The following is a 144179-nucleotide window of genomic DNA, read 5'->3' on the forward strand; positions in this document are numbered from 1 at the left end:
ACTCACCCACCCACTCACTCACTCACCCACTCACCCACCCACTCACCCACTCACTCACTCAATCACCCACTCACTCACCCAATCACCCACCCACCCACCCACTCACCCACTCACTCACCTACGCACTCACTCACTCACCCACTCACCCACTCACTAACTCACTCACTCACTCACCTACGCACTCACTCACTCACCCACTCACCCACTCACTAACTCACCCACTCACGCACCCACCGAACCACCCACCCAACCACCCACCCACTCACTCACCCACTCACTCACTCACTCACCCACCCACTCACCCACTCACTCACTCAATCACCCACTCAATCACCTACTCAATCAATCACTCACCCACTCACTCACCCACTCACTCACTCACTCACACACCCACCCACCCACTCACTCACCCACTCACTCACCCACCCACTCACCCACTCACTCAACCACGCACTCACTCACTCACTCAATCACCCACTCAATCACCTACTCAATCAATCACTCACCCACTCACCCACTCACTCACTCACACACCCACCCACCCACTCACCCACCCACTCACCCACCCACTCACCCACCCACTCACCCACCCACTCACTCACCCACTCAATCACCCACTCAATCACCCACTCAATCACCCACTCAATCACCCACTCAATCACCCACTCACTCACCCACTCACTCACCTACTCACCCACCCACTCACCCACTCACCCACTCACTCACTCAATCACCCACTCAATCACCTACTCAATCAATCACTCACCCACTCACCCACTGACTCACACACCCACCCACCCATCCACTCACCCACTCACCCACCCACTCACCCACCCACTCACCCACTCAATCACCCACTCAATCACCCACTCAATCACCCACTCAATCACCCACTCACTCTCTCACCCACCCACTCACCCACCCACCCACCCACTCACTCACTCACTCACCCACTCACCCACCCACTCACTCACCCACTCACCCACTCACTCAATCACCCACTCAATCACCTACTCAATCAATCACTTACCCACCCACCCACCCACTCACTCACCTACGCACTCACTCACCCACTCACTCACTCACTCACCTACGCACTCACTCACCCACTCACTCACTCACTCACTCACTCACTCACCCACTCACTCACTCACCCACTCACTCACTCACCCACTCACTCACTCACTCACCCACTCAATCACTCACCCACTCACTCACCCACCCACTCACCCACTCACTCACTCACCCACTCACCCACCCACTCACCCACTCACTCACTCAATCACCCACTCAATCACCTACTCAATCAATCACCCACCCACCCACTCACCCACTCACTCACCCACTCACCCACCCACTCACTCACCTACGCACTCACTCACTCACCCACTCACCCACTCACTAACTCACTCACTCACTCACCTACGCACTCACTCACTCACCCACTCACCCACTCACTAACTCACCCACTCACTCACCCACCGAACCACCCACCCAACCACCCACCCACTCACTCACCCACTCACCCACCCACTCACCCACTCACTCACTCAATCACCCACTCAATCACCTACTCAATCAATCACTCACCCACTCACCCACTCACTCACACACCCACCCACCCACTCACCCACCCACCCACTCACCCACCCACTCACCCACCCACTCACTCACCCACTCAATCACCCACTCAATCACCCACTCAATCACCCACTCAATCACCCACTAAATCACCCACTCAATCACCCACTCAATCACCCACTCACTCACCCACTCACTCAATCACCCACTCAATCACCCACTCAATCACCCACTAAATCACCCACTCAATCACCCACTCACTCACCCACTCACTCACCCACTCACCCACCCACTCACCCACCCACTCACTCACTCACTCACCCACTCACCCACTCACTCACTCACATCACCCACTCAATCACCTACTCAATCAATCACTTACCCACCCACCCACCCACTCACCCACTAACTCACCCACTCACCCACCCACTCACTCACCTACGCACTCACTCACTCACCCACTCACTCACTCACCCACTCACTCACCCACCCACCGAACCACCCACCCAACCACTCACCCACTCACTCACCCACCCACTCACCCACCCACTCACCCACCCACCCACTCACCCACCCACTCACCCACCCACCCACCCACTCACTCACTCACCCACCCACTCACTCACTCACTCACCCACTCACTCACTCAATCACCCACTCAATCACCTACTCAATCAATCACTCACCCACTCACTCACCCACTCACTCACTCACTCACACACCCACCCACCCACCCACCCACTCACCCACTCACCCACTCACTCAACCACTCACTCACCCACTCACTCACCCACCCACTCACCCACTCACTCACCCACGCACTCACTCACTCACTCAATCACCTACTCAATCAATCACTCACCCACTCACCCACTCACTCACAGACCCACCCACCCATCCACTCACCCAATCACCCACCCACTCACCAACCCACTCACCCACCCACTCAATCACCCACTCAATCACCCACTCAATCACCCACTCAATCACCCACTCAATCACCCACTCAATCACCCACTCAATCACCCACTCAATCACCCACTCAATCACCCACTCAATCACCCACTCAATCACCCACTCAATCACCCACTCACTCACCCACTCACTCACCCACTCACCCACTCACCCACTCACTCACTCAATCACCCACTCAATCACCTACTCAATCAATCACTTACCCACCCACCCACCCACTCACCCACTCACTCACCCACTCACTCACTCACTCACCCACTCACTCACTCACTCACTCACCCACTCACTCACCCACTCACTCACCCACTCACTCACCCACCCACCGAACCACCCACCCAACCACTCACTCACCCACTCACTCACCCACTCACTCACTCACTCACCCACTCACTCACTCACCCACTCACTCACTCACTCACTCACCCACTCACTCACTCACTCACTCACCCACTCACTCACTCACTCACTCACCCACCCACCCACTCACCCACCCACCCACCCACTCACCCACCCACCCACCCACTCACCCACCCACCCACCCACCCACCCACTCACTCACACACCCACCCACCCACCCACTCACCCACTCACTCACTCACCCACTCACTCACCCACTCACTCACTCACCCACCCACCCACCCACCCACCCACCCACCCACTCACTCACTCACTCACACACCCACCCACTCACCCACTCACTCACCCACTCACCCACCTCACTCACCCACTCACCCACCCACTCACCCACTCACTCACCCACTCACCCACTCACCCACTCACTCACCCACCCACTCACCCACCCACTCACCCACTCACCCACCCACTCACCCACCCACCTCACCCACCCACTCAATCACCCACTCAATCACCCACTCAATCACCCACTCAATCACCCACTCAATCACCCACTCAATCACCCACTCAATCACCCACTCAATCACCCACTCACTCACCTACTCACCCACCCACCCACCCACCCACTCACCCACTCACTCACTCACTCACTCACTCACCCACTCACTAACTCACCCACTCACTCACTCACCCACCGAACCACCCACCCAACCACCCACCCACTCACTCACCCACTCACTCACTCACTCACCCACCCACTCACCCACTCACTCAATCACCCACTCAATCACCTACTCAATCAATCACTCACCCACTCACTCACCCACTCACTCACTCACTCACACACCCACCCACCCACCCACCCACCCACTCACCCACTCACTCACTCACCCACTCACTCACCCACTCACTCACCCACTCACTCACCCACCCACTCACCCACTCACTCACCCACGCACTCACTCACTCACTCACTCAATCACCCACTCAATCACCTACTCAATCAATCACTCACCCACTCACCCACTCACTCACACACCCACCCACCCATCCACTCACCCACTCACCCACCCACTCACCCACCCACTCACCCACCCACTCACCCACCCACTCACCCACCCACTCACCCACCCACTCACCCACCCACTCAATCACCCACTCAATCACCCACTCAATCACCCACTCAATCACCCACTCAATCACCCACTCACTCACCCACTCACTCACCTACTCACCCACCCACCCACCCACCCACCCACCCACCCACTCACTCACTCACCCACTCACCCACTCACCCACTCACTCACTCACTCAATCACCTACTCAATCAATCACTCACCCACTCACCCACTGACTCACACACCCACCCACCCATCCACTCACCCACTCACCCACTCACTCACCCACTCACTCACCCACTCAATCACCCACTCAATCACCCACTCACTCTCTCACCCACCCACTCTCTCACCCACCCACTCACCCACCCACTCACCCACCCACTCACCCACTCACTCAATCACCCACTCACTCTCTCACCCACCCACTCTCTCACCCACCCACTCTCTCACCCACCCACTCACCCACCCACCCACCCACCCACTCACTCACTCACTCACCCACTCACTCACCCACTCACTCACCCACTCACCCACTCACTCAATCACCCACTCAATCACCTACTCAATCAATCACTTACCCACCCACCCACCCACTCACCCACTCACCCACCCACTCACTCACCTACGCACTCACTCACCCACTCACTCACTCACTCACCCACTCACTCACCCACGCACTCACCCACGCACTCGCTCACTCACTCACCCACTCACTCACCCACTCACTCACTCACTCACCCACTCACTCACTCACCCACTCAATCACTCACCCACTCACTCACCCACCCACTCACCCACTCACTCACCCACTCACCCACCCACTCACCCACTCACTCACTCAATCACCCACTCAATCACCTACTCAATCAATCACCCACCCACCCACCCACTCACCCACTCACTCACCCACTCACCCACCCACTCACCCACCCACGCACTCACCTACGCACTCACTCACTCACCCACTCACCCACTCACTAACTCACTCACTCACTCACCTACGCACTCACTCACTCACCCACTCACCCACTCACTAACTCACCCACTCACTCACCCACCGAACCACCCACCCAACCACCCACCCACCCACTCACCCACTGACTCACTCACCCACTCACCCACTCACTCACTCAATCACCCACTCAATCACCTACTCAATCAATCAATCACTCACCCACTCACTCACCCACTCACTCACTCACTCACTCACTCACACACCCACCCACCCACCCACTCACCCACTCACTCACTCACCCACTCACTCACCCACTCACTCACCCACTCACTCACCCACCCACTCACCCACTCACTCACCCACGCACTCACTCACGCACTCACTCACTCACTCAATCACCCACTCAATCACCTACTCAATCAATCACTCACCCACTCACCCACTCACTCACACACCCACCCACCCATCCACTCACCCACTCACCCACCCACTCACCCACCCACTCACCCACCCACTCACCCACCCACTCACCCACCCACTCACCCACCCACTCACCCACCCACTCAATCACCCACTCAATCACCCACTCAATCACCCACTAAATCACCCACTCAATCACCCACTCACTCACCCACTCACTCACCTACTCACCCACCCACTCACCCACCCACCCACCCACTCACTCACTCACTCACTCACCCACTCACCCACTCACTCACTCACTCAATCACCCACTCAATCACCTACTCAATCAATCACTTACCCACCCACCCACTCACCCACTAACTCACCCACTCACCCACCCACTCACTCACCTACGCACTCACTCACTCACCCACCCACTCACTCACTCACTCACCCACTCACCCACCCACTCACTCACCCACTCACCCACTCACTCAATCACCCACTCAATCACCTACTCAATCAATCACTTACCCACCCACCCACCCACTCACTCACCTACGCACTCACTCACCCACTCACTCACTCACTCACCTACGCACTCACTCACCCACTCACTCACCCACGCACTCACCCACGCACTCACTCACTCACTCACCCACTCACTCACTCACCCACTCACTCACTCACCCACTCACTCACCCACCCACTCACCCACTCACTCACTCACCCACTCACCCACCCACTCACCCACTCACTCACTCAATCACCCACTCAATCACCTACTCAATCAATCACCCACCCACCCACCCACTCACCCACTCACTCACCCACTCACCCACCCACTCACTCACCTACGCACTCACTCACTCACCCACTCACCCACTCACTAACTCACTCACTCACTCACCTACGCACTCACTCACTCACCCACTCACCCACTCACTAACTCACCCACTCACTCACCCACCGAACCACCCACCCAAGCACCCACCCACTCACTCACCCACTGACTCACTCACCCACTCACCCACCCACTCACCCACTCACTCACTCAATCACCCACTCAATCACCTACTCAATCAATCACTCACCCACTAACCCACTCACTCACACACCCACCCACCCATCCACTCACCCACTCACCCACCCACTCACCCACCCACTCACCCACCCACTCACCCACCCACTCAATCACCCACTCAATCACCCACTCAATCACCCACTCAATCACCCACTAAATCACCCACTCAATCACCCACTCACTCACCCACTCACCCACCCACTCACCCACCCACTCACTCACTCACCCACTCACTCACTCACATCACCCACTCAATCACCTACTCAATCAATCACTTACCCACCCACCCAACCACTCACCCACTAACTCACCCACTCACCCACCCACTCACTCACCTACGCACTCACTCACTCACTCACTCACCCACTCACTCACCCACCCACCGAACCACCCACCCAACCACCCACCCACTCACCCACCCACTCACCCACCCACTCACCCACCCACTCACCCACCCACTCACCCACCCACTCACCCACCCACCCACCCACCCACTCACTCACTCACCCACCCACTCACTCACTCACTCACTCACCCACTCACTCACTCAATCACCCACTCAATCACCTACTCAATCAATCACTCACCCACTCACTCACCCACTCACTCACTCACTCACACACCCACCCACCCACCCACTCACCCACTCACCCACTCACTCAACCACTCACTCACCCACTCACTCACCCACTCACCCACTCACTCAACCACTCACTCACCCACTCACTCACCCACCCACTCACCCACTCACTCACCCACGCACTCACTCACTCACTCAATCACCTACTCAATCAATCACTCACCCACTCACCCACTCACTCACAGACCCACCCACCCATCCACTCACCCACTCACCCACCCACTCACCAACCCACTCACCAACCCACTCACCCACCCACTCAATCACCCACTCAATCACCCACTCAATCACCCACTCAATCACCCACTCAATCACCCACTCAATCACCCACTCACTCACCCACTCACTCACCCACTCACTCACTCACTCACCCACTCACTCAATCACCCACTCAATCACCTACTCAATCAATCACTTACCCACCCACCCACCCACTCACCCACTCACTCACCCACTCACCCACTCACTCACTCAATCACCCACTCAATCACCTACTCAATCAATCACTCACCCACTCACTCACCCAGTCACTCACTCACTCACTCACACACCCACCCACCCATCCACTCACCCACTCACCCACCCACTCACCAACCCACTCACCCACCCACTCAATCACCCACTCACTCACACACCCACCCACCCACCCACTCACTCACTCACCCACTCACTCACTCACCCACTCACTCACTCACCCACTCACCCACCCACCCACCCACTCACTCACTCACTCACACACCCACCCACTCACCCACTCACTCACCCACTCACCCACCTCACTCACCCACCCACCCACCCACTCACCCACTAACTCACCCACTCACCCACCCACTCACTCACCTACGCACTCACTCACTCACCCACCCACTCACTCACTCACTCACCCACTCACCCACCCACTCACTCACCCACTCACCCACTCACTCAATCACCCACTCAATCACCTACTCAATCAATCACTTACCCACCCACCCACCCACTCACTCACCTACGCACTCACTCACCCACTCACTCACTCACTCACCTACGCACTCACTCACCCACTCACTCACCCACGCACTCACCCACGCACTCACTCACTCACTCACTCACCCACTCACTCACTCACCCACTCACTCACTCACCCACTCACTCACCCACCCACTCACCCACTCACTCACTCACCCACTCACCCACCCACTCACCCACTCACTCACTCAATCACCCACTCAATCACCTACTCAATCAATCACCCACCCACCCACCCACTCACCCACTCACTCACCCACTCACCCACCCACTCACTCACCTACGCACTCACTCACTCACCCACTCACCCACTCACTAACTCACTCACTCACTCACCTACGCACTCACTCACTCACCCACTCACCCACTCACTAACTCACCCACTCACTCACCCACCGAACCACCCACCCAAGCACCCACCCACTCACTCACCCACTGACTCACTCACCCACTCACCCACCCACTCACCCACTCACTCACTCAATCACCCACTCAATCACCTACTCAATCAATCACTCACCCACTAACCCACTCACTCACACACCCACCCACCCATCCACTCACCCACTCACCCACCCACTCACCCACCCACTCACCCACCCACTCACCCACCCACTCAATCACCCACTCAATCACCCACTCAATCACCCACTCAATCACCCACTAAATCACCCACTCAATCACCCACTCACTCACCCACTCACCCACCCACTCACCCACCCACTCACTCACTCACCCACTCACTCACATCACCCACTCAATCACCTACTCAATCAATCACTTACCCACCCACCCAACCACTCACCCACTAACTCACCCACTCACCCACCCACTCACTCACCTACGCACTCACTCACTCACTCACTCACCCACTCACTCACCCACCCACCGAACCACCCACCCAACCACCCACCCAACCACCCACCCACTCACCCACCCACTCACCCACCCACTCACCCACCCACTCACCCACCCACTCACCCACCCACCCACCCACCCACCCACCCACTCACTCACTCACCCACCCACTCACTCACTCACTCACTCACCCACTCACTCACTCAATCACCCACTCAATCACCTACTCAATCAATCACTCACCCACTCACTCACCCACTCACTCACTCACTCACACACCCACCCACCCACCCACTCACCCACTCACCCACTCACTCAACCACTCACTCACCCACTCACTCACCCACTCACCCACTCACTCAACCACTCACTCACCCACTCACTCACCCACCCACTCACCCACTCACTCACCCACGCACTCACTCACTCACTCAATCACCTACTCAATCAATCACTCACCCACTCACCCACTCACTCACAGACCCACCCACCCATCCACTCACCCACTCACCCACCCACTCACCAACCCACTCACCAACCCACTCACCCACCCACTCAATCACCCACTCAATCACCCACTCAATCACCCACTCAATCACCCACTCAATCACCCACTCAATCACCCACTCACTCACCCACTCACTCACCCACTCACTCACTCACTCACCCACTCACTCAATCACCCACTCAATCACCTACTCAATCAATCACTTACCCACCCACCCACCCACTCACCCACTCACTCACCCACTCACCCACTCACTCACTCAATCACCCACTCAATCACCTACTCAATCAATCACTCACCCACTCACTCACCCAGTCACTCACTCACTCACTCACACACCCACCCACCCATCCACTCACCCACTCACCCACCCACTCACCAACCCACTCACCCACCCACTCAATCACCCACTCACTCACACACCCACCCACCCACCCACTCACCCACTCACTCACTCACCCACTCACTCACTCACCCACTCACTCACTCACCCACTCACCCACCCACCCACCCACTCACTCACTCACTCACACACCCACCCACTCACCCACTCACTCACCCACTCACCCACCTCACTCACCCACTCACCCACCCACCCACTCACTCACTCACTCACTCACTCACACACCCACCCACTCACCCACTCACTCACCCACTCACCCACTCACCCACTCACTCACTCACTCACCCACTCACTCACCCACCCACTCACCCACCCACTCACACACCCACCCACCCATCCACTCACCCACCCACTCACCCACCCACTCAATCACCCACTCAATCACCCACTCAATCACCCACTCAATCACCCACTCAATCACCCACTCAATCACCCACTCAATCACCCACTCACTCACCCACTCACCCACCCACTAACCCACCCACTCACCCACCCACCCACCCACCCACTCACCCACTCACTAACTCACTCACTCACTCACCTACGCACTCACTCACTCACCCACTCACCCACTCACTAACTCACCCACTCACTCACTCACCCACCGAACCACCCACCCAACCACCCACCCACTCACTCACTCACCCACTCACTCACTCACTCACCCACCCACTCACCCACCCACTCACTCACTCAATCACCCACTCAATCACCTACTCAATCAATCACTCACCCACTCACTCACCCACTCACTCACTCACTCACACACCCACCCACCCACCCACCCACTCACTCACCCACTCACTCACTCACCCACTCACTCACCCACTCACTCACCCACCCACTCACCCACTCACTCACTCACTCACTCAATCACCCACTCAATCACCTACTCAATCAATCACTCACCCACTCACCCACTCACTCACACACCCACCCACCCATCCACTCACCCACTCACCCACCCACTCACCCACCCACTCACCCACCCACTCACCCACCCACTCACCCACCCACTCACCCACCCACTCAATCACCCACTCAATCACCCACTCAATCACCCACTCAATCACCCACTCAATCACCCACTCAATAACCCACTCACTCACCCACTCACTCACCTACTCACCCACCCACTCACCCACCCACCCACCCACCCACACACCCACCCACTCACTCACTCACTCACCCACTCACTCAATCACCTACTCAATCAATCACTCACCCACTCACCCACTGACTCACACACCCACCCACCCATCCACTCACCCACTCACCCACTCACTCACCCACTCAATCACCCACTCAATCACCCACTCACTCTCTCACCCACCCACTCTCTCACCCACCCACTCACCCACCCACCCACCCACCCACTCACTCACCCACCCACCCACCCACCCACTCACTCACTCACTCACTCACCCACTCACTCACCCACTCACTCACCCACTCACCCACCCACTCACTCACCCACTCACCCACTCACTCAATCACCCACTCAATCACCTACTCAATCAATCACTTACCCACCCACCCACCCACTCACCCACTCACCCACCCACTCACTCACCTACGCACTCACTCACCCACTCACTCACTCACTCACTCACCCACTCACTCACCCACTCACTCACCCACGCACTCGCTCACTCACTCACCCACTCACTCACCCACTCACTCACTCACCCACTCACTCACTCACCCACTCAATCACTCACCCACTCACTCACTCACCCACCCACTCACTCACTCACCCACTCACCCACTCACTCACTCAATCAATCACCTACTCAATCAATCACCCACCCACCCACCCACTCACCCACTCACTCACCCACGCACTCACCTACGCACTCACTCACTCACCCACTCACCCACTCACTAACTCACTCACTCACTCACCTACGCACTCACTCACTCACCCACTCACCCACTCACTAACTCACCCACTCACCCACCCAACCACCCACCCACTCACTCACCCACTGACTCACTCACCCACTCACCCACCCACTCACCCACTCACTCACTCAATCACCCACTCAATCACCTACTCAATCAATCAATCACTCACCCACTCACTCACCCACTCACTCACTCACTCACTCACACACCCACCCACCCACCCACTCACCCACTCACTCACTCACCCACTCACTCACCCACTCACTCACCCACTCACTCACCCACTCACTCACCCACCCACTCACCCACTCACTCACCCACGCACTCACTCACGCACTCACTCACTCACTCAATCACCCACTCAATCACCTACTCAATCAATCACTCACCCACTCACTCACACACCCACCCACCCATCCACTCACCCACTCACCCACCCACTCACCCACCCACTCACCCACTCACTCACCCACCCACTCACTCACCCACTCAATCACCCACTCAATCACCCACTCAATCACCCACTAAATCACCCACTCAATCACCCACTCACTCACCCACTCACTCACCTACTCACCCACCCACTCACCCACCCACCCACCCACTCACTCACTCACTCACCCACTCACCCACTCACTCACTCACTCAATCACCCACTCAATCACCTACTCAATCAATCACTTACCCACCCACCCACCCACTCACCCACTAACTCACCCACTCACCCACCCACTCACTCACCTACGCACTCACTCACTCACCCACTCACTCACTCACCCACTCACTCACCCACCCACCGAACCACCCACCCAACCACTCACCCACTCACTCACCCACTCACCCACCCACTCACTCACCCACTCACCCACCCACTCACCCACCCACCCACTCACCCACCCACCCACCCACCCACTCACTCACTCACTCACCCACTCACTCACTCAATCACCCACTCAATCACCTACTCAATCAATCACTCACCCACTCACTCACCCAGTCACTCACTCACTCACTCACACACCCACCCACCCACCCACTCACCCACTCACCCACTCACTCATCCACTCACTCACCCACTCACTCACCCACCCACTCACCCACTCACTCACCCACGCACTCACTCACTCACTGAATCACCTACTCAATCAATCACTCACCCACTCACCCACTCACTCACAGACCCACCCACCCATCCACTCACCCACTCACCCACCCACTCACCAACCCACTCACCCACTCACCAACCCACTCACCCACCCACTCAATCACCCACTCAATCACCCACTCAATCACCCACTCAATCACCCACTCACTCACCCACTCACTCACTCACTCACCCACTCACCCACTCACTCACTCAATCACCCACTCAATCACCTACTCAATCAATCACTTACCCACCCACCCACCCACTCACCCACTCACTCACCCACTCACCCACCCACTCACTCACCTATGCACTCACTCACTCACTCACTCACTCACCCACTCACTCACCCACTCACTCACTCACCCACCCACCGAACCACCCACCCAACCACTCACCCACTCACTCACTCACCCACTCACTCACCCACTGACTCACTCACCCACTCACTCACTCACTCACTCACCCACTCACCCACCCACTCACCCACCCACCCACCCACCCACCCACCCACCCACTCACTCACACACCCACCCACCCACCCACTCACCCACTCACTCACTCACCCACTCACTCACCCACTCACTCACCCACTCACTCACCCACTCACTCACTCACTCACACACCCACCCACTCACCCACTCACTCACTCACCCACTCACCCACTCACTCACTCACTCACCCACTCACTCACTCACCCACTCACCCACTCACTCACTCACCCACTAACTCACCCACCCACTCACCCACTCACTCACACACCCACCCACCCATCCACTCACCCACTCACCCACCCACTCACCCACCCACTCACCCACCCACTCAATCACCCACTCAATCACCCACTCAATCACCCACTCACCCACCCACTCACCCACCCACCCACCCACTCACCCACTCACTCACTCAATCACTCAATCACCCACTCAATCACCGACTCAATCAATCACTTACCCACCCACCCACCCACTCACCCACTCACTCACCCACTCACTCACCCACTCACCCACCCACTCACTCACCTACGCACTCACTCACCTACGCACTCACTCACTCACTCACTCACCCACTCACTCACCCACCGAACCACCCACCCAACCACTCACCCACTCACTCACCCACTCACTCACCCACTCAATCACCCACTCACTCAACTACTCACCCACCCACTCACTCACCCACCCACTCACCCACCCACCCACCCACCCACTCACTCACTCAATCACCCACTCAATCACCTACTCAATCAATCAATTACCCACCCACCCACCCACTCACCCACTCACTCACCCACTCACTCACCCACTCACTCACCTACGCACTCACTCACCTACGCACTCACTCACCTACGCACTCACTCACTCACTCACCCACTCACTCACTCACCCACCCACTCACCCACTCACTCACTCAATCACCCACTCAATCACCTACTCAATCAATCACTTACCCACCCACCCACCCACTCACCCACTCACTCACCCACTCACTCACCCACTCACCCACCCACTCACTCACCTACGCACTCACTCACCTACGCACTCACTCACTCACCCACTCACTCACCCACCGAACCACCCACCCAACCACTCACCCACTCACTCACCCACTCAATCAATCACTCAATCAATCACTCACTCACTCACCCACTCACTAACCCACTCACTCACCCACTCACTCACCCAATCACTCACTCACTCACCCACAAACTCACCCACCCACTCACTCACTCACCCACCCACCCACTCACTCACTCACCCACCCACTCACCCACTCAATCACTGACTCACTCACCCACTCAATCACTCACCCACTCACCCACTCACTCACCCAATCAATCACTCACCCAATCAATCACTCACCCACTCACTCACTCACTCACTCACCCACCCACTTACTCACTCACTCACCCACTCACTCACTCCCTCACTCACTCACTCACCCACTCACTCACCCACTCACCCACCCACTCACCCACCCACTCACCCACCAACTCACCCACCAACTCACCCACCCACCCACCCACCCACCCACTCACTCACCCACCCACCCACCCACTCACTCACTCACTCACCCACTCACCCACCCACTCACCCACTCACCCACCCACTCACCCACTCACCCACCCACTCACCCACTCACCCACCCACCCACCCACCCACCCACCCACTCACCCACCCACCCACCCACCCACCCACTCACCCACCCACCCACCCACCCACCCACTCACCCACCCACTCACTCACTCACTCACCCACCCACTCACTCACCCACTCACTCACCAACCCACCCACCCACTCACCCACCCACTCACCCACTCACCCACCCACTCACCCACCCACTCACTCACTCACTCACCCACTCACCCACCCACCCACTCACCCACCCACCCACTCACCCACCCACCCACCCACTCACCCACCCACCCACTCACCCACCCACCACTCACCCACCCACCCACTCACCCACCCACCCACTCACCCACCCACCCACTCACCCACCCACCCACTCACCCACCCACCCACTCACCCACCCACCCACCCACCCACCCACTCACCCACCCACCCACTCACCCACCCACTCACCCACCCACCCACCCACCCACCCACCCACTCACCCACCCACTCACCCACCCACTCACCCACCCACCCACCCACTCACCCACCCACCCACCCACTCACCCACTCACTCACCCACACACTCATCCACTCACCCACCCACTCACCCACCCACCCACTCACCTACCCACTCACCCACCCACTCATCCACCCACTCACCCACTCACTCACCCACTCACTCACCCAGTCACCAACCTACTCACTCACCCACCTACTCACCCACTCACCCACTCACTCACCCACTCACCCACTCACTCACTCACTCACCCACTCACTCACCCACTCACTCACCCACTCACCCAACCAATCACCCACGCACTCACCCACTCACTCACCCACCCACTCACTCACCCACTCACCCACCCACCCACTCACCCACCCACCCACCCACCCACTCACCCACCCACTCACCCACCCACCCACCCACCCACTCACCCACCCACCCACCCACCCACCCACTCACCCACCCACTCACTCACCCACACACTCATCCACTCACCCACCCACTCACCCACCCACTCACCCACCCACTCATCCACCCACTCACTCACTCACTCACCCACTCATTCACTCACTCACCCACTCACTCACCCAGTCACCAACCCACTCACTCACCCACCTACTCACCCACTCACCCACTCACCCACTCACTCACCCACTCACCCACTCACCCACTCACTCACCCACTCACTCACTCACCCACCCACTCACCCACTCACTCACTCAATCACCCACTCAATCACCTACTCAATCAATCACTTACCCACCCACCCACCCCACTCACCCACTCACTCACCCACTCACTCACCCACTCACCCACCCACTCACTCACCTACGCACTCACTCACTCACCCACTCACTCACCCACCGAACCACCCAACCACTCACCCACTCACTCACCCACTCAATCAATCACTCACTCACTCACCCACTCACTCACCCACTCACTAACCCACTCACTCACCCACTCACTCACCCACTCACTCACCCACTCACTCACTCACCCACAAACTCACCCACCCACTCACTCACTCACCCACCCACCCACCCACTCACTCACTCACCCACTCACTCACCAACCCACCCACCCACTCACCCACCCACTCACCCACCCACTCACCCACTCACCCACCCACTCACCCACTCACCCACCCACTCACTCACCCACCCACTCACTCACTCACCCACCCACCACCCACCCACTCACCCACCCACTCACCCACCCACCCACTCACCCACCCACCCACTCACCCACCCACCCACTCACCCACCCACCCACTCACCCACCCACCCACCCACCCACTCACCCACCCACCCACTCACCCACCCACTCACCCACCCACCCACCCACTCACCCACCCACCCACTCACCCACTCACTCACCCACACACTCATCCACTCACCCACCCACTCACCCACCCACCCACTCACCTACCCACTCACCCACCCACTCATCCACCCACTCACCCACTCACTCACCCACTCATTCACTCACTCACCCACTCACTCACCCACTCACTCACCCAGTCACCAACCTACTCACTCACCCACCTACTCACCCACTCACCCACTCACTCACCCACTCACCCACTCACTCACTCACTCACCCACCCACGCACTCACTCACTCACCCACTCATTGACTCACTCACCCACTCACTCACCCACTCACCCACTCACCCACTCACTCACCCACTCACCCAACCAATCACCCACGCACTCACCCACCCACTCACTCACCCACTCACCCACTCACTCACTCACTCACCCACCCACTCACTCACTCACTCACCCATTCACCCACTCACTCACCCACCCACTCACCCACCCACCCACCCACCCACCCACTCACCCACCCACCCACCCACCCACTCACCCACCCACTCACCCACCCACCCACCCACCCACCCACTCACCCACCCACCCACCCACCCACTCACCCACCCACTCACCCACTCACCCACCCACCCACTCACCCACTCACTCACCCACCCACCCACTCACCTACCCACTCACCCACCCACTCATCCACCCACTCACTCACTCACCCACTCATTCACTCACTCACCCACTCACTCACCCAGTCACCAACCCACTCACTCACCCACTCACCCACTCACTCACCCACTCACCCACTCACCCACTCACTCACCCACTCACTCACTCACCCACCCACTCACCCACTCACTCACTCAATCACCCACTCAATCACCTACTCAATCAATCACTTACCCACCCACCCACCCACTCACCCACTCACTCACCCACTCACTCACCCACTCACCCACCCACTCACACACCTACGCACTCACTCACTCACCCACTCACTCACCCACCGAACCACCCACCCAACCACTCACCCACTCACTCACCCACTCAATCAATCACTCAATCAATCACTCACTCACTCACCCACTCACTAACCCACTCACTCACCCACTCACTCACCCACTCACTCACTCACCCACAAACTCACCCACCCACTCACTCACTCACCCACCCACCCACCCACTCACTCACTCACTCACCCACCCACTCACCCACTCAATCACTGACTCACTCACCCACTCAATCACTCACCCACTCACCCACTCACTCACCCAATCAATCACTCACCCAATCAATCACTCACCCACTCACTCACTCACTCACCCACCCACTTACTCACTCACCCACTCACTCACTCACTCACCCACTCACTCACTCACTCACTCACTCACCCACTCACCCACCCACTCACCCACCAACTCACCCACCAACTCACTCACCCACCCACTCACCCACCCACCCACCCACTCACTCACTCACCCACTCACTCACCCACTCACCCACCCACTCACCCACTCACCCACCCACTCACCCACTCACCCACCCACCCACCCACTCACCCACCCACCCACTCACCCACCCACCCACCCACCCACTCACCCACCCACTCACCCACCCACCCACCCACTCACCCACCCACTCACTCACTCACTCACCCACTCACTCACCAACCCACCCACCCACTCACCCACCCACTCACCCACCCACTCACCCACCCACTCACTCACCCACCCACTCACCCACCCACTCACTCACTCACTCACCCACTCACCCACCCACTCACTCACCCACCCACCCACCCACCCACCCACCCACCCACCCACCCACTCACCCACCCACCCACCCACTCACCCACCCACCCACCCACCCACTCACCCACCCACCCACCCACTCACTCACCCACCCACTCACCCACACACTCATCCACTCACCCACCCACTCACCCACCCACCCACTCACCTACCCACTCACCCACCCACTCATCCACCCACTCATTCACTCACTCACCCACTCACTCACCCACTCACTCACCCAGTCACCAACCTACTCACTCACCCACCTACTCACCCACTCACCCACTCACTCACCCACTCACCCACTCACTCACTCACTCACCCACCCACGCACTCACTCACTCACCCACCCACTCATTGACTCACTCACCCACTCACTCACCCACTCACTCACCCACTCACTCACCCACTCACTCACCCACTCACCCAACCAATCACCCACGCACTCACCCACCCACTCACTCACCCACTCACTCACTCACCCACTCACTCACTCACTCACTCACTCACTCACCCACCCACTCACCCACTCACTCACCCACCCACCCACCCACCCACTCACCCACCCACTCACCCACCCACCCACTCACCCACCCACCCACTCACCCACCCACCCACCCACTCACCCACACACTCATCCACTCACCCACCCACTCACCCACCCACCCACTCACCTACCCACTCACCCACCCACTCATCCACCCACTCACTCACTCACCCACTCATTCACTCACTCACCCACTCACTCACCCAGTCACCAACCCACTCACTCACCCACCTACTCACCCACTCACCCACTCACTCACCCACTCACTCACCCACTCACTCACTCACCCACCCACTCACCCACTCACTCACTCAATCACCCACTCAATCACCTACTCAATCAATCACTTACCCACCCACCCACCCACTCACCCACTCACTCACCCACTCACTCACTCACCTACGCACTCACTCACTCACCCACTCACTCACCCACCGAACCACCCACCCAACCACTCACCCACTCACTCACCCACTCAATCAATCACTCAATCAATCACTCACTCACTCACCCACTCACTAACCCACTCACTAACCCACTCACTCACCCACTCACTCACCCACTCACTCACAAACTCACCCACCCACTCACTCACTCACCCACCCACCCACTCACTCACTCACTCACTCACCCACCCACTCACCCACTCAATCACTGACTCACTCACCCACTCAATCACTCACCCACTCACCCACTCACTCACCCAATCAATCACTCACCCAATCAATCACTCACCCACTCACTCACTCACTCACTCACTCACCCACCCACTTACTCACCCACCCACTCACTCACTCACTCACCCACTCACCCACCCACTCACCCACTCACTCACCCACTCACTCACTCACTCACCCACTCACCCACCCACTCACCCACTCACCCACCCACCCACCCACTCACTCACTCACTCACCCACACACCCACTCACCCACCCACTCACCCACTCACCCACCCACTCACCCACTCACCCACCCACTCACCCACTCACCCACTCACCCACCCACTCACCCACCCACTCACCCACCCACCCACCCACCCACCCACTCACCCACCCACCCACTCACCCACCCACCCACTCACCCACCCACCCACCCACCCACCCACCCACTCACCCACCCACCCACTCACCCACCCACCCACCCACCCACCCACCCACTCACTCACTCACCCACTCACCCACCCACTCACCCACTCACTCATCCACTCACCCACCCACTCACTCACCTACCCACTCACCCACCCACTCATCCACCCACTCACCCACTCACTCACCCACTCATTCACTCACTCACCCACTCACCCACCCACTCACCCACCCACTCACTCACTCACCCACCCACTCACCCACTCACTCACTCAATCACCCACTCAATCACCTACTCAATCAATCACTTACCCACCCACCCACCCACTCACCCACTCACTCACCCACTCACTCACTCACCCACTCACCCACCTACGCACTCACTCACCTACGCACTCACTCACTCACCCACTCACTCACCCACCGAACCACCCACCCAACCACTCACCCACTCACTCACCCACTCAATCAATCACTCAATCAATCACTCACTCACTCACCCACTCACTAACCCACTCACTCACCCACTCACTCACCCACTCACTCACCCACTCACTCACTCACTCACCCACAAACTCACCCACCCACTCACTCACTCACCCACCCACCCACCCACTCACTCACTCACTCACCCACCCACTCACCCACTCAATCACTGACTCACTCACCCACTCAATCACTCACCCACTCACCCACTCACTCACCCAATCAATCACTCACCCACTCACTCACTCACCCACCCACTTACTCACTCACCCACCCACTTACTCACTCACCCACCCACTCACTCACTCACTCACTCACCCACTCACTCACTCACCCACTCACCCACCCACTCACCCACTCACCCACCCACTCACCCACCCACTCACCCACTCACCCACCCACCCACCCACCCACTCACTCACTCACTCACTCACCCACTCACCCACTCACCCACTCACCCACCCACTCACCCACCCACTCACCCACTCACCCACTCACCCACCCACTCACCCACTCACCCACCCACTCACCCACCCACTCACCCACCCACCCACCCACCCACCCACCCACTCACCCACCCACCCACTCACCCACCCACCCACCCACCCACTCACTCACCCACCCACTCACTCACTCACTCACTCACTCACCCACTCACCCACCCACTCACTCACCAACCCACCCACCCACTCACCCACCCACTCACCCACCCACTCACCCACCCACTCACCCACCCACCCACTCACCCACTCACCCACCCACTCACTCACCCACCCACCCACTCACCCACCCACTCACCCACCCACTCACCCACCCACCCACTCACCCACCCACCCACCCACTCACCCACCCACCCACCCACCCACCCACTCACCCACCCACCCACCCACCCACCCACCCACTCACCCACCCACCCACCCACTCACCCACCCACCCACCCACTCACCCACCCACCCACTCACCCACTCACTCACCCACACACTCATCCACTCACCCACCCACTCACTCACCTACCCACTCACCCACCCACTCATCCACCCACTCACCCACTCACTCACCCACTCATTCACTCACTCACCCACTCACTCACCCACTCACTCACCCACCTACTCACCCACTCACCCACTCACTCACCCACTCACCCACTCACCCACTCACTCACCCACCCACTCACCCACTCACCCACCCACTCACCCACTCACTCACCCACTCACTCACCCACTCACTCACCCACTCACTCACCCAACCAATCACCCACGCACTCACCCACCCACTCACTCACCCACCCACTCACCCACCCACTCACCCACCCACCCACTCACCCACCCACTCACCCACCCACCCACTCACCCACCCACTCACCCACCCACTCACCCACCCACTCACCCACCCACCCACCCACCCACTCACCCACCCACCCACCCACCCACTCACCCACCCACCCACCCACTCACCCACCCACCCACTCACCCACCCACCCACTCACCCACCCACCCACTCACCCACTCACTCACCCACACACTCATCCACTCACCCACCCACTCACCCACCCACCCACTCACCTACCCACTCACCCACCCACTCACTCACTCACTCACTCACCCACTCATTCACTCACTCACCCACTCACTCACCCAGTCACCAACCCACTCACTCACCCACCTACTCACCCACTCACCCACTCACTCACCCACTCACCCACTCACTCACTCACTCACTCACCCACCCACCCACTCATTGACTCACTCACCCACTCACTCAACCACTCACCCACTCACTCACCCACTCACCCAACCAATCACCCACGCACTCACCCACCCACTCACTCACCCACTCACTCACTCACTCACCCACCCACTCACTCACTCACTCACCCATTCACCCACTCACTCACCCATTCACCCACTCACTCACCCACCCACTCACTCACCCACCCACCCACCCACCCACTGACTCACTCACTCACCCACTCACTCACCCACTCACCCACCCACTCACCCACTCACCCACTCAACCACTCACCCACCCACTCACACACCCACTCACCCACCCACTCACTCACCCACTCACCCACCCACTCACTCACTCACCCACCCACTCAACCACCCACTCACTCACCCACGCACTCACTCACTCACTCACCCAATCAATCACCTACTCAATCAATCACTCACCCACTCACCCACTGACTAACACACCCACCCACCCATCCACCCACTCACTCACCCACTCACTCACCCACTCACTCACCCACTCACTCACCCACCCACTCACCCACTCACTCACCCACGCATTCACTCACTCAATAACCCACTCAATCACCTACTCAATCAATCACTCACCCACTCACCCACTCACTCACACACCCACCCACCCATCCACTCACCCACTCACCCACCCACTCACCCACCCACTCACCCACCCACTCACCCACCCACCCACTCACTCACCCACTCAATCACCCACTCACCCACCCACTCACTCACTCACCCACCCACTCACCCACCCACTCACTCACCCACGCACTCACTCACTCACTCACCCAATCAATCACCTACTCAATCAATCACTCACCCACTCACCCACTGACTAACACACCCACCCACCCATCCACTCACCCACTCACCCACTCACTCACCCACTCACTCACCCACTCACTCACCCACTCAATCACCCACTCACTCACCTTCTCACCCACCCACTCACCCACCCACTCACTCACTCACCCACCCACCCACTCACCCACTCACCCACTCACTCAATCACCCACGCACTCACTCACCCACTCACTCACCCACGCACTCACTCACTCACTCACCCACTCACTCACCCACTCACCCCCTCACCCACCCACCCACTCACTCAATCACCCACTCAATCACCTACTCAATCAATCACTTACCCACCCACCCACCCACTCACCCACTCACTCACTCACCCACTCACCCACCCACTCACTCACCTACTCACTCACTCACTCACTCACCCACTCACTCACTCACTCACTCACCCACTCACTCACCCACCGAACCACCCACCCAACCACTCACCCACTCACTCACCCACTCACTCACTCACCCACTCACTCAATCACCCACTCAATCACCTACTCAATCAATCACTTACCCACCCGCCCACCCACTCACCCACTCACCCACCTACGCACTCACTCACCTACGCACTCACTCACTCACCCACTCACTCACTCACTCACTCACCCACTCACTCACTCACTCACCCACCCACTCACTCACCCACCCACCCACCCACTCACCCACCCACTCACCCACCCACTCACCCACCCACTCACCCACCCACCCACCCACCCACTCACCCACTCACCCACCCACCCACTCACTTACTCACTCACCCACTCACTCACCCACTCACTCACCCACACACTCATCCACTCACCCACCCACTCACCCACCCACCCACTCACCCACCCACCCACTCACCCACCCACTCACCCACCCACTCACCCACCCACTCACCCACTCACTCACCCACTCACTCACCCACTCACCCACTCACTCACTCACCCAGTCACCAACCCACTCACTCACCCACCTACTCACCCACTCACCCACTCACTCACCCACTCACCCACTCACTCACTCACTCACCCACCCACGCACTCACTCACTCACCCACTCACTGACTCACTCACCCACCCACTCACCGACTCACTCACCCACTTACTCCCCCACTCACTCACCCACTCACTCACCCACTCACTCACCCACTCACTCACCCACTCACCCACTCACCCACCCAATCACCCACGCACTCACCCACCCACTCACTCACCCACTCACTCACCCACCCACTCACTCACCCACGCACTCACTCACTCACTCACCCACTCACTCACTCACTCACCCACTCACTCACTCACCCACTCAATCACCTACTCAATCAATCACTCACCCACTCACTCACTCACTCACACACCCACCCACCCACCCACCCACTCACCCACCCACTCACCCACTCACTCACCCACTCACTCACCCACTCACTCACCCACCCACTCACCCACTCACTCACCCACGCACGCACTCACTCACTCACTCAATCACCCACTCAATCACCTACTCAATCAATCACTCACCCACTCACCCACTCACTCACAGACCCACCCACCCATCCACTCACCCACTCACCCACCCACTCACCAACCCACTCAATCACCCACTCAATCACCCACTCAATCACCCACTCAATCAACCACTCACTCACCCACTCAAACACCCACACACTCACCCACTCAAATACCCACACACTCACCCACTCAAACACCCACACACACGCCCACTCAATCACCCACCCACTCACTCAACTACCGAGCCACTCACACACTCACCCACTCATGCCACCAAATCAATCACTAACCCACACTCATGCACCCAGCCACTCACTCAGCCACTCACCTCCGACCCATCAACCCATCCACTCACTAATCTACCCACCTACACACTCACCCACTCATCCACACACTAAACTAACATTAAACAATTTCTTTTATTTTACCAGGTAAGGCCCTCAGCGATATAGATCTTTTTCGGAAGCCACCTCAGCACAAATGACAGCTAAATTAAGTGGCTGTTCACGAATAAAGTTACAGCAACCAGATTCTATAAATGCATTTTCAAATGTGGACAACCCGGAGAACCCGGAGAAAATTCCACGCGACCACGGGGAGAATATGCAAACTCCATATATACAGACGGAAGGGCTGGGATAAAATACACAACCTCCTGTATACTAGGCGAGGTCGTGAACATCTCACCACCTTGGCGCCTCACTCTCTGACTCACCCATCCACTCACTCACACGCTAACTTACCCACTCAACCTCCCACATAAACTCACCCAACCAGCAGTCACTCACCCATTCACTCACCCACCCACTCGCTTACCCCACCCAGTCAACAACTCACCCACTTAATTAACCACTTGCTCATTCACCCTAAGACCCCTCAGCAAGCTACACACTCACCCACCAACACACCCATTCACTGACTAACTCACCTACCCACAAATTCACGAACAAAAAAACATACCCACTCAACCCATCGCTCACCCAACCCCTCACTCACCCACTTACTCAATCACCCACCCACGCACTCACCGATCCAACTCACTTCACCCACCCAACACTCACTTACTGAGCCACTCAATCTCTAACCCACCCACTCACCCAACCACCCACTCAATCTCTAAACCACACACCAATCCTGCTACCGACTCAATCTCTTAACCAAAACTCAAACCCACCCACCCACTCACTCACCCAGTGACTAACCGACTCACTCCATTTATAACCCACCCACTCACTCACTACCCACCTAACCTCCTACCCACACACACTCACCCACCCACACATCCATGCATCCACAAACTCACCCACCCACTCACTCATCCATCCATCTACTCACTAACTCACCCAGACGTGCACCTACTCACCCACTTTAAGATCCACTCACCCTGCCACATACTCAATTTATAACCCACCTACTCACCCACCCAACCACCCGCCAACTCCCTCAGCCACTTAGCCACTCACCCACTACCCACGTAATTATTGACCCACCCACTAATTTAATCACCTACTAACGTAACCACCCACTAACTCAACCACTGAGTCACTCGAACTTACCCACTCACCAAGCCACCCACTAAATCTCACTCACCTACCCACCCACTCACTCACCAACACCCTTATCTAAATCTAAATTATGTTTTTTTCCCAGGTAAGGCACACTGACCTATATAGATTGTTTTGAGAAGCAGGGATTGGATCGAACCTACGAACTTAAAAATACCAGGCAAGGTAGTTAACAATTTGCCAACATGGCACTCCACTCTCTGACTCTCCCACCCACAATAACACACACTCAAACACCCACCCACTAACTCAACCATCCATTCATTCAACCACCGAGCCAAGCACACACTCACCCACTCACCAAGCCACCCACTCAATCTCTAGCCCACACTCACTCACCCAGCCACTGACCTACTACCCATCAAACGTCGCACTCACTCATCCACTCTCCCACTCGGCCACTCATCTGCACACTAAATGAAAATTACGCTTTTTTTATTTTGCCAGGTAAGGCCCTCAGCTATATAGATATTTTTCAGAAACCACCTGACCACAAACAACAGCTCAATTAAGTGGCTTTTCACGTATAAAGTTATAGCAGCCAAATTCTATAATTGCATGTTTTAAAATGTGGAGGGAGAACCCGGAGCACCTGGAGAAAATTCCACGTGACCATGGGGAGAACATGCATATATACAGGTGTCAGGGTCAGGATCGACCTCACGACCTCCTGTAAAAAAGGCGAGGTAGTTAACAGCTCGCCACCACGGCACTCCACCCACTCACCCATTCAAAAACACCCACCAACCCACTCACAAACCACTCACCCTGCCACCCACTCAATCTTTAATCCACTCACTCAACAATTTACTCACCCACTCAACTATTCACACCCCCACTCACACACCCACCCATTCACCCACTCAACCTCTAACCTACCCACCAACGCACTCCACAACCCACCTACCCACTCACCCACCCAATAAACTAAACAATCTTTTTTATTTTACCAGATAAGGCTCAGAACTATATTAATATTTTTCAGAAGTGACCTGGTTACCTGATTATCACGGAGACATTTATTGCAGCCAAATCCTCTAAATGCATGTTGATCTTAAATCTGGAGACAAAACCTGGAGGACCCGGAGAAAAATCCACACGACCACGGGGAGAACATGCCAACTCCAAATATACAGGTGGAAAGGATGGGATCGAATTCACAAACTCCTGTATACTAGGCGAGGTAGTTAACATCTCGCCACCGTGGTGCCTCACTCTTTGACTCACCCACCCACCCAATCATACACTAACTCACCTGCTCAACCTTTGATATTCACTCACCCACCCACTAACCTATTCACTCAACTCCTCACTCACCACTCCCCCACACAATCACGCACTGACCTACCCACTAACTCACTCAGTCACTCCTAATTCACCCACCCACTCAACCATCCACCCACTCATGCTCCCATCCACTCGCTTACTTATCCAGGCACTCACCTACGCACCCATTAAACCACTCACCCACACAATCACCTAGTTACCCACCCACTCAATCTCTAACCCACCAATTTACTCATCCACTCACCAACCCACCTCTCATCCACTACCTCACCCACTCACTCACTTCAAACTATTCACTCACCCACCCACCCACTAATTCACACAATCACCCACCACACACTCAATCTCTAACACACTCATTCACCTACTCCCTCAACCACTGACCGACCCACTCACCAACCGACTCACCCATTGACTCACCCACCAACTCACTCACAGACCCACCCAGCTAATCACCCACTCTATGTGTAGTCCTCACCTCTTCCAGTATTGTGAGATATTCTTCCTCCCAGCGGTATCTTCACGACAACGCCCTGGGGGGTGGGCAAGCCTCTCAACGAGTCGGGCGAGCGGGGCAACAGCCTGGTCATGTTGGGTTCATAGCGCAGTGTGGCACACGCATACACACAAGCAGACCCCACACATATGAACACAATAACAACAGTGGGAGCCACTCACGCGATAGGGATGAGCCGCATGGTCCACTCCAGCTCGATGTACAGCTTGCCCGGATACAATGTTAACTACCTCGTCTGGTATACAGGACGTTGTCCGTTAGATTCCAACCCTGACACCTGTATATTTGGAGTTTGCATGTTTTCTCCGTCGTCAAGTGGATTTTTATTCTGGTCCTCTGGATTTTCCCTATACATTAGAAACAGGCGTTTAGAGTAGTTGGCTGCTATAACTTTCAACATAAGGCACGTTGTTGACCTATCATTTGTGGCCAGGTCACTTCTAAAAAAATAGTTACGTTACTCAGTGAGATGGTTGAGACACAGGTAATGAGCCTGTGTGTAAGGGGTTGAGTGAGTGATTGGTTGAATTAATGATTGAGTGACTAATTGGTTGAGTGAGTGGCTGAGTGAGTGAGTGAGTGAATGGTTGAGTGAGTGGCTGAATGAGTGGTTGATGGAGCGATTAGTTCAGTGAGCGAGCGGGTGGTTGAGTGAGCAAGTGAGTGGTTCAGTGAGTGAGTGGTTGAGTGAATTAGTGAGTGGTTGAATGAGTATTTGAATGAGTGAGTGTTTGAACCAATGAGTGAGTGTTTTAGCGCAGGAGTGTGTGGTTGATTGAGTGGTTGATTTAATGACTGAGTGAGTGATTGATTGAGTGAGTGGTTGAGTGAGTGAATGGTTGAGTGAGCGAGTGGTTGAGTGAGTGAGTAGTTGAGTGAGTGGTTTAAGTTAGTGGTTGAGTAAGTGAGTGGCTGTATGAGTGGCTGAGTGAGTGAGTGAGCGAGTGGATGAGTGAGTGGCTGGCGCGCACCTTGGCTGCGTTGTCCAGAGTGTCCCGCTGGTGCCGCCCCACTGTGTTGCTGCACTCCGCCAGGGTGAGAGCGGCGGTGCCGCGCCCGCAGATGCTCCAGCGACTACGCCATCTTGCCCAGCCCCTCCTGGCGAGCACGCAGCATGCCCTAGAGCTCCCATCACATGGTGCTGGCAATCTGAGACACCCGCCTGTAGCACACACACAGAAGAAGAGATACGGGAATGGATTAGGGCGACCCGGGTGACAAGAAGTTCACTACTTCGCCCGGTATACAGGAGGTTGTAGGTTTAATCCAAACCCTGATGCTTACATATTCAATTCTGCTCGTCCAGGCGGGGAAAATTCAATCACATTTATTCAATGCGACGTTTCTCATGGGATATAATAAGCGACAACATTTGGACCCAAACCGAGAGGATTCTGGGATGTTTGTGGTTTTTTGGCAATAACTCTGGAAGGAAACGTCGCAGACCCATCAAGGTGGGACTCATCCAGCGACATAATGGTTGAGTGACTGGTTGAATGAATTCGTGAATGGTTGAATGAGTGACTGGTTTAGTCAGTTAGTGGTTGAGGGAGTGAGTGGCTGAGTGAGCGAGTGGTTGAGTGATTGAGTTAGAGTGACTGAGCGGCTGAGCGGTTAAGTTAGTGAGTCGTTGAGTGAGTGTGGCTGATTGAGTGAATGGTTGAGTGAGTGAAAGAGTGATGGTTGAGTGGTTGAGTAAGTGATTAAGTGAGCGAGTGGTTGAGTGAGTGGTTGAGTGAGTAAGTAGCTTCATGAGTAAGTAGCTTCGTGAGTGCGCGGCTGAGTGGTTGAGTGTGTGGCTGAGTGAGTGGCTAAATGAGTGAATGGCTGAGTGAAAGGGTGAGTGGCTGAGTGAAGGAGTGAGTGGCTGAGTGAGTGAGAAAGTAATTGGTTGAGTGGTTGAGTAAGTCATTAAGTGAGTGAGTGGTTGAGCTAGTGAGTGGTTAAGTGAATGGTTAAGTGAGTGGTTAAGTGAATGGTTAAGGGAGTCGTTGAGTGAGTGGTTTGGTGAGGGGTTGAGTGAGTGGTCGAGATAGTCGTTGAGCGAGTGGTTGGGCGAGGGGTTGAGTGAAAGGTTGAGTGAGTGAGTATTTGAGTGAGTGCTTGAATGAGTGGTTAAATGAGTCTTTGAGTGAGTGGTTGAGTGAGTGGTTGAGTGAGCGAGTGCTTGAGTGAGCAAGTGAGTGGTTGAGTGAGCAAGCGAGTGGTTGAGTGAGTGAATGGTTGAGTGAGCGAGCGGTTGAATGAGCGAGTGGTTTAGTGAGCGAGTGGTTGAGTGATTGAGTGAATGAGTGGCTGAGTGAGTGAATGGTTGAGTGAGAGGGTGATGGTTGAGTGATTGAGTGAGTGGGTGGTTGAATAATTGGTTGATTGAGTGGTTGAGTTAATAATTGAGTGAGTGAGTGGTTGAGTGAGTGAATATCTGAGTGAGTGAGCGGCTGAGTAGTTGAGTGAGTCGTTGAGTGAGTGTGTGGCTGAGTGAGTTTGTGGCTGAGTGAGTGAATGGCTGAATGAATCACAGCTATGATAAAAATGGACATCAGCATATAAGTGGTCTTGTATTCACTCAGTAAATGAAGTTTAATATAAAATTGTACACTCACAGGATCGATATAAAGATGACATTGCACATCGGAGTAAACTGAGTCGCGGCTATGATGAAATTTTGTATTAGTGTAATAAACGACTGGACCACGATGTCTGGCTCAGTGTCCTTTATTATTCGGTTCGTGCTGTACACCCACACGGCTGTCTTTACTCTGTAGCTTCTCCACGGTGCTGACTCCAATGTCGGCCCGATCCACAACAGCAGCTCCGCTGCTGTTTCTCTCACACAGCCCCCCTTGGCTGTACTCTCTGCTGCTCTTCTCCCTCCGCAGCTCTCACAGCTTCTTGCTCTCTCTCTCTCTCTCCGCAGCTCCTCCTGGCAGCCACACCGCTGCCTCTAACAAGCAGCCCCCTCTCTCTCTCTCTCCGCAGCTCCTCCTGGCAGCCACACCGCTGCCTCTAACACGCAGCCCTCCTGGCTGTCTCCTCCCCAGCTGCACACCACTCCGCAGCTTCCTCTTATCTTCGGGGTTGGCTCCCGATCGCCGTCGGCGCCCCCCCTCTCCACACTTGCCCGCGTGGCCTCACTCTTTTCCGCTCACACCCCGACTACCTTCCCCTTCCGGTTTACCCGCTTAAAGCCCCGAACCTTACCCCCACGTCACATGACTCCACCCCCCGTGACGTCACCTCCGGAAGGTCGCTTACGCCCGCATTACACCACCCTCCCCCGTAGAAAAATCCCAGCCGACCTCGGCTGACCAATAGCAAATCGTAATGCGGCGAACCGAGCTTCCCCCCCTAAAGGACACTAAGCATATAATGTAACAGCAAGAACAACAACAACGCAATCAACATCAACGATCGTACAAAAGCATGCAATAAATACAACTGTAAGAAAAAAATAACAAGACAGCAACAATCAACGAAACGTAAGCGATTTGGAACGTGTGCGGGTCGCCGGCCCGTCCCGGACGGTCGGCGGCCCACTCGCAGAACGGGAACGCGATGAAAGTCGAGGAACGACAGGGGGTAATCCCCCTGTCGCAGCTGGAAGTCCACCGCCGTCCCGTGTCTCTAAAGAGTTAGTCTTGGGCTTGTCCTGTGACCGTGCCCGCAGCTGGGTCGGAAGGGCTGCAGGGCTCGAAGGTCCCGCAGACCTGGCAGGCGTCCTCCGAGCAGGGCCCCTCGTCCCCCGCAATGTCACGGCCGGCCTGTCTGGAACAGGTACGACAGGCGCTCTAGCGAGATCAATGGACGCAGGCAGGGGAGAGTCAGCAGCAACAGACCCCGGCAAGGCAATATTGGGGGATGACGCATCATGTAAGGGAGCAACATATGGTTTCAAGCGCGACGTATGCACAACCCAGCGACGAGACCCAATCTGGACGCGTGCTGTCTGTGGGTTGGGAACCGCAATGAGGCGTACGGGACCATGCCAGGGTTTGTGCAATTTCGGCGAGGTCCCCGGACGTACCTGTGGACAATGAAGCCAGGCTAGGTCCCCAACCTTCCAAGGGCACTCCCCCTCAGACCGTCGCGCATATCGCTCGTTCCGGGCCTGGGCTTTGGCCGTAGCCACGCGGGCATTCTCCCGCGCCTCCGTGACTCGGCGAACCGTGTCCTGGATGTATTCAGGAAGTGGTTTCCGAGGTCCCTTCACCCAAGTTCCCAATTGCACATCCACCGGCGGCACGTTTTCCCGACCATACATAAGGTAAAACGGCGAATATCCTGTAGCCGCATGAGGCGTCATCCTGTACGCCGAAAGCACCCCGGGGATGTGCAGATCCCAATCTGATTGTTGTTCACTCACGGTATGGCAAAGCATGGCAGACAATGTCCTGTTCAGCCGTTCAACCATACCATCCGTCTGCGGATGGTATGGGGATGTCCGTACTTTCTTAGTCCCAAGGCCCGCGCACACTTCCGCCAATAATTTAGAAGAGAAATTCCTGCCCTGGTCCGTGAGGAGTCTCTCAGGCGCCCCCTTATCCATAATATACCCAAACAAAAAGGCGTCGGTAATGGCCGCGGCCGACTGATCGGGCAACGGCCAGGCCATCGGCCAACGGGAGAGGTACTCAACCCCTACCAGCAAATATTTATTACCCCTCGCCGATGGTGGAAAAGGTCCCAATATGTCCAGTGCCACCAATTCATTGACTCGAGACACCTGAATCGACTGGAGAGGCGGCACGTAAGGATGTTTCGGCGGCTTACGTTGTGCACACGCAGGGCACGCGCGCACGTGCCCTACGACATCTGTCGCCATGCCGTGCCAAAAATAATGACGTTGCAACGTCAACAAGGTCTTCTGCACCCCTAAATGTAAGAGAGTGTCACAATGGAGGGTTCTAATCAACTCGAACCGCAAGGACGTTGGTACCACCAGGCGCCAACGTTCCTGGAACCCCTCCCGCCACATAAGCAGACCATCTCGGAGAGCGGTTTGCGGCCCCACAGCCGTACTCGGACTCCCATTGTCCTTAGCAGACCGCTTCCGCAAGGACACCAATGACTCATCCATCATCTGTTCCCGGATCCAGACAGACCGCGGCAGATTCAAAACCCCGTCAGCCGGTCCCGGTTCCATCGGAGTGTCCGACTTCTCGACGGCCAGCGTGAGCGGCTGAGGGGGGTTTGGAATCGGCGAACACCTATGCGTCCCCGACTCACATTTACAAGGGCCGCGCCGCGGTAATCTGGAAAGTGCGTCAGCGTTCGCATGGCGCACACCCTTCCGATGTTGAATTTGGAAGGAAAATTCCTGTAGCGTGTCCAACCAACGTGCCAACTGTCCGGATGGCTGGTCAATTTTAAGGGCATATTGCAAGGCCGCATGATCCGTACGCACAATAAAAGAACGACCGTAGAGGTATGGTCGAAATTGCCGTAGGAAAAAAACAACCGCCAATAGTTCTCTGCGAGTGACACAGTAGCGGGTTTCTGCAGGAGACAAGACTCGGCTACCATACGCCACGACACGCTCTACACCCCCTTTAGACTGTGATAACACCGCCCCAATACCTGTGTCACTCGCGTCCGTATCAAGAATGAATGGGTGATCGAAATCGGGATAATCCAATGTTGGGGCCGTGGCCAATAGATCACGCAGACTCCGAAAGGCCGCCTCCTCCGGCTGTCCCCAAACAAACTTCCGTCCTTTACCCGTAAGGAGATGCAAGGGCCTCGCAATCGTCGCAAAACCCGGCACGAATCTTCGGTAATACGAGGCAAATCCCAAAAACCGCCGAACATCCCCCACGGTGGCCGGAGTCGGCCAATCCCGGACGCACGCCGTCTTTTCCGGATCCGTGGACACTCCCTCAGCGCTCACAATGTGCCCCAAATAGCGGACGGACCGTTGCAGTAGGTGACATTTCTTTGGTTTGAATTTCAATTTGGCAGAACGCATCCTCGTAAACACTGTCTCCAGCCGCGTCAAATGTTCATCGAATGTGCGGCTGAAGACAATGATATCGTCCAAATATATAAGACACGTCTCCCACTGCAACCCCGTCAAAACGAGCTCCATCAATCTTTGAAATGTAGCAGGGGCCGCATTCAATCCCATCGGGAGACAGTTGAATTGAAATAACCCCTGAGGCGTACGGAATGCGGTTTTCTCCCGTGAGGACTCGTCAAGGGGAAGCTGCCAAAATCCCGAAGAGAGGTCCAGTGTGGAAAAGAACTTAGCCCCCGACAATGCGTCGAGGGAGTCATCCATACGCGGCAGAGGGTACGCATCTGCCACCGATATCTTATTCAATTTGCGGAAATCAACACAAAATCGCAATTTGCCATCCTTCTTCTTAACCAAGACGACTGGAGCGCCCCATGGGCTGTTAGATGGCGATATAATGTCCGCAGCCAACATGTCTTCCACTGCCCCTCGTACGTGTTCTCGCTCCGCAGGACTCATCCGATGCGAATTTAATCGAATAGGGGCAGCATCGCCCGTCTCAATGTGATGGTAAAGCAAGGAAGTGCGGCCCAAATCCAAATCATCGGAGCTGAACACATCGGAATATGTCAACAACAATTTACGCAGCGCACCACGTTGCTCCATGGACAGGGAAGAATTTTCGTCACATAATTGAGCAACCCAACGATCATCCGAACTCCTTGGCTCGGAAACCCCAGCAACAACTCCCCGGCTATGTGGACAATCATGGGTCGCAAACGCCGTAGTGGCATGTGCCACAACCGTACCGGCCGGGACACGGACGTTTTCTCCCCCCGCATTAAGCACCTGTAAAAACGGTAATTGATCCGGCCGGACGATGGTCTGTGCCCCCACTAACGCCAACCCGGTTGTTATCGTGGCGGACGGTGACAACAAGACCCCTACTGCTCCTAGCCGATCAGGCAGGGGCTTCCGATACCGCAAGGGTATAAGCATCTGTGTACCAGGTGGGATGTCCACAGATGCGACGGACAGCGCCTGCACTTGTACGGCCGAAGCAGGTCGCCCCCAGGGCGACGGCAGAAACGAGATTTGACGGCCCCCCGGCAGTTCAATACAATTCTCATTGATTTTGATCAAAATGGGCATCTTAGCCAAAAAATCGGTGCCTAACAAACAAGGAACCGCCAAAGATCCCGATATCAACACAACACCCGAGGCCGACACATCCCCAATAGATATCTTAGCATCCACCTGACCCACGATGCCCATGCTACCCCCGTTCGCAGCGACGCACGACCCATAAACCGGACGCACAGCCCCCGACGGAATGCCCAACAGATGGAAAATGACATCCGATATAATAGTCGCAGACGCCCCCGAGTCGACCAAAATGCGCACGTCCACACCTTGTATGGACCCCGGTACAGTGGACGAACCCGTAGCGGCCGCGACAACTCTCCGTGCCAATTTGCGCCACTGCGTAACTGAATGACAAGGCCCCGTCGATGGCCTTTCTTTAACAACAACAATAGGATCGCGCAACACAGGTGGTGGGTGAGGTGGAAAGCCTTGCCGAGTGTCTGGTGCGTGCCGACATGCCTGTTTCGGAGGATCTTTAGCCGACTTGACCGGTGCCGAGGCCTCCTGCTGCGGCGGAGCCGGGAAGCGGGCCCAGCAGTCTCTGGCGTAGTGGCCCCTACGCCCGCAGCGGAAACATTCGGCCTCGTTGCGCCGAAGCGCAGGCCTCGCCTCCTGACGGCCCCGTTCTGGTAGCACCGCGCGCGGTCTCGGCCCGCCGCGTCCCGTCCATGGAGCGGAGGCGGCCGTCAGTTGTTGAGGGCCCCGGTCATCCGGAACATAGACGGCCTGCGCAGGGTTCCACCCCAGCGCATCCCCTTCTTTGACGGGCCCCCCCGTCCACGCCGTCACTTGTTTCCAGCGACGGAGGTTGAATTGCGCATCGAGACACTTAGCAGCCATCCGGGAAGTTAGCTTCTCATGCCCACACACAGGCATGGGGATCCCTAGATCCCGAGACAGCTCCAACATCTTCCCTAATATGAGAGGCTCAAGCAGGTCCTGTGGCGTCTCAGGATAAGCTGCCATGGCCAGCTCCAGCACCGCACCCCTGAACGCCACGGGCGACTCCTCTGGTGCTCGTTGTCGTTGAGCGAATCGCCGATGCGCATCATCTGGTGGCTCATAAGCATCGGCCATTTCTTGAAAAACACCACATAAAGTTGCCTTCTTATCGGTCGCTATGGAACGGAAGAATCGGACAGATTCGTCGTCCAGGAGAGTCGGCAACACCTCCAAAGCCTCCGCATCGGTCCATCTTGCTGTGCGTACCGCCGCCAAGAAGCGGCAGGCGAACGCGCTCCAGTCCCCACCGACGGAAAATTCTTTAACTGTTGTAAGGTGGCGACTCCGACTCCTCTTCCCGCCGTCTTCCAATGGTGGTGGTTGTGATGGCAAATTCAAAATGGCGTCGGCCCGCGGCGTGGCCAAGATGGCGGTTTGGCGCCACGGAGCGCGCAAAATGGCGGCCTCTTGCCGCGTGGGCAATGGCGGCGGCAGGACAGGCAACGTGGCGGCCCGCGGAGCACCACTTGCATCATCCATCGTCCCTGGCGCGACGAGATGGCATAGATGCGCCAGGACGTCCTGAAGTGCCTCCAGTTGTACCGCCATCGCTTGCCATCGTTGATCCGCGTCTGATGATGTCGACGGACCCGCCACCGCGCCAACATCCTCCACACCCGTTCCCGTGGTCGCCTCAGCCTGGCTCTCCTCCACCACCCCAACAGGATCCGTGGTTGGAGGGAGTTTGTCGTCGTCGGACGAAGAAGCCGATGCAGGCGCCGGATTAACTTTCTTCCTCACTTGTTTCGACATGCCGTTGCACTTCCGACACCAGTGTAATAAACGACTGGACCACGATGTCTGGCTCAGTGTCCTTTATTATTCGGTTCGTGCTGTACACCCACACGGCTGTCTTTACTCTGTAGCTTCTCCACGGTGCTGACTCCAATGTCGGCCCGATCCACAACAGCAGCTCCGCTGCTGTTTCTCTCACACAGCCCCCCTTGGCTGTACTCTCTGCTGCTCTTCTCCCTCCGCAGCTCTCACAGCTTCTTGCTCTCTCTCTCTCTCTCCGCAGCTCCTCCTGGCAGCCACACCGCTGCCTCTAACAAGCAGCCCCCTCTCTCTCTCTCTCCGCAGCTCCTCCTGGCAGCCACACCGCTGCCTCTAACACGCAGCCCTCCTGGCTGTCTCCTCCCCAGCTGCACACCACTCCGCAGCTTCCTCTTATCTTCGGGGTTGGCTCCCGATCGCCGTCGGCGCCCCCCCTCTCCACACTTGCCCGCGTGGCCTCACTCTTTTCCGCTCACACCCCGACTACCTTCCCCTTCCGGTTTACCCGCTTAAAGCCCCGAACCTTACCCCCACGTCACATGACTCCACCCCCCGTGACGTCACCTCCGGAAGGTCGCTTACGCCCGCATTACATTAGCATAACATTGATTTATTAGCATACAAAATGACTTTTTGCAGAGCGATTTAATACAAAAGTCTGATAGACTACATGAATTTTTTTTGATAAAAAGTACATACAAACCAGGCATCAATACCGTTGCTTTGTATGATCTGTGAAACGCAGAAATTTTCAGATAAAATCAGACATTTTGAGCTTGCTGCTGTATCGACAAAGACCATATATGGGAAAATCTCTGATCGGTGATTGTGATTGCATCGTATTGCAGCGCCCCTTTGATGATGTTATAAAGCACTTGCCCCAACAGTCTGTTAAAGGCTACACGTGGATCTTTGTGTGCGAGTAGCTCACAGATCCTTGAGAGATCTGAACACTGTCCGATCATCAGCAAGCTCCTCCGGCAGACGAGGCTGCGTTGGCGGTTGTCTGTGCATTAAGAGGTGTTAACTATCCCACACAGAGAAGTCTGCTTACAGGACATAAGAGGTTCTTCACGTTCCGTGCCCCGTGTCACCTGAATGTTAAATGGGGCTCCGGCAATTCAGTGTCCACCACCGAATCATCTTTCACCATCACCACGCGTCCATTAAGGCCAATGTGACGAGGCCATAGATAGACAACGCGTTATAACGGGGTGGGGAGGCGGGGAGCAAGAAAAACGTCGTACTACGTGACATCACAACACCCTGCACACAGCCATAATGGCTGATTAGGGTGCGCATCATTTACGAATATGTGGTTTAAGTGGTTGAGAGTAGATTTTGGTGTAAATTGATCACGATGCTTTGCGTAGCCTGCATTTACAATTTCATGCGTGGGTGCGTGAGCAGATATGAGTGGGTGAGTGCGTGAGTAAGCCGGTAAGTGAGTATGTGGGTGGATGGAGGGAGCTGGGCGGGCACGGCATGGGCTGGAGTGGAGGTACGGGAGGATGTGGAGCTGAGTGGGCTTTGCCGACGACTGGTACCAGTGATGTCGAGATCGGCCTCTGCAGGGAGGCTCGTGAAGGATGCTTCTACTTGGCAGTTGGAGACACTCGCCCTCCAACAACAACGGAGTGACGCTCACAACAACGAGCGGAACACTGGATGATAAATATACAGCAATTTGGCACAGTACGGGGTACAGGTGGTGCTGCCAGTCATCTCAGTCAGCCAACCCATGGCACCTGGGTCTGTTCCAGGACCTCCGGTCAGCGAGCCTTCGACACTTCACGTGGCTTCAAAGTGCACCTGGCCTGGCACAGTCGCTGTGGTGACGTCACTGTCACTTATTGGCGAATGGTGACGGTTGATAATGCAGCGGTGGTTGTGAGAGATGCCATTTTGGGGGGGGGGGGGCGCCAACCCTGACCAGCTGTGAACCACCTCACGTCGCCCGCAGCCACCAGTGGCCACAGGGTCTCTCTGTGAGTCGATGAATCTCTGTGTGGTGAGTCTATGGGTCTCTGTGATAGTCCATGGGTCTCTGTGAGGTGAGTCTATGTGTCTCTGTTTTGTGAGTCTATAGGGCTCTGTGCGAGTCTGTTTTAGTCGGTGGTTCTCTGTGTGATGAGTATATGCGTTTTTGTATAACTCTATGGTCTCTGTGGGGTGAGTCTATGGGTCTCTGTGGGGCGAGTCTATGGGTCTCTGTGGTGAGTCTATGGGGCTCTGTGGTGAGTCCATGCGTTTGTGTGGTGAGTCTATAGACCTCTGTGCGAGTCTGTGGGTGTGTTTGAGTCTGTGGTTCTGTGTGATGAGTCTATGCGCTTTTGTGTTGGTCTATGGGTCTCTGTGTGGTAATTATATGGGTATGTTTGGCGAGTCTGTGGATCTCTGTGCGAGTATGGGTACGATTGAGTCTATGGGTATCTGTCTGGTGAGTCTATGTGTCTCTCTGTGGTGAGTCTATGTCTCTGTTTGGTGAGTTTATAGGGCTCTGTGCGAGTCTGTGGATCTGTTTGAGTATGTGGTTCTCTGTCTGATGAGTATATGGATTTTTATGGTGAGTCTATGGTTCTCTGTGCAAGTCTGAGGGTCTGTGCGTAGTGAGTGTATAGGTCTATGTGTGATGACTCTATGGGTCTCTATGTGATGGATATCTGTGGTGTACATATCCTGGCACAAGCGCCGTGGTGTCGTCACCACCACTTCGTGGAAAAAGCTCCTCCCACTACTCCTGCTTGTTGTTGTGCTCGGGAAGGAGATAAAACTAGACTAAAATCTCAACGATTTTCATTTCACCAAGTAAGGTCCACTGAGATAAACATCTATTTTATTACGCACTTTTATTTAACTCACTCTCTCTGTTGTTGTTGTTGTCGTATCCTCAAATCTTGCAACTCAATTTAAACCCACTTCCCAATGTGGTATCGACTGCAAACTTGGTATAGTTATGTCATACTGATGACAAAACTACATTCTATAAAAAAGTATTTTTAAACATTCATTTTTATATGTTATGTTTCGGCTTGGGTCTAATTGTCCACGCTCAACTGACGTTGGCTGTAAATCACCACGGTCCCTTACGTTATGGCAAGCATCGGGGCCACGTCCTGGAGTCGTGGTACATTTCATTTAATTAAAGCGTGTTTTAAAAAAAAGTTATTTTAAATATTACTTATTCAGAAGCGACTTGGCACCAATGATAGCTCAACTTAGTGGCTCATCATCACGTGTAATTTATAGCAGCCAAACAATTTCGATTTAAAGCTTCGTGACAGCAGGGATTCATCTTCTTGGTTCTTCCGGTAAAGTCACATAGAATGGAAATAATAAAATAATAAAAATAAAACATAATAAAATAATTTTCACGACGTTTCGGCAACAACGCAAGCAGCCGTCCTCAGGTGAAAACCAGGTCTGTCGAGGCGACAGCGTCTGAATGAAACAGCACCACGCTCGGAGCATATATTTAAGCTAGGTTGGAAGGGGGGGAAAGGGCGCCTTGACAAAAGAATTTGCATATCAAGAGGAATTTAGCATATTTAATGGGAAATGCAGGTATGTGATTAGTACTACGTATGCCCGTGCATTATGCAGGATTAGCAGCATCAAAGAACCAAGAAGAAGAAGAAGCAGCCAAAGACTTTAAACGAATATTCATATTCTTGGTTCTTTCGGTAAAGTCACGTGAATAGAAAACCAAAAAATAAAAAAATAGTAATGAAAATAAAAGAAATAAGAAATTGCTTTTATCATTTTAAATTTATCTTATTTTGTATATTTTTTTAATAAAAAAAAATAGATGTTTTTTTCTATTTACGTAACTTTACCAAAAGAACCAAGAATATGAATTCCTGCAGTCACGAAAGTTTAAAGTCAAAACTTTAAACGAATGTTTCTTAATGTGGAGAGAAAAACCGGAGGACCCGGAGAAAAATCCACGCGACCACGGGGAGAGACAAGAGACACGCAAACTCCAAATATACAGCAGGCATCAAGGTCGGGATCGAACCTGTATACCAGGCGAGGTAGTTAGGGGGGAAAGCAGAGACAGCGAGAGGGAAGATAATTAGTCAAACTCACACTCAGTATTACTCACCAACCATGATACACTCACCATCACACTCACCATCATACTCACGCATTCACCATCATACTCACACACAAGACCACACACATCAACAGTCGAAATTCACCACTACGTGGCGGTGACGTCATCACAATAACCCAGGTGCCATGGATTGACGGCTGTGCCAGGCTAAGTGCAGGAGGTCACGGGCCAGACTCAGGTGCCATGGGCCGACTGCTCTGCCTGGCTCGGTACAAGAGGAGGGCTAGACCCTTGTGCTATGGGTGAACTCGTGTGCCACCACCTGCACAACCACCACAGTTACAACCACACAATTATAATCACGACAATAACCACGACCAACAACTGTAACCACAACTATAATGCAACCACGACTATAATGTAACCACAACTATAATGTAACCACAACTATAATTCCCATCAGCCACGCGGCCGTCTGGGAGTGCCTCTCAGCAGCAGCAGGGCCGAGCTCTGCTTGAAGCTGCGCCGTGAACTCCGCAGAACGTGACGGCTGTGGGCCAGGCGCCTCCTCTGTCTCCTCCCACCGCCGCCGCCGCCACTGCTGATGTGGACACACCGCGCGAGGTTCTCACCTTCAGGCTGAGTCGACGTAGAGGAGGCCCAGCGAGCCGCCGCTTCAGAAGCTTTCGCGAGCCACTGACGGTGGCCGTGAGCGGGAATCCAAATCAGCCGCTCGCCACCCACAATCCACAGCGCGCACCGCCTCCACTCGCCCCCAGCGGAAGTAGCAGCGGGGGGAGGGGGGTGGGGCATGGGGGGTGAGGGGGAGGGGTATTGGGTGTGAGGGGGAGGGGCATGTGGGGAGGGGGGTGGGGTATGGGGGGTGAGGGGGAGTGTCGCGAGGGGGAGGGTCGCGAGGGGGAGGGTCGCGAGGGGGAGAGTCGTGAGGGGGAGGGTCGCGAGGGGGAGGGGCATGGGGGGTGAGGGGGAGGGTCGTGAGGGGGAGGGTCGCGAGGGGGAGGGTCGCGAGGGGGTGGGTCGCAAGGGGGAGGGTCGCGAGGGGGAGGGGCATGGGGGGTGAGGGGGAGGGTCGCGAGGGGGGAGGGTCGCGAAGGGGAGGGGCATGGGGGGTGAGGGGAAGGGTCGCGAGGGGGGAGGGTCGCGAGGGGGAGGGTCGCGAGGGGGAGGGGCATGGGGGGTGAGGGGGAGGGTCGCGAGGGGGAGGGTCGCGAGGGGGTGGGTCGCAAGGGGGAGGGTCGCGAGGGGGAGGGGCATGGGGGGTGAGGGGGAGGGTCGCGAGGGGGGAGGGTCGCGAGGGGGGAGGGTCGCGAGGGGGGAGGGTCGCGAGGGGGGAGGGTCGCGAGGGGGGAGGGTCGCGAGGGGGAGGGTCGGGAGGGGGAGGGGTTGCCAGGAAGGGGGGGAAAGGGGGGGGGTCGCGATGGCGGGTCAGGGGGGGCCAAAGGGGGGTTCACGATGGTGGGGAGGGCGGGGGAGGCATGGGGGGGTCACGAGGGAGGTCAGGGGGGTTGCAAGACGGGGGGTCGCGAGGGATTAGCGAGGGGGGGGAGGGGACATGGAAGGTAGTCGCAAGGGGAGGCGGGGGGGGCAATGGGGGGAGGAGCTCATGGCTGTAAAATCACGACAAAAAATTGTAATCTATTACTTACTGTTAGTAGCTCAGCTTATTGGAGAGTATATTTAGTATACTGATGATACTATGTAATTTATATTTTAGTTGTTTACGTGGTTGTTTAGTTACTGCAGCTACATACTATTAACATTCCTTCTCTTTATTAATACTACCCCTATCCCCTCCCTTTGATGCTGCTAATCCTGCATAATGCACAGGCATAATATGACTTTAAACCCTCCGCCCACCTCCTACGCATTTCACAAGTAGTCCTAATCACATACCTGCATTTTCCATAAATATGCTAAGTTCCTCTTGATATGCAAATTATTTTGTCAAGGCGCCCTTCCCCCCTTCCAACCCAGCTTAAATATACGCTCCAAGCGTGGTGGTGTTTCATTCAGACGCTGTCTCCCCGACAGACCTGGTCTTCACCTGAGGACGGCTGCTTGCGTTGTGGCCGAAACGTCGTGAGAATTATTTAATAATGTTTTATTTTATTATTTTATTATTTCCCTTCTACGTGACTTTACCGAAATAACCAAGAAGATGAATCCCTGCAGTCACGAAAGCTTTAAATCGAAGTCCATATATAGTAGGAGGGAACTTAATGGTAGAGCAGGTTGGCAGCAAATGGGTCACTTGGACAGGGCCTGTTGTTGGGCATTTCCTTTGGTGACGTAGATGCGTTGACCATTTTGGAGGTGAAGTGCCAAATGATGGGGAAGTCAAAAATTCAGCAAATGGCCTCATTGTTGCTGATGTATGTTACTTGGAAAAAAAGGTTTTGGGTCATGCATACTTTGCCCGTCTGTTTTGTAAGGCAAAGACAGCCATTTACACCATTGGAACCTCATTTGCCAGTAAAAAATATGATAATTGTTTTTTACCCTTTTATCTGGCAACAAAACTGACACCTTTTTTACAAGGAGTCATGTTTGAATAGACCACAATACCTGCAGTCATAATGCAAACAAAAAACATAACTCTGATAATGTATGCACTGTCCTTAAAGTTGATTGGTCCACACCCGAGACAGCTTTCCTTAGAGCCTAGTGTCACATGGTGTTGGACCACATGACGCCAAAAGGCGCACCAACACCATGTGAGACTAGGCTCTAAGGAAAGCTGCCTCGGGTGTGGACCAATCAACTTTAAGGACAGTGCATACATTATCAGAGTTATGTTTTTTGTTTGCATTATGACTGCAGGTATTGTGGTCTATGCAAATGTAGTGTAGTAACTCGGCGGGAGACGACTTCACGGGTAGCACACTCTTTATTTTACCAAACTCGTTCACAGGTGACTAACACCCACTTAGTATCTCGGGTGACAAACACCCACTTAGCTACCCTGGCGACTAACGCCCACTGAGCTACTCGGGTGACCAACACCCACTTAGCTACCCTGGCGACTAACGCCCACTGAGCTACTCGGGTGACCAACACCCACTTAGCTACTCGGCGACTAACGCCCACTGAGCTACTCGGGTGACCAACACCCACTTAGCTACTCGGCGACTAACGCCCACTGAGCTACTCGGGTGACCAACACCCACTTAGCTACTCGGCGACTAACGCCCACTGAGCTACTCTGGACACTCCCTGCCCGGGGTGTCCGTCTTGACTGTGGGTCCCCAGCCCGACCCACGTGGGCGTCGGACCCCGGGTCCCACAGTCTCGCCTCCGAGCCACACAGGGCCCCGGTCCCTACAAGGACGGCGGGACTAGGGGTCTCGGGGCACTAGGTCTTCAACTCCGTCTTCTGGTCTTCAACTGGGTAACTCTGCCCCGAGTGCTCTCGCGCGTCCCCCTTTATACCCCACCTGCGGACGTCGCTGCGAGCACCCATCCTATTCGACCAATCACTGGGCGCTGGCTACGATCCTGTTTTCCCACATCTCAGCGTGCCTCACCACCCACGCCGCGCCGCCCCGTCATCTGTCACTCCCGGCGCGCGCGTCCACACCACGCCCACAACGCGTGCCCAACCCCGCACCCCGCGCCGCCCCGTGATCCATCACTGTCACAGTCGGCGCACGTCAACACCACCACTACATCACCCCCTACCACATAGCTCGCAGCCGACCCGGCTGCTATAAAAATATACAAACCCCCCTGTGTGCCCCGTAACACAACACAACAACAAGAACAACAACTAACGTAACAACACAACACAACGCGAACACTACCATCCGCAACCATCAACCAATGCCACCGCGACAACAGAACAATATATACAATCCGGCGAGTGACAATAGCAATGTGTATGCAGAAAGAAAAATAAATGGAAATTTTTTTTTTCTCTCGACTCGTGCAGCGTCCCATTCTTTCCGAGCGTCCCTACAACGGGACATTACCCCGGCAGAGGGGAACACCGGGCGAGCTCGGTGTCGAAAAAAAAATGTCTTCATGAAAATTGTTGTGCCCTAGCCCGAGTCCGCCTTGCCGGTCCGTCGTACGGCACCAGACGCGGTTGAACGTCCGGTGGTGCCGGCAGTTCAGGAAGACATTGGCCAGGCATCGAGGACCCGTGCGTGCCGCGGGGTTCAGGTTCCCGACGGTCAGCAGCCGTCAAGCCCGAGGCACCTGGGGGTGGGTCAGGTGGAGACACGTGAGGATCAGCCTGCGACACCTCCCTCCCCAAGTCGACGGTCACATCACACGCCCGGTCGTTACGGCACAGAACGGGGTCACACGGTGCCGCATAGGGCTTCAGTCGGGAGGGGTGCACGTACCAACGGCGTTTTTCCCATTTAATCTGTATACTCTGGGGTCGTGCAACCCGCACAATTTCCACCGGTCCCCTCCAAGGTCTCAACAATTTGGGGGACGTAGCCAACGGTGCATGTGGACAATGCAGCCAGGCCTTATCGCCTGGTTTCCAATCATGCGTATGCACCCTCCGCCCATGCAATCTCTCGTTCGCGATTTGCCGAGACCGCGAATTCAACCTCGCCGCCTCCCGCGCTTCAGTCAATTTGGCCATATTAAATTTGATGTGGTCTGCCAATTTTGATTTTGCACGTGGCTGGGAAATCCCCAGTTGGACGTCCATGGCCGGATCGGCCTCCCGCCCATACATAAGAAAAAATGGGGAGAACCCCGTCGCCGCATGAGGGGCCATTCGATAGGCCGCGAGTACCCCCGGCACCTGTAAGTCCCAATCAACCTGATCGTCGCAGACCTGTTGGCACAACATAGACGTAATCGTCCTGTTCAGACGCTCAACCATCCCGTCAGTCTGCGGGTGGTAGGGGGAAGTACGCACTTTCTTTGTACCCAACAGGTCGCACACCTCGCGCAACAAAACGCTCGAAAAATTATTTCCTTGATCCGTCAGCAAGCGTTCGGGGGCGCCCTTGTCCAAAACATAACCCTGGACGAAGGCGTCCGCCACCGCTGCAGCCGACTGGTTGGCGAGTGGCCATGCCATGGGCCATCGGGTGAAGTATTCTACGCCAACCAGCAGGAACCTATTTCCCCTCGGTGTAGCAGGAAAGGGCCCCAAGATGTCCAACGCAACCAATTCGTTTGTGCGCGAAACTTGAATGGATTGCAGCGGTGGATTAGCTGCCAATGGTGGCGGTTTTCTTTTGGCGCACCCTACGCATCCCTTAAGAATGTTCGCCACGTCGTTACCCATCCCCGGCCAATAATAGTCTCGCTGGATTAGGGCGAGCGTTTTGTGAAAACCCAGATGCATGAGCCGTTCATGAGCTGCCAGAACGACCCTACCCCGCATAGCAACAGGCACAACGAGCACGTGACGCCGGGACATGTTGTCCCACTTCATCAAAAGGCCCTGTCTGCACACCCAGGAACCGACCCGCGCATCCCCTACCTCGGGAGCGCCAACTTTTCGACGTAGCGTAAGTAGGGAGCTGTCGGACATTTGGAGACGGCCCCACTCAATGAGGGGCAACGACAACAGCGAATCCCTCCCCGTGGGGGCGTCGACTCCCGGGGTGTCAGTGGCGGCGAGCGCAACTCCCGGGGTGTCGGCGACCGGGGGTTTGCACCGCGCCGATCCCAACAAACATGTGCAGTCCGTGCACGGTGGCAACCGCGACAAGGCGTCCGCATTTGAGTGTCGCAATCCCTTGCGGTAAATCGTCGTGAATTGGTAGTCCTGAAGGACCTCTAACCATCGGGGAATGCACTTTTTGTTTAAAAATACAGCTGTAAAAATTCGTTCAATTTTAGCCAAAAACGGCAGAAGTTAGTATGCCGATTTTCAGTTTGGGACGTGAATATTTCATCATGAAATGTTCCACTTATAATCTAATACTTAGCATACTAAGGCTAAATACAATGGAGCAATGGATTTCTGTCGACAAATAAAGCTGTGCATGTTTGGCCAATTTTGGGTGATTTCCTTTTTTACTTAACTTTCATGGTGAAATTTACCACTTTTTTACGTAATGTATCGGATACTAAGGCTAAGCACACCCGAGGATTGCACTTTTGTTAAAAAATGAAGGTGTAAAAACTTGGCCATTATTGGCCAAAAACGGCCTAAGTTAGTATGCTGATATTCTATATTGGGACGTGAACATTTCATCATAAAATGTTCCACTTTTAATCTAATACATGGCATACTAAGGGTAAATACAATAGAGGAATTAACTTTCGTCCAAAAATAAAGCTGTGAAAGTTGGGCTTATTTGGCCTAAAATCGGCACAGTATGCCGATTAACTTTTTCATATTCGAAAATTTCATGCATGAAATTCCCCACTTTTTAACGTAATATATAGGCTACTCAGGCTAAACACAACCAAGGAATGCACTTTTTGTTGAAAAATAAAGCTAAAAAAATTTGATCAATTTTGCCAAAAAACGACATAGGTTTTATGGACGTGAAAATGTCATCGTGAAATGTCGCCAGCGGGTGTGTTGGAGAGCCAAGCCACAACATCTACAAAGTGCTGCTCACAGCGAGTAGCAGCACCGATGGAGGTCGTCACGGCACACGAGGGGGTGGGTGGCCAGCAACACGCCCGGTCGCCTTTGTCTCCCCAGTGCTAGCGATGTTGACACACCGCACCGGGTTCTCGTTTGAGGCTGAGTCGACTTAGGGGAGGCTCAGGACCGGCTCAGAAAGTCGTCACTGGCGGTGTTGGCCACGAGCGGGAATGGAACTCGGCTTGTCGGTGCGGAGCGCAGCGCTCACCACGACACTGCCGCTCCCCTTTTGTCAACAAACTTGAACTCCGACCCCGCTCTCTGACGTCACCGCTTAGCGTGACCTCATTGGCGTCAAACGCCAGGGCAAGGTGTTCCTCGCTATTGACGTCATGTCACTCACCCTGACCACCGCGCTCTTGAGCATGACGTCACCTCCGCTCGGCCGCTGCCGATATCTGTCCCAGTGCCAATCCTTATTTGGGAAAAAGCCACGCCCGGTAACTGGCGGTTCATTAACATAATTAGTGAAAGCCGTTGCGAGTTTCAAGCCGCTCATTGGGGGAGGGTAGTGTCATCGTACCCCGCAAGTGACGTCATGTCACCTGCTGCCGCGTGACGTCGCAAGGGACCAGGAAGTTACCGCTCCGCCCGTGCACTGAAATCCGAGGTGAGAAATTCTCATCGCGGTTGTGGTGGTTGTTGTTGTGGTGGTGGTTGTTGTGTACCGAGGTAGAGCCTCGCTCTCTCTCTCGTAGGGATGTCAATTGAGTAGCAGCGAGCATGGAAGCGATGTCCACGTTGGAATTTTACAACGCGGGGCCTTGCCTCCTGCCCTCGCCTGATCGCGTTTGCTTCAATTCTCTCTTTTAAGCTTAATTTGTCTTCACCCGGCTCGCCACTTTGTAACTTTGTTTTACTTTTAATATTCTCAGTTTTTTTTTTTATACCAGGCCACGCCCGATTGAGCTGCTGTACCGCTCTTGTTTCCAGAAGCGACCTGCCCACAACAACAACAAGGTGGTGATGCTTGTCAACAGCGTGGCGGTGTTCACTCTGGACGCGTGGATGTGTTCACTCTGGACGCGTGGCGGCGTTCACTCTGGACGCGTGGCGGCGTTCACTCTGCATGTAGAGTGGGGACAACTGGGGGTTTCGGAGGGAAATCCACGCAACCACGGGGAGAGAGAGAGACACGCAGCCTCGGCGATGTTGATTGATCCTCAATGAATTACTTGGTGGAGTGAGGAAGCATTTGTAATGTAGTAACTCGGCGGGAGACGACTTCACGGGTAACACACTCTTTATTTTATCAAACTCGTTCACAGGTGACTAACACCTACTTTGTATCTCGGGTGACAAACACCCACTTAGTATCTCGGGTGACAAACACCCACTTAGTATCTCGGGTGACAAACACCCACTTAGCTACTTGGCGACTAACGCCCACTGAGCTACTCGGATGACCAACATCCACTTTGTATTTCGGGTGACAACCACCCACTTAGCTACTCGGCGACTAACGCCACTGAGCTACTCGGATGACCAACATCCACTTAGCTACTCGGCGACTAACGCCACTGAGCTACTCGGGACACTCCCTGCCCGGGGTATCCGTCTCGACTGTGGGTCCCCAGCCCGACCCACGGGGGCGTCGGACCCCGGGTCCCACAGCCTCGCCTCCGAGCCACACAGGGCCCCGGTCCCCACAAGGACGGCGGGACTAGGGGTCTCGGGGCACTAGGTCTTCAGCTCCGTCTTCGGGTCTTCAACTGGGTAACTCTCCCCGAGTGCTCTCGCGCGTCCCCCTTTATACCCCACCTGCGGACGTCGCTGCGAGCACCCACTTATTCGACCAATCGCCGGGCGCTGGCTACGATCCTCTTTTCCCACATCTCATCGTGCCTCACCACCCACGCCGCGCCGCCCCGTCATCTGTCACTCCCGGCGCGCGCGTCCACACCACGCCCACAACGCGTGCCCAACCCCGCACCCCGCGCCGCCCCGTGATCCATCACTGTCACAGTCGGCGCACGTCAATACCACCACTACATCACCCCCTACCACATAGCTCGCAGCCGACCCGGCTGCTATAAAAATATACAAACCGCCCTGTGTGCCCCGTAACACAACACAACAACAAGAACAACAACTAACTTAACAACACAACACGACGCGAACACTACCATCCGCAACCCTCAACCAATGCCACCGCGACAACAGAACAATATATACAAACCGGCGAGTGACAATAGCAATGTATATGCAAAAAGGAAAATAAATGGGAAAATTTTTTTTTTTCTTTCGACTCGTGCAGTGTCCCCTTCTTCTTCCGAGCGTCCCTACAACGGGACAGTACCCCGGCAGAGGGGAACACCGGGCGAGCTCGGTGTAGAGAAAAAACGTCTTCATGAAAATTGTTGAGACCTAGCCCGAGTCCGCCTTGCCGGTCCGTCGTACGGCACCAGACGCGGTTGAACGTCCGGTGGTGCCGGCGGTTCAGGAAGACATCGGCCAGGCAACGAGGACCCGTGCGTGCCCCGGGGTTCAGGCTCTCGACGGTCAGCAGCCGTCAAGCCCGAGGCACCGGGTTTTGTTGGGATGACTTGTGGCCCTGGTCGTCGTCCCGACGTGGTCCTGTGGCGCGCTGACGCGGGGCCCGGCACCCGGCTGCGACGTGACCCCGAAGGCCGCAGTTGTAGCAGACGACGGACGTCGTAGGTTTCGGTTGCTCCAGCTTGCGGGGCGAACGTGTGGGCGAACGACCTCCCGTTCTCCACTCCCCCGGACGCGATGCAGCGAAGGCCTGCTCCTGCACCGCAGCTGGCTGAGGTTCGGCGATCGTGGCGGCCACCGCCGCGTTCCCCGCCCATTTGCAGACGACCCCCGGCTTGCGTTTGAGGACCTCGTACGCGTGAATGCTCGTGGCGATCGCCAGGGAGCAGATATCCATCTCGTCCGCCACGTTGATGGGGACCCCCAACTCGTGGGCCAACACCAGCAGCTGCTCCGTCACCATGGCGTCCTTCCCCTCCTTATCCATGCGGGGAAAAGCTGCGTCCGCCAAGGCGAGTAGTGCCGTGCGGTAGGCGAGCGTCGTTTCTCCAGCCACCTTCCGCCGATCGTAGAACTGGTGGCGACACGTGGAGGGCGGCCCGAACACCTTCGCCATCAGGTGTAGTGCGGCCTGGAGCGTAGAGCGGGACGACCTTGCAGCAGATGTGAAGGCTGCAAGCGCGTCGTCGTCAAGCATCGCTGGCAACGCACGCAGGGCAGTGGTGTCGGACCACCCCGACATCTCCTGATGAGCGAGGAACCTTCGTTGGAAGGCTCCCCAGTCGCCCCCATCCGCCTTGAACGCCGACAGCGCGGGCAATCTTTGCTGGAGGACCCGATCGTCGTCGACGTCGGAGAGATTTTCCCGCGCTCCGCTGTAGTTGTGTAAAATGTCGGCTCGGTTGTCAGGCGCAAAATGGAGGGCTCCGGCGCGCGCTGATGACGTGGGCTGCGCTGCGCGGAGGTGTCCGGCCACGTGGCGTCCGTCTTTCCCGCCAATCGGTGGCGGCCCCCCAAAAACGGCGGCAACTTCCAGACTTTTGGCGCGAAGCGCCTTTTGGCGGGAATCCTCCACCGTCGCTTCCTCCACGACCCCCGCAGCCGTTTTTCCGCTCGCCGGAACGGAGATGTCGGCCAAGACAGCGGCGGCGGCGAGTAGCAACTCCGCCAACCGGGCGTGCGCGTCCTGGAGGCTGGTGTCGGAGGCAAGCGGAGCGTCGGCCATCACCGCGAAGTGCTGCATCGGCGGCAACTCCTCGTCCTCTACTCCCGAGGTCGGTGTCCCCGGTACGCCGTCGTCGTCCCGACCTCGCTCGTGGGTACGGGTAGTCTTCCTCGTGTCCATACTCCTTGAAGACAGGTTTACTTCTGACGCCAGTTGTAATGTAGTAACTCGGCGGGAGACGACTTCACGGGTAACACACTCTTTATTTTATCAAACTCGTTCACAGGTGACTAACACCTACTTTGTATCTCGGGTGACAAACACCCACTTAGTATCTCGGGTGACAAACACCCACTTAGTATCTCGGGTGACAAACACCCACTTAGCTACTTGGCGACTAACGCCCACTGAGCTACTCGGATGACCAACATCCACTTTGTATTTCGGGTGACAACCACCCACTTAGCTACTCGGCGACTAACGCCACTGAGCTACTCGGATGACCAACATCCACTTAGCTACTCGGCGACTAACGCCACTGAGCTACTCGGGACACTCCCTGCCCGGGGTATCCGTCTCGACTGTGGGTCCCCAGCCCGACCCACGGGGGCGTCGGACCCCGGGTCCCACAGCCTCGCCTCTGAGCCACACAGGGCCCCGGTCCCCACAAGGACGGCGGGACTAGGGGTCTCGGGGCACTAGGTCTTCAGCTCCGTCTTCGGGTCTTCAACTGGGTAACTCTCCCCGAGTGCTCTCGCGCGTCCCCCTTTATACCCCACCTGCGGACGTCGCTGCGAGCACCCACTTATTCGACCAATCGCCGGGCGCTGGCTACGATCCTCTTTTCCCACATCTCATCGTGCCTCACCACCCACGCCGCGCCGCCCCGTCATCTGTCACTCCCGGCGCGCGCGTCCACACCACGCCCACAACGCGTGCCCAACCCCGCACCCCGCGCCGCCCCGTGATCCATCACTGTCACAGTCGGCGCACGTCAATACCACCACTACACATTAATACTGAGCAGGTCAAGGTGGCCAGGCGTGTGTCTGGACACACCACCACCTGTGAACCATGCCAGTGGTGGAGCCAGTGGGGGTGGGGTGGCACGTGCCCCCCCAACGATCCGATCGAAATTACTATTGGGGTTTATTAGTAACTCGCTTCACTACCCGGCTTCGCCCGGGACTTGGATTCTTGTCTTGGATTAATTTAATATTCCCTTATTTCACGGATAAACCCTGAAAAATTGATTCTTGTAAGAAAGAAAAGTTGAAAGAAATCAATTTAACTAAATCGGATGTTTTTCACTGAAGGAAATTTAACCTTAACCCACTTCTACGTAATGTTGATTTTGACAACTCGGGAAGGGAATGACGTGCAAGCTGAAAATAGTCGCGTTCGCTTAGAAATTCCAGACAGCATAAGCTGTGAAAATTTCATGAAGCCAGAGCTCAGCGTTGGAGAGTTTTTGCTGCTTCACACAAACAGATGTAATTTCTGCTTTATATTTAAGATGGCAGTTGTACCCGTTCTTTGCACGGATTTGTATTGAAAATCTGAGAAGCCAATGACTTAATTGGCCAGGAGCGAAGCGCCACCTAAAATCTCCCGGAACGCTGTTAACAGCTCTAGAAGTACGGAGCGCGAAGAGCCATATGGTAGGGGTAAGCATTGCAGAGCGCTTAACTCAGGTGTGTTGCGGGTTGACGTCACACACTCCATGGTCATTTCTCCCCCCCCCTCCCAAAATACAAAAGTCTATTTTTATAGCTATTACATTGTGTAAAGTATGGAACCTACCCACATGCCAAATTTCAAGTGTGTTGCATGTTGGGAAGTATGCTAAACATTTCGAACAGATATCCACACATATCCACACATTTCCCTTTTATATATAGACTAGCTTTACTACCCGGCTTCGCCCGGGACTTGGATTCTTGTCTTGCACACTGCGTAACGCTGCCGCATGCGGGTGTGACATCACAGATGTGATCACAGATGTGATGTCACCGCTCACTTGCGTGCAAAATAAATGCATTATTGCGCCCCCGACCCCTCCCCAAAATACAAAAGTCTATTTTTATACTTTTCGCATTGTGTACAGTCTGGAAGCTACCCACATGCCAAATTTCAAGTTTGTTGCATGTCGGGAAGTATGCTAAACATTTCGAACAGACATATTCACAAATTTCCCTTTTTTTACATAGATAAATCAGCATTTTGCGACCCCCACCGCCACCGTGTGGCATGTTATTACGTGCCAGGGACTCTATGAGAGGACAACAGTCCGTGTCCATTATAGGCAATAAGTAACGGCAAAGCAGTTGCAAGCGACTCGCAGAATTGTGCGCAGTTGCGTCTACAGTACACGGCTTCCCTGAAGGCATCAACACCTTCAGCGAGCACGATGCCGAGGTTCTTACTTACTAACAACTCCTATCATTTTTCATTGCTGGAGGTGTTACCCGCCCCTCCACCTGAAAATCCTGACTCCGCCTCTATGCGACAGTATGAAGTTTGTATTTGCAGTAAAGTCTATTAACTCTATTGAGCACGGAGGTTATATCAAAACGGTAGTTTATTTTTGTTTTCCTCTGGAAGTCTTTGTAAGATTGGAGTCAGGAAGTTATCACAGCACACGTGCAGCTGAAGTCGGAACTGTTCATCACAGCAATCAAGGACATCTGAGCCTGGCTTCACACCTCTAAGTTGTGATTGAACATTAATTTATGCATTTGTGCATAACACAAATAGTATTATTTTCAACACCCTTTGCTTTGTCAGCTGAATTTAGCTTTCATAAACATTTATTTTGAAGCCAGACAGCCGAAATTGTGTGCTCAGAGTTTTGGGTTAACATTCATTTTGAAGATACGAGGGCTTCCAGGCATGTTTCTAACCATTTGCCCTCTCATTGTGTGCCATAACAGACCGTGTGATGAATTTGGGACGCTTTTTCACTATATCATGAATATATGAATAAGTAATGACGTGTAAGGCACGTGTTACTGTGTATATGCATTGATACTGATGTGTAGATGGTGTGGATATAACTTTTTTCTGTCTGCAGCTGTCGCTGCCTCTGGTCTGATGGAGCAAAGGCACTCGGCGCAGCTCGGTGCAAAAAGGCAACAATGCGACCGATGTGCATACAGCACGGATCGTACTGAACATTTGACATGGCACCAGAGAACACACACGGGAGAGAAGCCCTTCAAGTGCACTGTGTGTGGGAAGGCGTTTGCACAGGCATCTATTCTTGTAGACCACCAGAGAACACACACGGGAGAGAACCCCTTCAATTGCAGTGTGTGTGGGAAGACATTTTTATATTCATCTGCTCTTGTAACACACCAGAGAACACACACGGGAGAGAAACCCTTCAAGTGCAGTGTGTGTGGGAAGGCGTTTAGAGATTCATCAAATCTTCATGTACACCAGAGAACACACACGGGAGAGAAACCCTTCAAGTGCAGTGTGTGTGGGAAGGCGTTTGCAGAGTCATCTACTCTTAAAATACACCAGAGAACACACACGGGAGAGAAACCCTTCAAGTGCAGTGTGTGTGGGAAGGCGTTTGCACAGTCACATACTCTTGTAGAACACCAGAGAACACACACGGGAGAGAAACCCTTCAAGTGCAGTGTGTGTGGGAAGGCGTTTGCACTTTCATCTACACTTAAAAAACACCAGAGAACACACACAGGAGAGAAACCCTTCAAGTGCAGTGTGTGTGGGAAGGCGCTCGCACATTCATCTGATCTTGTAATACACCAGAGAACACACACGGGAGAGAAACCCTTCAGGTGTACTCCGTGCGGGATGGCGTTTGCACAGTCATCAAATCTTCATGTACACCAGAGAAGACACAAGCATCAGAATATCCACCAGGAGTGGAGTCTGAAATCAGCTTGTGAAAGTCAAAGTGCCTCAATGAGTCAATCCATCATGAAACAAGAACCGGAAGAAAATTCCAGCTTGGATACTTTGAAAGGTATCGAGGTGAAACATGAAGATGTGAAGGTGAAATGTGAAGAAGTGATGGTGAAGAGCCAAGAAGTGAAGGTAATATTTGAAGATGAAGATTCAACTCCAAAATCGGACCTTCACATCGATGGAGGCAACGTAAAGCAGGAGGAGAATTCTGACTGTGAGGCAGAGCGAGGCAACTCCCAGGAGTTTGTGGAAGTGGAGGTGTGGGTGGACTTCCTCCGAAACAATACAAAGTCAAATGGAGACCCGGTAGATGTGTAAGCTTGAGACGATGTCGCTCCAATAGATGCTCCTTTGTCACAGGCCTTTAATGACAAGAATGTGAAGTTGAACACTCAATTCCTAGGTTCAATCTGCAGGGTAAGAGCGGCCAGTCTTTGTAGACCTGTGTGTTGGGTAGATCTGTAACCAGGAGCGAGAGCCAATAAGCTCCCAAGCATTCACTATGTTATCATAATTGCATTTACAGTGATACCTCGGTTCACGAACTTAATTCGTGAACTGACTCTGGTCGTGAGCACATTTTCCCATAGGGTTCAATGTAAATCCGGTTAATCCGTTCTGACCTTTTTTTTTGGTTTTTGAAGCACAAAAATATGAAACAAATGACAATACACATTACTGTAGTACTGTACAGTATAGTAATGTATAAAGAGAGAACACTAACCTTGCTTGAGATGACTTCTGGCATGGAGGAAGGCAGGTGGAAGGCGGGTGGGAGACAGTAAGCACTCAAACGGGTGAACTGTACAATACAGTAAGTACAGTACAGTAGTACAGTACTGTATGTGCTAAAAAGCACACCAAAAATCAAAAAGTCACTGAAAGTGTCTTCACAGTACTCACAGGACTTCTTTCGGTGTCTCTGCTTCTCTCCACGATCTTCCTACAGGAAGTCACGACCATGTGACAGCCTGGAATTAGCATAAAAATGGGCGCGGCTCCTGTTCGTGAACCGAAGCGGAGTTCGTGAACCGGAGCATATTTTTATGAAATTTTCTGTTCTTGAACCGAGTTGTTCGTGAACCGAAGCGTTCGTGAACCGAGGTATCACTGTATATGGTGCTTGCTTAATCGCCTCAGCAATTCGGAGTTTTGTATCGTATCTCGTCTCAAACACTCGAAGAGCATCCCCAAGTAGCAGCTGCCCCTGTGTGGCACAAGGTGGTCGCCCTGCACCGGCCTGCATGTGGACAAGAGCCTGTCAGTAGGGGGCAATGGTTGATTTGGCATCTTGGTTGTGGAGTTTGTAGGTCATGTTTAGAATGTCATCAATTTTGACCCAGATGCCAGCATGCAATGGCCAACTCGTTTTGAATGGTGCCTTAGTATGGTTGTACATACACTGTTAAGCAGACGGTGCGTATTTTTTTAATTAGCTTCTTGTTAATAGGATGTAACCTAATTCAGTATATTTCAGTGCAGTAATTCAATTTTGTTAATATGCCTGTCAATAATTTAGAATGAATACTTGTCTGATGGTGTGCGTAAATGAGGTTGTTGCTGGGCTCTGGTCCAATCACACAGCCCGGGGTATTGGCGGGCGGAGCCTGGTCTGCAGGGCGTGTGGGAGGGGCCACCGTTCACCTCGGCTCCAATGGGAGGCGAGGTGAATTGGGGCAGAGCCAGCGGGGTAGTATGGGAGTCAGGATCACGTGGGGGGAATGGATATAAGTGGGAGCCCGGAAGAGATCGGGGCAGTCGGGGAAGTTAAGAGTCTGAGCCACGTTGGGTGGTGAGAGAGAGATCCGCGCCATCGGCCACGTGGCCGAAAGACCTCAGCACGCCGTCGGCCAGCAGTGTGCGGAGTGCGGGAGTAGAGGAGCTAACGGAGGAGCGTGCGTGGCACGCGAGGGGGAGCGTGCGTGGCACGCGAGGGGGAGCGTGCGTGGCACGCGAGGGGGAGCGTGCGTGGCACGCGAGGGGGAGCGTGCGTGGCACGCGAGGGGGAGCGTGCGTGGCACGCGAGGGGGAGCGTGCGTGGCACGCGAGGGGGAGCGTGCGTGGCAGCGCGAGGGGGAGCGTGCGTGGCAGCGCGAGGGGGAGCGTGCGTGGCAGCGCGAGGGGGAGCGTGCGTGGCAGCGCGAGGGGGAGCGTGCGTGGCAGCGCGAGGGGGAGCGTGCGTGGCAGCGCGAGGGGGAGCGTGCGTGGCAGCGCGAGGGGGAGCGTGCGTGGCAGCGCGAGGGGGAGCGTGCGTGGCAGCGCGAGGGGGAGCGTGCGTGGCAGCGCGAGGGGGAGCGTGCGTGGCAGCGCGAGGGGGAGCGTGCGTGGCAGCGCGAGGGGGAGCGTGAGAGGGAGCGCGAGGGGGAGCGTGCGTGGCAGCGCGAGGGGGAGCGTGCGTGGCAGCGCGAGGGGGAGCGTGAGAGGGAGCGCGAGGGGGAGCGTGAGAGGGAGCGCGAGGGGGAGCGTGAGAGGGAGCGCGAGGGGGAGCGTGAGAGGGAGCGCGAGGGGGAGCGTGCGTGGCAGCGCGAGAGGGAGCGTGCGTGGCAGCGCGAGAGGGAGCGTGTGTGGGGCGCGCGCGAGACGACGCTGGTCCGAGGAGGAGACCAGCGGGGTGCGAAGAAGAACCTGAATAAAAGACAAGCGGAGACCAGCAGTGCCTGACGGAGTCTTTTATTACACATGTAACCTTTTGTCTATAAGGGTCAAACATTGAATAAGTCATGTTAGGACAAAGTGTGTATTTTGTAAGTAACCTGTACAGATAACTCAGGTGAGACTCCTTGTTCTTGTGATACAGGTCAAAGGGTATTTTTGTGATTTCACGAAGCATCTCCCTCTGGAGCAACTCATTGTCTTTGAAATCAGTTACAAGGCATAACACTCAAAAGTTACACGTAGAGAAGATACATTCTCTACAACACGAATTATAATTTTGTATTATGTGTTGACGTAGATTTTGTCGAATTAGGACGAGAAATGGTCCTTGCTGATTAACGTCTGGATGTTCACAACCATGGGTTGAATCAAGCCTGACCGCCTGCGGTGCCCCTCACAAAAAAAATTGCACACGAATGACGCATCCACGCAAGCTCCCGATGCTCCGTTTTGAAATTTCAAAATGAAACAACTTTGAATTGAATATTGTTTTTAATTAGATAATTGTATTTCTTCAATAAAATGCTTATTCATTGAAAACGACATTTCGTGTGAATTTTCTCTCGTCGTTAAGTAGATGGCCTTGCTGGGTGTGCGGTTCGATGCGGACTTTCACCTGGTTGGGATCGTGGGATCGAGATGAGGCGATAGAGTTGGCCGTGCGAGAAGACCGCCGTCTGCAGATCGATTCCAACGCGATCGAACATCTGTCCCTGCGCCTCTGTCATTCATGCAGGGGGCGCGTAGGTTTGCAGTGCCCCCTGCATGAAAGCGACGGAACGTGCAGCGTTCGTCACGAAGTTGTGCTTAAGCGCCATAACAAGGCGCTGTAAGCTGACCTGCCACCACGTTCACGGGTCAACAGGGGGCAGCCGAGAGAGCGAGGTGCGTAGGGGTTGACCAAAGGTTAAACCCCCGGCCCCCCACCGTGACCAGAGACTAACACCCCTGACCCCCACCCATCCCTAAGGCCCCTTAAGATACGACCTTTCAGAAGGTTCTGGGACAGGGGGGGGGGGTCAGGAGGGGAGGGGTGACCCTGACCTGGGGATAAAAGGCCGGCCCTCTGAAGACATCTGAAGACTGGACCAGCACCCGGGTACCCTGAACCGAGGCTCTTGTTAGAGCCGGGTTGTAGCGGACCAGAGGTGAGCTCCCGTACCCTGGCTGGGACGGGTCGTCCAGTCTTCCCTTAACGCCGGGCTAAGGGACCCGTGGGTAGCAGAGCCCGGAGTGTGCAGGCTGCGATAGAAGGGAGGCTGTAACTCCCGTAGGCTATCGGGTGGAAGGGGCCTTACCCCTTCGTGTTACAGTCGTGTGTAGAGCCGAGTTCGAAAGAGTTATAATAAACGCGTTGCCTCAACCAGACGTCCCCGTGTGGTTAAGGACACAACACTTATATAAAAGAGTATAGCCAGTGGGTTTTCAAAGTACCTTCGTGTTACATAAATCAATTTCCCGTGAGCCTACCGCATTAAAACAATGCTCAGCTGAGCGAGGCGAGCCCCGGGGGGGGTCATCTTATCTTTGTCACGTGCCGTAGCTCACGTGACTTCTGCCGCGGCAATGTCTGGATGTTTTCGCCTGAGAATGACCGCTCGTGTTGCGATCAAAACGTCGTGATTTATTTATTATTATTTTATTTTTTCTACCTACGTGACAAGATCAGCAGACAAGATGTCTTTCATCCTCTTTGGTTCTTACGGTAAAGTCACGTAGGTAAAAAAAAAATCACGACGTTTTGATCGCAACACGAGCGTGACTTCTGCCGCGGCAATGTCTGGATGTTTTCGCCTGAAGATGACCGCTCGTGTTGCGATCGAAACGTGATTTATTTATTATTATTTTATTTTTTCTACCTACGTGACTTTACCGTAAGAGCCAAAGAGGATGAAAGACGTCTTGTCTGCTGATCTTGTTTATGTCCGTGTACATCGATATCCCACATTGCTTACACGTTCACACCACACACAATGAAATAAATAGAAACTAGAACGACTTCCGGGGATGGGCAAAGATCGAGGAAACTCTTTCAATGGAGCGAGTTCAGCGAGTTCGATTCAACATCTCTCTGTCCGTCTGTGTCTCTGTTCGCCTCTGTGTGTCTCTCTCTGCCTGTCTCTGTGTCTATGTCGTCTCTGTCTCTCTCTCTGTTCCTCATGTCTGTATCTGTCCGCCTGTCTTGTCTGTGTGTCTATCAGCGTCTGTCCCACCGGAGTCAACGACTGTCAGTAGCAGCAGGCGCCCGTTCAACTCCCACGACTACACGCCACTCAAACTTGCTCCCAACACACATACAAAGATCCCCCGTATAGCCTTAACAGACTGTAGGGGCAAGTGCTGCTAGTGAGCACCTAACACAAAGACCCCCGTATAGCCTGCACAGAATGTTGGGGCATGTGCTGTTAACGGCACACGAGGGGGTGGGTGGCCAGCACCACGCCCGGCCGCCTTTGTCTCCCTAGTGGCGATCTTGACACACCGAACCGGGTTCTCGTTTGAGGCTGAGTCGACGTAGGGGAGGCTCAGGACCGGCTCAGAAAGTCGTCACTGGCGGTGTTGACCACGAGCTGGAACTCGGCTTGTCGGTGCGGAGCGCAGCGCTCACCACGACACTGCCGCTCCCCTTCTGTCAACAAACTTGAACTCTGACCCCGCTCTCTGACGTCACCGCTCAGCGTGACCTCATCGGCATCAAACGACAGGGGGATGTGTACCTCTAGTGACGTCATGTCATCTACCACTGCGCTCTTGGGCGTGACGTCACTTCCGCTCGGCTGCTGCCGATATCTGTTCAAGTGCCAATCCTTATTTGGGACGGTACCATTAACATCATTTTTTTAAGTTAAAGAGCCGCTCGTTGTGGGAGGGGAGTGTCTTGTACCCAGCAAGTGACGTCATGTCACCTGCTGCTGCCGCGTGACGTCGCGAGTTAACAGGAATCTGCCGCTCCGCGCGTGAACTGAAATCCGAGGTGAGAAATTCTCATCGCGGTGGTGGTGGTTGTTGTAGTGGTGGTTGTGGTGGTGTTGCGGTGGTGGTGGTTGCGGTGGTGGTGGTTGCGGTGGTTACGGTGGTGGTGGTTGCGGTGGTTGTGGTGGTGGTTGCGGTGGTTGTGGTGGTGGTTGCGGTTGTGGTGGTTGTGGTGGTGGTTGTTGTGGTGGTTGTAGTGGTGGTGGTTGCAGTGGTGGTGGTTATTGTGGTTGTTGTGGTGGTTGTGGTTTTCATGGTGGTTGTGGTTGTTGTGGTGGTGGTTGTTGTTTACCGAGGTAGAGCCTCGCTGTCTCTCTCGTAGGGATTCATCTTCTTGGTTCTTTCGGTAAAGTCACGTAGAAGGGAAGTAATAAAATAATAAAAATAAAACATAATAAAATTATTCTCACGACGTTTCGGCCACAACGCAAGCAACCGTCCTCAGGTGAAGACCAGGTCTGTCGGGGAGACAGCGTCTGAATGAAACACCACCACGCTTGGAGCGTATATTTAAGCTGGGTAAGGGGGGGAAGGGCGCCTTGACAAAAGAATTTGCATATCGGATCTTAACTGATTGTGTTCACGTTTACGATGACTTTCAGACCGCAGTCCACTCACTGGCATGACTATATATCTTGTATTCTCCGCAGGGAATGGATTCGCTGCAAGTCTCCCTACACCACTCTTCCATTGACATTTCGTTGCTTCCTCTTAGTATCTTTCACTCGACGGTCAATGGCATAGTGTATAGCAGATTGTATAATAATAAATAGTATAAAATTGTAATGTTTAATACAATGTATAAGGCAATATATAGTATCGTAATTGTATAGTGAATATACAGCAGTGTGATATACAATAGGGCGGATAGAATAATACATAGTGTAATATTACACTGTCTATTATTCTAAGGTATAGGTGGTGTATAGTAATACTGTATATAATTTAATGTTGGGTTTGTCTATGGCAGCATATAGTACGGGATTAGACCCGTGTGAATGTAAGGGAAAAAAGTTTAGCTGGAAGCATATTATATTTTTTGCGACATAGATTTGTAATGTATTACTTACTGTTAGTAGCTCAGCTTATTGGAGAGTATATTTAGTATACTGATACTATGTAGTTTATACTTTAGTTTTTTGTCGTGGTTGTTTAGTTACTGCAGCTACATACTATTAACATTCCTTCCCTTTATTAATGCTACCTCTATCCCCTCCCTTTGATGCTGCTAATCCTTCATAATGCACGGGCATAATATGACTTTGAAACCCCCCGCCCACCTCCTACGCATTTCCATAAATATGCTAAATTCCTCTTGATATGCAAATTATTTTGTCAAGGCGCCCTTCCCCCCTTTCCAACCCAGCTTAAATATATGCTCCAAGCGTGGTGGTGTTTCATTCTACGTGACCGTTCCATTCAGACGCTGTCTCCCCGACAGACCTGGTCTTCACCTGAGGACGGCTGCTTGCGTTGTGGCCGAAACGTCGTGAGAATTATTTTATTATGTTTTATTTTTATTATTTTATTACTTCCCTTTTACGTGACTTTACCGAAAGAACCAAGAAGATGAATCCCTGCAGTCACGAAAGCTTTAAATCTCGTAGGGATGTCAATTGAGTAGCAGCGAGCATGGAAGCGATGTCCAGGTTGGAACTTTACAACGCGGGGCCTTGCCTCCTGCCGTCGCCTGATCGCGTTTGCTTCAATTCTCTCGTTTAAGTTTAATTTGTCTTGACCCGGATCGCCACTTTGTACCTTTGTTTTACTTTAAATATTAATACAGTTTTTATTTTTACCAGCCCAAGCCCGCTTGAGCTGCTATTCCGCTCTTGTTTTCAGAAGTGACCTGCCCACAACAACAACAACAAGGTGAGGCTCGTCAACAGCATGGCGGTGTTCACTCTGGACGCGTGGTGGTGTTCACTCTGGACGCGTGGTGGTGTTCACTCTGGACGCGTGGTGGTGTTCTCTCTGGACGCGTGGTGGTGTTCACTCTGGACGCGTGGTGGTGTTCACTCTGGACGCGTGGCGGTGTTCACTCTGGACGCGTGGCGGTGTTCACTCTGGACGCGTGGTGGTGTTCACTCTGGACGCGTGGTGGTGTTCTCTCTGGACGCGTGGTGGTGTTCACTCTGGACGCGTGGTGGTGTTCACTCTGGACGCGTGGCGGTGTTCACTCTGGACGCGTGGTGGTGTTCACTCTGGACGCGTGGTGGTGTTCACTCTAGATGCGTGGTGGTGTTCTCTCTGGACGGGTGGCGGTGTTCACTCTGGACGCGTGGTGGTGTTCACTCTGGACGCGTGGCGGTGTTCACTCTAGACGCGTGGCGGTGTTCACTCTGGACGCGTGGTGGTGTTCACTCTGGATGTGTGGCGGTGTTCACTCTGGACGCGTGGCGGTGTTCACTCTAGACGCGTGGTGGTGTTCACTCTGGACGGGTGGCAGTGTTCACTCTGGACGCGTGGTGGTGTTCACTCTGGACGTGTGGCAGTGTTCACTCTGGATGCGTGGCGGTGTTCACTCTGGATGCGTGGTGGTGTTCACTCTCTGCATGTGGAGTGGGGACAACCGGGGGATCTGGAGGAAATCCACGCGACCGCGGGGGGAGACACGTAAAACTACAAATATAAAGCAGGCGTCAGGGTCACGATTGAACCCATGACTTCCTGTATGCCAAGAGAGGTAGTTCACATCTCACTACGGGGAGAGAGAGAGACACACAGCCTTGGCGATGTTGATTGATCCTCAATGAATAACTTTGTGGAGTCTGAAAGCATTAATACTGAGCAGATGAAGGTGGCTAGGCATGGGTCTGGACACACCACCACCTGTGAACCATGCCAGTGTGTGACAGTGTAAAGTTTGTGTTTGCAGTAAAGTCTATTAACTCTATTGGACACGGAGGTTATATTACAACGATAGTTTGTTTTTGTTTACCTCTGGAACTCTTTATATAAACGGAAACAGTCAAGAAGTTAACACAGCACACACATGTAGCTGAAGTCAGATCTGTTCATCCCAGCATTCAAGGACATCTGAGCCTGGCTGGCTTCACACCTCTAAGTTGCGATTGAACATTAATGTATGCATTTCTGCATAACACAAATAGTATTATTTTCAACACCTTTTGCTATGTCAACTGATCTTCTTGGTTCTTTCGTTAAAGTCATGTAGAAGGGAAATAATAAAATAATAAAAATTCACATAATAAAATAAAATTATCACAACGTTTCGGCCACAACACAAGCAGCCATCCTCAGGTGAAGAACAGAGCTATTATTTCCCTTGTACGTGACTTTACCGAAATAACCAAGAAAATGAATCCCTGCAGTCACGAAAGCTTTAAATCGAGATTCATGTAAACTGAATTTAGCTTTTATAAATATTCCTTTTGTAGCCATATAGCGAAATTGTGTGCTCGGAGTTTTGAGTTAACATTCATTTTGAAGATTCTCAGGCTTCCAGGCATGTTTATGACAATTCACCCTCTCATTGTGTGCTATAACAGCCCCTGTGATGAATTTGGTAAACATTTTCACTATATCTTGAATATATGAATAAGTATAGACGTGTAAGTGACATGTTACTATGTATATATGCATTCCTCTGTGTGGATATTATTTTTTTCTGTCTGCAGCTGACACTTCCTCTGTCGCTTCATCTGCCGAATTTGTCCGATGGAGCAAAGGCACTCGGCGCAGCTCGGTACAACAAGGCAACAATGCGACCGGTGTGCATACAGCACGGATCATACTGGAAATTTGACACGGCACCAGAGAACTCACACAGGAGAGAAACCCTTCAAGTGCACTGCGTGTGGGAAGGCGTTTGCACAGTCATCTGCTTTTGTAACACACCAGAGAACACACACGGGAGAGAAACCCTTCAAGTGCAGTGTGTGTGGCAAGGCGTTTGCCTATTCATCTACTCTTAAAAAACACCAGAGAACACACACGGGAGAGAAACCCTTCAAGTGCAGTGTGTGTGGGAAGGCGTTTTCAGATTCATCTACTCTTGTAACACACCAGAGAACTCACACGGGAGAGAAACCTTTCAAGTGCACTCCGTGCGGGAAGGCGTTTTCAGATTTATCTACTCTTGTAACACACCAGAGAACTCACACGGGAGAGAAACCCTTCAAGTGCACTCTGTGCGGGAAGGCGTTTTCAGATTCATCAAATCTTCATGTACACCAGAGAACACACACGGGAGAGAAACCCTTCAGGTGCAGTGTGTGTGGGAAGGCGTTTGCACAGTCATCTGCTCTTGAAAGACACCAGAGAACACACACGGGAGACAAACCTTTCAGGTGCACTCCGTGCGGGAAGGCATTTGCATGTTCACCAAATCTTCAAAAACACCAGAGAACACACAAGCATCAGAAGATCCACAAGGAGTGGAGTCTGAAATCAGCTTGTGAAAATCAAAGTGCCGTAATGATCCCATCCCTTATCAAACAAGAACCGGAAGAAAATCCCGGCTTGGACACTTTTAAAGGTATCAATGTGAAATATGAGGAGGTGAAATGTGAAGAAGTGAGGAAGAGCGAAGAAGTGAAGGTAAAAAGTGAAGATGAAGATTCAAATCCAAAATCGGACTTTCACATCGATGGAGGCAACGTGAAGCAGGAGCAGAATTCTGACTGTGAGGCAGAGTGTGGCAACTCCCAGCAGTTTGTGGAAGTGGAGGTGTGGGTGGACTTCCTCCGAGACAATACAAAGTCAATTGGAGACCCGGTAGATGTATAAGCTTGAGACGATGTCGCTCCAATAGATGCACCTTTGTCACTGCAATAGATGCACCTTTGTCGCAGACCTTTAATGACAAGAATGTGAAGTTGAACACTCAATTCCTAGGTAAAACCTGCAGGGTAAGAGCGGCCATTCTTTGTGGACCTGTGAGTTGGGTAGATCTCTAACCAGGAGCGAGAACCAATAAGCTCCCAAGCATTCACTACGTTATCATAATTACATTTATATGGTGCTTGCTTAATCGCCTCGGCGATTTTGAGTTTTGTATCGTATCTCATTTCTAACACTCGAAGAGCATCCCCAAGTAGCAGCTGCCCCTGTGTGGCACAAGGTGGTGGCCCTTTACCGGCCTGCATGTGGACAAGAGCCTGTCAGTAGGGGGCAATGGTTGATGTGGCATCTCAGTTGTGTAGTTTGTAGGTAATGTTTAGAATTTGCTAAATTTTGACCCAGACACCAGCATGCAATGGCCTACTCGCTTTGAATGGTGCAAAAGTATGTTGTACATACACTGTTAAGCAAACAGTATTTTTTAAAATAGCTTGTTAATATGATGTAACCTGATACAGCATATTTCAGTGCAGTAATTGCATTTTGATAAAATGACTCAATAATTTTTAATGAATACTTGTCTGTGTGCGTACATGTGTAATGGTAATAACTACTCACTGTTCGGCGACCTGCGAGAGAGCACCACCTCCCTCGGAAAACGGTTGGGGTCAGGGAGAGGTGAGAGCGGATCGAAAACACAGTTTTCCCACTCGGTAAACGGTCAGGGTCAAATGAGGTAATGTAGGATCCAAACGCCAGATTGGGAAGGACCAATCAGAAGGTTCCACAAAGTGGCCTGGGATTGGATAAACCCAGCCACGAACCAGTATAAAGGTCAGACCGGCCTGCATGTGGACAAGAGCCTGTCAGTAGGGGGCGATGGTTGATGTGGCATCTCAGTTGTGTAGTTTGTAGGTAATGTTTAGAATTTGCTAAATTTTGACCCAGACACCAGCATGCAATGGCCTACTCGCTTTGAATGGTGCAAAAGTATGTTGTACATACACTGTTAAGCAAACAGTATTTTTTAAAATAGGTTGTTAATATGATGTAACCTGATACAGCATATTTCAGTGCAGTAATTACATTTTGATAAAATGACTCAATAATTTTTAATGAATACTTGTCTGTGTGCGTACATGTGTAATGGTAATAACTACTCACTGTTCGGCGACCTGCGAGAGAGCGCCACCTCCCTCGGAAAACGGTTGGGGTCAGGGAGAGGTGAGAGCGGATCGAAAACACAGTTTTCCCACTCGGTAAACGGTCAGGGTCAAATGAGGTAATGTAGGATCCAAACGCCAGATTGGGAAGGACCAATCAGAAGGTTCCACAAAGTGGCCTGGGATTGGATAAGCCCAGCCACGAACCAGTATAAAGGTCAGAGTGCTGAGAGCTCTGGGCATTTCTGCCTACACGAAGACTCAAGCCGGCTGATGACAGCTAGGACCCTGGACCAAGCCTTCCAGCCCTTGTGAGGGCTGAGGCTCAGTGTCACCAGTGGTGAAGGGAGAATAGGTCCTGGGTAGGCAGGACCCTGGCTCCCAGCCTTCCCGCTTTTGTGAGGGCGAAGGTCCTGAGCGGCCAGAGGTCGGGGACCCACCGAGCTAGCGGTGGGTCAGTGAGCCTCCTCTCGGTTCCAGCTGGAGGACGCTAGGTTAGCAGGGAGATTGTGATAGCTCCTGCCAAGTCCGGAGGCTGTACCTCCTCAGGGTAACGGGTAAGGGGACCGTATACCCCTTGTGTGTTAGGGACTGTGTTAAGTAGACAATAAACAGTGTGTGCCTTAAGAAGTGTATTCCGTCATTTACAACACTACACATGTAACATTTTGTCTATAAGGGTCAAACATTGAATAAGTAATGTTAGTGTGTGTTTTGGAAGTAACCTGTACAGATAACTCAGGTGAAACCCGTTGTTCTTGTGATACAGGTCAAAGGGTATTTTTGTGTTTTCAGAAAGCATCTGCCTCTGGAGCAACTCATTGTCTTTGAAATATGGAGCACACTCGGATCATTCATCAGTTACAAGGCATACCACTTAAAAGTTACACGTAGAGGAGGTACATTCTCTACAACACGAATAAGGGTCCACAGGTGGTTTGCACTGAATCAATGACGCACTCCCAGAAGTCTGCTAGTTATAGTTTGTGTAAAATATTCCTTTGTTTCGTGGAGAGATCAATAAATGAAAGATGTGTCTGCTTGATCTGCTTCATAGCAAGGAGGTAATTTTAAGAGCACATTTGGAATGCATTTTTGGTACAGATTTGTATTTGGTTTCAAGGCAGAGCACATCTAGTAGATACATTCTCCACAACAACACTCATTAGAATTTTGCATGACGTATTATATGTTGGCGAACTAGGACAATAAATGGTCCTTGCCGATTAACGTCTGGATGTTAACAACCATGGGTTGAAGCAAGCTGGACCGCCTGCAGAGCCCCTCACAACCATTTACGGCTTTCGGCCAGGAAAGTCACGAAAAAAATTGCACACAAACGACGCATCCACGCAAGATCCTGATGCTCCGTTTTGAAGTTTTAAAATGAAACAACTTTGAATTGTATTATGTTTTGAATTGTTTCTTCAATAAAAGCTTATATCATTTTACATCTGGAAGACTTCATTGAAAACGACATTTTGTGTGAATTTTCTCTAGTCGTTAAGTAGATGGCCTTACTGGGGTTCGGTACGATGCGGACTTTCACCTGGTTGGGTTCGCGGGATGGAGATAAGGCGACAGAGCTGGCCGTGCGAGAAGACCGCCGTCTGCAGATCGATTCCAACGCGATCGAACGTCTGTCCCTGCTCCTCCGTCATTCATGCAGGGGGCGAGTAGGTTTACAGCGCCCCCTGCATGAAAATGATGGAAAGTACAGCGTTCATCACAGTTAAAGTAGTGTGCTTAAATACGATGGAAAGTGCAGGGTTCATCACAGATGAAGTGCGCTTATATAAGAGCACTAGCGGAAAGTATCCGGCGTTGCCCGGGCGAAGAGACACACACACACACATGGACTTAGACACACAAACATCGACCCACACACACAAACACATCTACTTACACACACACAGACATTCGCTTCAGATACACACACATGGAGTTACACACGCAAATCGACGTACACACATACAGCGACTCGAACACACACACGTAGACTCGCACACATGGACCTAAGCACACATACGGATTTACACAAATATCGACTAACAGACACACACATGGACTTACACACATGGACCCATGCACACACATCGACTTACACACACACATGGACTCACACACATACATATGTTGAGGCGCAAATGACGACACGGAGGCAGGTCTTCAGTTAAGGGCTTGCGCCAGTTATTTATTAAGGGTTTTGGATAACTTTCCCAGGGGTAGGGGTTGTTCACACGAACCTTCACTCTGTCTGTTCCTAGCTCGGCTAGCTCCAGCACTCTCTCTCTCGAGTCAGATCGGGGGTTCAGCCAACACCGACCGACCAGGGAGAGCAGCACCTTCTATCAATACGGCCGGCTTCTCTTCAGACTCCCTGAGCTCTACCCCTGGCTGGCTCTTCAACCGCTCTCTATCCCGGGTTCCCACAGTAACCCCGCGTCCGTCACGCAGTCCCCCTTAAGTATCGAGAGGAGACGTGGCGTCATCGCCTCACCCAGCATGCATGACGTCATCGCACTGAACAGCGAGCATGAGGTCACATCCCCATATAACTCCACACAGAGACTCGCACACATTGGCCTCCACACATATGGACTCGCACAGACATGGACTTTAGATACACACACATGGAGTTATACACACATGGAGTTATACACACATATCGACTCACAAACACATTGACTTACACAAATATGAACTAACAAAGATCCCCCGTATAGCCTTAACAGACTGTAGGGGCAAGTGCTGTTAGCGAGCACCTATGGACTAGCACACACATGGACTAACACACAGCGACTGACACACACACATAGACTAATATGCACACTTGGACTTACACACACATCGACGTACACACACAGACATCTGGCATTGCCCGGGCAAAAAAGACAGACACTCCGACTTACACACACACACATGGACCTAAACACACACACATATGGACTCAAATACACACACACATCGACTCACACACACATCGACTTACACAGCAATACCCGATGATGCCACAGCTAGAGCAATTTTCTCTCTCTGGCGAGCCTTTGCGAGGAGCAGTTTCAAAACAAAGGTCTTCCCAGTACTGGCAGGTGCAGCAATGATAAAAATGACTCGATTTGTAGTCTCAATGTCTTCCAAGATTTCCGTTTAAGCTTCTATTTATGCATCCATCAGCTTTGGTTAATTTTCCTAACTAAATTTAAGAATATGTCGAGCATAATATCATATTTCACGTAAGTTCTCTTGAACAAGGGCATGCAGGTTGTCCCTGTAGGGCAGGGGTGGGCAAACTTTTTGACTCACGAGCCACAATGGGTTCTAAAATTTGACCGAGGGGCCGGGCTAGGAACAGATGGATAGAGTGTTTGTGTGAACTAATATAAATGACATGTAAAAATCATTACATGAAAGGATTTTGCCTTTAACAGGTAGCAAAGCATTTATTTGCAAGGCAATTTAACAAATTGCACGAACATGAACAATACAAAAACATGTCGTAACGTGACTGATCAAACATCATGAAAACATCTGAGGCCTGCGCCAAACCAATTACCTCACTTGAACTTGTTTATTATCTATGTAATGTAGTAACTCGGCGGGAGACGACTTCACGGGTAGCACACTCTTTTATTTGAACCAACTATATTTACACGGGTGACCAACACCCACTTAGCTACACGGGTGACCAACACCCACTTAGTTACTCGGGTGACCAACACCCACTTAGTTACTCGGGTGACCAACACCCACTTAGTTACTCGGGTGACCAACACCCACTCTGTTACTCGGGTGGCTAACACCAGCCTAACCCACACAGTTCCCCTGGCTACACCAACACGGGCTCTTACGCCCCGTAGCTTCTCGGAACACACCCAGCCGGGGTGTCCGTCTCGACTCTGGGTCCCACAGTCTCTCGGCCCACATGGGCGTCGGACCACGGGTCCCACAGTCTCGCCTCCGAGCCACACAGGGCCCCGGTCCCGATAAGGATGGCGGGACTAGGGGTCTCGGGGCTCTACTCCTTCAACTCCGTCTTCGATCTTCAACTGGTTAACAACAACCACGAGTGCTCTCGCGCGTCACCCTTTATACCCCTCCTGCGGACGTCGCTGAGAGCACCCATCCCATTTGACCAATCACTGGGCGCTGGCTACGATCCTCTTTTCCCACCTCGTGTCAGCGCGCCTCACCACCCACGCCGCGCCGCCCGTAATCCCTCACTCCCGGCGCGCGCGTCCATACCACGCCCACATCGCGTGCCCAACCCCGCACCCCGTGCCGCCCCGTGATCCATCACTGTCGGCGCACGTCAACACCACCACTACATCACCCCCTACCACATAGCTCGCAGCCGACCCGGCTGCTATAAAAAGAACCAACACGCCCTTTCCCCCCCATGTGTGCCCCGTAACACAACAACAAACATAACAACACAACACAAATTTCGATTTAAAGCTTTCGTGACTGCAGGGATTCATCTTCTTGGTTCTTTCGGTAAAGTCACGTAGAAGGGAAGTAATAAAATAATAAAAATAAAATAAAACATAATAAAACAACATTATGTTTTATTTTTATTATTTTATTACTTCCCTTCTACGTGACTTTACCGAAAGAACCAAGAAGATGAACACAACACAACACGAACACCGCAATCCGCAAAAATCGGCAAATGCCACTACAACCACAAGAACAATATGTACAATCCGGCGAGTGACAACAATAAATGTGTATGCAGAAAAAATATGTTTCTTCGACTCGTGCAGCGTCCCATTCTTTCCGAGCGTCCCTTGAACGGGACATTACCCCGGGAGAGGGGGAACACGGCGGCGAGCTCGGGTTTGAGAATTTTTTTTATTTTTATTTTTCACGAAAAGTGTTGTGTCCTAGCTCGAGTCCGCCTAGCCGGTCCGTCGTACGGCACCAGACGCGGTTGACCGTCCGGTGGTGCCGGCAATTCAGGAAGGCATGGGCCAGGCATCGGGGATCCGCGCGTGCCGCGGGGTTCCGGCTCCCGACGGTCAGCAGCCGTCAGGTCCGAGACACCTGGGGGTGGGTCAGGTGGAGACACGTGAGGATCAGCCTGCGACACATCCCTCCCCGAGTCGACGGTCACATCACACGCTTGGTCGCCACGGCACAAAACGGGGTCACGCGGTGCCGCGTAGGGTTTCAGTCGGGAGGGGTGCACGTACCAACGGCGTTTTTCCCATTTAATCTGTATACTCTGGGGTCGTGCAACCCGCACAATTTCCACCGGTCCCCTCCATGGTCTCAACAATTTGGGGGACGTAGCCAACGGTGCGTGTGGACAATGCAGCCAGGCCTTATCGCCCGGTTTCCAATCGTGCGTATGCACCCTCCGTCCATGCAATCTCTCGTTCGCGACCTGCCGAGACCGTGAATTCAATCTCGCAGCCTCTCGCGCTTCGGCCAATTTGGCGATATTAAATTTGATGTGGTCTGCCAATTTTGATTTTGCACGTGGCTGGGAAATCCCCAGTTGGACGTCCATGGCCGGATCGGCCTCCCGCCCATACATAAGAAAAAATGGGGAAAACCCCGTCGCCGCATGAGGGGCCATTCGATAGGCCGCGAGTACCCCCGGTACCTGCAAGTCCCAATCAACCTGATCGACGCAGACCTGTTGGCACAGCATAGACGTAATCGTCCTGTTCAGACGTTCAACCATTCCGTCAGTCTGCGGGTGGTACGAGGAGGTACGCACTTTCTTCGTACCCAACAGGTCGCACACCTCGCGCAACAAAACGCTCGAAAAATTCTTCCCTTGGTCCGTCAGTAAGCGTTCGGGGGTGCCCTTGTCCAAAACATAACCTTGGACAAAGGCGTCCGCCACTGCCGCAGCCGACTGGTTGGCGAGTGGCCATGCCATGGGCCAGCAGGTGAAATACTCAACGCCAACCAGCAGGAACTTATTTCCCCTAGGTGTAGCGGGAAAGGGCCCCAAGATGTCTAACACAACCAATTCGTTTATGCGCGAAACCTGAATGGATTGCAGTGGTGGATTAGCCGCTATCGGTGGCGGCTTTCTTTGGGCGCACCCTACACATCCCTTAAGAATGTTCGCCACGTCGTTGCCCATCCCCGGCCAATAATAGTCTCGCTGGACTAGGGCAAGCGTTTTGTGAAAACCCAGATGCATGAGTCGTTCACGAGCAGCCAGGACGACCCTACCCCGCATGGCAAAAGGCACAACGAGCGCGTGACGCCGGGACATGTTGTCCCACTTCATCAAGAGGCCCTGTCTGCACACCCAGGAACCGACCCGCGTTTCCCCCCCCTCGGGGTAGCGTGAGTAGGGAGCTGTCGGCCATTTGGAGACGGCCCCACTCGATGAGAGGCAACGCTAACAGCGAGTCCCTCCCCGCAGGAGCGTCGACTCCCGTAGTATCAGTGGCGGCGAGCACAACTTCCGCGGGAACGGCGACAGGGGGTTTACACCGCGCCGATCCCAGCAGACACGCGCATTCCGTGCGCGGTGGCAACCGCGACAAGGCATCCGCATTCGAGTGGCGCAATCCCTTGCGGTAAATCGTCGTGAATTGGTAGTCCTGAAGGACCTCCAACCATCGGGACAATTGGCCGGATGGCTGCCCCACCCGCATAGCGTATTGGAGAGCCGCATGGTCCGTACGAACCGTAAAATGACGGCCGTAAAGATACGGCCTGAATTGCTGTATGAAAAAAACAATCGCCAGCAATTCACGACGTGTCACGCAGTAGCGTTGTTCCTCAGGAGACAGAACTCTGCTACCGTAGGCGACCACCCGTTCGACCCCCCCGACCACCTGTGAGAGCACTCCCCCGATACCCGTGTTACTAGCATCCGTGTCGAGCAAAAACGGCTGCGTGAAATCGGGGTAACACAAGGGGGGAGCCTGCACCAAGGCGTCACGAAGGGAGCAGAACGCAGCCTCCTCCTCGGGCCCCCAGTGAAACCGCACACCTTTAGCCGTCAAAGCGTGCAGGGGCCTGGCTATGGTGGCAAACTGCTTGACAAAACGTCGGTAATAGGAGGCGAATCCTATGAAGCTGCGGACTTCAGTGACCGAGGTTGGCGTTGGCCATGAGCTGACGCATTGCGTCTTAGCAGGGTCTGTCGATATCCTTGTACGACTAACGATATGGCCCAAGTACCTGACCGATTCCCGAAGCAGATAACATTTAGCCGGTTTAAATTTAAGCTTAGCGGAACGCATCCTGAGGAACACCGCTCTCAGCCGCTGGAGGTGCTCCTCAAAAGTCCGGCTGAAAACGATGATATCATCGAGGTAGATCAAACAGGTGTCCCATTGGAGACCTGACAAAACCAATTCCATGAGCCTCTGGAACGTGGCGGGAGCGGAATGTAAGCCCATGGGCAATCGATTGAATTCAAATAGGCCACCCGGTGTCCGGAAAGCGGTTTTTGGTTTTGATTCGTTATCGAGGGGCAATTGCCAAAATCCCGAAAGCAGATCGAGCGTCGAAAAAAACTGTGCTCTCGCCAAGGCATTCAGCGACTCATCCATTCTGGGGAGCGGATACGCATCGGCCATTGAGATTTTGTTTAGGCGGCGGAAATCGACACAGAAGCGCAAGGACCCGTCCTGTTTTTTAACCAGGACGATGGGAGCACCCCACGGACTGGAAGAGGGCGAAATGATGTCTGCCGCCAACATGTCGTTAACCGCCGACTGCACATGCTCCTTTTCGGCTGGGCTGAGCCAAAAGGGATTCTGTCGAATAGGTGCCGCGTCCCCCGTAGCTATGTGGTGGCGCAAAAGGTCTGTGCAACCAATATCGTACTTGTGTCTGCTAAACACGTCAGCGAACTCGAGTAGCAAGCCCCGCAATGCTCCCAACTGCACACTGGACAAGTTACTAGACCCGGCACACAACGAGTCCAACCACTCAGTCCCCTCCTCACTTTGAGGATGCGTATCGACACTCGAATCCGCGTGAGCAACGAGCTGTTCCTCGATGGGTAGCGGCGCGGCGTGAGCCAGCACCGTTCCCTGTGTAATCACGGCCGGCCGCGACCCCGTATTCAGGACCATAACGAACGGCTCACTGTCCCCCCTCACCATGGTCTGAGCTACCGCTAAGTCGAGGCCCCCTTTTGCCCTATTAGACGGCCCCAACAGAACTCCCTGTGCCCCCGCATCCACCCCGAGGGGTTTCCTCAACCGAAGGGGTACCAACATTTGCGATCCCGGGGGCACCCGTACAGTCCGAGTCGCCAACGCCTGCACAGTCGCACAAACCGTGCGTATCTTAGTAGGACTCGTCAAAAACGGAACCCGCCGTCCCGATGGAAGCTCGATGCAGGCCTGATCTATGAGAATTTTGATGGGCATTTTAGACAGAAAGTCCGTACCTAGCAAACAAGGAACGGCCAGCGATGATGATACAAAAATAGGACCCGCCAATTTGATATCGCCAATACAAATAGACGCCCGAATCTGGCCGATGATTCCCAAGGAACCCCCGTTCGCCGCGTAAAATGGCACGTCCACTGGCAGAAGGGGTCGACATTGGACGGGAAGAATGTTATAAATAAGGTCCGAAATGATAGTGGCCGACGCACCCGTGTCCACAAGCACCCGGACCTCAACCCCGTCAATAAATCCCGTTACCACGGACGACCCGGCCGACGCAGCCACTATCCTGTGGGCCAATTCGGACCATTGAACTGCTTTCGGGCCGTGTACGAACCCCCCTCGCCGAACCGAACCCCCGGTGCCCATACGCGGTTCCCCCACCGCCAAGAGGCGACCCGAACGTGCCGCGTACGTGGACCGAGCGTGTGAGGTGCCGCGACTTGCCGGGTTTAGCTGGGATGACTTGTGGCCCTGGTCGTCGTCCGGACGTGGTCCCGTGGCGCGCTGACGCGGAGCCCGGCACCCGGACGCGACGTGACCCCGAAGCCCGCAGTTGTAGCAGACGACGAGGGACGTCGTAGGTTTCGGTTGCTCCAGCTTGCGGGATGAACGTGTGGGCGAACGACCTCCCGTTCTCCACTCCCCCGGTCTCGATACGGTGAAAGCCTCCTCCCGAGCCGCAGCAGGCTGAGGCTCGGCGACCGTGGCGGCCGGTGCCGCGTTCCCCGCCGATGCGCAGATGACCGTCGGCTTGCGCTTGAGGACTTCGTATGCGTGAATACTCGTGGCGATCCCCAGGGAGCAAATGTCCATCTCGTCCGCCACATTAATGGGGACTCCCAAGTTGTGAGCCAACGCCAGCAGCTGCTCCGTCACCATGGCGTCCTTCGCCTCCTTGTCCATGCGGGGAAAAGCTGCGTCCGCCAGGGCGAGCAGCGCCGTGCGATAGGCGAGCGTTGTTTCTCCCGCCACCTTCCGCCGATCGTAGAAATGGTGGCGACAGGTGGAGGGCGGCCCGAACACCTTAGCCATTAGGTGTAGCGCGGCCTGGAGCGTTGAGCGGGACGACCTTGCGGCAGATGTGAAGGCTGCAAGCGCGTCGTCGTCGAGCATCGCTGGCAGCGCGCGCAGGGCAGTGGTGTCGGACCACCCCGACATTTCTTGATGTGCGAGGAACCTTCGTTGGAAGGCTCCCCAGTCGCCCCCATCCGCCTTGAACGCCGACAGCGCGGGCAATCTTTGCTGAAGGACCCGATCGTCGTCGATGTCGGAGCGATTTTCCCGCGCACCGCTGTGGTTGTGGAAAATGTCGGCTCCGTCTGCAGGCGCAAAATGGAGAGCTCCGGCGCGCGCTGATGACGCGGGCTGCGCTGAGTGGAGATCTCCGGCCACGTGGTGTCCGCGCTTCCCGCCAATCGATGGCGGACCCTCAAAAACGGCGCCAACTTCAAAACTTTTGGCGCAAAGCGCCTTCTGGCGGGATCCCTCCAGCCTCGCTCCCTCCTCCAACCCCGCAGCCGTCCCTCCGCCCGCTGGAACGGAGATTTCCGCCAAAATTGCAGCGGCGGCGAGCAGCAACTCCGCCAGGCGGGAGTGTGCGTCCTGTAGGCTGGTGTCGGAGGCGAGCGGAGCGTCGGCCATCGCCGCGAAGTGCTGCATCGGCGGCAACTCCTCATCCTCTCCTCCCGAGGTTGGTGTCTCCGGCACGCCGTCGTCTTCCCGACCTCGCTCGTGGGTACGGGTAGTCTTCCCAGTGTCCATTCTTCTTGAAGACAGGTTTACTTCTGACGCCAGTTGTAATGTAGTAACTCGGCGGGAGACGACTTCACGGGTAGCACACTCTTTTATTTGAACCAACTATATTTACACGGGTGACCAACACCCACTTAGCTACACGGGTGACCAACACCCACTTAGTTACTCGGGTGACCAACACCCACTTAGTTACTCGGGTGACCAACACCCACTTAGTTACTCGGGTGACCAACACCCACTCTGTTACTCGGGTGGCTAACACCAGCCTAACCCACACAGTTCCCCTGGCTACACCAACACGGGCTCTTACGCCCCGTAGCCTCTCGGAACACACCCAGCCGGGGTGTCCGTCTCGACTCTGGGTCCCACAGTCTCTCGGCCCACATGGGCGTCGGACCACGGGTCCCACAGTCTCGCCTCCGAGCCACACAGGGCCCCGGTCCCGATAAGGATGGCGGGACTAGGGGTCTCGGGGCTCTACTCCTTCAACTCCGTCTTCGATCTTCAACTGGTTAACAACAACCACGAGTGCTCTCGCGCGTCACCCTTTATACCCCTCCTGCGGACGTCGCTGAGAGCACCCATCCCATTTGACCAATCACTGGGCGCTGGCTACGATCCTCTTTTCCCACCTCGTGTCAGCGCGCCTCACCACCCACGCCGCGCCGCTCGTAATCCCTCACTCCCGGCGCGCGCGTCCATACCACGCCCACATCGCATGCCCAACCCCGCACCCCGTGCCGCCCCGTGATCCATCACTGTCGGCGCACGTCAACACCACCACTACATCTACATTAACAGGTTAGAGCAGCCACGCAGGCTGTGTGTCGGAGATTTGGCTCTAACCTCGCTGCAGCAACACATCATCACTTTCAGTTTCAGTGGGAACAGTGTTGTTGATCTCCCATTTTTGCCAGTGCATCCAAGTCTGGAGTTATTTTGGTTGTGGCAATTCTCAGGATAGATGTGAGGTGCTGATCCGTTAACTTTTATCTGTGATGGGCTTTGTTGGCGTTCATGACGCTGAATGTCTGCTCACACACATGTCGAGCCAAACAAAGTGTGCAGTCCTCCGGAGGTTTGGAAACGTGGCTCTTTTAAGTGAAGCATAAAAGTAATTCAGTTTAACTTCTCCTTTAGGACGGAGTCAGACTGAAGATCTATCAGTTCCAACTGCAGCTACTGTGGTGCTGTTTCAGGGTCTTGTGATAGGGGACAGGACACCAGCTGAAGTGACTGTTCAATGTTTTCGAAATCAGAGAACCTACGGCAGAATTCTCTGTGCAGGTCCTCAAGCGATTTGCTGTATTTTTTTGCGTTTCACGGTGGCTCTTCCTGCATGGCAAGTGTGGAGAAATTAGCAAAAGATTTGTTCGCAATTTGTCCGGAGAACAAAGTGAGCTTGGATTTGAAGGCTTTCACATGTTTGTACATGTCGTGAACAAACTGATCTTTCCCCTGCAGTTTCACATTCAGCTCATTCATGTGTGAAAATGTCCACAACAAACGCAAAGTCACTAAGCCAGTTCTTGTCGCTTAGCTCAGGGAATTCGTCAGATTTCCCCATCAACTCCAAAAATGCGATGATGTCCTCTTTCAGCTCCCACACTCGTTGTAACTCTTTCCCCAAACTTAACCAGCGGACACGAGAGTGGTACAGCAAGTGCTAATGATCCGCATCAGTTTCCTCCAGGAACGTAATAAACTGACGGTGCTGAAGTCCCCTTGCTCGTATCAAGTTCACAAGTTTTACGACTGGATTCACGACATGATTAAGCTGCAATACAGACTTACACAGGGATTCCTGATGGATGATGCAGTGAAGGAAAATAAGATCCTGGACAGGATCTTATACGAATATTCTCTCTCTCTCAGAATCGACCGACTGATGTAGCAGACGAAACAATCATCTTGTTGAACGATTCTCAACCTTGATGCGGCAATGTTAGTTTTCTCTGTTGTTCGAGGTGCGCCATCTATTGGGGAAATGGGGGCATTACAGGAGGAAGGTAACATTTTATTTAATAACTAGCGGTAAGTACACGGCGTTGCTCGGGCAAAAAACGAAGATACACACATGGACTTACACACAGACATTGACCCACACGCATAGAAACACATCAACTTAGACGCACACACACACACATATATGTTTAAATCCAGGAAAGGATCGTTAGCAGGCCAGCCTAAATGTGTCTAACTGGCGAAGATGTTTTATTAGGGGGGTGCACGTTTCGCAAGCGTAGAGAAGGGAGGGAATTACCGTGGCCGAGAAGACCTGGAGCTTCATGCGGAGCGGAAGACCAGGTAGCTTCCACACAGCATAACGCAGCCGATGAAAAGATAATGGCGCTCGACTGATTTGGAGTGAGACCTCTGCTGTTAAACCGGAGCCAGTCATGAGCACACTGGCCAGGTATGGGAATCTTGGCAATTCTAGATTTGAAGCTTTCGTGACTGCAATGATTCATATTCTTAGGTTTTTTCGGTAAAGTCACGTAGGTAAAACATTAAAATTAATGAAAGTAAAATAAAATAAAAATCACGACGTTTCGGAGGCAACACAAGTCTCTGTCATCAGGTGGGACCGTCACAGCCAGATTTGCTGCATCAAGTGAGGCAATGATTCAAGATGTAATCCCTTAAGAGCAAGTTGAGGGGGGAGGAGAGGGGGGGCGGAGCTCATCAGAATGTGGTAGCCAATGAATGGAACGTATCGGGAGGGAGGGGGGCGGGGCTCAAAGACGGCACGACGTGTCACGTAGAACGCCTCGGGAGGGGGGAGGGGGGGGGCGGGGCCAAAAGAATGCACAACGTGGTACAGGTCGGCGGCTTGGACGTGGTTATGCGCAAGCAACTACTGCTGCACACGCCAACGCATTGGACAGAGAGGGGGAGGGGAGGCCAAACGAGAGTGTGGTGCAAGTGTACGTGGACATGTGTGTGTACAAGCACCTGTTGATACACATGATAGAAAAGAACGAAAATGCCCATGTTTATACCAGTGCTGGCTGAACAATGAAGAGAGTACTGTTAAACACTGGAGATGTTAACACTCGGTAAAGTAAAGTAAAATAGTGCCTGTCAGATAAGATGGTCCAAAAATGTGTAATTAAGTCTTTTTTGCGTGGTTGATAACATCTTTCCAATGATTACTAAGTTTGTACCCATCATCACAGTTGAAATTATGTCTGTGTTTGTATATTTGTATGGCTTCGTGTACAAACCTTTGATGGTAGCCAGGAGGTTTGCAGAGAACCTTGGTCTCGGAAAAGACAATTTCATGAGAGCCCACCGAGTTGTAGCAATGATCGGCAACGGCCGAAGAATCAGTTCTGCCGTGTTTCAGATCTGACTTGTGCTCGCGGACACGATCAGAAACATGACGTTTCGTTTCTCCAATGTAGCAATCACCACAAATGCAACTCAATTTGTAGACTCCAGGATACTGTAAGTCAGGAACGACATCCTTCACAGATGGGATCAGATCACGGATTTTATGCACCGTACTGAATCGGACTTGGATCTTATGTTTGTTTAGAATTTTGTAGATCTTTTTGGTCACGCCTGCTATGTATGGTAACGTGATGGTTTTGGTCGGAGTTTCATGTGGCTGTTTCTGTGTGGTGGGAGAGACAGCTTGGCGGATAGTGCGGTCAGAGTATCCGTTCATCCTGAGGGCTCGTTGTACATGTCTTAATTCACCGGTCAGGTGGTGTTGGTCAGAAATGCCATGGGCTCTGAGGTATAGCGTTTTAATGAGAGAATTCTTTTGAGATGGGTGGTGGTGGGAATCCGGTTTCAGGTAGGAATCTGTGTGGGTGGCTTTCCTGTCTAGACAGAATGTCCCAAGGATCCTTGGGACATTCCTCCCCCCTCAACTTGCTCTTAAGGGATTACATCTTGAATCATTGCCTCACTTGATGCAGCAAATCTGGCTGTGACGGTCCCACCTGATGACGGAGACTTGTGTTGCCTCCGAAACGTCGTGATTTTTATTTTTATTTTATTTTACTTTCATTAATTTTAATGTTTTACCTACGTGACTTTACCGAAAAAACCTAAGAATATGAATCTTGGCAATCTCTCCACAACTACCGCATCACCAATTGTGAGTTGTGGGGGTGGATTGTTCCATGGTACAAAATACCCAGGCAGGTGCTTAGTTTTGGTGGGGCCGATGGTAAGGCCCCACCTCTTCGTGGCAAGCTCCAGGTTCAGCCGCAGTGAGCAGCAATCACCAGAGCATCGGCATACATAACATGGTTGAGCAATAGGGAGGCATCCCTTGACCGCACCTGGGCATCGATCAGCCTCCCATTGTATATACCATATGGTAATTCCTCGGGAACAGCCATTGAAGGCTTCACGAACTACGTGGTCAAAAGATATGTTGAATAATGTGGAGCCAGAGGAATTCCCTGTCACACCGTAAGGTGTAGAGGGAATGGCTGTGACTGACGGCCATGGAGTTTGACGCGGGGCCGCTCACCATCATGAAGGTCCTTAAGGATCATGAGCAAAGTTTCAGGGACTCCGAAATCATGAAGAACAACCCAGAGGCCAGGCCTACTGATGGTATCATAGGCCTTGAGCAGGTCAATAAAGCACATACATTCACTCACACATGGACCTACAGACACGCAAAGAAATGGACTTACACTGACTGACATGGAGCCATGCACACAAAGCGACTAACACAGACAGCCATGGACTGACACACACAGACATATCGACTCACACACACAAACACATGGACTTACACACACATACATATGTAATAAACGACTGGACCACGATGTCTGGCTCAGTGTCCTTTATTCGGTTCGTGCTGTACTCCCACACGGCTGTCTCTACTCTGTAGCTTCTCCACGGTGCTGACTCCGATGTCGGCCCGATCCACAACAGCAGCCCCGCTGCTGTTTCTCTCACACAGCCCCCCTTGGCTGTACTCGCTGCAACTCCTCTCTCTCTCCGCAGCTCTGACAGCCTCGTGCTGTCTCCCTCTCTCTCTCCGCAGCTCTGACAGCCTCGTGCTGTCTCTCTCTCTCTCTCTCCGCAGCTCCACCTGGCAGCCACACCGCTGCCTCTAACACGCAGCCCTTCTGGCTGTCTCCTCTGCAGCTGCACACCACTCTGCAGCTTCCTCCTGTCTTCGGGGTTGGCTCCCGATGGCCGTCGGTGCCCCCCCCTCTTCTCACTCGCCCGCGTGGCCTCACTCTTTTCCGCTCACACCCCGACTGACTTCCCCTTCCGGTTTACCCGCTTAAGGACCCGAACCTTCCACCCACGTCACATGACTCCACCCCCCGTGACGTCACATCCGGAAGGTCGCTTACGCCCGCATTACACCACCCTCCCCCGTAGAAAAATCCCAGCCGACCTCGGCTGACCAATAGCAAATCGTAATGCGGCGAACCGAGCTTTCCCCCCTAAAGGACACTAAGCATACAATGTAACAGCAAGAACAACAACAACGCAATTAACATCAACGAACGTACAAAAAGCATGCAATAAATACAACTGTAAGAAAAAAAAAATAACAACACAGCAACAATCAACGAAACGTAAGCGATTTGGAACGTGTGCGGGTCGCCGGCCCGTCCCGGACGGTCGGCGGCCCACTCGCAGAACGGGAACGCGATGAAAGTCGAGGAATGACAGGGGGTAATCCCCCTGTCGCAGCTGGAAGTCCACCAACGTCCCGTGTCCCTAAAGAGTTAGTCTTGGGCTTGTCCTGTGACCGTGCCCGCAGCTGGGTCGGAAGGGCTGCAGGGCTCGAAGGTCCCGCAGACCTGGCAGGCGTCCTCCGAGCAGGGCCCCTCGTCCCCCGCAATGTCACGGCCGGCCTGTCTGGAACAGGTACAACAGGCGCTCTAGCAAGATCAATGGACGCAGGCAGGGGAGAGTCAGCAGCAACAGACCTCGGCAAGGCAACATTGGGGGATGACGCATCATGTAAGGGAGCAACATATGGTTTCAAGCGCGACGTATGCACAACCCAGCGACGAGACCCAATTTGGACGCGTGCTGACTGTGGGTTGGGAACCGCAATGAGGCGTACGGGACCATGCCAGGGTTTGTGCAATTTCGGAGAGGTTCCCGGACGTACCTGTGGACAATGAAGCCAGGCTAGGTCCCCAACCTTCCAGGGGCACTCCCCCTCGGACCGTCGCGCATATCGCTCGTTCCGGGCCTGGGCTTTGGCCGTAGCCACGCGGGCATTCTCCCGCGCCTCCGTGACTCGGCGAACCGTGTCCTGAATGTATTCAGGAAGTGGTTTACGAGGTCCCTTCACCCCAGTTCCCAATTGCACATCCACCGGCGGCACGTTTTCCCGACCATACATAAGGTAAAACGGCGAATACCCTGTAGCCGCATGAGGCGTCATCCTGTACGCCGAAAGCACTCCGGGGATGTGCAGATCCCAATCTGATTGTTGTTCGCTCACGGTATGGCAAAGCATGGCAGACAATGTCCTGTTCAGCCGTTCAACCATACCATCCGTCTGCGGATGGTATGGGGATGTCCGTACTTTCTTAGTCCCAAGGCCCGCGCACACTTCCGCCAATAATTTAGAAGAGAAATTCCTGCCCTGGTCCGTGAGGAGTCTCTCAGGCGCCCCCTTATCCATAATATATCCAAACAAAAAGGCGTCGGTAATGGCCGCGGCCGACTGATCGGGCAACGGCCAGGCCATCGGCCAACGGGAGAGGTACTCAACCCCTACCAGCAAATATTTATTACCCCTCGCCGATGGTGGAAAAGGTCCCAATATGTCCAGTGCCACCAATTCATTGACTCGAGACACCTGAATCGACTGGAGAGGCGGCACGTAAGGATGTTTCGGCGGCTTACGTCGTGCACACGCAGGGCACGCGCGCACGTGCCCTACGACATCTGTCGCCATGCCGTGCCAAAAATAATGACGTTGCAACGTCAACAAGGTCCTCTGCACCCCTAAATGCAAGAGAGTGTCACAATGGAGGGTTCTAATCAACTCGAATCGCAAGGACGTTGGTACCACCAGGCGCCAACGTTCCTGGAACCCCTCCCGCCACATAAGCAGACCATCTCGGAGAGCGGTTTGCGGCCCCATAGCCGTACTCGGACTCCCATTGTCCCTAGCAGACCGCTTCCGCAAGGACACCAACGACTCATCCATCATCTGTTCCCGGATCCAGACAGACCGCGGCAGATTCAAAACCCCGTCAGCCGGTCCCGGTTCCATCGGAGTGTCCGACTTCTCGACGGCCAACGTAAGCGGCTGAGGGGGGTTTGGAATCGGCGAACACCTATGCGTCCCCGACTCACATTTACAAGGGGCGCGCCGCGGTAATCTGGAAAGTGCGTCAGCGTTCGCATGGCGCACTCCCTTCCGATGTTGAATTTGGAAGGAAAATTCCTGTAGCGTGTCCAACCAACGTGCCAACTGTCCGGATGGCTGGTCAATTTTAAGGGCATATTGCAAGGCCGCATGATCCGTACGCACAATAAAAGAACGACCGTAGAGGTATGGTCGAAATTGCCGTAGGAAAAAAACAACCGCCAATAGTTCTCTGCGAGTGACACAGTAGCGGGTTTCCGCAGGAGACATGACTCGGCTACCATACGCCACGACACGCTCTACACCCCCTTTAGACTGTGATAATACCGCCCCAATACCCGTGTCACTCGCGTCCGTATCAAGAATGAATGGGTGATCGAAATCGGGATAATCCAATGTTGGGGCCATGGCCAATAGATCACGCAGACTCCGAAAGGCCGCCTCCTCCGGCTGTCCCCAAACAAACTTCCGTCCTTTACCCGTAAGGAGATGCAAGGGCCTCGCAATCGTAGCAAAACCCGGCACAAATCTTCGGTAATACGAGGCAAATCCCAAAAACCGCCGAACATCCCCCACGGTGGCCGGAGTCGGCCAATCCCGGACGCACGCCGTCTTTTCCGGATCCGTGGACACCCCCTCAGCACTCACAATGTGCCCCAAATAGCGGACGGACCGTTGCAGTAGGTGACATTTCTTTGGTTTGAATTTCAATTTGGCAGAACGCATCCTCGTGAACACTGTCTCCAGCCGCGTCAAATGTTCATCAAATGTGCGGCTGAAGACAATAATATCATCCAAATATATAAGACATGTCTCCCACTGCAACCCCGACAAAACGAGCTCCATCAATCTTTGAAATGTAGCAGGGGCCGCATTCAATCCCATCGGGAGACAGTTGAATTGAAATAACCCCTGCGGCGTACGGAATGCGGTTTTCTCCCGTGAGGACTCGTCAAGGGGAAGCTGCCAAAATCCCGAAGAGAGGTCCAGTGTGGAAAAGAACTTAGCCCCCGACAATGCGTCGAGGGAGTCATCCATACGCGGCAGGGGGTACGCATCTGCCACCGATATCTTATTCAATTTCCGGAAATCAACACAAAATCGCAATTTGCCATCCTTTTTCTTAACCAAGACGACCGGAGCGCCCCATGGGCTGTTAGATGGCGATATAATGTCCGCAGCCAACATGTCTTCCACTGCCCCCCGTACGTGTTCTCGCTCCGCAGGACTCATCCGATGCGAATTTAATCGAATAGGGGCAGCATCGCCCGTCTCAATGTGATGGTAAAGCAACGATGTGCGGCCCAAATCGAAATCATCGGAGCTGAACACATCGGAATATGTCAACAACAATTTACGCAGCGCACCACGTTGCTCCATGGACAGGGAAGAATTTCCGTCACATAAATCAGCAACCCAACGATTATCCGAACCCCTTGGCGCGGAAACCCCAGCAACCACTCCCCGGCTATGCGGACAATCATGGGTCGCAAACGCCGTAGTGGCATGTGCCACAACCGTGCCGGCCGGAACACGGACGTTTTCCCCCCCCGCATTAAGCACCTGTAAAAACGGTAATTGATCCGGCCGGACGATGGTCTGTGCTCCCACTAACGCCAACCCGGTTGTTATCGTGGCGGACGGTGACAACAAGACCCCTACTGCTCCTAGCCGATCAGGCAGGGGCTTCCGATACCGCAAGGGTATAAGCATCTGTGTACCAGGTGGGATGTCCACAGATGCGACGGACAGCGCCTGCACTTGTACGGCCGAAGCAGGTCGCCCCCAGGGCGACGGCAGAAACGAGATTTGATGGCCCCCCGGCAGTTCAATACAATTCTCATTGATTTTGATCAAAATGGGCATCTTAGCCAAAAAATCGGTGCCTAACAAACAAGGAACCGCCAAAGATCTCGATATTAACACAACGCTCGAGGCCGACACATCCCCAATAGATATCTTAGCATCCACCTGGCCCACGATACCCATGCTACCCCCGTTTGCAGCGACGCACGACCCATAAACCGGACGCACAGCCCCCGGCGGGATGCCCAACAGATGGAAAATGACATCCGAAATAATAGTCGCAGACGCGCCGGAGTCGACCAAAATGCGTACGTCCACCCCTTGTATAGACCCCGGTACAGTGGACGAACCCGTAGCGGCCGCGACGACTCTCCGTGCCAACTTGCGCCACTGCGTGACCGAGCGACAAGGCCCCGTCGAAGGGCTTTCTTTAACCACAACATTAGGATGGCACAACGAAGGCAATGGGTGAGGTGTAAAGCCTTGCCGAGTGTCTGGTGCGTGCCGACATGCCTGTTTCGGAGGATCTTTAGTCGACTTGTCCGGTACCGAGGCCTCCTGCTGCGGCGGAGCCGGGAAGCGGGCCCAGCAGTCTCTGGCGTAATGGCCCCTACGCCCGCAGCGGAAACATTCGGCCTCGTTGCGCCGAAGCGCAGGCCTTGCCTCCTGACGGCCCCGTTCCGGTAGCGCCGCGCGCGGCCTCGGCCCGCCGCGTCCCGTCCATGGAGCGGAGGCGGCCGTCAGCTGTTGAGGGCCCCGGTCATCCGGAACATAGACAGCCTGCGCAGGGTTCCACCCCAGCGCATCCCCTTCTTTGACGGGCCCCCCCGTCCACGCCGTCACTTGTTTCCAGCGACGGAGGTTGAATTGCGCATCGAGACACTTAGCAGCCGTCCGGGAAGTTAGCTTCTCATGCCCACACACAGGCATGGGGATCCCTAGATCCCGAGACAGCTCCAACATTTTCCCTAATATGAGAGGCTCGAGCAGGTCCTGTGGCGTCTCAGGATAAGCTGCCATGGCCAGCTCCAGCACCGCACCCCTGAACGCCACGGGCGACTCCTCTGGTGCTCGTTGTCGTTGAGCGAATCGCCGATGCGCATCATCTGGTGGCTCATAAGCGTCGGCCATTTCTTGAAAAACACCACATAAAGTTGCCTTCTTATCGGTCGTTATGGAACGGAAAAATCGGACAGATTCGTCGTCCAGGAGAGTCGGCAACACCTCCAAAGCCTCCGCATCGGTCCATCTTGCTGTGCGTACCGCCGCCAAGAAGCGGCAGGCGAACGCGCTCCAGTCCCCACCGACGGAAAATTCTTTAACCGTGGTAAGGTGGCGACTCCGACTCCTCTTCCCGCCGTCTTCCAATGGTGGTGGTTGTGGTGGCAAATTCAAAATGGCGTCGGCCCGCGGCGTGGCCAAGATGGCGGTTTGGCGCCGCGGAGCGCGCAAGATGGCGGCCTCTTGCCGCGTGGGCAATGGCGGCGGCAGGACAGGCAACGTGGCGGCCCGCGGAGCACCAACTGCGTCCTCCATCGTCCCTGGCGCGACGAGATGGCATAAATGCGTCAGGACGTCCTTAAGTGCCTCCAGTTGTACCGCCATCGCTTGCCATCGTTGATCCGCTTCTGATGATGTCGACGGACCCGCCACCGCGCCAACATCCTCCACTCCCGTTCCCGTGCTCGCCTCAGCCGGGCTCTCCTCCACTACCCCAACAGAATCCGTGGTTGGAGGGAGTTCGTCGTCGTCGGACGAAGAAGCCGATGCAGGCGCCGGATTAACTTTCTTCCTCACTTGTTTCGACATGCCGTTGCACTTCCGACACCAGTGTAATAAACGACTGGACCACGATGTCTGGCTCAGTGTCCTTTATTCGGTTCGTGCTGTACTCCCACACGGCTGTCTCTACTCTGTAGCTTCTCCACGGTGCTGACTCCGATGTCGGCCCGATCCACAACAGCAGCCCCGCTGCTGTTTCTCTCACACAGCCCCCCTTGGCTGTACTCGCTGCAACTCCTCTCTCTCTCCGCAGCTCTGACAGCCTCGTGCTGTCTCCCTCTCTCTCTCCGCAGCTCTGACAGCCTCGTGCTGTCTCTCTCTCTCTCTCCGCAGCTCCACCTGGCAGCCACACCGCTGCCTCTAACACGCAGCCCTTCTGGCTGTCTCCTCTGCAGCTGCACACCACTCCGCAGCTTCCTCCTGTCTTCGGGGTTGGCTCCCGATGGCCGTCGGTGCCCCCCCCTCTTCTCACTCGCCCGCGTGGCCTCACTCTTTTCCGCTCACACCCCGACTGACTTCCCCTTCCGGTTTACCCGCTTAAGGACCCGAACCTTCCACCCACGTCACATGACTCCACCCCCCGTGACGTCACATCCGGAAGGTCGCTTACGCCCGCATTACACATAGACTGACACACACATTGCCCTACACACACTAATAGACATATGGACTGTGACACACAGACATCTACTTTAGATACACACACATGGATTAACACACACACATCGACTGACACACAGACACACAAACGCACATTGACTTACACACTCAGATGGAGCCATGCACAAACATCGACTCACACACACGCATTGACTTTCACACATCGAGTGAAACACACACGTATGGACTAACACACACATGTGGACTAACACACACACAGCGACAGATACGCACACAAATGGACTGACACACACACACAAACACTTGTACGTACACACACACGGGGCGTTGTCCGTTTGAAAAAGACAGACACACACATGGACTTACACACAGACATGGACCCACACACATAGAAACCCATCGACTTACACGCACACAAACACATATGGACTCACACACACAGACATCGACTTTAGGCACACGCATGTAGTTTCTGCACACGAAAATTATAATAGTAATAGAGTATTAGGCAACTTATTAGTTTCATAATAGTGTAGGGTTGTTACGGGAGGGCTGTAGGTGCATGGGATCCAACGGGGAATAAACACAGTGGGCGGAGCTCCGGGAGTACACGGGGGTGGGGTGCCCGCAGCGACGTCCGCATCAGGCAGCCTGGGGGGTTGTGATCCTGACGGGGGGTATAAAGGGGGAGGACAGAGAGAGCTCGTGGCTCAGTCTGGGAACGAAGGAGGAAGAAGGAAGATCTCCTAGTTAGAAGCCCTGGACTCCCCTCGACGCCGCCCTTGTCAGGGCTGCGGAGGATCAAGCCAGAGGCGTGGTTCCGTGAACCAGGGTCAGTACCCTGGGACTCCGGAGACCGTAGCCCGATTCACCAGTGTCGGGCCAGTTAGCCTCCCCTAGCCCGTTAGTGGAGGACTTGGGAGTAGGTCAGGATTAGCTAGGGTGTATCCCCAGTTATCCGGGTGAGGGGGCCGCTACCCCCTCTAGTGCTGTCCTGTACCGACAACTTGTAATAAAGATACGTGTGCCTCAACCTGGGTGTCCAGCGTACTTACCGGTACTTCATCTGGGGTCAGAAGTATTACGAACATGGATACACGTCAGACAGCTCGAGCCAGAGTGCCGGACGAGGACACTGCTGAAATCGTTGAGCCCGAGACGGCTCACCAGGACATGGTACAGCCGGGGCCTGACGCGTTCCTGCCGGGGCATCGGCATGAAGAGGGGCCGCAGCCAGACGCGCTACGGCTGGCTCACGAGAGGCTGGCGGAGCTGCTGTATGCCGCTGCCGCCACGCTGGAAAACATCACGCGGCTGGGGGCTGGTGGTCCACCACGGGGCGAGGGGAGTCGACGACCGGAGCGCCTTCCCGCCATTTCGGAAGACTCCAACTTTGAATTTCCCGCCATCGCCACGGCAGCTGCAGAGGGCGTGGCCGGGCTAAACCTTGGGTCCGACACCGCTCTCGCTGGGACAGCCGCATCATCGCCAGCGGCGGGAACGTCATCATGGCTGCGACAGGCGATTCCATCTGCCATTCGCGCCGACGCACAGCCGAGTCCTGGGGATAGCAGCCTGCAGACTTCCAAGGCGAACGCTGCGCTGCAACAACGCCTACCTCCGCTGAAGGAATTTGTTGGCGCGGAGGGCGACTGGGGCGGCTTCCAGCGTCGCTTCATCGCCCACCAAGAAATGGCTAGGTGGTCGGACGACGAAGCCCTCTGCGCGCTGCCGGCGCTCCTCGACGCCGACGCGCTCGCCGCCCTCACATCGGCGCCAAGAGAGAAGCGTTCTACTCTGCCGAGGGCGCTACAACTGCTGGCTGGGGTCTATGGACCATCTGCAGAATGCAGACAGCAGTTCTACGACCGCAAGCGGGGTGAAAAAGAGTCGCCCCTGGCATACAGGACGAGCCTCCTGGCGCTGGCCAAAACGGCTTTTCCCCGTATGGACGACGACGGCGTGGACGCGATGGTCACGGAGAAGATCCTCCTCCTGGCAGACGACCTGGACATCGCTGTCGTCGCACAGGAGGACGCCGAGATGACCTCTCTTCAGGCGGCGCGCCTCCTTCACGCCAACCTTCTGTCCCTGCGGCGGAAAGCCAGCAGGGCATCGGCCGGGCGTGCGGTGGCTGCAGCCACCCTTCAGACGGAGGAGCTCTACGCCGTCGACCACCGACGGCAACAGGCGCAAGGAGCACGGGCGGGCCGGGACGGCTCAAGCCGGTTCGACCGTCCATCGTCTCCACCGGGGGGTCCGCGGTGTTTCAACTGCGGCGTTCGGGGCCACGTCGCCTTGGGGTGCCGCTCGCCTCGACAGCGCGGGACGACGCCTCGACGGGACGCCGGGCCTCCTCCTCCCAAGCTCCAGCAACATGATCCGGCGAGTCGCGGCACCACACATGTTTGGCCAAAGCACCCACCCGTTGCACACTCTCGCACCACAACGAACGGGGGGCCGATGTTGCGTTGCGACGGCCCAACGCGGATCACTGCGGGGACTCGAATCGAGCCCAAACAGTGGTCCGTGTTGGCCCATCGCGTGGTAGCCGCGTCGTCAGGGTCGTCGGCCGTGGTCGGACACATTGACGGGGTAGAGGTACGCATCCTGGTCGATACGGGGGCATCGGCGACAATCATTTCGGAGTTAATTTACAATATTCTGCCTGTACAAAGCCGGCCCTTACTGCCGGTTAACGTCCCATTCTATGCCGCTAACGGGGGCTCTCTGGGCATCATGGGACAGATTCGCGCGCAAATTTGTATCGGGGACATCAAATTGTCGGGGCCGATTTTCGTTTCCTCCTCGCTGGCGGTTCCGTGCCTGCTGGGGACGGATTTCTTAGGAAAAATGCCAATTCGGATTTTGATCGACCAAGGATGCATTGAGCTTCCGTCAGGGCGACGCATGGCCTTCCTGCCTTCCCCTGCGGCGGCTCGGACGGCGTTCGCGACGGTACCGGCGTTTGTCGTCAGAACAGTTAGTGTGCCGCCGGGAGCTCAAATGCTAGTGCCTCTGAAACTTCGTAAGCCCTTCGCTATGGGCGTAGGGGATCAGGGTGTTTTGCTGGGACCGTCTAGGGCCGGGGTTAGTGCACCTAATTTGATTCCGGCCCAGACCGTCGTAAGAGGGGACGAGGACCCTTTCATCGCGGTCCTCAATGTGGGGTCGCAGACAGTGGTGGTTCCTCAAGGGACGGTGCTCGCTCACGCGACGCCGGTACCCTGCGAGGAACCTGTCGCGAACCATGTTGGCACTGCTTCCCGAATGCTCCCACATTCGGACAGCGATGAAGGGTGGCTCGACGCGCTTTGTGCGGGATCGACGGACCTGACAAATTCAGAGCGCCAACAGCTTAGAACGCTACTGAGGGAATTTTCCGACGTTTTCAGTCGGGATAAATATGATTTGGGTTGCACTCACCTGCTGCGTCACCATATTGACACGGGTGACAGCGCGCCAATTCGCCAAAATCCGTTTCGGTTAAGTCCCGCCGAAAAGGACCATGTCAAATCGGCTGTTGATGACATGTTAGCCGCCGACATCATTTCTCCCTCCACCAGCCCTTGGGGAGCGCCGATCGTCCTGGTTAAAAAGCAGGACGGCTCGTTGCGGTTTTGCGTGGATTTTCGGCGCCTTAATAAAATTTCGGTTGCCGACGCATACCCGCTCCCACGGATGGACGAATCGCTGGACGCCTTGGCGGGAGCGCGATTCTTCTCCACACTAGATTTACTTTCGGGATTCTGGCAGCTTCCTCTGGACGATGATTCTAAGCCTAAAACTGCTTTCCGTACACCGCACGGCCTGTTCCAATTCAACCGGTTGCCGATGGGCTTACACTCAGCGCCGGCAACTTTCCAGCGATTGATGGAATTGGTTTTGGCTGGATTGCAATGGGAATCGTGCCTGATTTATTTGGATGACGTTATTGTCTTTGGTAAAACTTTTGATGAACATCTCCAGAGGTTGCGGGCGGTTTTCCTAAAGATGCGGGCTGCTAATTTGAAATTTAAGCCCCAGAAATGCCATTTGTTACGCGAGTCGGTGCGTTATTTGGGGCACATCGTAGGGCGCTCGGGTATTGCTACCGATCCCGCCAAAACGCAGTGTGTCAGCTCCTGGCCGACTCCCACCTCGGTGGGAGAGGTCAGGAGTTTTATTGGCTTCGCATCATATTACCGACGCTTCGTCGCTAATTTTGCAACGATTGCCAAACCCCTACACGCGTTAACATCTAAAGGGGTTCGGTTCCACTGGGGTCAGGAGGAGGAAGCTGCTTTCTGCTCCCTTCGGGACGCCCTGGTAAAGGCTCCTCCCCTGATTTACCCAGATTTTTCTAGGCCGTTTTTGCTCGACACCGACGCGAGCAACACGGGTATTGGAGGTGTGCTTTCCCAGGTGGTTGACGGCGTGGAACGGGTGGTTGCGTACGGCAGTCGGGTGTTGTCTCCAGCGGAGCAAAGATATTGTGTCACCCGTAGGGAACTGTTGGCAATTGTCTATTTCATCCAACAGTATCGCCCATATCTGTACGGTCGGCGTTTCACCGTCCGCACAGATCATGCGGCACTGCAGTACGCCCTGAAGGTTCAACAGCCATCGGGACAATTGTCCCGATGGTTGGAGGTCCTCCAGGATTTCGATTTCGAAACCACCTACCGTAAGGGCGTTCGCCACACCAACGCTGACGCTCTGTCACGGATGCCAACCGCCTCCGAATGCGCATGCCTCCTGGGGTCTGGGCGTTGCAAGCCGGCAGGGGACATGATGGTTCCGGTCCTGGCGGCCGCCGCCAATGACGAAACATTGGTCACCATTGATATCGCGGAACAGGGGAAAGATTCCCTGCTTGGGTTGCCCGTTAATGAATGGGGGCGCCTCCAAATGGAGGATACCTCCCTCCTCGTGTTGCGTCGTCGCGCCGGGGAGAGGGGGCGGGGGACGGGTGAGGCCGACGCTTGGGGCATGCACGCAGGGTTGCTCATGCATTGGGACAGCAAATCCCACCGTCACCGGCTGGTGGTCCCTTCGGGATTACGGGGTAAGGTGGTGTGGGCTGCGCATGAGCGCCTCCTCCACCTGGGGACCCAGAAAACTCTCGCCTTGCTCCAGCTGAATTTTTTTTGGCCAGGCATGACAAGAGATGTCACTGATCTGTTGGCAGCGTGCCCTCGGTGTGCGCAGCGCAAACCACCGGCACGGGAGTCGAACCCGCCCTTGCAGTCCATCCAGGTCTCCCGAGTAAATGAACTGGTCGCACTGGACATTCTGGGGCCATTCCCCGCCACCCCCAGGGGAAATAAATATTTGCTTACTGGGGTCGAATATTTTACGCGCTGGCCTATGGCCTGGCCCCTGGCGAATCAGTCGGCAGCAGCCATCGTCGACGCCTTTGTCCAAGGTTATGTCATGGACAAAGGTGCCCCGGAGCGGTTGTTGACCGACCAGGGTAGAAATTTTTCCGGGAAACTCCTAAAACAAGTCTGTGATCTCCTAGGAACGAAAAAAATTCGAACCTCTCCTTATCACCCGCAAACGGACGGGATGGTCGAGCGTCTGCATCGCACCATCTCGTCTATGTTGTCGCAGCAAGTCTCGGACTCACAGACTGATTGGGACTTACAAATTCAAGGGGTTCTAGCGGCATACAGATTGGCTCCCCATGCTGCGACGGGATTTTCACCATTCTTTCTTATGTATGGCCGCGAACCCGACCCACCTGTTCCGGCACAGCTGCAGATCCCCGCGCCGCTGGGTAAAATTAAATTGGATGAACACGTTAAATTTAACCTTGACAAACTGACTGAGGCGCGGGATGCTGCGAGGCTAAATTCTGACAGGCGTCAAAAGGCGAACGAGCGCCTCAGGCTGGCTCGCGCGCACGTGCTGCAGTGGAAGCCGGGGGACAGGGCATGGCTGCACTGTCCCCAGGTACCGCTCGCGACCTCCTCTAAACTCGTGCGCCCGTGGCGGGGCCCCGTCGAGGTTGTCGAGGTTTTGAGGCCTCAGTGCGTTCGAATCAAATGGGGCAGGCGCCGGTGGTTTGTACACCCCTCTAGGCTAAAACCGTTTGTTGCGGTGCGAGGGCCCACTCCACACGCGCGGGGCCAAGCATGTGGGGGGTCGACCGACTCGGAGGGTCCGTCGCTGCTCTCGCCTGATGTGTTGCCGGCTGTCCCACCCACAGGTGCACCGGGAATGACGGGCTCATGCCCTACAACCCACACGGGTGATGCCGACGGTCGCGCCACTTCAATCGCGACCTCATCTCGAAAGGGACAGCCGCCACCGGATGGTCCGCCGTCCGGGGTTGCCCCGTGTGACGGGCCTGCGGCAAGGACGCGCGCTAAGATGCGCAGACTCTTATAATATACAGAAAGAAGAAATTTTTTTTTTATTTCACGTGTCATGGTTACTGTATGCTGCGTCGGTGGTGCGCTCCTGCCACATTGTGTGTGTTGTGTTGTGTGTGTGGGCGGGGTGTGTGTGTTGTGGGTGCGTTGTGTGTCGTGGGTGTGCTGTGTGTGCTGGGGGAGTTCCTGGCTAGTTGTATATACGCGCTTTTACGGATTTCGTATTTATACGGGGGGGGGGGGTGCGTCGGACATTCCCTTCGGGGGTGTGCTTGTTCTTCTTGTTGTTCTTGTTGTTGTTGTTCAATTTGCATTTTGTTGAAAAAAATGAGGCACACACGGGGTTGAGGGGTAAATGTTCCTTTATTGGAATTGTTGCAGCCGGGACGGCTGCGAGCTGTAATGGGGGGAGTGATGTAGGGTTGTTACGGGAGGGCTGTAGGTGCATGGGATCCAACGGGGAATAAACACAGTGGGCGGAGCTCCGGGAGTACACGGGGGTGGGGTGCCCGCAGCGACGTCCGCATCAGGCAGCCTGGGGGGTTGTGATCCTGACGGGGGGTATAAAGGGGGAGGACAGAGAGAGCTCGTGGCTCAGTCTGGGAACGAAGGAGGAAGAAGGAAGATCTCCTAGTTAGAAGCCCTGGACTCCCCTCGACGCCGCCCTTGTCAGGGCTGCGGAGGATCAAGCCAGAGGCGTGGTTCCGTGAACCAGGGTCAGTACCCTGGGACTCCGGAGACCGTAGCCCGATTCACCAGTGTCGGGCCAGTTAGCCTCCCCTAGCCCGTTAGTGGAGGACTTGGGAGTAGGTCAGGATTAGCTAGGGTGTATCCCCAGTTATCCGGGTGAGGGGGCCGCTACCCCCTCTAGTGCTGTCCTGTACCGACAACTTGTAATAAAGATACGTGTGCCTCAACCTGGGTGTCCAGCGTACTTACCGGTACTTCAATAGTACAGAATGAAGCAGAGTTCTTATGTGCACACAAACATTATCATTGTAATATTTGTAAACGTATTTGTTTAATAATAGTAAACAATAAACCTGAGTTCTTAGCGAAAGATTGAATAAAATTGTACTTTACATTGGCGTGGTGACGCCTCGTCCCGTGCAGAGCCCGCGGCCTCGCCTAGATTGGCAAGCTGGAGGAGGTGAGACATTGCCAGGCTGCGAGCTGGGCCGCTACCCCCGCCCTCGCCAGAATAATACTATGAAACCGCTTTAATAATATGAAATTAATATGTAAGGACTTTATATCAGTAACTGCACGTATTGGGGTGGGGGGGGAAGAGGACATCACACTGTGAAGAGAAATCGACAGCGTGATTTGGATATCTATTCCATGTTAAACGCGTAAAATAAAATGTCCCCCGTGAGCTCAAGCGAACGCGCATGACTTGGCAGGGTCCGCCCCCCCACGCAATTGGCGTCACTTGGTAGGGTCGACGGCGCGCAATAAGTAAATAATTAATAATATAAACGGCACAAATGCGTTAATTAAACTACTTTAAAGTTTACGGACGGGGCGTGCCGCCCGTCAAATTTTTTTCAACGTTCAGCCCACCGTCCGAGAGCCAAATCCCCCACAAGCGCGAGCGCGCGGAAACTTTTATATATAAGATAATAATAATAATATTTGGATAAGTTCGGCGGGCCGGATTAAAAAGCCCAACGGGCCGTATACGGCCCGCGGGCCGTACTTTGCCCATGTCTGCTGTAGGGTGTTGGTAGTCCCATAGACGTGAAGTATTTTCCAGCAATGGAGTGCAGTTTGTCATGAAGGAGGATGAGGGCCTGTTTGAAGATGACATCAGAAAAGTTGTCGTCCAGGTTTGTATTTTGTTATTGAGCTCCGTGGAGGATGTCCTCACTCATGCCCTCTTTGTATTTTTGCCAGAGTCCCATGGGGTTAGATGGGCTGCAAACTTGAAGATTTATGCAGAAGAGCAATGTCAGTTGGAAAGGGGACTGACCAACAGAAGCTTCTGTCATAGCTTTATGAATATGGTGATCATGCGCAAGAATTGCACGAACATTGCAAGCTTCCCTGTATGTTTGACAGACAACACTGTTCATAGGTCTTGGAAAGAGTTGTGCCGTTTGGCAACATGGAGAAGCATTGGGAGAAAGTAGCACTGCTGATTGTTGGGATGAACTGTGTAGACTCGTTTTAAGGCATCCGATTCACCGTCAGCAGCACTTCGCTTCCAATTTTTTAGCAGTCCATGTATAGTAGGAGGGAACTTAATGGTAAAGCAGGTTGGCAGCAAATGGGTCACTTGGACAGGGCCTGTTGTTGGGCATTTCCTTTGGTGACGTAGATGCGTTGACCATTTTGGAGGTCAAGTGCCAAATGAATGACTGTGGGGGGACGGTCATGGATGGGGAAGTCAAAAATTCAGCAAATGGCCTCATTGTTGCTGATGTATGTTGGAAAAAAGGTTTTGGGTCATGCATACTTTGCCCGTCTGTTTTGTAAGGCAAAGACAGCCATTTACACCATTGGAACCTCATTTGCCAGTAAAAAATGATAATTGTTTTTTTACCCTTTCATCTGGCAAGAAAACTGACACCTTTTTTACAAGGAGTCATGTTTGCATAGACCACAATACCTGCAGTCATAATGCAAACAAAAAACATAACTCTGATGTATGCACTGTCCTTAAAGTTGATTGATCCACACCTGAGACAGCTTTCCTTAGAGCCTAGTCTCACATGGTGTTGGACCACATGACACCAAAAGGCGCACCAACACCATGTGAGACTAGGCTCTAAGGAAAGCTGTCTCGGGTGTGGACCAATCAACTTTAAGGACAGTTGCATACATTATCAAAGTTATGTTTTTTGTTTGCATTATGACTGCAGGTATTGTGGTCTATGCAAACATGACTCCTTGTAACAAGTAAACCCGTAAAAACAAAGTTTTTCACTATAAATCCTTTATATGCGTGGCGGCTAGAGTCATCTCGTCATCTGGCTTGAGATGGCTGCCACCTATGGGTCAGATGATTGTCTGCCACCGTAATTAAATATTTATTTTGTTTTCCCTAAACAGTGTAAAATTTTGGAATTTTTTTTCACGAAAATTAATTGTCACACACAACGAGTCTGTCTGGAAAATGTTAGCTTGATTGGATCACGGGAAGTGGGATAAAAAACGAGCGAAAGATTTGCACGGTCCTAAGCAAGCAAGCGAACTTAATATAAAGAATTTTAAAATATATTCGCCTGTGGAGGACGCGGGGATCGATCCCGCGACCTTTGGCATGGGAAGCGAGGGCGCTACCAACTGCGCTACTCCGCCACGGCCTGTGGAGGGGTTACGCTCTGGGCTCTTACACTGTGACGTTCAGCCAAAGCCATGAATGAGTTCTATTTGAATATATGTAAAATAAAATGTTTTTGCCTAAAAAGTATAAAATTTTGGGAATTTTTTTTCACGAACATTAATTGTCTCGCACAACGAGTCTGTGTGGAAAATGTCAGCTCGATTGGATCACGGGAAGTGGGTTAAAAAACGACCGAAAGATTTGCACGGTCGTAAGCAAGCAAGCAAGCACGCAAGCAAGCAAGCAAGCACGCAAGCAAGCAAGCGAATTTAATATAAAGGATTTAAAAAAGGTGTCAGTTTTCTTGCCAGATGAAAGGGTAAAAAAACAATTATCAAAGACAGCCATGTCAGAGCCTTTGTACTACTTTTTTACGTAATATATAGGATACTAAGGCTAAGCACACCCGAGGATTGCACTTTTGTTGAAAAATTAAGCTGTAAAAATTTGGCCATTATTGGCCAAAAACGGCATAGGTTTTCCATATTGGGACGTGAACATTTCATCATAAATTGTTCCACTTTTAATCTAATACATAGCATACTACGGGTAAATACAATAGAGGAATTAACTTTCGCCCAAAAATAAAGCTGTGAAAGTTGGGCTTATTTGGCCTAAAATCGGCACAGTATGCCGATTAACTTTTTGATATTCGAAAATTTCATGCATGAAATTCCCCACTTTTTAACGTAATATATAGGCTACTCAGGCTAAACACAACCAAGGAATGTACTTTTCGTTGAAAAATAAAGCTAGGAAAATTGGGACAATTTTGCCAAAAAACGGCATCGGTTAGTATGGCGATTTTCTTTTTACGGACGTGAAAATGTCATCGTGTCGCCAGCGATGTGTTGGAGAGCTAAGCCACAACATCTACAAAGTGCTGCTCATAGCGAGCAGCACCGATGGAGGTCGTCACGGCACATGAGGGGGTGGGTGGCCAGCACCACGTCCGGCCGCCTTTGTCTCCCTAGTGGCGATGTTGACACACCGCACCGGGTACTCGTTTGAGGACGAGTCGACACTGCCTTTCCCCTTCTGTCAACAAACTTGAACTCTGACCCCGCTCTCTGACGCCACCGTGCAGCGTGACCTCATTGGTGTCAAACGTCAGGGGGAGGTGTGCCTCGCTAGTGACGTCATGTCACCTACCCCGACCACCGCGCTCTTGAACGTGACGTCACCTCCGCTCGGCCGCTGCCGATATCTGTCCCAGTGCCAATCCTTATTTGGGCAAAGCCACGCCCGGTAACTGGCGGCTCATTAACATGATGCAATCGTGAAAGTCGTCGCGAGTTGAGAGCCGCTCATTGTGGGAGGGGAGTGTCATCATACCCTGCAAGTGACGTCATGTCACCTGCTGCCGCGTGACGTCGCGAGGGACCAGGAAGTTGCCGCTCCGCCTGTGCACTGAAATCCGAGGTGAGAAATTCTCATCGCGGTTGCGGTGGTTGTTGTTGTGGTGGTGGTTGTTGTTGTGGTGGTGGTTGTTGTGGTGGTGGTAGTTGTTGTGGCGGTGGTGGTTGTGGTGGTTGTTGTTGTGTACCGAGGTAGAGCCTCGCTCTCTCTCTCGTAAGGCTCGTCAACAGCGTGGCGGTGTTCACTCTAGACGCGTGGCGGTGTTCACTCTAGACGCGTGGAGGTGTTCACTCTAGACGCGTGGAGGTGTTCACTCTAGACGCGTGGCGGTGTTCACTCTAGACGCGTGGCGGTGTTCACTCTAGACGCGTGGCGGTGTTCACTCTGGACGCGTGGCGGTGTTCACTCTAGACGCGTGGCGGTGTTCACTCGAGACACGTGGAGGTGTTCACTCTGGACGCGTAGCGGTGTTCACTCTGGACGCGTGGCGGTGTTCACTCTAGACGCGTGGCGGTGTTCACTCTCTGCATGTGGAGATGGGGACAACCGGGGGATCCGGAGGGAAATCTACGCGACCACGGGGAGAGAGGGAGAGAGAGACACGCAGCCTCGGCGATGTTGATTGATCCTCAATGAATTACTTGGTGGAGTGAGGAAGCATTAATACTGAGGGGATGAAGGTGGCCAGGCGTGTGTCTGGACACACCACCACCTGTGAACCATGCCAGTGCGTGACAGTGTCAAGTTTGTGTTTGCAGTAAAGTCTATTCACTCTCTTGAACACGGAGGTTATATCAAAGCAGTAGATTATTTTTGTTTTCCTCTGGAACTCTTTGTAAGAATGGAAACAGTCAAGAAGTTAACACATCACACACATGCAGCTGAAGTCAGATCTGTTCATCCCAGCATTCAAGGACATCGTGAGCCTGGCTGGCTTCATACCTGTTGTATATTTTGGGTCTTGAAAAATTAATAAAAAAATAATCCAAATTAAATGAAAATATGAAAAATGTGTAATTACCCGAAATTATGCTAATTAGGGAGGTGATCATATTAAGTTATGCAAATGTATACAATTATGCTAATGTATGCAGTTATGATAATTATGCTTATCTTCGTTGTCTAGGGTCGGATTATCAATCGGGATAATACAATTGGGATAATACAATTATTCTCGTTTTAACATTTACTGATTATGTCTTCGTGTTTTATGTCAGGTCTCCAAATTAAAATCTCACCGCAGGATACAGTTCTCATAATTGAGATTATTACGCATGAACTTAGGAAGGCACCACTCGGACTCTTTTGTGTTAAGCAATTTTAATTTCTAACCAAAAACATAACACTCTAATATTCGAACTCTTATGCTTGGAATTGTCAACACAGTACCCCTGGAGATGTTCTCATTGATCCGTACATTTAACCCTCAATGATTACATTGTCAACTGGGTAACAGAACATTCGATTAATTCCTCAGAGTAACGCGAGCATATACGGCGATAGGAAAACGTCCTTAAACATGCATGAGACGATATTCATACGAACGGCAATAAAGAAACATTTCCCGAAAGCAAAAGTATACGTCAATTAATTCATTGGCAAGATTATGCAATCAACGAATAATTCTGAACGACCGTATCCACGTAGCTCAATGGGCAGTAAATGCTTTTCATCTTATTCGTCCCGATATGCGTGTTGTGTGCATGTGTCTTCTTTGCCACTTGTTGACTTGGCGGATTACGCGATACGGAGTTCCTTGTGCTGAAAATACCTCGGATTCCCAGCAGGGCCGCTGGGACAGCGTGTGTGTGCGTGTGTAGCTGTGTGTACGTGTGTGTGTGTATTAAACACACGGCGCTCTTCCTCTTGGCGTTGCAGCTCTCTCCACTGCTGGTTGAGTTGGCGCGATGCTCGCCGTCGGCGGTGCGCGATGATTCCGTCGTCAGATAGCGCGCGCAGCTTGTCTGCTGGTCGCCGCTCCTCACTCTTGCCTTGGTTCCCAGCTGGTGCTGGTCGGTGTGTGTGTGGGTCGAACCCACGGCGCTCTCGCTGGCGCTGACACTCTTGCTCACGGGTGGCTGGTCAGGCTCTTTCCACTGCTCCATGCTCTCTCCTTGATCGTGCAGCTGCCAGCTTCACACGGACACCCGCCCTTACTTTAGGGCTGCGCTGGCTCAGGCTCTTTCCACTGCTCCGTTCTCTCTGGCGATGCACGATGGCTCTCGTCGCTCGTCTGCTGGTTACCGGTGCCGACACTCTTGCTTGGTGGCGCTGGTTGTGCGCTCTCTCTCCTGCTCCGTGCTCTCTGGCGATGCACGATTGCGCTTGCAGCTTGTCCTCTACTGCTGGTCCTGTGCGATGCTCGCTTGGTCGATGCTTGCCGCTTTCCACCCTTTCTCCAGGTTGATTGCTTGTCGTCGCTCGTCACTCTTTCTCTCTTGCTCTCTCCTTGATCGTGAAGCTGCCAGCTTCACACGGACACCCGCCCTTACTTCAGGGCTTGCACTGGGTCTGGCTCTTTCCACTGCTCCGTTCTCTCTCCTTGCTTTCGCCCTTGGCGTGCAGCTGCCAGTTTTGCACTGGCATTCAGTTCTGCCTCTCCCGCCCTCACTTCGGGGCTTCGCCTTGTCGTTGTTCAACTTTCGTGCTCTCCGCCCTTCTTCCAAGAGGGCTCCTGCTGTGAGCTGCTCATCGCTGGCTGGATCACTGACTCTCAAAACTTGTAAATTGTATTAGCACACCTCTTACACAACTCTGATAGCTTGGTACAATACAACTTATCGCAAACCCTCCATTCCACAAGTGACTCAAAACAGGATGAATGTAGAATAAACTTTCAGCGATACTCTTGTCAGTTCATGCCGAACTCAGCTCTTAACAACACATCGTCCCTTCTCTCCACGAGACACGACACCCATGGTTGATCTCGAGGCCATGCCCCGGAGTTTGCCCCTTTGCAAGACTGAATTGCATAATCTGTGTCGTTGGTTATATCTGAAATTCCCTCCCCTCTCTGTGCGTCTCTTGCGAGAGAAAAAAAAACAGATGCCCTCTGTCACCGTCCTCTCTCCGCGGCCGCTCCTGAATGCCCCCCCCCCTTCCCTTGATGACCCCGGACGGGCTGTTTTCCCTCTAAGTTTATGCTTGTTTGCATCCCCCCCCCCCTTCGTAGTGTTTGTTATCTCGAGGCCAGACACCCTTGATACGTATTTATGGCTGCCATGTGTTTGTGTCAAATTGTTGGAAGACAAAGGTGGCCGGGGAGGCTTTGATTCCATGGAATACATATGATCTGGTCTTGTGTGTGTTGGACCTATTTCTTGTATCTCTTGTGAGTGCCCCCCGGTCTAATATCGCGTGGTTATCATTTGGTTCATGTTTAACCAAGATTCGTAATGCCCCTCGTTGTTACCATTATTCCGAGGGTTTTGCCAAGCTTTGTTGTAAGTTTGTGTCACCAGGGATCGGTGTTTTATTTTGAGTTATATTTTGATATCCTGAGGCTGGAGATATAACCAAGCCCTCTCTTTCTTGACTACCAGAATGCACATTCCCTGGTTCTCTTCGTGAAGTTACATGGATAGAAAGATACAATACAAAATGATATACGAGTTGAATAAGGGTGAAATAAAATAAGTAATCATAAAGCCACTAATATAGACTGCAGTCTATAACGTCGATTTGTTCTTTTTGCCGAGTTTCAAACGTTTACCGTTAAAGAAAATGCGAGTTGTAACGTCCGTTTGTCTCTGCTATGTGCTCTGGAGATTTGTTTGTGAACTGTCCAAAACGTCCGGGGAGGTCATGTCATGTGGTCATCTGCCAGCCTGGAGATTTCCAGATAGTTGCTAACCCCTCTTTGACCCGAAGTTTGTTGTTTAATGTTTTTTTTTGACCTCCAGATGCTTGGTGTGGTTTGAGGGGTAGCGGAGTTGAGTGTTGGTTTCATTTATTTATTATTTAAGGATAAAAAAATGGGTCGAATTATTCTTAATATTAATTTTTGGAAAAGGTCTGTATATACAACACACCTCTAAGTTGCGATTGAACATTAATTTATGCATTTCTGCATAACACAAATAATATTGTTTTCAACACCTTTTGCTATGTCAACTGAATTTAGCTTTCATAAATATTCCTTTTGTAGCCAGACAGCCGAAATTTGTGACCATTTGCCCTCTCATTGTGTGCCATAACAGCACGTGTGATGAATTTGGGAAACTTTTTCACTATATCATGAATATATAAATAAGTATAGACGTGTAAGTCACGTGTGACTGTGTATATGCATTCCTCTGTGCCTCGATACTGACGTGTAGATGGTGTGGATATATTTTTTCTGTCTGCAACTGACGCTTCCTCTGTCGCTTCCTCTGCAGAATTGGTCTGATGGAGCAAAGGCACTCGGCGCAGCTCGGTGCGACAAGGCAACAATGCGACCGGTGTTCATACAGCACAGATCATCCTGGAAATTTGACACAGCACCAGAGAACACACACGGGAGAAAAACCATTCAAGTGCAGTGTGTGTGGGAAGGCGTTTGCACAGTCATCTGCTCTTGTAAAACACCAGAGAACACACACGGGAGAGAAACCCTTCAAGTGCAGTGTGTGTGGGAACGCGTTTGCACATTCATCTACTCTTGTAACACACCAGAGAACACACACGGGAGAAAAACCCTTCAAGTGCAGTGTGTGTGGGAAGGCGTTTGCACAGTCATCTGCTCTTGTAGAACACCAGAGAACACACACGGGAGAGAAACCCTTCAAGTGCAGTGTGTGTGGGAAGGCGTTTGCAAAGTCATCTACTCTTGTAGAACACCAGAGAACACACACGGGAGAGAAACCCTTCAAGTGCAGTAGGTGTGGGAAGGCGTTTGCACAGTCATCTACTCTTGTAGAACACCAGAGAACACACACGGTAGAGAAACCCTTCAAGTGCAGTGTGTGTGGGAAGGCGTTTGCACTTTCATCTGCTCTTGTAGCACACCAGAGAGCACACACGGGAGAGAACCCCTTCAAGTGCAGTGTGTGTGGGGAGGCATTTGCACATTCATCTGATCTTGTAGAACACCAGAGAACACACACGGGAGAGAAACCCTTCAAGTGCAGTGTGTGTGGGAAGGCGTTTTCAGATTCATCTACTCTTGTAGAACACCAGAGAACACACACGGGAGAGAAACCCTTCAAGTGCAGTGTGTGTGGGAAGGCGTTTGCACATTCATCTACTCTTGTAATACACCAGAGAACACACACGGGAGAAAAACCCTTCAGGTGCACTCCGTGCGGGATGGCGTTTGCACAGTCATCAAATCTTCATGTACACCAGAGAACACACAAGCATCAGAAGATGCACCAGGAGTGGAGTCTGAAATCAGCTTGTGAAAGTCAAAGTGCTACAATGAGCCCATCCCTCATCAAACAAGAACCGGAAGAAAATTCCAGCTTGGACACTTTTAAAGGTATCGAGGTGAAACATGAAGAGGTGAAGGTGAAATGTGAAGAAGTGATGGTGAAGAGCGAAGAAGTGAAGGTAAAATGTGAAGATGAAGATTCAACTCCAAAATCGGACCTTCGCATCGATGGAGGCCACGTGAAGCAGGAGGAGAATTCTGACTGTGAGGCAGAACGAGGCAACTCCCAGCAGTTTGTGGAAGTGGAGGTGTGGGTGGACTTCCTCCGAGACAATACCAAGTCAAATGGAGACCCGGTAGATATATAAGCCAGAGACGATGTCGCTCCAATGGATGCACCTTTGTCACAGGCCTTTAATGACAAGAATGTGAAGTTGAACACTCGGTTCCTAGATTCAATCTGCAGAAGAAGAGCGGCCAGTCTTTGTGGACCTGTGGATTGGGTAGATCTCTAACCAGGAGCGAGAGCCAATAAGCTCCCAAGCATTCGCTATGTTATCATAATTGCATTTATATGGTGCTTGCTTAATCGCTCAGCAATTCAGAGTGTTGTATCGTATTTAGTCTCAAACACTTGAAGAGCATCCCAAGTAGCAGCTGCCCCTGTGTGGCACAAGGTGGTGGCCTTGCACCGGCCTGCATGTGGACAAGAGCCTATCAGTAGGGGGCGATGGTTGATGTGGCATCTTGGTTGTGGAGTTTGTAGGTAATGTTTAGAATTTGCTAAATTTTGACTCAGATGCCAGCATGCAATGGCCGACTTATTTTGAATGGTGCATTAGTATGTTGTACATACACTGTTAAGTAGACGGTGCATATTTTTTAAATTAGCTTCTTGTTAATCGGATGTAACCTAATGCAGTATATTTCATTGCAGTAATTCAATTTTGTTAATATGCCTGTCAATAATTTTGAATGAATACTTGTCTGATTGTGTGCGTACATGTAACCTTTTGTCTATAAGGGTCAAACATTGAATAAGTGATGTTAGGACAAAGAGTGTGTTTTGGAAGTAGCCTTTCAGATAACTCAGGTGAGACCCGTTCTTCTTGTGATACAGGTCAAAGGGTATTTTTGTGATTTCGGGAAGCATCTCCCTCTGGAGCAACTCATTGTCTTTGAAATAGGGAGCACACTGATCATTCATCAATTACAAGGCATACCACTTAAAAGTTACACGAAGAGGAGATACATTCTCTACAACACGAATTATAATTTGGTATTACGTGTTGACACAAATTTCGTCTAACTAGGACTAGAAATGCTCCTTACTGATTAACATCTGGATGTTTGAAGTTATCAGTTGAAGCAAGCCCGGCTGCTGTTGAGACGCTGTGCACCAATTAGGGTCCACAGGTGGCTTGCACTGAATCAATGACGCACTCCCAGAAGTCTGTTGCTAGTTATAGTTCTGTTAAACATTCCTTTGTTTTGTGGAGAGATCGATAAATAAAAGATGTCGTGTCTGCTGATCTGCTTTATTAGGCCGTAAGGTGAACTAGGAAAAAGTGGCTAGAAAATGATTTTCGTTCCCACACCTGGGAACTACTTTTTAAATGATTTTTTTCATAGACAAAACCATTTTCGACTTTATGTTAAAAGTTCTCCGCAAAATACCCTGCAGTTTTTTTTTCAAAATCCATAAATGTATATAATTGTGAATTGGAAAAAACGAAAATCTTATGCTGCTGGTTTTGTTTGTAACCTTATTTATATACATTTTAGCAACACCAAATATCTCTCAAACTGACACTTATACATGTACCTAAACACTTGAGACAGGTTTTGGTGCATTATATACTCAAGTGTGAATGTCGATCATGAAATATGGCACATTTGTAGAAAATATGCTTCAACTTCATGGATTGGCATTAAGCAAAATTAAACATAAACATTTTAAATTTAGCAAAACTGTGATGTTTTGTACATCAAAATTTTCAGTAGGTACTGTGTAATCACAGAAAGATACAAATATAAGCACACTTTGGCCCAAGTTGGCTGAAATAACTCGAAATGCTACACTGTCCACTTGTTTTGGAATGCTGCCAAAAAAAATTACAATTCTACCACAGATTCTTTACAGCTCAAAATCACCTTAAATTATAACACAGCGCATATTTACTCATTGGTATCATCCCTATCACTATCAGAGCCATCATCCCATGTAGGTCTTTCTTCTGTTTCCTGTAAAACATTTGCACAATTTTGACACCGACATAAATCAGTACAAGACAGTCTTGCAGACATACAGGAACATCTTCCAGTCTCACATTTGCTATGCTTGCAACTGCAGTGGACTGCCTGCAACACACTTTCAGGGGCAGGATTTCTAGTCAACCAGGTCACTGTTAACTCACCATCATCGAGGTGCCATCCATTGCCAACGGGTGAAGGGGCACACATTATACCTTTTCAGAGAATGTCTCATTATGGCTGCTTGGTAGTTTGCCCTTTTGCAGTGTTGGTACAGGGTGTCACTTGTCGGGGGCATGGATAGTTTTGGAACAGCTGACGATGCCATACAGAATGCTTTATATCTTGCATCGTTCACATTTTCGGCAGATGACTGGCCATACAGGTGGCACACATATGTGCAAAGTAGCTCAAAGGTAGACTGGTCTAGGTTAAAATTGCTACCCAGATTTGTAAAAGCAGTCAGATATTCCTCTTTCTCACAAGCAACAGAAAATGCCTTTATTTTGCCTTTGTCATAAAAGGCACTTGTAGAGTCACAACCTGAGAAGGTATGGATCCCAATAAGTGCCAAACAGACACTTGTGCCAAGAGCTGACGACACCTTAGCTAAGTCAATGAGCCTTAATTCTAGATTTGAAGCTTTCGTGACTGCAAGGATTCATACTCTTAGTTCTTTTGGTAAAGTCACGTCGGTGAAAATGAAATTAAAATTAATAAAAAAAATAAAATCACGACGTTTCGGAGGCAACACAAGCTTCCGTCTTCAGGTGAAACTCAGATTTTTTTGCTGTGACAGTTTTACCTGAAGACGGAAGCTTGTGTTGCCTCTGAAACGTCGTGATTTTGTTGTTTTTATTTTTTATTAATTTTAATTTCATTTTTACCTACGTGACTTTAACGAAAGAACTGAGAGTATCAATGAGCCTTGTTTTATTGCAAACCCCGTGAAAAAATACAACCTACATGGTAAATCTGGCTGCAGACTTAAAGCAATCACTGCCACATTAGTATCAGGGCTCTTGATGACTACAGTTTGATGTTCCTGTGCAGCATGTTGTGCATGTAAAAACACCCCGGTGTCACATTCTTCATGATCACATGTCAGATCTTCAACAGCACTGAGAGTATGTAAACCCACCATTACAGTCACGCAGTGACACAGGTCTCCATGTGCTTTGTACAAGCTTAAGTCCTTTCCCACAGTGGTAAGATCAGCCTCTCGCCACACAGCATAGAGGAATTCTGCCAGTGCTTCTTTGTTTGTTCCATCTGATAGAAACTTTTTCCATTGTGTTGGTGTCTTCTGATCCCGTCCATAAATTTTCACCAGTTTTGTACCACCACCAGCTCTACGTGACCGTTCCATTCAGACGCTGTCTCCCCGACAGACCTGGTCTTTACCTGAGGACGGCTGCTTGCGTTGTGGCCGGAACGTCATGAGAATTATTTTATTATGTTTTATTTTTATTATGTTTTATTTTTATTATTTTATTACTTCCCTTCTACGTGACTTTACCGAATGAACCAAGAAGATGAATCCCTGCAGTCACGAAAGCTTTAAATCGAAACGTTCTAGGGTTTTAATACTCCTTTTTGGATACTGGTCAATCACAAAGTCTATCCGTGTACAGTTGTGTATCAGAGCAAGTTTGACTATGTATTGCAGTATGGTCTCTGCAAGCTCCCCAAAGGTACTTGGTATTGACCGAATGGCTTGAATGACTGCCATGCCATCAAAGAGAATAGCTCCATCTGTCGGAACTTTGTCAACTAAACAGTCTCCACCTTTGGTTTCCAATAAATCCATAAGAGTTGATTTGTTTGTTTTAGCAAGTGAACCATCAGCACTGCCTAAAGGATATGACACGGTTCCCAAGGAGTAAGACAGAATATCCCGCAGGTCAATTTGTCTACTTTGACCTATGACGAGTAATCTGGAGAATAGTTTCTTGTCGGCACGTAGAATCACTTCCTTGCCTGCTGTAGATTTCTTCTTTGTCTTTGCTTGGTCACTAAAGGTCTTCAGTTTTTGTGTGGCCTCGGGATGCCGGGCTCCTCGGCAGCGTGGTGCGACGCCTCGCCAGGACGTCGCGCCTCGACCCAAGTCTCCCCAGCAAAATCCGGCGAGTCGTGGCACCCCACATGATTGGCCCACACACACACCTGCCACTCACTCACACACCGCAACTAACGGGGGTCAGAAATTATCCATTGTCACGCCAAAACGTACCTCCGGGGGGTGTGCGGTCCAACCGACCCAGTGGTCCGAGTTGGCTCATCGTGTTGTTGCCGCGTCGTCGGGGTCGTCAGTTGTTGTGGGACATATTGATGGGGTCGAGGTATGAGTCTTGATTGATACGGGAGCATCGGCGACTATTGTGTCCGATTTGATTTACAACATTCTCCCCATTCAAAGTCGTCCCTTGCTCCCTGTTGATGTCCCATGTTACGCTGCTAATGGGGGTTCGTTGGGCATTATCGGACAGATCCGCGCGCAAATTTGTATTGGGGACATTAAATTATCCGGCCCGATATTGGTCTCCTCCTCGCTGGCGGTTCCGTGCCTGTTGGGGACGGATTTCTTGGCAAAAATGCCCATTCATATACTAATCGACCAAGGATGCATTGAACTCCCGTCAGGGCGACGTATGGCCTTTTTGTTATCCCCCGCTACCACTGTCCATGCGGCGTTTGCAACGGTACCGGCGCTGGTCGCGAGGACGGTACGCGTACCGCCGGGAGCTCAAATGCTCGTACCTCTTAGGCTGCGCCGGCCGTTTGCGGAGGGCGTCGGGGATCGGGGGGTTCTATTGGGACCATCGAGGGCCGGGGTCAATGGACCCGACTTGGTAGCGGCCCAGACCCTGGTAAAAGGGAACGAGGACCCCTTCATCGCGGTCCTCAATGTGGGGTCGCGAACGGCCGTGGTTCCTCAGGGGACCGTGCTCGCGCACGCGACGCCGGTGCCTCGTGAGGAACCGGTTGTTGCTCAGGTGAGCGCCGGTTCGCCCTTGCTACCGCATTCAGATCGTGATGAGGGGTGGCTCGATGCGCTTTGCGCGGGATCGGTGGACCTGTCCGGTCCACAGCGTGAGAGACTTCGAGTCCTCCTTCGCGAATTTTCAGACGTTTTTAGTCTAAATAAATACGATATTGGCTGTACTAAATTGCTGAAACACCATATTGACACGGGTGACAGCGCGCCAATCCGCCAAAATCCCTTTCGGTTAAGTCCCGCCGAAAAGGAGCATGTTAAATCGGCCGTTGACGACATGCTAGCTGCGGATATCATATCGCCTTCCACCAGCCCTTGGGGCGCGCCGATCGTTCTGGTTAAAAAACACGACAGATCATTGCGCTTTTGTGTGGATTTCCGTCGGCTTAACAAAATTTCTGTAGCCGACGCATACCCGCTTCCCCGGATGGATGAATCGCTTGATGCCCTGGCAGGGGCGCGATTCTTCTCCACATTGGATTTAATGTCCAGGTTCTGGCAGCTCCCTCTGGATGACGAATCAAAACCGAAAACTGCTTTCCGTACGCTGCAGGGCCTTTTCCAATTTAATCGCTTGCCGATGGGATTACATTCCACGCTGGCAACTTTTCAGCGATTAATGGAATTGGTTCTGGCTGGCTTGCAGTGGGATTCGTGTCTGATTTACCTAGACGATGTCATCGTCTTTAGTAGAACATTCGAGGAACACCTCCAGAGGTTGCGTGCCATTTTTCTCAAGATGCGGGCTGCTAATTTGAAGTTCAAGCCCCAGAAGAGTTTCTTGCTCCGCGAATCGGTGCGCTATTTGGGTCACATTGTGGGCCGTTCAGGCATTGCCACTGATCCCGCCAAAACGAAATGTGTTAGCTCCTGGCCGACTCCCACCTTGGTGGGTGAGGTCAGGAGTTTCATCGGATTCGCATCATACTACCGCCGGTTTGTCGCTGATTTCGCTACCATTGCAAAACCCTTACATGCCTTGACAGCTAAGGGGGTCAAATTTCATTGGGGTAAGGAGGAAGACGCTGCTTTTCACTCGCTCCGGGACGCCCTAGTCGGGGCTCCGCCATTGAGTTACCCCGATTTTACAAAACCCTTCTTGCTCGATACAGACGCAAGCAACACGGGCATCGGGGGCGTTCTCTCCCAGGTTATTGGGGGCGTGGAACATGTGGTTGCGTACGGCAGTCGGGTGTTGTTTCCGGCGGAACAAAGATACTGCGTTACCCGTAGGGAACTATTGGCAATCGTGTACTTCATTCAACAATACCGCCCATATCTGTACGGTCGGCGTTTCACCGTCTGCACAGATCATGCGGCGCTGCAGTATGCTTTGCGGGTTCAACAGCCATCGGGACAATTGTCTCGATGGTTGGAAATCCTTCAGGATTTCGATTTTGCGACTACCTATCGTAAGGGCATTCGCCACACCAACGCGGACGCTCTGTCCCGGTTACCACCCACCTCTGAGTGCGCTTGCCTTCTGGGTTCAGGGCGTTGCAGACCTCCGAATGTCAGCTCTAATTCGGTTTTAGCAGCCGCCGCTGATGCGCCTTGCGTTGCCGGTCCTATCGAGCAAGAAGGGAGGGATTCCTTGCTGGGGTTGTCGGTTGCGGAGTGGGGGCGCCTCCAAATGGAGGACACCTCCCTCCTCGCTTTGCGCCGTCGCATCGGGGGAATTGTGCAGGGGGGTGAAAATGTCGACTCCTGGGGGTTGGTCCAGGGCCTTCTCATGCACTGGGATGGCAAATCCCGTCGACACCGGCTGGTGGTGCCTTCTGCGTTGCGGGGGAGGGTCGTGTGGGCTGCGCACGAGCGACCCCTCCACTTAGGGACCCACAAAACCCTTGCCACACTCCAACTAGATTTTTCATGGCCGGGCATGGCAAGGGATGTGGAGGACCTGTTGGAGTCATGCACTCAGTGCGCACAAAGGAAGCCACCAGCCAAGGGGTCTAACCCACCCTTACAGTCCGTAAAAGTTTCCCGAGTTAACGAGCTCGTTGCACTAGATATTCTGGGCCCATTCCCCGCTACGCCTAGGGGGAATAGATACCTGTTAACCGGGGTAGAATATTTTACGAGATGGCCTATGGCCTGGGCCCTCACCAATCAGTCAGCAACAGCCATCGTGTAGGCCTTTGTCCAGGGCTATGTCCTCGACAAAGGTGCTCCCGAGCGACTGCTGACCGATCAGGGTAAAAAATTTTCGGGGAAGCTTCTCCACGAGGTGTGCGAGCTCCTGGGAACGAAAAAGATTCGTATCTCCCCATATCATCCGCAAACGGACGGAATGGTGGAGCGGCTGCATCGGACCATCACGTCCATGCTGTCCCAGCAGGTGTCTGAATCCCAGACCGATTGGGACCTTCATATCCCGGGGGTTTTGGCAGCATACAGGATGGCTCCCCATGCGGCGACCGGGTTTTCGCCCTTTTTCCTAATGTATGGCCGCGAGCCTAACCCACCTGTTCCGACTCAGCTGCGGATCTCCACGCCGCATAGTAAATCCAAATTGGCCGAACATGTGAAATTCAACGTCGCTAAATTGACAGAGGCGCGGGAGGCGGCCATGCAGAACTCTGAACTCCGCCAGAAGGCAAATGAGAGGCTCAGGCTGGCTCGGGTGCACGTGCTTCAGTGGAAGCCGGGTGACCAGGCGTGGTTGCACTGTCCCCAAATCCCGCTAGCAACCTCGTCTAAACTGGTGCGGCCGTGTCGGGGGCCCATGGAGGTGGTGCAGGTTTTGCGCCCACAATGTGTGCGTATCCGATGGGGGAAACGTCGGTGGTTTGTGCACCCCTCCAGGTTAAAACTGTTCGTTGCACCCCATGTTCCTACTTCACACACGCGTGGCCAATCATGTGAGGGGTCCACCGACTCCCGGAGTACGACTTCTCTGCTGTCATCTGACTTAACACCGTCTGTTCCACCTCCAGGCGCACCAGGAGTGACACGCTCACGACCGCCAACCCCTCCCGGGGGGGTCAGGGGTCACTCTGCAGCGGAGCCGGACACCCTCACACCCGGACTGCTAACAACCGCCACTGGCCAAACCAGAGGGGTCCCTTGTGACGGCCCCGCTGCAAGGACGCGCGCCAGAACGCGTAGACTTTTGTGAGGCCGGCCGCCAACGCGACCCTTGCGAGCGACCGCCCTCGGTTCTTGTATATATGTTGTTTTTACGGGATGGGGTATTTATTCGGTCGGGGTGCGTCGTGTTGGTTTGTTCTTCTTCTTGTTGTTGTTGTTGTTGTTAAACATTTGTGAGGCACACACGGGTTCAAAGGGGGGGATGCATCTTTATTGCTATTTTGTTGCAGCCGGGACGGCTGCGAGCTGTACAGGGGGGGGGTGATGTAGAGCCGTTGTAGCCGTTCTAGACGGCCTGATTTAGACTTGCCGCGGGTGGCAAACAAACACAATGGGCGTGGCTACGTCGGTATGCGGAGCAGGTGCTCGCAGCGACGTCCTCGCCGTACGCTGGGATCCCCCACAGCCCCTCCCCTCGGGGGGAGATGGCTATTTAAGGCGATGAGCCGAAGGGCTCTGGGTCTAGTGTTAAGCTGTAACCAGTGAAGAAAGAAGACCAGCTAGACCGGCCCTGGAACTCCCTGGGATCGCTGTCCTTTTAAGGACCGACCAGGCAAGCCAGCGGCGTGGCCCCCAGAGCCCAGAACCGACGCTCTTCTAAGAGCGGGGTCTGGGTATTCGGGGTGCCGTAACCTAGGTGTAAGCTAGCTGTGAGCTAGGCTGTTGTGTTCCGTAGCTAGACGGGTGAAGGTGCCGATACCCCTTCAGTTACTGTAAGCTTCCGAGTTACGTGCTGGTGTTAATAAATAAGCGTGTGCCTCCAACTACGTGTCAAGTCTCCCTGGAACCATACTACACAAGTATTGTAGGAACCTTCTTTGAGAATCCCTTTGGTATTTTGTCTCTGCCTTCTACTAGTTGAAGTTGGGCAAGGCTAGTGTCTAGACTGACAACTGTGTCCCATGCTGCACAATGTCCTAGTCTATTTAGAAGTGACACAATTTGTGATGAACCTGTTAAATGGCGAACCGTTAGACTAAGACACAATGATTTAGGGGTCTGCCTCCGACCCTTAGATGCAAGATACACAATGTCTTGACAGATAGATATCACTTTTAGGGTCAAATCATCTGGAATATCAACATAATGGGCCAGTGTTGGTTCCTCAGTTGCACCAATAATCCAGGAAATCAGATTGTATAGTTCAATTGGAACGACAGATTTTGCCTCGCTCACATTTAGGTCATCTGATGTGGGTGGCCACGGGCATTTCATACCGGGAGAGTCACAAAGAAGCATCCTTAATATTAATGCCGCACTGTAAAGTGTCCTCGTGTCCTCTGCAGTATTGATGGAGGCCATTGAACTTGGTCTTTGTGGACCAGCTTTTGCACTAGCCCTGTTTTCACAGTCACTTTCGCTAGTTACCTCAGTTGACTCTGTTGTTTCTGTACCTGATGGATGAGGTAGCCTATCAGCTTATCTGCAGACAATGTCTCAACGAAAACCATCTCACTTATGTTGCGCTTCTTGGGGGAGTGAAACACCAGCTGGGTGAAATCACGGGCCAACCTCCTACTTTTGAAATGTGAAAATGTGAGGGAATTATTAATTAATATTTATTAATATAAAATATTGCTAACTCACTGCTCTTCTGAGGTCACAGTAACTGATGCACTAGACTTTGTCAAAAACCTGGTGTACTGTCTATAACAGGACTTGTGGTATCGCACCTCCAGAGACACAGTCTTTGTCTCGAATATGCACAAGAATGCTAGTGTCTTCCTTCATCTCAGCAGCTATCAGCAAATTACCTGTAAATACATTAATAAAAACTAATTAAACTAATAAAAAACTGTGTTAAGAGTTAAACAATATTGAGTGTTCTGGCTGTAGCTGTGTAACGGGTTCCGGAGACACTTGTAGAGGTAACTTCTTAATTACTCTCCAACACTCCAACAGTCCAACTACTCTGTTACAGCCTAGGTACACAGCCTAGGTACACAGCCTAGATACACTACTCTGGCTACGCTCTGGAACTCGCCCTCACAAGGACGTAGAGCCGGGAGTTCCAGAGTCCCACCACTGGCCCTCACAGCGTCCCAGGGTCCTCACATGGCTGGTCTTGGGTCTTGAGCTACAACTGGCCCTGATCGTCCAGGGAGCTCCCCTTTTATGCCTAGTCCCTAACGAGGGGTGGGGCCTTGTGCGCCCCCAGATATCCCACAGAGCACACACAGCCCCTCCCCCCCCGTTGATGGCGCCAAGGGGCTTAAGCGCCTGGGCCGCCCGGGAACCCAACGCCTGGTGCCAAGGGGCTTAAGCGTCTGGACCGCCTGGGAACCCAGTGCCCGGCGCCAAGGGGCCCAAGCGCCTGGGCCGCCCAGGGTCCCAGAGCCCCCCAGCAGCCCCTCCCATGTCACTACAGCTGTATGCAAAACAATGCAAATCTGTCTCTGACTGTAAAATAAACATTACATAAATTATGTAATTGTAATTGAAAGTTAGCCATGGTACCCAGCATAAGGGAATAAAAGTTCAAACGTGTGTGTTTGTGTGTGTTTTGTTTTTACCTACCTGCTGACGTTTCTGCCTGTGAAAGATGGTCTTTCTGGCGTTTGGGGAAGTAATAAAATAATAAAAATAAAACATAATAAAACAAATCTCATGACGTTTCGGCCACAACGCAAGCAGCCGTCCTCAGGTGAAAACCAGGTCTGTCGAGGCGACAGCGTCTGAATGAAACAGCACACGTGCTTGGAGCACATATATAAGCTGGGTTGGAAGAGGGGAAAAGGGCGCCTTGACAAAAAAATATGCATATCAAGAGGAATTTAGCATATTTATGGGAAATGCAGGTATGTGATTAGTACTACTTATGCCCGTGCATTATGCAGGATTAGCAGCATCAAAGGGAAGGGATATGGGAAATGCAGGTATGTGATTAGTACTACTTATGCCCGTGCATTATGCAGGATTAGCAGCATCAAAGGGAGGGGATATGGGAAATGCAGGTATGTGAATAGTACTACTTATGCCCGCGCATTATGCAGGATTAGCAGCATCAAAGGGAGGGGATAGGGGTAGCATTAATAAAGGGAAGGAGTGTTAATAGTATGTAGCTGCAGTAACTAAAACCACCACGTAAACAACTAAAGTATAACTACATAGTATCATCAGTATACTAAATATACTCTACAATAAGCTGAGTTACTAACAGTAAGTAATACATTACAATTCTACGTCGTAAAAAATATATAATATGCTTCCATCTAAACTTTATTCTCTTACATCACACGAGTCTACACCGTACTATATACTGCCATAGACAAACCCAACATTAAATTATATACTGTATTGCTATAAACCACCCTAAACCTTATACATTGTAATACTACACTGTGTATTATTCTGCCCACCCTAATGTATATCACACTGCTGTATATTCACTATACAATTACGAAACTATATATTTCTTTGTACATTGTATTAAAGCATATACATTTTATACTATTTGTTATTATACACTGTACCATTGACCGTCGTGTGAAAGATACTAAGAGGAAGCAACGAAATATGTCAATGGGTGAGTAGTGATTGGAAACTTGCAGCGGAGCAAAGAATCCATTCCCTGCGGAGAATACAATGCCAGTGAGTGGAACACGGTCTGAAAGTCACCATAAACGTGAACACAATCAGTTAAGATCCGAAATGGTTTATTACGTCCTTCCAATGATTGCTAAGCCAGAATCCATCTTCTCGATTGAAATTGTCTCTGTGTTTGTATATGTGGATCGCCTCATGAACGAATCTCTCATGGTAGCCAGATGGCTTGCAGAGAACCTCTGTCTTGGAGAAGTCAATATCATGTGAACCCACTGATTTGTAACAGTGATCTGCCACGGCTGAGGTGTTTGTCCTACCGTGTTTCAAGTCTGATTTATGTTCACGGATGCGGTCCGAGAAATGTCGTTTGGTTTCTCCAATGTAACTGCTACCACAGAAGCAACTTAGTTTGTAGACGCCAGGGCACTATGTCTGGAACCACATCTTTTACAGACGGGACCAGATCACGGATTTTATGTACTGTGTTGAATCGGACCTGGATCTTGTGTTTAATCAGGATTTAGGAGATCTTTTTTGTGACCCCAGCAATGTAGGGTAAGGTGATGGTCTTGAGAGGCTCCTCAACAAGATCCTTCTTAATGGTTGGAGTGATGGTTTATAGCAATACAGTATATAATTTAATGTTGGGTTTGTCTATGGCAGTATATAGTACGGTGTAGACTCGTGTGATGTAAGAGAATACAGTTTATATGGAAGCATATTATATATTTTTTTATGACGTAGAATTGTAATGTATTACTTACTGTTAGTAACTCAGCTTATTGTAGAGTATATTTAGTATACTGATGATACTATGTAGTTATACTTTAGTTGTTTACGTGGTGGTTTTAGTTACTGCAGCTACATACTATTAACACTCCTTCCCTTTATTAATGCTACCCCTATCCCCTCCCTTTGATGCTGCTAATCCTGCATAATGCACGGGCATAAGTAGTACTATTCACATACCTGCATTTCCCATATCCCTTCCCTTTGATGCTGCTAATCCTGCATAATGCACGGGCATAAGTAGTACTAATCACATACCTGCATTTTCCATAAATATGTTAAATTCCTCTTGATATGCATATTCTTTTGTCAAGGCGCCCTTTTCCTCCCTTCCAGCCCAGCTTATATATATGCTCCAAGCACGTGTGCTGTTTCATTCAGACGCTGTCGCCTCGACAGACCTGGTTTTCACCTGAGGACGGCTGCTTGCGTTGTGACCGAAACGTCGTGAGAATTGTTTTATTATGTTTTATTTTTATTATTTTATTACTTCCCTTCTACGTGACTTTACCTTGCAGTCACGAAAGCTTTAAATAGAAAAGTAATGTACTTGTCCGTTTTCTTACAAATTATGCGCAAGGCAGAAAGCACAGGACCAGCACAAGGTACTGGCAGGCCGGTCCTGGACCTAAGTTTTTTTGCGGGACAATCAACTGCAGCGATACTAACGTTACTACCCGATGGCACAGACTTGCCTTGATCTTGAGCTTCAGGACGCTGTGTGGCCCGTTTCTCGGCCGCATCCAAGCGCTTTTTGTCAATGAAACGCCTGTAGCAAGTGGAGTGAAACCCAGCATCTTCGGGAACATTGTCAAACTCGATTTCTAGACAATGTTTGTATGTTTCTGCTATTCTCTGATTCTCACTGTTTGACGCAGTTTCTGAATGTATCCCACCGTGTGCGTGTAAAATCCTTTGTTTCTTCTTTCTTTATGGACGTGAGATGCATGTAGCATTGTTTAAAACACTTTTTACGGACTTTTGAAGGAGGTCTGGCCGTAATTTACTCATCTTCACTACTCGATATTGACAACAAGGGCGCAGACATCTTGGACTGTTTACCTCCCGTCCCAAAAAAGCGGCCATCTTATTGGTCGAGCGGGAAGCACGTGACGAATGTTCTGCGAAGCCTCATCACTGATGATCAAAATATGATTACTCGAGGAAAGAAATATTGCCGACTTTAAACAGTAATACAAAATAAACTGCAGGATTAGACATGGAGAACCTTTATTTTCACGCCCAAAAACAATAGATATTTTTATTTTTCTTCTTAGGTTTTTTTCGGTAAAGTCACGTAGAAAGTAAAACAAAATAAAAACAAAAATCACGACGTTTCGGAGGCAACACAAGTCTCCGTCATCAGGTGGGACCGTCACAGCCAGATTAGCTGTATCAAGTGAGGCAATGATTCAAGATGTAATCCCTTAAAAGCGAGTTGAGGGGGGAGGGAGAGGGAGGGGGGAGCTCATCAGACTATGGTAGTCAATGAAAGGAACGTATCGGGAGGGAGGGGGGGGCGAGGCCAAAAGGGTGGGCGATGGACGTGGAAGCGCTTGTGCGCAAGCGGCCAATTACTGCACACGCCAACACAATGGAGCGATTGTGCGCAAGCGGCCAGCCACTGCAACCGCCAACACAATGGGCAGAGAGGAGGAGGGGAGGTCTAATACACATGATAGACAAAAGAACGAAAATGATGATGGGTACAAACTTAGGGGGAGCTCATCAGACTATGGTAGCCAATGAATGGAACGTATCGGGAGGGAGTGGGGGGCGGGGGGGCGAGGCTAAAAAGGGTGGGCGACGGACGTGGAAGCGCTTGTGCGCAAGCGGCCAATTACTGCACACGCCAACACAATGGACAGAGAGGGGGAGGGGGGGTCTGATACACATGATAGACAAAAGAACGAAAATGCCCATGTTTATACCAATGCTGGCTGAACAATGAAGAGAGTACTGTTAAAAATAACTGGGGATGTTAACACTCGGTAAAGTACAGTAAAATAGTGCCTGTCAGATAAGATGATCCAAAAATTGTGATTAAGTCTTTTTTTTTTTTGCGTGGTTGATAACATCTTTCCAATGATTACTAAGTTTGTACCCATCATCACGGTTGAAATTATGTCTGTGTTTGTATATTTGTATGGCTTCGTGTACAAACCTTTGATGGTAGCCGGGAGGTTTGCAGAGAACCTTGGTCTCGGAAAAGACAATTTCATGAGAGCCCACCGAGTGGTAGCAATGATCGGCCACGGCAGAAGAATCAGTTCTGCCGTGTTTCAGATCTGACTTGTGCTCGCGGACACGATCAGAAACATGACGTTTCGTTTCTCCAATGTAGCAATCACCACAAATGCAACTCAATTTGTAGACTCCAGGATACTGTAAGTCAGGAACGACATCCTTCACAGATGGAATCAGATCACGGATTTTATGCACTGTACTGAATCGGACTTGGATCTTATGTTTGTTTAGAATTTTAGGGATCTTTTTGGTCACGCCAGCTATGTATGGTAACGTGATGGTTTTGGTCGGAGTTTCATGTGGCTGTTTCTGTGTGGTGGGAGAGACAGCTTGGCGGATAGTACGGTCAGAGTATCCGTTCATCCTGAGGGCCCGATGTACATGTCTTAATTCACCGGTCAGGTGGTGTTTGTCAGAAATGCCATGTGCTCTGTGGTATAGCGTTTTTATGAGAGAGTTCTTTTGGTGGGAATTCGGTTTCAAGTAGGAATCTGTGTGGGTGGCTTTTCTGTAGACAGAATGTCCCAAGGAACCGTCAGGACTCCTCTCAAACAGAATATCCAAGAATGGTAGTTTACCGTCTTTCTCCACTTCCATGGTGAATCTGATGGATGGGTGTCTAGAATTGATGTGGTCCAAGAAGTGGTTCAATGCTGGGAGGCCATGTGGCCAGATGACGAAAGTGTCATCCACATATCTCTTCCACAGGGAAGGACGCAGGGTGGATGTCTGGATGGCGTCTGATTCAAACTTTTCCATGAACATGTTGGCTATAACTGGTGATTATTAGAATGAAAAGAATTTAGTGCCCCATATATGGGAACGGGATTAAACGTACGGCCTATATAGCAAGGAGGTAATTTTAAGAGCACATTTGAAATGCATTTCTGGTACAGATTTTTATTCGGTTACAAGGCAGAGCACATCTAGTAGATACATTCTGCACAACAACACTCATTCGTATTTTGCATGACGTCTTATATGTTGGCGAACTAGGACAAGACATGGTCCTTGCCGATTAACGTCTGGATGTTAACAACCATGGGTTGAAGCAAGCCTGACCGCCTGTGACGCCCCTCACAACCGTTTACGGCCTTGGGCCAGGAAAGTCACGAAAAAAATTGTGCACGAACGACGCATCCACGCAAGCACCCTATGCTCCGTTTTGAAGTTTTAAAATGAAACAACTTTGAATTGTATTATGTTTTGAATAAGATAATTGTATTTCTTCAATAAAAGCTTATATCATTTTACATCTGGAAGACTTAATTGAAAACGACATTTCATTTGAATTTTCTCTAGTCGTTAAGTAGATGGCCTTACTGGGGTTCAGTTCGATGCGGACTTTCACCTGGTTGGGATCGCGGGGTAGAGATAAGGCGACATAGAGCTGGCCGTGCCAGAAGACCGCCGTCTGCAGATCGATTCCAAAGTGAATGAACGTTTGTCTCTGCGCCTCCGTCGTACATGCAGGGGGCGCGTAGGTTTGCAGCGCCCCCTGCATGAAAACAATGGAAAGTGCAGGGTTCATCACAGATAGATGAAGTGCGCTTATATAAGAGTACTCGCGGGAAGTACCTGGCGTTGCCCGGGCGCAAAAGACACACACACACAGACATTCGCTTTAGATACACATGGAGTTACACACACAAATCGACGTACAGTGATACCTCGGTTCACGAACGCTTCTGTTCACGAACAACTACTGTACTTACTGTAATGTACAGTTCACCCGTTTGAGTGCTTACTGAAGTCATCTCAAGCAAGGTTAGTGTTCTCTCTTTATACATTACTATACTGTACAGTACTAATGTGTATTGTAATTTGTTTCATATTTTTGTGCTTCAAAAACCAAAAAAAAAGGTCAGAACGGATTAACCGGATTTACATTGAACCCTATGGGAAAATGTGCCTCGGTTCATGACCAATTCGGTTTGCGACCAGAGTCAGTTCACGAATTAAGTTCGTGAACCGAGGTATCACTGTACACACATACAGCGACTCACACACACGTAGACACTCACACACACATGGACCTAAGCACACATGGATTTACACACATCGACTAAGAGACACACACATTGACTTACACACAACATGGACCCACGCACACACATCGACTTACACACACACATGGACTCACACACACATACATATGTTGAGGTGCAAATTATGACGCGGAGGCAGGTCTTCAGTTAAGGGCTTGCGCCAGTTATTTATTAAGGGTTTCGGGTAACTTCCCCAGGGGTAGGGGTCCTTCACACGGACCTTCACTCTGTCTGTTCCTAGCTCGGCTAGCTCCAGGGCTCTCTCCCTCGAGTCGGTTCGGGGGTTTAGCCAACACCGACCGAACGGGGAGAGCAGCACCTTCTATCACTACGGCCAGCTTCTCTCCAGACTCCCTGAGCTCTACCCCTGGCTGGTTCTTCAACCGCTCTCTATCCCGGGCTCCCACAGTGACCCCACTTTCGTCATGGGGTCCCCCTTAAGTACCTAGAGGAGACGTGGCGTCATCGCCTCGCCCAGCGTGCATGACGTCATCGCACTGAACAGCGAGCATGAGGTCACATCCCCATATTACTCCACACAGAGACTCACACACATTGGCCTCCACACATACGGACTCGCACAGACATGGACTTTAGATACACACACATGGAGTTATACACACATATCGACTCACACAAACACATTGACTTACACAAATATGGACTAACACACACATATGGACTAACACACATACACATCGACGTACATACACACATCAATTGACACACATAGACAAACAGTGACTTACACACATGAAGCCATGCACACACATGGACTAACACACACACATGGACTGACACACACACATGGACTAACATGCACACCTGGACTTACACACACATCGACGTACACACACAGACATCTGGCGTTGCCCGGGCAAAAAAGACACAGACACACCGACTTACACACACACATGGACCTAAACACACACACATATGGACTTAAAAACACAAAGATCCCCCGTATAGCCTTAACAGACTGTTGGGGCAAGTGCTGTTAGCGAGCACCTATGAAGGCCGGAACGGCACACGAGGGGGTGGGTGGCCAGCACCACGCCCGACCGCCTTTGTCTCCCTAGTAGCAATGTTTACACACCGCACCAGGTACTCATTTGAGGCTGAGTCGACCTTAAACACACACACACATCGACTCACACACACATCGACTTACACAGCAATCCCCAATGATGCCACAGCTAGAGCAATTTTCTCTCTCTGGCGAGCCTTTGCGAGGAGCAGTTTCAAAACAAAGGTCTTCCCAGTACTGGCAGGTGCATCAAGGATAAACATGATTCGATTTGTAGTCTCAATGTCTTCCAAGATTTCCGTGTAGGCTTCTATTTGTGCATCCATCAGCTTTGGTTAATTTTCCTAAATACATGTAAGAATCTGTAAAGCATAATAGCATATTTCACATAGGATCTCTTGAGCAAGGGCATGCAGGTTGTCCCTGTAGGATGTTGGTAGTCCCATAGACGTGAAGTATTTTCCAGCAATGGAGTGCAGTTTGTCGTGAAGGAGGATGAGGGCCTGTTTGAAGATGACATCAGAAAAGTTGTCCAGGTTTGTATTTTGTTATTGAGCTCCGTGGAGGATGTCCTCACTTATGCCCTCTTTGTATTTTTGCCAGAGTCCCATGGGGTTAGATGGGCTGCAAACTTGAAGATTTATGCAGAAGAGCAATGTCATGTATGTGTTGGAGTTATGAAATTTTGATGAAAATAATACAAATTAATAATTTTCCGAAAAATGCGCAAATCGCATTAATTATGTTAATGTGTGTATTAACATGCATAAATTATGATAATGCGTGTAATGATATGCATAAATTATGATGGTGTGAGTAATTGTATGCATAAATTATGATAATCGCGGAGATAATCGTAGTAATTTATGCGGATGCTTGCGATGATGTTAATGTGAGCAGTTGTGGTAATTAGGCTCAGCTTCGTTTATCCAGAGTTATGTCAATCAGGATAACACGATGATCAATGATTAAACGTTTACCGATTATCCTAGTGTGTGTTATGAGATTTAGGTCTCCATTTTCATATCTCATCACAGGATACAGTTATCAAAAATAAGATGGTTTTGCATGGACTTGGAAAGAATCACTCGAACAGTTGGTGTTAAGCAATTTTATTCTAACAAGCATGTGACATTCTATCATGCAGGTCAAACATGCGTCAATAATTCATGAATAACCAAACACTTATGCATTTGCGATATCATGCATTCGATTAATATGAATAACTAAAATTCTTATGCAATTACGAGATTAAGCATTGACTAAAATGAATGAATAAACACTTATGCATTTACTAAATTGAATAACTCAAAACTCTTATGCATTTTCGATATTGTGCATTCGACTAATATGGATAACTAAAATTCTTATGCAAGTACGAGATTAAGCATTGACTAAAATGAATGAATAAACACTTATGCATTTACTAAATTGAATAACTCAAAACTCTTATGCATTTTTGATATTGTGCATTTAACGAACTTAATGACCAAAATTTATTATGCAATCGTAACCTCTACCTCTCCACCAGGCATCTCATTAGTTCGTTTTTGTATCTGTAGTGGTGGTATTGACGTGCGCCGACTGTGACAGTGATGGATCACGGGGCGGCGCGGGGTGCGGGGTTGGGCACGCGTTGTGGGCGTGGTGTGGACGCGCGCGCCGGGAGTGACAGATGACGGGGCGGCGCGGCGTGGGTGGTGAGGCACGATGAGATGTGGGAAAACAGGATTGTAGCCAGCGCCCGGCGATTGGTCGAATAAGTGGGTGCTCGCAGCGACGTCCGCAGGTGGGGTATAAAGGGGGACGCGCGAGAGCACTCGGGGAGAGTTACCCAGTTGAAGACCCGAAGACGGAGCTGAAGACCTAGTACCCCGAGACCCCTAGTCCCGCCGTCCTTGTGGGGACCGGGGCCCTGTGTGGCTCGGAGGCGAGGCTGTGGGACCCGGGGTCCGACGCCCCCGTGGGTCGGGCTGGGGACCCACAGTCGAGACGGATACCCCGGGCAGGGAGTGTCCCGAGTAGCTCAGTGGCGTTAGTCGCCGAGTAGCTAAGTGGATGTTGGTCATCCGAGTAGCTCAGTGGCGTTAGTCGCCGAGTAGCTAAGTGGGTGTTTGTCACCCGAGATACTAAGTGGATGTTGGTCATCCGAGTAGCTCAGTGGGCGTTAGTCGCCAAGTAGCTAAGTGGGTGTTTGTCACCCGAGATACTAAGTGGGTGTTTGTCACCCGAGATACTAAGTGGGTGTTTGTCACCCGAGATACGAAGTAGGTGTTAGTCACCTGTGAACGAGTTTGATAAAATAAAGAGTGTGTTACCCGTGAAGTCGTCTCCCGCCGAGTTAATACATTACATATCGATCACAATCGGCGACTGGCCGAGTTTGAAAACAAACATGACACACTTCATTTGCGGTAATAAACAGCACTTATTGTATCCCAGAGGCGAAGGTCTATGTGAGGGCGGGTGTGGGGAGAGCGAGTCTGATTTTTTTTAAATTAATTCTTCGGCGAGATTCTCTGACAAAGGGGAACTGGTTTGACAAGATTTTCTCTCTCTGTGCACGGTCGATTTGTAATGAGAATTTCGGGAGGTTGAGTTTGCCTCGACGAGTCTATTGATCGCCTATGTGATGAGCGGAACAAGGGAAAGGCACGGAAACCAACCTCACTCTTATAACCGACGGACTCTTAATCACTCGATGGGCCACGATTCCTCATGGCCAGCTGATGGTTCATGTAGTTGATAATCAGTCTTCCAATAATTGTGTAGGGTTGATACGACAGTAAGGGTGAACTAGATAGGATAGTCTCACAGGTGAGTGGGGCGTCGATGCGTGCGTGTGTGTGGGTCTATTGGTGGGGGAAGTTGTGGGTACGAACGACTTTCGGAGGAGGGTCCTCTTTGTCGCGGCTGCGGTGATCGGCGGCTGCAGACTCCTTCCTCGGTAGAGCCCGTACGAAGATTGGCGGCGCGGTCGGGCGAGCACCTCGGCGTGGTGGCGGCAAGAGAGCTGGCTCGTTCACTCGTGTGCGGCAGGCGAGCACCTCGGCGATGCACGTCAAGGTGGTTGAGTCTCGTGTGCTCGTTTGCGGCAGGCGATGCACCTCGGCGATGCACGTCAAGGTGGTTGAGTCTCGTGTGCTCGTTTGCGGCAGGCGATGCACCTCGGCACCACGCGAACCTCGTCCTTCTGGATGACGAGAGCTTCTTCGCTGGCGGTGACGAGAAGAGATGGCTGTCGCCCTGGAGATCTCTGGTGGCCTTAGCCCGGAGACGAGATGAGATGTAAGCCGGAGCTCGTGAAGAACTGTGATGAGGCTCGGAGCCCTGGCGATCTGTGGTGGGGCCAGAGGCCCTGACGATCTGTGGTGAATGTATTTTTTTTTGGCTTATATCGAGAATATCCACTCAGTTTCCCGAGTTGTTCAAAGTCTGTCATAAAACCTTCTTGTGGGTGGGGCCATCTGCATCCGTGTGTGTGTGTCCGTCCGTGTGTTTCGCGTGCGTGTTTGTCCGTGTGTTTATTAGCTTTGAAGACACAGCTGTGTGTCGTTCTGGAAGGGGGGGGGGCTCGTGACGGCGCCAACGAAGATATCCATTAGCCAGACCGATGATTCGCGTCGAGTTCTATATATATAAAAGAGATATTCGAATCCATGTTTTTGTTACTGAATAATATTTGTCGCGACAACCTACGCGTTAAGCGAGCTTAATTATTTCCGCCCTCGCTCGGGGATCATATCTTTTGTCTCACACAGCTTAAGTTGTTTTGGTTTGGAAGTTGAAATGCGATTTATTCCATTATGCCCCAGTTATGCCGAAACCGTGTTCCCGATGTTTCATCGTGACCCGATCTCTCATGGAGATGTTATTCCTTGCGTGTGCAATTTTTGCTATCCGTGTTGTGGGAAGACAAAGACGGTTGTTTCCACGGTGGAAGCACCCGGCACATGCGCTTATTTATTTATTTATTTCCCAGAGCGTGTTAATTTCCTTTGAGCCCTTGCCCGGGAGTTTTATTGGTGTCATTTCCTCGCTTTTGTGCCTGCGTGTGGAGATCCTCTCGGAAAGATGAAGACGGTTGTGTTGTGGGAAGACAAAGACGGTTGTTTCCACGGTGGAAGCACCCGGCGCATGCTTTTATTTATTTATCTTCGAAGACGTGTTAATTTCCTTTGAGCCATTGCCCCCTTTATGGGTGCATTTCCTCGCTTTTGTGCCTGCGTGTGGAGATCCTCTCGGAAAGACAAAGACGGCCGTGTTGCTCGCTTCTCATGGGGTGTTGTCTCTGGTTAATTTTGAGAGCCTTCTCCGCCTTTCCTCTTCTACTTTAATTCCGTACTTATTATTTGACTTCTTGTGATTATTTAATCTGATATCCCGGCTAGGGATCTTTGTTTTGGAGCGAAATAGATGCCATAATTGTTCTTCGATGCTTCGGCCCGGCCGTGTAGAAATTATTTAAAGGTAAATAATGTCAGTATTTAATTAACAATGATGAGTCGCGATTTTGGTGCAGACTGTAGTCTGCTTTCCAATTGGAGTGAGGATGGATACTGTTTGCTTAATCTTCATGGCTAAGTTTACTTGTGCATCTAACATGGTTCGAAGACCCGTGTGTGCTTTTTGTCGTCAATGCTGTTTCTTTGTTAAAACATAACCATCTCTTCCTCCGGGTGCCCGGCCCTGCAAGGTTTTTTTTACGAGAGGGTGTCATTTCGACCCTCTGCCTGCCATCCCCCCCTCCCTTGTTCCTCCTGTGTGAAATTCGGGGAGTTTTTATGATCTTGATTACCCTTCTTTCATGCCCTCTTTCCTTTGAAATGAGGTGTGCGCACATCTGTGTTAGTGTGTGGGGGCCTCTGTGGGAGTGTGGGGCGTGTTCGTTCCCACGTTGCCGCGTCTATTAAAAAAATGATATTATCTATGTTGGCAGAATGATTCTTAAAAAAATTTAATTTTAAATATTAAAAAGGGGGGCATATACACAACAGTTGGAAAGGGGACTGACCAACAGAAGCTTCTGTCATAGCTTTATGAATATGGTGATCATGCGCAATAATTGCACGAACATTGCAAGCTTCCCTGTATGTTTGACAACTCGTTCCACTGTTTATAGGTTTTGGAAAGATTTGTGCCGTTTGGCAACATGGAGAAGCATTGGGAGAAAGTAGCACTGCTAATTGTTGGGATGAACTGTGTAGACTCGTCCGAAGGCATCCGATTCACCGTCAGCAGCCCTTCGCTTCCATTTTTTTAGCAGTCCATGTATAGTAGGAGGGAACTTAATGGTAAAGCAGGTTGGCAGCAAATGGGTCACTTGGACAGGGCCTGTTGTTGGGCATTTCCTTTGGTGACGTAGATGCGTTGACCATTTTGGAGGTGAAGTGCCAAATGATGGGGAAGTCAAAAATTCAGCAAATGGCCTCATTGTTGCTGATGTATGTTACTTGGAAAAAAGGTTTTGGGTCATGCATACTTTGCCTGTCTGTTTTGTAAGGCAAAGACAGCCAATTACACCATTGGAACCTCATTTGCCAGTAAAAAATATTATTGGTTATTTACCCTTTTATCTGGCAACAAAACTGACACCTTTTTTACAAGGAGTCATGTTTGCATGGACCACAATACCTGCAGTCATAATGCAAACAAAAAACATAACTCTGATAATGTATGCACTGTCCTTAAAGTTGATTGGTCCACACCCGAGACAGCTTTCCTTAGAGCCTAGTCTCACATGGTGTTGGACCATATGACACCAAAAGGCGCACCAACACCATGTGAGACTAGGCTCTAAGGAAAGCTGTCTTGGGTGTGGACCAATCAACTTTAAGGACAGTGCATATATTATCAGAGTTATGTTTTTTGTTTGCATTATGACTGCAGGTATTGTGGTCTATACAAACATGACTCCTTGTAAAAAGGTGTCAGTTTTGTTGCCAGATAAAAGGGTTAAAAAACAATTATCAAAGACAGACATGTCAGAGCCTTTTTACTTAAAAATGTCATGGTGACATTTCTTACTTTTTTACGTAATATATAGGATACTAAGGCAAAGCACACCCTAGGATTGCACTTTTGTTGAAAAATGAAGCTGTAAAAATATGGCCATTATAAAATGTTCCACTTTTAATCTAATACATGGCATACTAAGAGTAAATACAATTGATGAATTAACTTTTTGTTGAAAAATGAAGCTATGAAAATTTGGCTTATTTTGGTTAAAACTGGCATAAGTAAGTACCCAATTTTCCTTTTGGGACGTGAAAATGTAATCGTGAAATTTCTCACTTTTAAAGTAATATAGAGCATACTAATGCTTAACAAAATGGAGGAATTCACCTTTTCTTAGAAAATCTATCTATGAAAATGTAGCAAATTTTGGCCGAGAACGGCATTGGTAAAGTATGCCGATTTGATCTTTTTACTTCAAATTTGATGGTGAATATTCCCACTTTTAATGTAATATATAGGCTACTCAGGCTCAACACAAATTTTTATTTAAAAATACAGCTGTAAAAATTCGTTCAATTTTAGGCAAAAACGGCAGAGGTTAGTATGTAGATTTTCTGTTTGGAACGTGAACATTTCAACGTGAAATTTTCCACTTTTAATCTAATACATAACATACTAAGTCTAAATACAATGGAGCAATGAACTTTTGTCGACAAATAAGGCTGTGAAAGTTTGGCCAATTTTGGTCGATTTTATTTTACTTTTAAATTTCATGGTGAAATTTCCCACTTTTTTTACGTAATATATCGGATACTAAGGCTAAGCACACCCGAGGATTGCACTTTTGTTGAAAAATTAAGCTGTAAAAATTTGGCCATTATTGGCCAAAAACGGCATAGGTTAGTATGCCGATATTCTATATTGGGACGTGAACATTTCATCATAAAATTTTCCACTTTTAATCTAATACATATCATACTAGGGTTAAATACAATAGAGGAATTAACTTTCGTCCGAAAATAAAGCTATGAAAGTTGGGCTTATTTGGCCTAAAATCGGCACAGTATGCCGATTAACTTTTTTATATTCGAAAATTTCTTGTATGAAATTCCCCACTTTTTCACGTAAAATATAGGCTACTCAGGCTAAACACAACCAAGGAATGCACTTTTCGTTGAAAACAAAATCTAAAAAAATTGGATCAATTTTGCCAAAAAACGGCATAGGTTAGTATGGCGATATTCTTTTTATGGACGTGAAAATGTCATCGTGAAATGTCGCCAGCGGTGTGCTGGAGAGCCAAGCCACATCTACAAAGTGCTGCTCATAGCGAGCAGCACCGATGGAGGGCGATGTTGACACACCGCACCGGTTACTCGTTTGAGGCCGAGTCGACACTGCTGCTCCCTTTCTGTCAACAAACTTGAACTCTGACCCCGCTCTCTGACGTCACCCATCCGCGTGACCTCATTGGCGTCAAACGCCAGGGGGAGGTGTGCCTCGCTAGTGACGTCATGTCACCTACCCCCGACGACCGCGCTCTTGAGCGTGACGTCACCCATGCTCGGCCGCTGCCGATATCTGTCCCAGTGCCAATCATTATTTGGGCAAAGCCACGCCCGGTAACTGGCGGCTCATTAACATAATGTATTCGTGAAAGCTGTCGCGAGTTGAGAGCCGCTCATTGTGGGAGGGGAGTGTCATCTTACCCCGCAAGTGACGTCATGTCACCTGCTGCCGCGTGACATCGAGAGGGACCAGGAAGTTGCCGCTCGGCCCGTGCACTGAAATCCGAAGTGAGAAATTCTCATCGCGGTTGTGGTGGTTGTGGTGGTGGTTGTTGTGGTGGTGGTGGTTTTTGTTGTTGTGTACCGAGGTAGAGCCTCGCTCTCTCTCTCGTAGGGATGTCAATTGAGTAGCAGCGAGCATGGAAGCGATGTCCACGTTGAAGCTTTACAACGCGGGGCCTTGCCTCCTGCCCTCGCCTGATCGCGTTTGCTTCAATTCTCTCGCTTAAGTTTAATTTGTCTTGACCCGGCTCGCCACTTTGTAACTTTGTTTAAATATTCAATATTAACACAGTTTTTTTTTTCATTTTACCAGACTACGCCCGCGTTGAGCTGCTTAACCGCTCTTGTTTTCACAAGCGACCTGCCCACAACAACAAGGTGAGGCTTGTCAACAGCGTAGTGGTGTTCACTCTAGACGCGTGGTGGTGTTCACTCTCGAAGCGTGGCGGCGCTCACTCTAGAAGCGTGGCGGCGTTCACTCTAGATGCGTGGCGGCGTTCACTCTAGAAGCGTGGCGGGGTTCACTCTGGACGCGTGGCGGCGTTCACTCTGGACGCGTGGCGGCGTTCACTCTGGACGCGAGGCGGCGTTCACTCTGGACGCGTGGCGGCGTTCACTCTGGACGCGTGGCGGCGTTCACTCTGGACGCGTGGCGGCGTTCCCTCTAGACGCGTGGCGGCGTTCCCTCTAGACGCGTGGCGGCGTTCCCTCTAGACGCGTGACGGTGTTCACTCTCTACATATGGAGGGGAAACCGTGGGGTCCGGAGGGAAAGCCACGTGACCACGGGGAGAGAGAGAGACACGCAGCCTCGGCTGTGTTGATTGATCCTCGATGAATGATTTGGAGTGAGCAAGCATTAATACTGCGCAGGTGAAGGTGGCCAGGCGTGGGTCTGGACACACCACCACCTGTAAACCATACAGTGTGTGATAGTGGCGGAGCCAGTGGGGGTGGGGGTGGCACGTGCCCCCCTAACGATCTGATGGAAATCCATAATTTCGATCAGATCATTGGGATTTGAAGCTTTCGTGACTGCAAGGATTCATATTCTTAGGTTTTTTCGGTAAAGTCACGTAGGTTAAAAATTTAAAATTAATGAAAGTAAAATAAAATGAAAATCACGACGTTTCGGAGGCAACACAAGCTTCCGTCTTCAGGAGGAACCGTCACAGCCTGACAGCTGTATCAAGTAAATGAGAGATTACAGGAGATACCACTCCGTATATATAATGGTTGAGGGGGGGGGGGAAGGGCCAGGAATGGCCCACTTTTTATTATTATGGTAAGGTGCGGCTTGAGACTATGAATAGACTGCATAACAAAAGACTGAGCCTTTATTATGGAGAAATTCGGTTTGTGACTACGCCTAGTCTACATAACACAAGTGTGAAAAAAGAAAGCTAAACCTGGTAGAAAGCTAAACATGGTAAAACAAAACTGGCTGTCTATCAGTAACCTGTAATAGTTTTCTGTCAAATAAGATGGTCCAAATAAGTGTAGTTAAATCTTTTTTGCATGGTTAATCACATCTTTCCAATGATTACTCAGTTTGTAACCATCATCACGGTTGAAATTATGTCTGTGTTTGTATATTTGTATGGCTTCATGTACAAACCTTTGATGGTAGCCAGGAGGTTTGCAGAGCACCCTGGTCTCGGAAAAGACAATTTCATGAGAGCCCACAGAGTTGTAGCAATGATCGGCAACGGCCGAAGAATCAGTTCTGCCATGTTTCAGATCTGACTTGTGCTCGCGGACACGATCAGAAACATGACGTTTCGTTTCTCCAATGTAGCAATCACCACAACTGCAACTCAATTTGCAGACTCCAGGATACTGTAAGTCAGGAACGACATCCTTCACAGATGGAATTAGATCACGGATTTTATGCACTGTACTGAATCGGACTTGGATCTTACGTTTGTTTAGAATTTTGGAGATCTTTTTGGTCACGCCTGCTATGTATGGTAACATGATAGTTTTGGTCGGAGTTTCATGTGGCTGTTTCTGTGTGGTGGGAGAAACAGCTTGGCGGATAGTGCGGTCAGAGTATCCGTTCATCCTGAGGGCCCGATGTACATGTCTTAATTCACCGGCCAGGTGGTGTTGGTCAGAAATGCCATGGGCTCTGTGGTATAGCGTTTTGATGAGAGAATTCTTTTGAGATGGGTGGTGGTGGGAATCCGGTTTCAAGTAGGAATCTGTGTGGGTGGCTTTCCTGTAGACAGAATGTCCCAAGGATCCGTCAGGTCTCCTCTCAAACAGAATATCCAAGAATGGTAGTTTACCATCTTAATTTTAATTTTTTACCTACGTGACTTTACCGAAAAAACCTAAGAATACAGATCATTGGGGTTTATTAGTAACTAACTTCACTACCCGGCTTTGCCTGAGACTTGGATTATTGTCTTGGATTAATTTCATATTCCCTTATATTTGACTGAAAAACCCTGAAAAAAAATGTATGCTTGCAAGAAAGTAAAAAGCCGAAACAAATCACTTAAAATCGGATGTTTTCACTCACGGAATTTTAACCTTAACCCACTTCTACGTAAGGTCGATTTTGGACCCTCGGGAAGGGAATGACATGGCGAGCTGAAAATAGTCGAGTTCACTTCGAAATTCCAGACAGCATAAGCTGTGAAAATTTCATGACGCCAGAGCTCGGCGTTGAAGAGTTTTTGCTGCTTCACTAAAGAAAACAGATGTAATTTCTGCGTTATATTTAAGATAACAGTTGTACCCGTTCTTCACACGGATATGTTTTGAAACTTTGAGAAGCCAATGGCTTCATTGGCCAGGAGCGAAGCGCCACCTAAAATCTCCCGGCACACTGTTAACAACTCTAGAAGTATGGCGCGCAAAGAGCCATATGGTAGGGGTAAGCATTGCAGAGCGCTTAACTCAGGTGTGATGCGGGTTGACGCCACACACTTCATGGTCATTTCCCCCATCCCCCCCCCCCCAAAATACAAAAGTCTATTTTTATACTTTTTACATTGTGTACAGTATGGAACCTACCCATATGCCAAATTTCAAGTGTGTAGCATGTTGGGAAGTATGCTAAACATTTCGAACAGGCACACGTATCCACACATTTCCCTTTCAGATATATAGATAAATGGGCATTTTGCCAGCCCCACTGCCACCGTGTCTCATTATTACGTGCCAGGGACTCTATGAGAGGACAACAGTCCGAGTCCATAATTGGCAATAAGTAACGGCAAAGCAATTAGAAGCGACTCGCAGAATTGTGCGCAGTTGCGTATACAGTACACGACTTCCCTGAAGGCAAACACCTTCAGCGAGCCCGATGCCGATCACCCGCGTCAAATAAAAAACAAGGGACTAGTTCTTATTTACTAACAACTCCTTACTTACTAACAACTCACTTACTAACAACTCACTTACTAACAACTCCTATTATTTTTCATTGCTGGAGGGGTTGCCCCCCCCACCTGAAAATCCTGACTCCGCCTCTGAGTATGAAGTTTGTATTTGCAGTAAAGACTATTAACTCTATTGCGCACGGAGGTTATATCAAAACAGTATTTTTTTCGTTTTATTCTGGAACTCTTTGTAAGAATGGAGTCGGGAAGTTATCACAGCACACGTGCTGCTGAAGTCGGAACTGTTCATACCAGCATTCAAGGACATCTGTGCCTGGCTTCACACCTCTAAGTTTCGATTTAACATGAATTTATGCATTTCTGCATAACACAAATCGTATTATTTTCAACACCCTTTGCTATGTCAGCTGAATTTTGCTTTCATAAATATTATTTTTGAAGCCAGACAGCCGAAATTGTGTTAGGAGTTTTGGGTTAACATTCATTTTGAAGAATAGAGGGCTTCCAGGCATGTTTGTGACCATTTGCCCTCTCATTGTGTGCCATAACAGCCCGTGTGATGAATTTGGGACTAAGTATAGACGTGTAAGTGATGTGACTGTATATATGCATTCCTCTGTGCATTGATACTGATGTGTAGATGGTGTGGATATTCTTTTTTTCTGTCTGCAGCTGTCGCTTCCTCTGCAGAATTGGTCTGATGGAGCAAAGGCACTCGGCGCGGCTCGGTGCAAAAAGGCATCAATGCGACCGGTGTGCATACAGCACGGATCGTCTTGAACATTTGACACAGCACCAGAGAACTCACACAGGAGAGAAACCCTTCAAGTGCAGTATGTGTAGGAAGGCGTTTGCACAGTCATCTGCTCTTGTAGCACACCAGAGAACACACACGGGAGAGAAACCCTTCCGGTGCAATGTGTGTGGGAAGGCGTTTGCACAGTCATCTACTCTTGTAGCACACCAGAGAACACACACGGGAGAGAAACCCTTCAGGTGCAGTTTGTGTGGGAAGGCATTTTCACATCCATCTGCTCTTAAAAAACACCAGAGAACACACACAGCAGAGAAACCCTTCAGGTGCACTCTGTGCAGGAAGGCGTTTTCAGATTCATATAATCTTGTAACACACCAGAAAACGCACACAGGAGAGAAACCCTTCAAGTGCAGTGTGTGTGAGAAGGCATTTGCACTTTCATCTACTCTTGTAACACACCACAGAACACACACGGGAGATAAACCCTTCAAGTGCAGTGTGTGTCAGAAGGCGTTTGTACGTTCATCTACTCTTGTAATACACCAGAGATCACACACGGGAGAGAACCCCTTCAAGTGCAGTGTGTGTGGGAATCTGTTTTCACAGTTATCTACTCTTGTAGCACATCAGAGAACACACACGATAGAGAACCCCTTCAGGTACACTCTGTGCGGGAAGGCATTTGCACCAAATCTTCAAAGACACCAGAGAACACATAAGCATCAGAATATCCACAAGGAGTGGAGTCTGAAATCAGCTTGTGAAAGTCAAATTGCCACAATGAGCCCATCTCTCATGAAACAACCGGAAGAAAATCCCAGCTTAGACACTTTTAAAGGTATCGAGGTGAAATGTGAAGAAGTGAAATGTGAAGTGATGGTGAAGAGCGAGGAAGTGAAGTTAAAATGTGAAGATGAAGATTCAACTCCAAAATCGGACCTTCACATCGATGGAGGCAACGTGAAGCAGGAGGAGAATTTTGAGGCAGAGCGAGGCAACTCACAGCAGTTTGTGGAAGTGGAGGTGTGGGTGGACTTCCTCCGAGACAAAAAAAGTCAAATGGAGACCCGGTAGATGTGTAAGGCTGAGATGATGTCGCTCCAATAGATGAACCTTTGTCACAGGCCTTTAATGAAAAGAATGTGAACTTGAACACTCAACCTAGGTGCAACCTGCAGAGTAAGAGTGGCCAGTCTTTGTGGACCTGTGGGTTGGGTAGATCTCTAACTAGGAGCGAGAGCCAATAAGCTCCCAAGCATTCACTATGTTATCAATTGCATTTACATGGTGCTTGCTTAATCGCCTGGGAAATTCGGAGTTTTGCGTCGTATCTCGTCTCAAACACTCGAGCATCCCCAAGTAGCAGCTGCCCTTGTGTGGCACGAGGTGGTGGCCCTGCACCGGCCTGCATGTGGACCAGAGCCTGTCAGTAGGGGGCGATGGTTGATGTGGCATCTCAGTTGTGGAGTTTGTAGGTAATGTTTAGAATTTGCTAAATTTTTACCCAGACGCCAGCATGCAATGGCCTACTCGTTTTGAATGGCGCAATAGTATGTTGTACATACACTGTTAAGCAGACTGCATATTTTTTTAAATGGCTTCGTGTTAATACGATGTAACCTGATGCAGCATATTTAAGTGCAGTAATTCAATTTTGTTCATATGCCTGTCAATCATTTAGAATGAATACTTGTCTGATTGTGTACGTACATGTAACATTTTGTCTATAAGGGTCAAACATTGAATATGTGATGTTGGGGGCAAAGTGTGTGTTTTTGACGTAACCTGTACAGATAACTCAGGTGAGACTCGTTGTTGTGGTACAGGTCAAAGGGTACTTTTGTGTTTTCAGGAAGCATCTCCCTCTGGAGCAACTCATTGTCTTTGAAATGGCGAGTACACTCGGATCATTCATCAGTTACAAGGCATAACACTCAAAAGTTACACATATAGGAGGTACATTCTCTACAACACGAATTATAATTTTATGTTATATGTTGACATAGATTTTGTCGAATTCGGACAAGAAATGGTCCTTGCTGATTAACGTCTGGATATTCACAACCATGGGTTAAAGCAAGCCTGACCGCCTGCGGTGCCCCTCACAACCATTTACGGCCTTGGGCCAGGAAAGTCACGAAAAAAATTGCACACGAACGAAGCATCCACGCAAGCTTCCAATGCTCCATTTTGAAGTTTGAAATGAAACAACTTTGAATTGTATTATGTTTTGAATTAGATAATTGTATTTCTTCATTAAAAGCCAATATTTTACATCTGGAAGACTTCTTTGAAAACGACATTTCATGTGAATGTATCTCGTCGTGAAGTAGATGGCCTTGCCGGGGGTTCGGTTCGATGCGGACTTTCACCTGGTTGGGATCGCGGGATCGAGATAAGGCGACACAGCTGTCCGTGCGAGAAGACCGCCGTCAGATCGATTCCAACGCGATCGACCGTCTGTCCCTGCGCCTCTGTCATTCATGCAGGGGGCGCGTAGGTTTGTAGCGCCCCCTGCATGAAAACGATGGAATGTGCAGCGTTCGTCACATGAAGTTGTGCATAAGCGCCATAACAAGGTGCTGTAAGCTGACCTGCCACCACGTTCACGGGTCGACGGGGCAGCCAGGAGAGAGCGAGGTGCGTAGGGGTCGACCAAAGGTTAACCCCCCCCCCCCCCCCGTGACCAGAGACTAACACCCCTGACCCCCCACCCGTCCCCAAGGTCCCTTAAAATAAGACCTTCCAGAAGGTTCTGGGAGTGGGGGGGGGGGGGGTCAGGAGGGGATGGGTGACCCTGACCTGAGGATAAAAGGCCGGCCCTCTGGACGGGCCCGGTAGTGTTCACCAACTAAAGTCTGAAGACATCCGAAGACCTGAAGACTGGACCAGCACCCGGGGACCCTCAACCGAGGCTCTCGTTAGAGCCGTGTTGTAGTGGATCCCAGGTGGCTCGGACACCCTGGGACCCTCCCCGAGCTCTAGCCAGAGCCGGGTTGTAGCGGACCAGAGGTGAGCTCCTGTACCCTGGCTGGGATGGGTCGTCCAGTCTTCCCTGAACGCCGGGCTAAGGGACCCGTGGGTAGCAGAGCCCGAAGTGTGGAAGGAGCCGAGTTCAAAAGAGTTATAATAAATGCTTTGCCTCAACTAGACGTCTCCGTGTGGTTAGTAAAGGACACAACACTTATATGGGTTTTCAAAGTACCTTCGTTTTACAGAAAGCAACTTCGCGTGAGCCCACCGCATTAAAACAATGCTCAGCTGAGCGGGGCGAGCCACGGGGGGGGGGGGGGGGTCACCTTATCTTTGTCACGTGCCGTAGCTCACGTGACTTCTGCCGCGATAATGTCTGGATGTTTTCGCCTGAGGACCGCTCGTGTTCCGATCGAAACGTCGTGATTTATTGTTTTTCGATAACCCACATTGCTTACACGTACACAACACACACAATGAAATTAATAGAAACTAGAACGACTTCCGGGAATGGGTAAAGATTGAGGCATCTCTTTCAAGTGTTCGATTCATCATCTCTCTGTCCATCTGTGTCTCTGTTCGCCTCTGTGTGTCTCTCTCTGCCTGTGTGTCTCTCTATCTGTCTCTGTGTTCCTCTTGTCTGTGCCTGTCCGCCTGTCTTGTCTGTCTCAAACTTGCTCCCAACACACAAAGACAAAGACCCCCGTATAGCCTGGACAGAATGTTGGGACAAGTGCTGTTAGCGATCACCTAACACACAGACAAAGATCCCCCATATAGCCTGGACAGAATGTTGGGGCAAGTGCTGTTAGCGATCACCTAACACACAGACAAAGATCCCCCGTATAGCCTGGACAGAATGTTGGGACAAGTGCTGTTAGCGATCACCTAACACACAGACAAAGATCCCCCATATAGCCTGGACAGAATGTTGGGGCAAGTGCTGTTAGCGATCACCTAACACACAGACAAAGATCCCCCGTTATAGCCTGGACAGAATGTTGGGGCAACTGCTGTTAGCGATTATCTAACACAGACAAAGATCCCCCGTATAGCCTGGACAGAATGTTGGGGCAAGTGCTGTTAGCGATCACCTAACACACAGACAAAGATCCCCCGTATAGCCTGGACAGAATGTTGGGGCAAGTGCTGTTAGCGATCACCTAACACGGACAAAGATCCCCCGTATAGCCTGGACAGAATGTTGGGGCAAGTGCTGTTAGCGATCACCTAACACACAGACAAAGATCCCCCGTATAGCATGGACATAATGTTGGGGCAAGTGCTGTTAGCGATCACCTAACACACAGACAAAGATCCCCCGTATCGCCCCCCTTCTAGAACCCCCTCGAAGGTTCCCGAGCTTCTCCCGCCGAGCCCCTCGCGTCCCCTTCTCCCCACGTCCCTTCCTCCCGCCTAGCCCCTCCGTCCCCTTCTCCCCACGTCCCTTCCTCCCGTCTAGCCCCTCCAACCCCTTCTCCCCACGTCCCTTCCTTCCGCCTAGCCCCTCCATCCCCTTCTCCCCATGTCCCTTCCTCCCGCCTAGCCCCTCCGTCCCCTTCTCCCCACGCCCCTTCCTCCCGCCTAGCCCCTCCGTCCCCTTCTCCCCACGTCCCTTCCTCCCGCCTAGCCCCTCCATCCCCTTCTCCCCATGTCCCTTCCTCCTGTCTAGCCCCTCGCGTCCCCTTCTCCCCACGTCCCTTCCTCCCGTCTAGCCCCTCCATCCCCTTCTCCCCACGTCCCTTCCTCCCGTCTAGCCCCTCGCGTCTGGTGGACAGAGTTGGCATGGCAGTCGAGCTCCTTTTTGCCAGCAGTCAGCGCTCCACGCCGCAGTGACTCCGATTCCACATCGCGACACAAAGGAAGGCCGCTTGTCAGAGTGAATGTAGCAACAGCAACAATGGTGATGATGATCAGTTTATAGAGCAGGGTCTCACTCGGTCTTATGACAATTCCTGGAGGGTCCTTGCTCTACTTTTTGATGTTTAGCCATTACATTTTTAATGACATATTTTGCTTCGTTTGAGACTAAACTTTTGACCAGCCGGAGCAAGGAACCACCACTCACGAGGGAGTCACACCCCAAGATGGATCGATATCAACACTCGTTAATGTCACCGAGTTATTTTTGTGTTTCTTTGTAAAAAAAAAGAGCAATCAATTTTTATCTTAATTTGAAGCTTTCGTGACTGCAGGAATCCATACTCTTTGGGCCTTTCGGTAAAGTCACGTAGGTAGAAAATTAATAAATCACGAGGACACTTCAATCGCAACACGAGCCATCGTCCTCAGGTGAATTAAATGGCTGAACGTCAAAAGTAGAGCCAGGATCCGCTCTTTCTCATGCCGCAGCAGTTTACCTGCTGTATTTTTTCACCTGAGGACGATGTCTCGTTTTGCGATCGAATCGTCGTTGTGATTTAATTTTCTACCTGCGTGACTTTACCGAAAGAACCAAAGAGTAAGCAATCAATTTTTTTTAATACTGTTGTGCGGACAAGAACGCTTCCCACCGCGCGTTGCACTCACCACGGTGCTGGTGTGAGCCCTGCCGCGGTGTGAGCCCTGCCGTGGTGTGAGCCCTGCCATGCTGTGAGCCCTGCCACGGCGTGAGCCCTGTCACACATGAGCCCTGCCACGGTGTGAGCCCTGCTATGCTGTGAGCCCTGCCACGCTGTGAGCCCTATCACGGTGTGAGCCCTGCCACGGTGTGAGCCCAGAGACGTGACGCAGATCCACGTGACGGCTCTCAGCCGCGAGTTCTCCTTCTTGCTCCCCACAGTTCGACTTTCAAGGCGACGCTGCCCGCCGATGCTGCTGCCTGAACTGCCGAGTGCGTGAGTGTGTGAGTGGCAAAAACAACCCCCTACCTCCTCACGGTGCTGGACGGGCAACGCTGTCATGGACAGTGCCGTGGGGGGAGGGCCAATTCCGATTGGCCTCTCCCTTCATGGCGTCTCTAACCACCACAGTGGCTAAATGGGGGCTTTGTATGGGTGCGAGAGGCTGGTAACCCCTCCACCTTCAATAAATTACCACTAAACCACGAATGAAATATGTAACTAATGAGCTTGTGCCGGAGGCCCCGGGGGGACAGGCGTCTATGACGTCTCCTGGCCAAACCCCATTTGCCAGAGCTAGGAGATTTAATTTTTACCCTCGGGACTCCTCCAGAAACAACGAAAAGCCACTTCGGATGGCCACGTGGAATGTTTGAACGCTCACTGCGGAGGAGAGGCTGCCACTCTCTGTCGTGAGCTGGACCGGTACCGCCTGGATCTCTGTGGCATTCAGGAGGTCCGGTGGACCGACTCTGGCTCCTGCCACCATGAGGGGTGGACAGTCCTCTACTCGGGGCAGGAGACTTCCAAACAACAGGGTGTGGGAGCGTGGCGGTGAGGTGTGAGAAGCTGTAAGCCCCAGGATACTTTGGGCTCGCCTTTCCATCAACCGGAGGCGAGGAGTGGTGGTCGTGGTTACTTATGCCCCCACCTAAGACGAACATCCGTGGAGGGATGCAGGCAAGGCTGATGAGTCAGATGCCTTCTATGACCTCCTGTCACAGGTGCCCCTCGGGATAGAGAGTTGGTCATGATGCTGGCACCTGGTCTGGAGTGATTGGAAGGCATGGGCAAGATCAGCTCAATAATAACGGTAGGAGGCTGCTAGATTTTTTGTGCAGCCCATGGGCTTGTAATTACCAAAATGCTGTTCCGGCATCGGCGCATCCACAAAACATCATGGATGCATGCCGGGTCCAAGCAAGAACATCTGCTGGACTACGTAGTGACGGACCAGCGGATGCAAGCCCATGTCCTTGACACCAGGACCTACCGTGGAGTTGATCTTCCCTCTGACCAACGACTTGTCATCTGTAAGATGCGCCTGCCATTCCTCCACTCCGGTGGTTGGTTTACACCCAGGACCCCATTCCAACCTAAGGTGGCCTGGTCTCAGCTAGTTGATGGAAGTTGCAAGCGAGATTTTCATCATCGCTTGCAGCTGGGGTTGGCATCGTCCCCCACTCCTCCTGATGTTGAGGGTAAATGGGCGAGGTTTAGGACTGTGACTCATGCAGCTGCAATGGCTGCTTTAGGTACGCGGTCCAGATCTCTCCAGAGACCCTGGCTGACAGAGGAGGTGTTCAGGATGGTTGAGAAAAAGCGACAGGCCCACTCTAATCGTCTACAGCATCCTACTTTTAAAGAAAATGAGGAGGCTTACCGCAGCCTTCGCTCGGAGGTTCAGAGAGCCGTGAGGCGCTGCAAGGATGGGTGGTGGTCACGGGTTGCTGAGGAGATGGAGTTTGCCTCAGTGGCCCACAATCACAAATCCCTTTTTAACTCCATCAAAAAAATAACCTGCAGCGCCACACCTATTACCATCATTAGGGGAAAAAACAGTGATCCAATCTCCGACCCCCAGGAACAGGTTTGAAGATTTGCTGAGCATTTCTGTGAGGTCCTGGGGGAGGGGAAATCCCTCAGCCAGGAAAACATCATGGCACAACGTGGGGATAACCCTGCTGAGGCTGCGGTGCCTCAAATATTGGAAGAAGTCACCCCCTGTGAGTGGCTGGCTGAGGTGACATCTGTTGAGGAAGTACTGAAGGCGATCCAGAGTCTGAGACCAGGAAAGGCACCGGGCAGAATGCTGAGGGAGGGTGGCGTCTGTGCTCAGACTGCCCTATTATGACATCATAACAACAGTCTGGACCACTCGGTGGGTTCCGCAGGATTAGAAGGATGCACAGCCTGTAACAACTACAGGGGCATCTCACTCCTCAGTGTGCCGGGAAAGGTCCTGGCAAGGGATATTCAACATTGCCTTGCTAGGCACGCTGAGGAAAGGCTTGAGGAGCCCCAATGCGGTTTCAGGAAAGGGCGGTCCTGCACAGATGTCATATTTTCTGTCCGTCTGCTACAGCAGAGGTGTAGGGAATTCCAACAAGACCTACAGTGAGGGAAAAAAGTATTTTATCCCCTGCTGATTTTGTACGTTTGCCCACTGACAAAGAAATGATCGGTCTATAATTTTAATGGTAGGTTTATTTGAACAGTGAGAGACAGAATAAGAACAACAAAATCCAGAAAAACGCATGTCAAAAATGTTATAAATTGACTTGCTTTTTAATGAGGGAAATAAGTATTTGACCCCCTCTCAATCAGAAAGATATCTGGCTCCCAAGTGTCTTTTATACAGGTAACGAGCTGAGATTAGGAGCATACTCTTAAAGGGAGTGCTCCTAATTTTAGCTTGTTACCTGTATAAAAGACACCTGTTCACAAAAGCAATCAATCAGATTCCAAACTCTCCACCATGGCCAAGACCAAAGAGCTCTCCAAGGATGTCAGGGACAAGATTGTAGACCTACACAAGGCTGGAATGGGCTACAAGACCATCGCCAAGCAGCTTGGTGAGAAGGTGACACCAGTTGGTGCGATTATTCGCAAATGGAAGAAACACAAAAGAACTGTCAATCTCCCTCTGCCTGGGGCTCCATGCAATATCTCACCTTGTGGAGTTGCAATGATCATGAGAACGGTGAGGAATCAGCCCAGAACTACACGAGAGGATCTTGTCAATGATCTCAAGGCAGCTGGGACCATATTCACCAAGAAAACAGTTGGTAACACACTACGCTGTGAAGGACTGAAATCCTGCAGCGCCCGCAAGGTCCCCCTGCTCAAGAAAGCACATATACATGCCCGTCTGAAGTTTGCCAATGAACATCTGAATAATTCAGAGGACAACTGGGTGAAATTGTTGTGGTCAGATGAGACCAAAATGGAGCTCTTTGGCATCAACTCAACTCGCCGTGTTTGGAGGAGGAGGAATGCTGCCTATGACATTATGCTTTGGGGGTGTTTTTCTGCTAAGGGGACAGGACAACTTCACCGCATCAAAGGGACGATGGACGGGGCCATGTACCGTCACATCTTGGGTGAGAACCTCCTTCCCTCAGCCAGGGCATTGAAAATGGGTCGTGGATGGGTATTCCAGCATGACAATGATCCAAAACACACGGCCAAGGCAACAAAGGAGTGGCTCAAGAAGAAGCATATTAAGGTCCTGGAGTGACCTAGCCAGTCTCCAGACCGTAATCCCATAGAAAATCTGTGGAGGGAGCTGAAGGTTCGAGTTGCCAAACGTCAGCCTCGAAACCTTGGAGAAGATCTGCAAAAATGAGTGGGACAAAATCCCTCCTGAGATGTGTGCAAATCTGGTGGTCAACTACAAGAAACGTCTGACCTCTGTGATTGCCAACAA

General features: G+C 51.9%; 3 protein-coding genes across 6 annotated transcripts; all 3 read left to right on the forward strand.

Moving 5' to 3' along the window:
* Nucleotides 1–48362: 48362 nt before the first annotated feature.
* Nucleotides 48363–114173, forward strand: LOC144953119 (uncharacterized). Of its 4 annotated transcripts, XM_078883666.1 has the most exons (4): nucleotides 99705–99788; nucleotides 104105–105434; nucleotides 109353–109457; nucleotides 113269–114173. In XM_078883666.1, exons 2-4 carry the CDS (start codon nucleotides 104115–104117, stop codon nucleotides 113281–113283), a joined length of 1440 nt encoding a protein of 479 aa, XP_078739792.1. In that variant the 5' UTR covers nucleotides 99705–99788; nucleotides 104105–104114; the 3' UTR covers nucleotides 113284–114173. The 4 variants fall into 4 exon arrangements, 3 of the variants coding, with proteins under 3 accessions (XP_078739791.1, XP_078739792.1, XP_078739790.1); XM_078883665.1 differs by lacking the exon at nucleotides 99705–99788 and adding an exon at nucleotides 48400–48417 and having other exon boundaries at nucleotides 109353–114173; XM_078883664.1 differs by having other exon boundaries at nucleotides 109353–114173.
* Nucleotides 53714–67661, forward strand: LOC144953145 (uncharacterized). The gene is made up of 2 exons (XM_078883711.1): nucleotides 53714–55307; nucleotides 64782–67661. Exons 1-2 carry the CDS (start codon nucleotides 54502–54504, stop codon nucleotides 65785–65787), a joined length of 1812 nt encoding a protein of 603 aa, XP_078739837.1. The 5' UTR covers nucleotides 53714–54501; the 3' UTR covers nucleotides 65788–67661.
* A 16422-nt stretch (nucleotides 114174–130595) lies between the features above and the next one.
* Nucleotides 130596–136782, forward strand: LOC144953139 (uncharacterized). The gene is made up of 3 exons (XM_078883705.1): nucleotides 130596–130833; nucleotides 131141–131205; nucleotides 134852–136782. The coding sequence occupies exon 3, from the start codon at nucleotides 134880–134882 to the stop codon at nucleotides 136008–136010; it is 1131 nt and encodes a 376-aa protein (XP_078739831.1). The 5' UTR covers nucleotides 130596–130833; nucleotides 131141–131205; nucleotides 134852–134879; the 3' UTR covers nucleotides 136011–136782.
* Nucleotides 136783–144179: the final 7397 nt, after the last annotated feature.

This window comes from Lampetra fluviatilis, chromosome 72 (genome assembly GCF_964198595.1).
Source record: "Lampetra fluviatilis chromosome 72, kcLamFluv1.1, whole genome shotgun sequence".
Classification (NCBI taxonomy): Eukaryota; Metazoa; Chordata; class Hyperoartia; order Petromyzontiformes; family Petromyzontidae; genus Lampetra; species Lampetra fluviatilis.

What these genes read in the sequence shown, in the direction of transcription:
- LOC144953145 (XM_078883711.1), top strand. Translation starts at nt 54,502, where the DNA reads ATGTGTAGATGGTGTGGATATAACTTTTTTCTGTCTGCAGCTGTCGCT. An exon ending in TGCGGGATGGCGTTTGCACA is followed by an intron (nt 55,308 to 64,781) that starts GTCATCAAATCT and finishes GTGTGCATACAG; the next exon opens with CACGGATCATACTGGAAATT.
- LOC144953119 (XM_078883665.1), top strand. Translation starts at nt 104,115, where the DNA reads ATGGAGCAAAGGCACTCGGCGCAGCTCGGTGCGACAAGGCAACAATGC. An exon ending in CCAAGTCAAATGGAGACCCG is followed by an intron (nt 105,435 to 109,352) that starts GTAGATATATAA and finishes TGGTCACTAAAG; the next exon opens with GTCTTCAGTTTTTGTGTGGC.
- LOC144953139 (XM_078883705.1), top strand. Translation starts at nt 134,880, where the DNA reads ATGGAGCAAAGGCACTCGGCGCGGCTCGGTGCAAAAAGGCATCAATGC.